The sequence below is a fragment of the Acomys minous genome (assembly GCF_964271855.1).
Source record: "Acomys minous genome assembly, chromosome: 12".
Lineage (NCBI taxonomy): Eukaryota > Metazoa > Chordata > Mammalia > Rodentia > Muridae > Acomys > Acomys minous.
The window spans coordinates 77579923-77701818 of record NC_140493.1 but is presented as its reverse complement, the minus strand read 5'-3'; the positions used below and the strand labels follow the sequence as shown (position 1 = coordinate 77701818).

The following is a 121896-nucleotide window of genomic DNA, read 5'->3' as shown; positions in this document are numbered from 1 at the left end:
AATAGAGAGAGAGCACTCATATACATGCAATAGAGAGATGCTCATGTACGTAAATAAATAAATCTTTAAAAAAAAAAAAAGCCAGGCGTGGTGACACACGCCTTTATTCCCTGTGCCCAGGAGGCAGAGGCAGGAGATTCTCTGTGAGTTCGAGGCCAGCCTGGTCTACAGAGTGAGTTCTAGGATGGCTAGGGTTACACAGTGAAACCCTGTCATGAAAAACTATAGATAAATGATAGATGGATGATAGATGACAGATAGATAGATAGATAGATAGATAGATAGATAGATAGATAGATAGATAAGTCCCTCATTGAACTTTTATCTACGCTTACCCTTCCCCCAGCCCTTCCTTTGACAGAACCTGCAGGTCATCTGAAGGTGACTTCCATCACAAAGAGCCAATGGCTCTGACTCCTGACCTCTGGTGGCCTTAGGCCTGTGCAACTGAGTTAACTACGGCCCTGAAGGAGGTGCTGTCTTCACCCCCATTTTCCTGACGGTATCACGGAGTCTGAGGAAGGTGAAGGCACTATGCCTGCTGTATGTAACACAGGTGCAGGACAGTGTTAGCCGCTGGTCTAGCAAGTCCTCCCTCTCCCTTTCTATCCTTCCCCCTCCTCTCTCTCAGCAGTGTATCACAACGCCCATGCTTTCCCGCATTAGACCTCTCCCTGATATAACACTGGGGTGTAGACTTAGCCCCCTTGTGTTACTAGCCACCATCTAGACTGGCCCTAGCTGCTGGGTGCGGTGGCTCACACCTTTTGTCCCAGCACTTGGGAGGCAGAGGCAGGTGGATCTCTGTGAGTTTGAGGTCAGCCTGGTCTACAAAGCAAACAAAGACAGCCAGGCCTACAGAGTGAGTGACAAAACAGCCAAGGTTTAAAAAATCCTGTCTTGAAACACCAACACCAGACCCCCACAAAAACAAACAAACAAAAACCCAAAACTGAAAAACAAAACAAATCAACCAACGAATCAACCAACCAAAAAAAAAAAAAAAAGCCTAGGAGAATTTAATCAAAATCTTACATAATCTAGTCCTACAATTCCTACTCCTGGGCCTTAGGGGTCTGTAAATAATCCTATCCAGGTCCCACAGACAGCAGAGGACTTGGAGTCACGTTCTGTGGACTGCAGGGACCTGACCACCCCATCCTGGCTTAAGCTAAAGGTCCATATATGGTTGGATGTAGTTTGTCCCCTGCAGGTCTGTATGTTGGAGGCTTACACACAGTGTGGTAGTGTGAGAGGCAATGGACCCGTTGAGAAGTGGGACCAGGACCTGGAGAGATGAGTCAGGCACTTGGAAGCTGAGCTGCTCTGGAGGACCATTGCACGGTGGCTCACAGCTGGCTGACTGCAATCCAAGGGCGAGATTCCAGACCTCAGGTTGTAAATTCCTTTGCTGAGAAATTCTGATCTATCTGACTGTTTGGCCGTACAGTGAAGGGAAGGTCTGTGGGCATGTATGGTTCAGTCCCTCTGGAGATGAGAGAGAGAGAGAGAGAGAGAGAGAGAGAGAGAGAGAGAGAGAGAGAGAGGGAGAGAGTCAGTCAGCCACTGCCTGGCATGTGTATGGGCAGTTAAGGCATCATGGCTTTCCTCTCCCATCCCATAAGTAGCAGTACCTGCCACGTTTGGCAGCTGGGATTTGTCTTCCCACAGAATCCATAGGATCATTCTAGAACGGGAGGTGCAGTGAGAAATCTGTCTAGCTTTCCAGCCGGCCTGCCCTCTGGGCCAGCATTGCCCTCTCCCTCTCCTCTCTCGAAGTTCCAAGGTGAGCTCAGTTTTAAAGCCACGGGACACAGCCTCTCGAGGATTACCAGCCTGTGTGGCAGAGGCCCGGAGTAGCTCCCTGGAGTAGACGGGTGACTAAAGGCAGGCGCATTCCTCTGTTCTTTACACTACCAAGTCCGGAATGCTTCAGCACTCTGGGCTGGACAGCACCCTTAGGCTGGGAGCAGCGCTGGAGGGGACCAGCTGTGCTCACTTCCTAGCCAAACCTTCTCACGTAGAGGGCTGAGTGTGAGGAGGAGAACCATGAGATAGGAGAAGGAACCATCAGGTGCCCTTGTCTGAGTGGCCACTCACCCCCACCCCCAGGCTGGCCAAGAGGAGGAAGAGTGCTTTGTGGTCTTGCAAGGCCTGGGATGCCTCAACAAGTTGGCATGACTTGGGGTCAGGATGAGGCACACGTGTAGAGATTCACACATACACCTTCCAGCTCCTGCCCTGGGCTGCTTTGACCGGATATACTCCACAGGCTTGGTCTCATCTGGGGGTGGGGTGGGGGGCGGCAGTCCATGTCCTAAGGCTCCAGCACCCCAAACCTCCTGGGAGGGATCTACAGTGTGTTTACTGGGGAGTGTGGAGAGGTGCTTGGTGCAGAGGTCAGTGGGTTTGCAACCTGCTTGGTCTCCCAAGCCCCACCCAGAGGTCCTAGCTCCAGGCCAGGGTTGTGGACAGTTAAAGCAGCCTCCACAGCTGTCAGAGGACCAGTCCTTTCTTTCTTTCTCAGCTGGCAAGTAGGACCAAAGGACCCATCCCTGTGTGGAAACAGGCTCTAGTCACAAATCCTTTGACTGTGGTTCACACCTGTCATGTCAGCATTTGGAAGGCTGAGGCAGGAGGATTGCCTCATTGGGAAGGTTAAGCAGAAGGATTGCCTCAGGTTTGGTGCCAGCTTGGGCTATGTAGCTCAACCGCATATCAACACACACACACACACACACACACACACACACACACACACACGTATATATGTATGTATATTGTAGGCTCCAACTTTTCCAATACCTACTTTATTTGAAGTTCTTTAAATGCTTATATATCCCTTCCAACCCACCTACACTAGATAGGAGAGAAAGGAGGTTTAGGGGAACAGGAGAAGCAGACCTTGTTGAATTCAGTTCCTGGGAGCGATTCGCCTGGCTTGGTTGGCAGGATTTTAGCAGACCAGCAATTCCACCAAAGTTGCTGCTGGAACCTGGAACAGCAGCCGGAGCATGGAGCCAAACAATACCAAGACTCAAAAGGCCACTCCTCCTGTTTTGGGATCATGTATATATATCCTCTTAGAGTCTGTACTCTAAGCATGTTTTTCAGCTGGCAAAAACCAAACCCCCACATGAGGAGGTGGTTCGACTTCGAATTTCAGGGCTGGGTTTGGTCAAGAGCAACAGAACTGGGCCTTTCTGCTTCAGCGAATCACAAATAGGTGGCTACAGGCTAGAGAGGCTCTGAGTCACCTGCGCCCATAGAGGGGGTGGCCTGGGTGGCTAGAGGGACCTAAAGCTTTGGGGAATATTAGTTCCGACTTCAAAGAAACCCTGGAGAAGTCTGCCCACCAGCTGCCCTGAACTTAGCGTCACCCTTGTCCTCGGCCACTAGAACCTCCATACAATCTCAGCATTGTTGAAACTACCCAAATGAGTCCCCAGGCATTTTTTTTAAAGACTTAGTAGTTTGGTTTTGGGGACGAGGTTTTCCTCTATATCCCAGGCTGACTACAGACTCACTCTGTCTGTCAAAACCTGGGACTACAGGCCTGTACCAACATGCTTTGCTTTTCGTTGGGTTTTGTCTAGTGATCATGTGCTGGGTGATGTCCTGTCTAAAGATTTAGGCGTGGTGGTGCATGCCTTTGATCCCAGCACTGGGGAGGCAGAGGCAGGCGGATCGCTGTGCGTTCAAGGCCAGCCTGGTCTACAAAGTGAGTCCAGGACAGCCAAGGCTACACAGAGAAACCCTGTCTGGTGCCTGAGCTGGCTTGACAGGCCATGTCAGCTCAGGTTCTTGTAGAGAGCCCCACATGAGGACGACTCTGTAAGCCTGACCCACTGTGAAGAGTTGAAATGTTGCAGATACAAATGGCTCTCTCTCTCTCTCTCTCTCTCTCTCTCTCTCTCTCTCTCTCTCTCTCTCTCTCACTTTCTCTCTCTGGTTTCCTAGACAGGGTCTCTCTGTGCAGACCTGACTGTCCAGGACTCGCTCTGTAGACCAGGCTGGCCTCGAACTCAGAGAGATCCACCTGCCTCTGCCTCCCAAGTGCTGGGATTACAGGCCTGCGCCACCACGCCTGGCTCACAAATGGCCCTCTAAAGGCCCTCATGGCTGTCCACTTCTGTGTCTGACCAGATGCCCTTGTGACTATCACATGAAACCCGTGGGTTGAGTTAATTTAATAGACCACTAGCTTCCAACTTCAAATCCAAGGCCACTTTCTCAAGGCTCATCTGGGGAGCAGAGAGTGCCCTGCTTCCTCTAATCTGCCTAACTGCTTTCCCAGCAATAGTTTTTTTTTTTTGGTGGTTTTGTTTTTGTTTTTATTTTTTCAAGACAGGGTTTCTCTGTGTAGCCTTGGTTGTCCTGGACTCACTTTGTAGATCAGGCTGGCCTCGAACTCAGGTTGATCCACCTGCCTCTGCCTCCCGAGTACTGGGATTAAAGGCATGTGCCACCACACCTGTCTCCTCTTACTGTTTTAATAACATTTTTGCTTAAGTTGAGTGGCTGTAGTGATATTTGTTTTGTTTGAGACTGGCTCTCTCTGTGTAACACTGGCTAGAATTCACTCTGTAGATGAAGCTGGCTTACAACTCACAGAAATCTGCCTGCCTCTGTCTCCTGAGTGCTGGGGACTTTCCACAGTGCTGTTCCATTGCTGGTTCCTCCCCTATATAAGCAGGTCTGTTACTCCCAATAAACAGCATTCTCCTAGCGCGAATGATGTCCTCTTTTCAATCTGCAGACCCTCGTAGTAGCCCAGACAAGCAGCGCAGGCGCTGCATGGTTTCTCTGTGTTATCTATCCTAGACTGTTGGATATCCTGGACTCACTTTGTAGACCAGGCTGGCCTTGAACTCACAGATATCCGCCTGCCTCTGCCTCCTGAGTGCTGGGATTAAAGATGCACACCACTACACCTGGCCAGAGAAGATTTTATTTATTTAGCTTTTATGTGTATGAGTGTTTTGCTTGCATATATGTTACATGTATGTGTGTGCACCATGTACATGCCTGGTGCTTGGGGAGGTCAGAAGAAGACATCATATCTTAGCCCTGCATGGTGGTGTACGCCTTTAATCCCAGCGCTCAGGTTGATCGCTGTGAGTTTGAGGCCAGCCTGGTCTACATAGCGAGTCCAGGACAGTCAAGGATGTTACACAGAGAAACCCTGTCTGGAAAAAACAAAAACCAGCCGGGCATGGTGGCACACGCCTTTAATCCCAGCACTCAGGAGGCAGAGGCAGGCAGATCACTGTGAGTTTGAGGCCAGCCTGGTCTACAAAGGGAGTCTAGGACAGCCAAGGCTACACAGAGAAACCCTGTCTCGAAAAACCTAAAAAAAAACAAAAAAGAAAGAAAAGAAAAAGAAAAAGAAAAACTAAAAACCAAAACAAAAGACATTGGATCTCTTGAAATTGGAGTTACAGATTATTGTTAGCTGTGGGTGGTGGATGCAAGCCTGGGTAGTCTTGCAAGAGCATCAAGTGTTCTTAACCACTGGGCCATGTCTCCAGCCTCTGCCTTTTCCTCCCCCTCCCCCTCCCCCTCCCCCTCCCCCTCCCCCTCCCCCTCCCCCTCCCCTCCTCTCCCTCCCCCTCCCCCTCCCCCTCCCCCTCCTCCTCCCCCTCCCCCTCCCCTCCCCCCTCCCTCCTCCTCCCCCTCTCCCTCCTCCTCTCCCTCCTCCTCCCCCTCTTCTCCCACCTCCTCCCCTCTACTTCCCCCTCCTCCTCCCCTCCCCCCCCCCTCAGGTCAGAAGAGGGCATCAGATCACATTATAGATGGTTGTGAGCCACCGTGTGGTTGCTGGGAATTGAACTCATGACCTCTGGAAGAGCAGACGGTGATCTTAACCGCTGAGCCATCTCTCCAGCCCGCCACCATACTTCTTACAGCGTGATGTTCATTTCCATCTATGAGTAACCCCTACCAGGATCCAGGGTAAAGCTGTTTCCATGAAAGCATGCTCATTTTTATAGGCTGTCTCATCTTCATGAAACCATCCTCATTTTTTAATAAACTGTCTCATTTCCACAGAAATCATGCTCATTTTATAAGCTGTCTCATCTTCACGAAATCATGCCTTTTTAAAATAAACCACCTCAACCCATTGAGTACTTGCAAAATAACACTGTTATCAGATGACCTATAAGTGGGCTAAGGGGTATTAGCATCCATTTCAAAGCTGGATGTGGTGGCACATACTTGTAATCTTAGCACTTGGAGACAGAGGCAGGACCTCACAGAAAGACTGTGTCAAAAAAACAAAACGAGCTGGGCGGTGGTGGCACAGCCTTTAATCCCAGCACTCTGGAGGCAGCGGCAGGTGGATCACTGTGAGTTCGAGGCCAGCCTGGTCTACAAAGGGAGTCCAGGACAGCCAAGGCTACACCCACCCTGTCTGGAAAAAAAACCACCACCACCACCACCACCACCACCAACAACAACAACAACAACTACAACAACAGAATTCCAGGAAGCCGAGCAGAGGGCAGGGAGGTAAGCAGTGAAAGCCTGCATGGACAGGAGTGCTCCCAGGGAGCACTGGGTGCTCCTGAGGAGGTGAGCTTGTCTGGCTGGCCGTGTTTGCTAGCTACAGCAGGCTGAGGGCATAGCTTATAGGCCAAGCGCTTACACAGCTCGAGTTTGGTTCTGAGCACTGTGAAAACAAGAGTCATATTTTAAACAGTGTATTGAACTCAGCCAGTGGCTGATGTGGAGAAATCTAGAATCTATAAACTACTTTTCTGGGAAAGGAAAAGGAAATGACAGTAGTCTGATGATTTCGAGTTTGAACACTGTGTTTCCACACACCCTTGGGACTGGAGCCTGAATTTGACAAGGTTCTTCCTGACTCATTCACACGTAAGTTGCCAGCTGAGCGGATGAGCCAGTGAATGAGGTTCTGAGCAAACTTGCTGGACAGAATCTCTGTGCTTTCAGCAAGGGCAGACAGGACCAGACCACACCCACTCTGGAAGTTTCTCAAAGGACAGTAGTCCGTTCCCTTTGCTGTGGCTGTGGCTGCTTGCACTGGGGCTGCTGTGGAGGCATGTGCCTGTAAATCCCAGCATTCAGGAGTGGGGTGTGTGGCAGGAGGATCAGATGTTCAAGATCATCCTCGGCTACGTAGAGTGTTTGAGGCCATCTTGAATTCTATGAGATGGCGTCTTAAACAAGCAAAGGCTCCCACCTTAAGGGGGCACCCTCCCTCACCTTAGCAGGAGAGCTTTTATTTATTTGCTTGTATGGGGGGCACATGTGTGGGTGTCAGAGAATAACTGGCCAGGGTCAGTGCTGGGTGCTCTCCTACCAGGTTCAGATCTTGGTGATGCCTCTCTGGTCTTCAGGCTTGGCACCTGTTCCTGCTGAGCCATTTCCTGGGCTCTTAGGTAGGACGGAAATGGATGTAAACACGTGAGAATGTGAAAATAGTCCCCTGAGAGCAAAAGGCAGCTAATTTTCAGGGCTGGGAATGTTAAGAGTAGCAGTACGGAGCTGGAATGCAGCAAAGCACAACTTTATTTATTTATCTATTTATTTATTTTGGTTTTTCTGAGACAGGATTTTTCTGTGTGTCACCCTGGCTGTCCTGGACTTGCTTTGTATACCATGCTGGCCTCGAATTCACATAGATCCACTTGACTCTGCCTCCTGAGTGCTGTGAGGAAAGGTGTGTGCCACCATGCCGGGCTTACAACTTTATTTTTTATTTTATTATTTATTTTGTTTGTTATTTTCGAGACAGGGTTTCTCTGTGTAGCCTTGGCTGTCCTGGGCTCACTTTGTAGACCAGGCTGGCCTCGAACTCAGAGATCTGCCTGCCTCTGCTGGGATCAAAGATGTGTGCCACCATCGCCTGGCTACAACTTTATAATTATTATTTTTTAAAAGATTTATTAATTTACAGTGCTCTGTAACATGAACAGCTGCAGGCCAGAAAAAGGCATCAGATCATATTATAGATGGTTGTGAGCCACCATGTGGTTGCTGGGAATTGAACTCAGGACCTCTGGAAGAGCAGACAGTGCTCTTTAACCTCTGAGCCATCTCTTCAGCCCCCTACAACTTTATTTTTGAACTAATTTATTTACATATTCTTTTTTTTTCTTTTTAATGTATTAGTGCTATGTTTGCATATACACCTGCAGGCCAGAAGAGGGCATTAGATCTCTTTATAGAATGTCATGAGCCACCAAGTGGTTTCTGGGAATTGAACTCAGGACCCCTGGAAGAGCAGTTAGTACTCTGAACCACTTAACCATCTCACAAGCCCCTAAACACAACTTTTATTAACCTCAGGCCTCTGGTAAGAATGTATGTGGCACTTGTGAGGAGACTATATACTGAGATGGAGTCTCAGTATACCAGGCAAACTTTCCATGTGCCCTTGAGTTCCTGATCCTCCTGCCTCATCTCCAATACTGGGATCGCAGGCATGCCCCACCAAGTTAGATGTGTGAATTGCTCAGGCTTGAACCCAGGACCTTCCACATGTTTAGCCAATGAAGCTACACATCCACCCCCAAGATCAGATCAAACTTCCAATTCGTGCCCTAGTTCAGTGGTTCTTAACTTTCCTAATGCTGGGACCCTTTAATACAGCTCCTCATGAAGCGGTGACCCTCAACTATAAATTTATTTGTGTTGCTACTGCATACAGTAGTTTTGCCACTGTAATGATGAATCGTAATGTAAATATCAAGGCCCGCAGGTTGAGCAACGCTGTTCTAGTTAGTAACTCCAAAGTTCCTGAAGGACAGCTAGATTTTCATTAGGCTAATATAGGTAGCCAGCTTCTGGATGGGCCGCTGCGATCCTGGAGTTGTACATGAGCTCATACATAGCTAAGAGGCACGGAGTGCCGGGCGTGGTGGCGCACGCCTTTAATCCCAGCACTCGGGAGGCAGAGGCAGGCGGATCGCTGTGAGTGCGAGGCCAGCCTGGTCTACAAATTGAGTTCAGGATGGCCAAGGCTACACAGAGAAACCCTGTCTCGAAAAAACCAAAAAAAAAAACAAACAAACAAACAAAAAAAAACAAAACAAAAAACCAAAAAAAGAGGCACGGAGAACTGGCCCCGGGCAGCCTTGAGCATTTGGAGCCCTAGGTTGGTGCGTGTCCTGCTTTTCCCCAGGAGACACTCTTCTCATGGCCTCACGGTTTAGCTCCTGGTCCAGTTCTTTTCTATGTTGTCAACCTAATCTGCGTTAAGAAGGACGTGAGATGGATTTTTAAGAGTATTCGCTACACCAGAGCCAAAGGCGACCTGCAGCGCCCTCTGGTGGTGCCTGTTGCCGGCCTATATCTCGGCTCTGGAGGCTCACAGGCGTGCTTGGCAGGGCCTGAGTTCTGAAACCCTTCTTTGCTTCTCTCCGGGGTTTTAGGCTGCACTTCAGGCTTGTGTCAGGGAGTAAACAGCATCGACGGTGGGTCTGATAGGAGTGCATAGAGAGCCAGGGTGCTCTTACTGGGACCTCAGGTGTGGACAAGAAATGATGAGTCTGTAGTCATAGCGTTCCGTCTCCTCCGTGTCTTCTAACCTGGTCCCCATCACACTTCCTTTCCTGTCTTGGACATTGAAAAAAAGACTGACTGTGATCCCTGAAGCTACATACATCTGTATGTACAGGGAGCAGCATCTCTACCACAGGAAGTGTACACAGGAGAGCACCCCAGTCTCAGCCTTCACGTACAAGGCAAAATAAAAATCCGGAGTGGTCCGTGACAATTTATACCCTTGCCACATAGGGACACAGATTCAAATGTGGTCACGGATGAGTTGCTGGCCGTCTCTGGTTGTCCCACGTTAATTTGGACCTCCTGGGAAGCTTCGGATTCAAACCAGAGGCGGCACAACTGTTGAAGACGAGAAACGCGAAGGATGACCGGGTCAGTGTGGATGCCTGTTGGATTCTAGGCAAGCTGTGGGCGGCTAACGGAAGCGGAAGCGAATAAAGACAGCCAAAGGAGCCTTCTGCGTTAGCGGAAGGACAGCGTTTATGGCCCGGACAGTGTGCCTGCGATCTGGTGATACCAAAGCTATCTCCCTCGCTTCCCATATTTCCTCCCGAGGCCGACATGGAATTGTACTGGAATATCTAGAGAGAGCTTCGGACCCAAGACTTAGCAACTCATGTTTATGGAGTTAGTAGCAGAAATTAGGAGGCTACATACAGTCCTTCCAAATACCACGGAAATAGCCCCTTGGCCACACTCCTGGATACAAAGCATTTCCATATGCTTTCCCTTTGCCTTTTAACAGCTTAAGAATGTAGGCCTGGGCATCCACTCAGGGATGGCTGAAAGGGCCCAGAGGTGGCCCGGGAGCTCTCTGAAACACACTCAGGAAGTGAGTCACGGCCCCAGGCTTCCCCGAGGCAGCTGCAGATTCATCTCAGCAGATGCAGGCGCTCAGGGGCACCCTTAGTAAGAAGGACCCTAGAGTTGGCCATTGTGGCAAACACCTTTAATCCCAGCACTCAGGAGACAGTGGCAGGAGGATCTCTGTGAGTTCTAGGCCAGCTTGGTCTAGAGAGTGAGTTCCAGGACATCCAGGGCTACACAGAGAAACCTTGTCTCAAAAATGAAACAAAACAACACACACACATTCACGCGCGCGCGTACACATATATAGACTATAGCACAACTGACTCCATGATGGAAGTTTCATTTTCCTTCAGGCTGTAAAAACTCAGCATGCAGACAACACCATCTGCTAAAACTAACACAAAGAAGGCCTAGTCCATCAGAACGCATAGTTCTGGAACAGTCTGGCTAACCGAAGTATGTCAACACAGACATTTTGTTTTTGTTTTTCAAGACAGCATTTCTCTGTGTTATCTTGGCTGTGCTGGCTTTGCGGACCAGGCTGGCTTCGAACTCAGAACGATCTGCCTGTTCCTGCCTCCCATTTGTTGGGATTACTGGAGTGTGCAACCATGCCTGGGTTCAGGCTTGGTTTTTGGATTTAAAAGCTCATCCTGAGAGCTGGGTGTGATGGTCCACGCCTGTAATCCCAGCACCCTGTGAGGAAAAACCAAAGATGGAGAAAACAAGCTCATTCTGAGAAAGGCTCAGTGCTACTCTTAAGATCTGGAGCCCAGTGTAGTCACCAGCCAGATAATAAAGACTTTCGTTTTTGTTTGTTTGTTTTGTCTTTTTTTTTCTTTCTGAGACAGGGTTTCTCTGTGTAGTCCTGGCTGTTGTGGATTCCCTTGTAGAGCAGGCTGGGCTCGAACTCACATCGATCTGCCTGCTTCTGCCTCCAGGCTTCTGTTACCATGCTGGGCTGTAATACTTTCTATCGGCTTAAAGCCATGCCTGAGCAGTCTTCTCTGGTTAATATCCAACAACAACACCTTTAATCTCAGCACTTGGTAGGCAGAGACAGGTAGATTGATATGAGCTCAAGGCAAGTCTGGCCTACTGAAGGAGAGAAACTTGTTTTTTAGGATCCCAAGTGCGGGATTGGAACAGTCTTGTGAGAGAACAGGTGAGGTTAATCCGCTAAAAGACAGACCACCTCGTAGGGGAGCTTGATTGTTGCCAGCTGAAAAGATCCAGTGAACAGACTCTGGGAGGAGATATATAAATAAGCCAAGAACTGGAGGCGGGGCTTTTTGGAGACTTGGGATAGTTTTGGCTGTTCATCGCTGCACTTCGAGATGCTCCTAGGGAGAACCGCTCGAGGGAAGGCTTCGGGGCTCTTGGCTCCTGCTGAGGTTCTGGGTTCTGGTTACTCCAGGTTCCAGCAGAAGAAACCCTGCAGATTGTGCCAGGAGAATCGTTCCTTGGGAACTGATATCCTTACGGTTTTGTTATTGTGTCCATTAATCCTCGTTTCCTATTGTTTTGGTTGGTCGGGTTATAAGTGACGTATGCTCGGTCACTAAGTTGTTAATAAAATATATGGGTGAAGAAAATTGAGCATACAGTCTACATACAAGTTCAAGGCCAGTCAGGACCCTGTCTTAAAAACCAAAATAACCAGGGCTGGAGAGATGGCTCAATGGTTAAGAGCACTGTTCTTCCAGAGGTCCTGAGTTCAACTCCCAGTAACCACATGGTGGCGCACAACCATCGGTAATACGATCTGGTGCCCTCTTCTGGTGTGCATGAAGACAGTGTTCTCATATACATTAAAAACAAAAAACAAAAAACACTAAACTAACCAGGATTCTGTCTATACCTAAAGTCTATAATGGCCTTCAAGGCTAGTTATAGCCCGTCTATCCTGACTCATCTGCTCTGTGGTCAGTCTCCGCCATCACGGCTAGTACTGGGGTGAGGCAGGAGGGGAGCCCAGACGGCAACAGTTAAAGAACACTCATTTTCTCAGAGCCATGCGAATACACGGCGTCTCGACCCTAAAAAACCGAGTCTCTTCCTTGTCTTTTGCCCAATCTCTCTTCACGTCAAGCCTTACGTTCCTAGGGAAAAGACCATCTTCTTACAGTGTCTGGACATCCGTCGTAGGACTCACAGTTGGAGTTCATTAAACATTTGTCAGCGGCCCAATGCCAAGAAATGTTTTTTAGGGGGCTGGGAGAAAAAGCTTAGCGGTGACGAGCGCTTGCAGCTATTGCAACGAATTCGAGTTCGGGATTCCTAACATTCACAGTAGGAGGCTCGAAACCGCCTCTCTCTGGATCCAGGAGATCTGACATCTTTTTCTGGCCTCTCCGGGCAACATCACTCCGCCGACACAGGTGGACACGTGTACATATAACTTAAAAAGAATGTCTTTGACTGGGCATGGTGGCGCACCCCTGTGATTGCAGCGCTAGGGGTGCAGAGGCAGAAGGATCCTGAGTTCCATTGCTTAATCTAATCGGAGACATTGCTGCCCTAGGTTCGTATCGACTCTATCGACACTCTACCTCTGAGGCCTGGATCAGCGAACAGGATCAATCCATTGCTTTTGACTGCCAATAAGTGAGGAGAGCTGTTGATTGGCCCTTGTTTAGGTAAAAGGGCGAGCGCGGGGCTGCGGCGAGCGGTCTTCTGGGAAATCATGGCGTCCCTCAATAGTGGGACAGCAGTCTGCGTGATCTGTTTGGAGAAGCCGAAATACCGCTGCCCCGCTTGCCGCGTGCCCTAGTGAGCCAGGGCTCGTGGGGGTTGGCACCGGGCCGGGAGGGAGGCCGGGCCGCGGGCGGGAGGCTTGTGCTGCGGCCGGGGGCTGCGGGCAATGGCCGCCTGCTGCGCCGCTCGGGCTAAGCAACCCTGTCTTTCTTCTTACAGCTGTTCCGTCACCTGTTTCAAGAAGCACAAAGGTAAGAGCCCGGCCCACTGTCGAGCCCTTGGCCCTTCTTTGCACTGGACAGGCCCCATGCTCCGTAAAGCCAGCAGGCAGGTCGATCCTGGGGGATTCCCGCTTATTCAAGGCCACTTTGGCGTCACAGACTGAGATCCTGTCCCAAACAAACCACAGCAGGTCAAATGCTTTCTTGGAAAACGTCTTAGCTATTTTCGTATTCAGCTTGGCATTCCGGTGTAGCCCCTCGCGATTGCAGAAGCTGCCCTGGCTGCGGTGAATTAACCAGCACTGTTTCTGTCTCTGAAAGAATGGTTGTTTATTGTTTACAGTAGAAAGAAAAGTTTCTTTTTTTCTGTGTGTGGCCTTTGGAGACAGGTTCTTTTTTGTTTATTTTATTTTTTTGATACAGGGTTTCTCTGTAACCTTGGCTTTCCTGGAACTCGTCTTGTGAACCCAGGCTGTCCTGGACTCAACCTCTGCCTCCTGAGTGCTGGGATTAAAGGCGTGGACCACCTGGCTAGACAGGTCCTTTTTAAAAAAATATATAATCTAGTCTGGGCTCAGATTTATCGTGATGCTGCTTTCCCATCCCCAAGTGCTGGAGTTACTGGAGTGCAGACCGTGCCACCAGGGCTGGCTAAGACAAGTCACTGACATCCTAAGAAAAAAGCTGGACCTTGAGGGATGCCTGGGCAGTTCAGAGCTCCCTGTTGCTTTGCCAGAAGTTTGCTCCCAGCATCTGCCTGCTGTGGGACCAGTCCCAGGGGATCAGTGCCCTCTTTTGGCCTCCACTATAAAAAGAAAAAAGAAAGGCCATTTGGGAGTAATGGTGCCCATTTGTGGCTGTTGCTCGAACATGAGGGAGGCTGAGGCAGGAGGATGTCCACAAATTTCATTCAGGCCAGCTAGGCTTCATATTGAGTCTGTTGACAAAGACTGGAAATCAGGTAGGTTCTGTGTGTAATGCGAACACACTTTGTATAGTAAAAGTTTTTACTTGTATATATAAATCCACAAATGCATTGATTACATGTGCTTAATAGATCCTTAAGTATGTGTCTTTAAGATTTGTCTTTGTTGGGGGCCAGGCGTGGTAGTGCACGCCTCTAATCCCAGCACTCCGGAGGCAGAGGCAGGTGGATCAATGTGAGTTCAAGGCCAGCCTGGTCTACAAAGTGAGTCCAGGACAGCCAAGGCTACACAGAGAAACCCTGTCTCAAAACAAAGCAAAACAAAATAACAACAACAACAAAGATTTGTCGTTGTGATATGTGACTATAGAAAGTTTAATTTTGAGCGGGGCATGGTGCCTCACACCTTTAATCCCAGTACTTGGGGAGGAAGAGGCAGGTAGATTGTTGAGAGTTTCGAGGACAGCCTGGTCTACAGAGTGAGTCTAGGACAGCCAATGCTACACAGAGAAACCTTGTCTCAGAAAAAAAAAAAAAGATGAAGTTTAATTTTTTTGTAGCTTCTTTTTTATCTGGGTGATTTACCCCCTGTCCCCCTGTTTTTGTAATGGGGTCTTATGTAGTTCAGATTGGGCTTGGATTTACTTGACCTGTCTGGTCTTCCTGCTCCATAATTCCCAAGGGCTGGCCTTACAGATGTGTGTAATTTCACCTGGTTTGGGTTTTTCTTTCTTTCTTTCTTTCTTTCTTTCTCTCTCTCTCTCTCTCTCTCTCTCTCTCTCTCTCTCTCTCCTCCTCTCTTTTGTTTTTTTTTTTTTGTTTTGTTTTGTTTTTTGAGACAGGGTTTGTATAGCCTTGGCTGTCCTGGCCTCAATTTGTATACCAGGTTGGCCTAGAACTCACAGAGATCCACCTGTGTCTGCCTCCCCGAGTGCTGGCACTAAAGGTGTGTGCTACCACACCCAGCTGTGTCTTTTTGTTTTTAATATTAGCACTCAGGAAGCAGAGGCAGTTGGAGCTCAGAGTTTGAGGGCAGCCAGGGCTACACAGAAAAGCCCTGTCTGAAAAACAACAAAAAAACCCAAACCAAGTAAAAAAATCCTCCCTCCCCCCCCCCCAAAAAAAATGTTGCCTCTAGAAATGTTGGTCGACAGTAGGATTTGCCTAACCTCTGGGTCTCGTTGGCAGCATGTGTATTTTTCTACCCCAGTGGCCTCTTTTATCTGTTTTTGTTTTTGTTTTTTCAATAAAGAAGTTCTAGAGCTGGAGAGATGGTTGAGCAGTTAAGTGTGAGGACCGGAGTTTGGCTCACAGCACCCACACCCCAGGGTTTCCAGCCACCTTTAACTGCAGTTGGGGGCCCCTGACTCCCTCTTCTGGCCTCCGTAGTGCTGGCACATATGCAGCAATTCTGTTTCAATCCTGCTTCCTCCCATCCCAGGCGCAGACCTCTCTCCCTACTGAAATGTTTTCTTTTTCCCTGCCAAAGCTTTCTCCTCCTGTGAGTTTCTGGGCTTCCTCAGGTAGACTTAGACCAGACCTTCCTTACCTTATCTATCTCTGTCATGTCTTCCCTGACTCAGGTGCTCATGGTTTTGTTTGACCCATCGCTCAGTCTGACCCGTCCCTCCCTCCCTCCCTCCCTCCCTCCCTCCCTCCCTCCCTCCCTCTCTCCCTCTCTCCCTCCCTCCCTCCCTCCCTCTCTACAAAGTACACATTTCTTTGATGGGGACCTGTAGCCTTGTTGCGGGCATGGAGGGGTTATGTTTATTTACATCTGAAATGTGTGTCTCTCTCAGAGGAGTGTAACCCCGAAATCCGTCATATTAGGAAGAAAGGAGCAGTGGCCCCTGTAAATACAAGGTCTGAGGAAAACAAAGGTGAGGTGGTTTGTTTGTTTGTTTTCTTTTTGCTTTGTTGTTCCCCCCCCCCCCCCAAAAAAAAAAAGGTTCTCTGTGTAACCTTGGTTGTCCTGGACTTGCTTTGTAGACCAGGCTGGCCTCGAACTCACAGCGATCTGCCTGCCTCTGCCTCCCAAGTGCTGGGATTAAAGGTGTGTGCCACCACTGCCTGGCATGGTGGTCAATTTTAAACAACCTACAAGGGATTTTTTTTCTCCTTTCTTTTTTTTCCTTTGGTTTTTTGAGACAGGGTTTCTTCTTCGAGTGCTGGGATTAAAGGTGTGTGCTGTCACGCCCGGCTGTGGGATTTCAAAGACAGTAAGTGGAAAGCAGATAGCTGCACGGTGTGCAGAAGGAAGCCTTGTTGGGGAGCACAGCAGCCTCAGCAGCCCTAGACTCATGGTGGTGCCCTGAGCATCCTGAAGCATGGTTTTGGGGGCCCGGGACTTGGGGTTTGTGTTGGGTCTTGGTAGGCCCATGTGGGAGGCTTCCTTTGAGCCGGGTCACCTCTGTTGCTGGAGCCTCCTTAGATTTAGAGCAGTGATGGACTGTCACTCCACTCATGCATACATGAATTTTTCTGTGCATAATGCCTCCTGAGTGTGTGGATCTGCAAGAAGGCCCTCTTGTGCTACAAAGAGGTCCTTAAGATTCACAGGAAGGGGCTGCTGAGACGGCCACTAACTGCTCTTCCGAAGGACCCAGGTTCAAATCTCAGCACCCCCATGGCAGCTCATAACTGTATAACTCTAAGTTTGACACTATCACAAGGACATATATGTAGGCAGAAAAATACCAATGTACATAAAATAAATTTTAAAAAAAGATTCACAGGAAGGACTGGGTGTGGTGGCGGACACCTTTAATCCCAGCACTTGGGAGGCAGAAGCAGGTGGATCGCTGTGAATTTAATGCCAGCCTGGTCTACAAAGCGAGTCCAGGACAGCCAAGGCTACACAGGGAAACCCTGTCTCAAAAACAAAACAAAACAAAAAAAGGTTCACAGGAAGGGATGGGCCATTTGTCCTTCTACCAACTTCTAGCAATGGCTTGGGCATATCTGCCCTTATTGAAAGTACAGAGATTCTGCTTGGCAGGATTTTACAGGGTTAATTCACTGGCCCATCACAGCCCTGGAGTCGTGGCAGGGCAGGTAGGGTGCTAACTGCAGAACCACACTCCTTACCTGCAGACCACAGGAAGCATGAAGCGTTAAGCATTTGAGCATTTGCTTCTTAAGTGCAGTCACTATTCTGCCACCTTCCCTTTCCTACAAGAGGGGATGTATAATTGTGAAATTGCGTGTGTGTGAGTGAGTGTGTGTGTGTGGAGGGCGGGAGCAGGAGAGATCAGGCAGTGGTTGGGGGAATCTCCAATCAGCTGCTGCTTTATTTATACAGGGTTTCACAGGATGGAGACAGACAAATGATTATCTAAGTGGTACAGATTATTTGAGTTTTTATTACACGTCCAGGGTTACAAGTTCAGTCACGATTAGGAAAAAACAGAACAGACTTTATTTTTTTCTTACCAGCCCTATAACACCGATTTAAAGAATCTAAAGAATGTCGCCTCAGAATCAAACACATTTATTTATTGTATGACAGTCTGCTTTTCGGCTGGCTGTGTTTGCAGTTTGAAAGCACTCAAACAAATATCTGAACTGGTCTTTTTATGAATAGCAAATACTAATACCTAACTCGTTTTTACTGTGTTTCGTCATCTATGCTATGTAGTATGAAAAGGTTATGTTAGTCAATCTATCCTATTTATGGAGTTGTATTCCTCCAGAGGTGTACCCTGTATGGCTCCTTATCTTTGTTTGTTTTGGTTTTTGGAGACAGGGTTTCTCTGTGTAGCTTTCCTGGACTCACTTTGTAGACCAGGCTGGCCTTGAACTCAGAGATCTGCCTGCCTCTGCCACCCTGAATGCTGGAATTAAAGGCGTGCCCCACAGTGCCTGGCTGTGACCGCCTATCTTTAAACCACATTTTCAGAGAGCTCTTTAGTGTAAAATAAAAAGAGGCCTTGAGTCTGTAACCTATTCTCCTGGCCAGTCAGTTTGTCAATTGTCTCTGTTTACCCTGCACCAGTATACTGTTTAAGTTAGCTCAGGGGCAGATACTCCAAGAAGACTCCTGGAGTAACAGCCTCATCTAGCTATGTGCTTATCTGTGCTATCTATAGGACATAAGGGAACTTCTAGATAGAGCCAGAGGAAGCTAACTTAAAATTTTCCTAAAAAGACTCAGACATAATTTTCTCAGGAAAAGACATAAAATGAATCATAATGCAAGCTTGGTGCGGTGGTGCATTCCTTTAATCGCAGCACTCAGGGAGGCAGAAGCAGGCAGCTCTCTGAGTTCAAGGCCAGCCTGGTCTACAGAGTGACTCCAGGAGAGCCAGGGCTGTTTTGAAGGGGGGGGGGGGAAGAAAAAGAACCATAATGCAGAAGAGCCTAGGAATGCAACACACAGACCAAAACCCAAAAGTTAGAGATAGAAGGACAGCAATTGCATCATTTGGCTGAGCTTTGCTGGAACTGTGTCAACAAACAGCTGTGCTGGCTTCATAACATTTCCAGTGGATATGGCTGTGTCACAAAATCAGGAAAGCAAGGTGTTCCTTTCACTTGCTACTGGTGTGCCCCTCACTATCACACACATACACGTATGATACTAACATGGCTGCCCTGGCTTTCTGAGGCCTGACCTGCTCTATACTCCTCAGATGATGACGCCTCTGTAGCTGATTTCCTCAACAGTGATGAGGAAGAAGACAGAGTGTCTCCGCAGAATTTAAAGAGTTTAGGTGAGTCTATGCTGAGCTTGTTAACTGTTTACCATTTTATTGCTCTAAAGGCAGTGGAACCTGGGATGAAGCCTAAGCTACAGCCTCATGCAATAGTCAATTTTATTCAGAGCATCAGATAGTGTACACCCTGAGCGTTAAGAAGTCACCCAAGTAAAGTGTGCTGTGACAAGGACAGTCTACACATGGGGGGCAGGCGTGTGTTTTTCCAGAGTCATGTAAAGACAGAATAGGCACTTGGAACTTGGAGGGGCATGAGAGCAGATTCCAAAAACAATCTCATGTTTTTGAAGAAACCGAGGTCACAAAACCTTGTTTCTTGGTGTTGTCTCACAAGCACTGAGAATGCCCTCAACGTGATTCTATGCTTGGCCAGTGTCCGAAACCATGTCCTTTGTGTGGGATGTGGGTAGAGCTCGGGTTGTGTCGGTGGGAAGCTGGGATAGCTCAGGACTGAGGCAAGTGCTCTGCTGCAGGTTAATGTGTTCAGCACTGCATTTCTTTTTCTGGATGAGACAGAGTCTTATATTGTATAGTCTTGGCTGGCCTGGAACTCACTGGAAACCACACTGGCCTCACACGTGGTGCCATCCTCCTGTCTCTGCCTCCCAATGCTGTATTTCCGTGCTCAGAAGAATCGCTGTTGTGCACTGTGTGAGTGTGGGCTTGAGTGCAGTTCCAAGGATGAAGATTTACTTTTAAATTGTGGCTATTTGTGTGCACCTGAGTACAGGGGCTGCAGAGGCCAGAAGAGGAGCTCATGGAGCTGTAGTTACAGGTGGTTGTGTGGGAGCCAGACACTCCTCTACAGGAGCAGTGAGTGCGAGTAGCCACAGAGCCTTCTCTGTCAGTGCACTGCCATCCCCTTCTTGGTGGGCACATACAGAAGTCAGAGGATAAGTACGCTTTTTTTCTCCCCAAGATAGGGGTCCTGTGTACCCTTGGCTTTGTAGACCAGGCCTGCCTGAGTGCTGGGATTACAAGTGTGAGCTACCTTGAATTTAAGTTCTCCCCTTGAATTTAAAGCTGGCATTTATTTTTTAAAAGGTGAATCTGCAACTTTAAGAAGCTTACTGCTCAACCCACACCTAAGGCAGCTGATGGTTGACCTCGATCAGGGTGACAACAAAGCAAAGCTGATGAGAGCCTGCATGCAGGAGCCCTTGTTTGTGGAGTTTGCTGACTGCTGCTTAAGAATCGTGGAACCATCCCAGAAGAGGGACTCTTAAGACTGGACGGGCTCCTTGCTCAAGCGGCCCACCGCTCCTCCTAGGAGGAGGTTGTTTCCAAGGCCCCGGTAGGCCGTGTGGGTGCTCACCCACCACACCGCTGGCTTCAGACGAGTGGAGCGTACGCCAGGGGCAGAGCCTGCGTGAAGAGGCTTTTCCAGAGGACCCCAGGTCTCAGCACCCACTTGACTGCTTACTACAGTTTCAGGGTTTCTGATACCTTCTTCTGGCTTCTGCAGGTACTGTACACAGCCACACATGCAGGCAGAGCTCCCACACACATAAAATATTAAAAAACAACAACTAAATCTTGGCTATCTATATTCAGATGGTGGTTTAATTTTATTTCTGGTACAGTTCAGAGTTACATCACAAATATCAACTGTATCCATTAGAATTAAAAACTGATGTTCAGTAACTGATCAGAGAACTGATCACTCATTGTTCGTGGTGACATTAAATAAATTTATTAAATACTGTTGTTCCCTTGATGAAAGTTTTCCCCCTAGAGCCAGTTTTAGGGTGACTTGGCCCTTTAAAGTGCTTGTGGATGGCCCAGTATCCACCCTGCTGTAGTGACAACATTGTGGATGGACAGTCACATCGCTGGGAACCTGAGCCTTAGCTAGGACAGTGTGGCCCTAATCCTAGTACCCCCAGATCCTGCCAATGCTGAGGCCATACCCTGGAGGGTGGCACTCTGGCCATAAAGCCCTGGCTCACAATCTGGAACCTGCTTGCACGTGCAGTGAACTCCTGTGGGAATAGCTTGGCAGTTGTGTGTTGGATCAGATGTCTTTGGCAAGGCAGCTGGCAGGAAAAGGCCTTGTGGAAACAAAGGCACTGAAGATCACTCGGATGGAGGGTACAAGAGTCACACTTGGACTGGCCTATGTCTTTCTAGCAGAATCTGATTAAAACCAGTAACATTGGAGGCCAAAGGTTCAGGGCAGATGTCAGCATACTGAAGAGGAGACTTCCTGCAGTGAAACTTTATCGATCCCTAGGGAGAAAGAGAAGCACCCTGTGAGTGGCAGGACTCAAAGAGAAACCCAGGAACAAAATCTCACATCCATTCAGCCTGGAGACAGGAAATGCTAGGAAGGAGCCTGTTACTGTAAGGGCATATTGTCTGCCATCCTGCGACTGCTCACCCCTGCCAACCTCAGGGCGAGTCTGTACAGATTATAGAGCATGCTGTTGGCTGTGTTTCTTTCCTCTGGTCCCTTGTAGTAGACTGAGCACTAACCCAGCCTTACAGAAGAGAAAATGGAGACTCTGAGATGATGTGCTATCACTGAGGTTATCCAGGGAGGGGCTGAGCTGAGAGGGGCTGCTTTCAAGTGGAACAGGCTGCACAGCACAAAGGCCTGGGCCATACAATAACTTCTTGAGAAAATGGCAACCAGTAACCAAGTGATAAGATTTGAGAAAACTGCTAAAAGCAGTGTTATTTGAGGTGACAAATGGCCACACTCATTTCTTAGAAGTGGAACTACTTCTGTCCTATTGTTAAGTGTGCCTCTCTTTAATTCTCTACACCTACCCTTGAGGTTCTGGTCGAGGACACGGGGCTGAGATACATGCCTAACCAAGGATGTCACTCAGGCGTGGCCAGGCGGTAGTGGCGCACACCTCTGATCCTAGCACTTGGGAGGCAGAGGCAGGTGGATCTCTTGAGTTTGAGGCCAGCCTGTCTACAGAGTGAGTTCCAGGACAGCCAAACCAAACAAAAACCGGAAGAGCTCTGAGGAGTCTGTTTTTAGTTGAGACAATGGCAATGTCACAGCTGTAGTTTCCAGCTTACCCGCTAGGATCAGGGAGTCTTGTGCTGCTCCTGTTCCCTGCCTTTCTCAACAGCCTGGAGCTGTGGGAAGGATTACCGCCCTATCACAGAGCAACATACCTGCGGCAGTGCTCTGATGGATGTAACACCAGCCTGATCTTGCTGTGGTGTCTGGACTTGGCTGCTGGGGCTGCCTGAGGGAAGCCGGAGGCAGGCACGGGCCACCAGTGTCCTCTGAAAGCCACGCACACCCACCGCTGAGTCGGCTAGCACCAGTCCCAGGGGCCAGAGGTGGATTATTGCTCCCAGGAGCTTAGTGTGTGCTGGGGGCAGTGAGGAGCTCAGGGAAACAGGAGCTTGAGGTGTGGGCTTCTCCTCCATACCATCCAGTTCTTTAGAAGCCAGACAGGCCATTCGGATCTTAAAGAGAAAACACTGCTTTAAGCTTTAGGTTTGCCAGTCCTCTTTCTAAAAGGGTTTACTTTTGCATTCATTTATTTGACAAGGAGGCATGCTACAGTGGGTGTGTGGAAGTCAGAGGACAAACTGTGTGGGTGGACAGGATTTAGCTCTCTTAAACAAAAACAAAAAAAACAAAACCAGGGCCGGGCATGGTGGCACACGCCTTTAATCCCAGCACTTGGGAGGCAGAGACAGGCGGATTGCTGTGAGTTCGAGACAAGCCTGGTCTAAAAAGCAAGTCCAGGACAGCCAAGGCTACACAGAGAAACCCTGCTTGAAAAACAAAACAAAAAACAAAAAACTGGATATGTGGCATACACCTTTAATTCCAGCGCTCAGGAGGCAGGGACAGGTATCTGAGTTTGAGGCCAGCATGGACTACACAGAGAAACCCTGTCTTGAAAAACAACAAATCTCTCTCTCTCTCTCTCTCTCTCTGGGGGGGGGGGGGTGGAAATGAGCATACTTCTGGAGGTCAGAAGAAAGCTTTTGGGAGTCTGTTCCCTACCATGAGGGTCCCCAGGATCAACCTCAGGTGGCCAGGCTTGGCAGCAAGCATCTGTACCGGCCGAGCCATCTTACTAGCTTTTTCTAGCACTGATTGGAAAATAATCAGCTTGACAAGGTAAACTCAAGGCTCTTGGCTGTGACGCCCTGGTCTAGACTGGCTTCACATGGCAGAACGTAAAGAATGTAAAGAATGCAATTCCGTCGGCGGTTTGTTCCTAGAGCTGCATATGCCACTCAATTTCCACAACCACCCTGTAGTGCCTGTGCCGTCTCATACAAAAGGACACAAGGCTGAGAAGCTGCATGGCGTGCCAACATGCACACTCCAGTGGCAGAGACCCAGTCTTTAAGTACCGCCCACCCTGGCCTCCAGTCGTACTCACTCTCCACTTATGCCACGCGCGCTTGATGACGGTGGCGGCTATGTGTAACCTGCTGAGCTGTTTCCGAGTTAGCCAGGAACGAACAGCTAAGGAAACAGACACCAACACCAGTCCAGCTGTTAGTCACACGGTCAACACCAGAGTGAAAGCATGAAATCTCTTCTAGTGATACACTATGTCCATATGTAAGGCAAAATGGGGCGTACAGTTTCCTGAGGGGCTAGAGAGATGGCTCAGTGGTTAAGAGCACTTACTGCTCTCACAGAGCATTCAGATTTGGGTCTCAGCACCCACATGCTGGTTCACAACCTCTTTGATTCCAGTTCAAAGAGATCTGATTCGCTCTTCTGGCCTCCAAGAGCACCTGCATGCACATGGTGCACATACACACTTGATCACACACACACACACACGCTGTAAAAAAAAAAGACTCTGTAAGTCTTTTTATTATGTATACAGTGCTCTGTTGTATGTACACCTGAGGGCAGAAGACAGTATCAGATCACATTATGGATGGTTGTGAACCACCACGTGTTTTCTGGGAATTGAACTCAGGACCTCTGGAAGAGCAGTCAGTGCTCCTAACTTCTGAGTCATCTCTCCAGCCCCACACAGTAACACAAACAAATCTTAGCAACAACAACAACAACAAAAAGCCCACTAACTACTATCTTGGAAATACCCAAGTACTGAATGCTCAGGAATAAGAGACCTAGTGCCTTTACATTTGGTATATTACAAAGTACATTACTTTGGTTTGTTTGGGCATGTAGTTCTGTGATATAGCACTTGGCCTAGCATGAGTGAAGCCCTGGATTTGATTCATGGCACTGTAAAAAAATTATTTTTCTTTTTTTGAGATAGGGATTCTATGTATCAAACTTTTGTCTCAGCCTTCCAGATGCTGGGCTCAGGTGTGGGTACCACACTTGGCCTTGGGTTTCTGACATTTTCATTTTTCACGATAAGTGCATGAGAACTGTGCCGCTACACCCACCACGTGAGCCTCGCCAGAGGTGGCCGGGCCTCACCTACCTGCCTGAATGAGCACGGCAGCCCGCCTCTGTTTCTCCTGCTTTTGGAGCCGGTGTCGCCTCCAGCCACACTGGATGCAGCGGGCACACTGCTCCAGCATCTGGGCTCGCCCACACTCCAAAAGCTCTAGCTGAGAGAAAGGAAGTCCACTGAGGTCCTTGACCTCTCCTCCTCCCGTCCTGAGGACCTACACACTTGCAGCTGGCACCCTTAATCCACCCCCCACTCCCCCCAGCCAGTTTACCATGGAGTCAGTCATGAAGATCTTTGTCCTGCCACAGTACAGTGGGATTTGTGGGGCCTTCACTGGGTCACTGGGAGTAGCTGCTGTCTGAATTAAAGCTGGCAGAGCATGGAGAATGTCCTGAAGTGGAGGTTGCAGTGTGGTCTCCTTGGCGCACAGAGGCTGCTCTGGGGGTGGAGAAAGGCCTCATCAGTCCTTGCTTCCCCTCATGCTTGTACTTGGAGGGAACCCTTGTACTGCTCACTGGAAGAAACTGGCTGTGGTCTCCCTAGCGCTGCCTAAGCCTCTTGCAGTTCTAGTTTTCCTTACCCCCTTGCGTGGGCAGAGGTAGCCCGTGTGTCCCCCAGAGTCCTGAGGCCTCCACTGTGTCCTTGGACTGCCGGGCTGCGTAGTCACTCCTCCACCCCACCCCCACTCTTCCAGTCAGCCATCCCTACCCAGCTATGGGAAAGCCCTTTTAGGCTTGCAGGGAGGCCTCCTGTGTGGGAGGATTTACCTGAGGGCTCTGACCACAGGTAGCTGCCCAGCACCTCTCTGGAGACAGAGGCCACCAAAGCAGATGCCGGAGACGAGAGACGAGAGCCATCCACACAATGGACCAGGGCCCAGAGGGGCTTGGCAAGAGAGACAGGAGAGCAAACCACGGAGAGAGGAGGAAGAGAGAGAGAGAGGGAGAAAGACAGTGACACAACTCCCAGGAGGATGAGAGCTCGCTGATGGGGCCTCCCAGAAGAAGGCTGAGATTTGTCCTTGTGTCTGTCCCTCCACCTGTCCCTGAGCCTTAACATGCCCACATTCTTAGTTCCCTCAGCTACACTGTGCCAGCCAACTGCTCGGTCACACCCAGGCTAGAGTTTTGACCAAGAGGTTGTTTTTTTTTTTTAAATATTTATTTATGCTGGGCATGGTGACACACATGCCTTTAATCCTAGCACTCAGGAGGCAAAGGCACGTGGACCCATGTGAGTCTGAAGCCAACCTGGTCTACAAAGTGACTCTAGGACAGCCAAGGCTAACACAGAGAGACCCTGTCTTGAGGGGGAGAGTGCTCTGCTTGCGTGTACACCTGCACAATAGAAGAGGACACCAGATCTCATTTCAGATGGCTGTGAGCCATCATGTGGTTGCTGGGAATTGAACTCAGGACCTTTGGAAGAGCAGTCAATGCTCTTAACCTCTGAGCCATCTCTCCAGCCCTGCCCAAGTGCTCTGTACATGTCTCTCCTTGATGCCTTCTGGGACCTGGCGCTCAGGCCATGTAGGGCTGGTCCAGATTCCTCAGATCTCTCCTCTTCTCCTCTTCCCACTGGCCAGGCTCACCTTTTACGTTTGTCTACCTGTGTATGGAGTAATGCCTACAACACTGAGCAGTCTGCCCACGTGCCACTCAGCTGCCCACAGCTCTGGCTTCTCCACTTGGGTGGCTCCACAGCCTCATTGCCAGGACCTCCCACAAGGCCCCTAGGTGGACAAAAGCATGAGGCGGGTAGAGCACGGGCCTTTCCCCTGAAGGCTGCCACCTCATCAACCCAGGAATTTCCCTTCTTTCTTTCTTAAGACAGGCTCTCTCTACATAGCTTGGCTCTCTGGAACTCCCTCTGTAGACCAGGCCAGCCTCAAACTCTTAGAGATCTGCCTGCCTCTGCCTCTCAAGTGCTGGGAGTAAAGGTGTGCGTTACCACTGCCTGTCTGCTAAGTCCATATCTTGACTAGGGCCCACCTGGCACCCCAGCCTTACCTACCACTACTGTCTGGAGTTCTTTTTCTTTTGGGGTTTCTCTGTGTAGCAGCTCTGGCTGTCCTGAACTCGCTTTGTAGACTAGGCTGGCCTTGAACTCACAAAGATCCACCTGCCTCAGCCTCCCAAGTGCTGGGCTTAAAGGCGTGCGCCATCACACCTGGCCTGTCTGGAGTTCTTACATGGAGGATATTGTTCAGATTACCTTTGTCATGTGCAGCAGTTGTCATTGGCTAATCCAGTCTATCCCCACATGCCACCTCCTCCAAAGTGCTTTCCCATGTCCACATCTCCCTGGCACCAGAGTAAGCTCTCTGCCTTTCTACACTGTGGCCAGCGGGGGTTTGCTCCCCACACTGTACCAACAACCATTAGGCTCTGAGCCTCATGCCTGAGGAGGCACTCAGTAACCTATGGTTGAATAAATGACAATAAATGGAGCCCACTCACCAGAGGGCCCTTTGGTAGGTCCCAGGCCCCAGAGGCCAGAGGATGTGCGAGATTGGAGCCTTCTCAGTAATTTATATCTTTCCACAAAGTTCTGGTGAGAGACCCTGGAAGCCAAAGCAGACAAGCAGAGAATAACTTTGTGAGCCGGGTGCCTAGTGCCTGTCCCCACTGCCTGAATGGAGGGGGCTATGTTCTAGACACGCTCAGGGCCACTCAGTGGGAAGCCTACAGATACCACTTAAAACTGAGTTTGTGGCTGGCAAGATGGCCTGGCAGATAAAAGTGCCTGTTGCCAGGCCTGCCAACATGAGTTCCATTCCCAAGACCCATATGGAGGAAGGGAGAACCGGCTTCTGTGTGTGGCACGGCTCCTTGTTGGTAGTGTGTGCTCAACCCCACTGGGGACGGATGGCATGTACCGGTGCAGTTCCTAAACCCCTACTGAGGCTTGTCTCTGAAACATCTCAAATCTGACAAAGCCAAGGAGAATTCCTGATTCCCACTTCCCTGTTCCTTCACACTGCAACTCGGGCCTCCCCCAGACGAACCCATTTTGGTAAACTGTCCTGATGCAACCATCTGCCCCAGAAAACAGCAAGTTATTTCCACAGCCTGGAAGTGGACTGCTCACCGAGTCCTCACCCAGCCCTGCAAACCATCCAGGTCTCATGTTACTGCGAACTATATCCCAGTCTGCCACATTGTCACCCAGGTTTCACAGCTCACCCGACTCCTGGACCCCTGCAACGGCCTCCTCACTCACCCCCTTCTGGCCTAGCCCTGCATCCAGCCTCCAGTGAGCAGTACAAGGGTTCCCTCCAAGCACAAGGTACCGCCACCCTCTTCTCACAGCAGCAGCTTCCCCTGCACTCAGGGCAGGCTGTCAAGGCTTTCCCGGTCGGCCGTGTCTGGCTCCTGCTCTCTTACGTTCCCTGTTGCTGCTGCTTTGTGGTCTAGTCCCTGGTGTCTCACTTCCTGACAGAATTGTGGCTGTCCCCAGCTGGCCTTCTCCTCTCCTCTGGGCCTGCATTGGTAACAGCCCATGGATATTCTCTGCATGCCAGCAACAACTTTTATTTCTTTCGTAGCACTAGTTGTACTTTACACATGTGTATACATGTGTTATCTGTGTAAACGTGTGTGCTTGCACATGTGGAGGTCTTAATTTGATAATGGAAGCCTTTCTCTAGAAGTCTCATTTTTTTTGAGATAGAGTCTCTCATTGAGCATGGACCTCACTGACTGGTTAAGTTGGCTGGCCAGTAAGCCCATGGAATCCTGTGCCCATCTCCCAGGGCTGGAACTGTAGGGCTTGCTGCCACACCAAGCTTCCCCCCCCCCCCCCCCCCGACAGGGTTTCTTTCTTTGTGTAGCCCTGGCTATCCTGGACTTGCTGTGTAGGCCAGGTTGGCCTTGAACTCACAGCGATCCACCTGCCTCTGCCTCGCAAGTGCCAGGACTAAAGACATGTGCCACCACGCCCTACCCCACACCCTACTTTTAACATGGACGCTGGAGATCCTAACTCTGGTCCTCATAAGCACTTCTCCCCAGCCATCTCCCCAGACCCTTTGAAATTTTCTGGTTTTTTTGTTTTGTTTTGTTTTTGTTTTTAAAGACAGGGTCTCTCTGTGTAGCCTTGGCTGTCCTGGACTCACTTTGTAGACCAGGCTGGCCTCAAACTCACAGCGATCCCCCTGCCTCTGCCTCCCAAGTGCTGGGATTAAAGGTGTACACCACCATGCCTAGTGAAATTTTGTTTATTTACTTATTTTTAGAAATTTTATTTGTAAAGTTAAAAAAAATGTGTGAGAGTTTTGCCTGTGTGTATGTCTGTGATGTGCATGTCTGGTACCTGTGTGTATGTCTGTGATGTGCATGTCTGGTACCTGTGTGTATGTCTGTGATGTGCATGTCTGGTACCTGTGTGTATGTCTGTGATGTGCATGTCTGGTACCTGTGTGTATGTCTGTGATGTGCATGTCTGGTTCCTGTGTGTATGTCTGTGATGTGCATGTCTGGTACCTGTGTGTATGTCTGTGATGTGCATGTCTGGTACCAATGGAGGCCAGAAGAGGGATTTAGATCTCCTGTAACTGCAGTTATAGATGGTTGGTAGCGGTCACGTGGGTTCTGGGAATTGAACTCCAGTCTTTTTGGAGCACAGCCAGTGCTCTTAACCCTGAAACATATCTCCAAACCTAGACCCTTAAAACATTTTTATTATATTTAATTATGTCTGTGTGTCTGATGGGTGGGTATGTGCCTGTAAGGAGACCAGAGTGGTCAGATTGTCCCAGAGCTGGACTTAGAGGCCGTTGAGATCTGCCCTATGTGGATGCTGGGAACCAAATTTGGGTCCTCTGCAAGAATAATACACATTCTTAACCTCAGAGTCATCCATCTCTCCAGCCCCACCTAGCCCTTTTTGTTGATCTTTGAAACTGGAAGTCTCACTTCCAGGCTGGCCTCAAACTCAGTTCATAGCCTAGACTCGCCTGTCTTACTGTCTCAAGTGCTGGGATCATAGGTGCATGCTGCCGTGTCTGGCTCATTTAACTTTCATGTTTCCACAGGAAGGTAGGCCCAACAAGGGCAGAAAGCACACAATGAGTAACTGAACCAGTGCACGGCGCCATCCCTTGCCTTCCAGGTGGACGCCACAGACCTGCTGTTTCCTCCCTCCTCCCTCCCTCCCTCCCTCCGGCCCACTTTCTGAGTGCCACCTGACTTCAGCCCTACAGTGATGTGGCTTACTTACCGGATGGGAAAGCCAGCAGCACTGATGTGAATGGTCTCCACGAGGCCACAGGCCTCCAACTGGCTCAGGACCTGCAAGGGTGGGGGACACAGCAAGCACCTATAGGCCACACATGCCATTTCTTCTGTTATCTCTGTTCCTGACCTTCAACGACAGGCAGGATTGGCTGATGGAGAGGTTTGTCTCCTTGGGACCATGAGAAACCAAGAGGGCTTGAAAACCTCCCTGCTAGAAGAGGTCCTGGTGGACCTGCAGAGGCCCTGTCTGGCCCCTGGCTAAGGCCTACAATGGTCCTGGCTCTGTCTCTCACCTCTCTGGGACTGATACCACTTCACAATACAGAACTGTTAATTCTCTTCCCACATCAGCGGTGCTCCAGCAAGGAACGCTGTAGTATGAAGATGCTTGCTTGATCTGAACCCAGACTCTGCCACGCAGCCAAGCTATCTTGGCTACACAGCCACATTTACCAAGTGACTGTGGGACACTGCTCAGTGCCGCCCAGCACTCACGCAAGTTCTGTCTCCTCAGAACCTGAAGCCCTGAAGAATGGATTTTGTGTAAACTGGAAAAGGAGATCGACAGTCCAGAGACACCTATACTGCACGGCCTGTACAAATGCTGAACGCATCACAGAGCATCCATCGGCCTGAGCAGCTTCAGCCTCTTGTCAGGGACAGGCTAGGTGAGCAGGGAGTAGCATCCCCATGTGCCACTTGGCTAGGCCACGGTGCAGTGTATAGAACATACAACCGCTCAGGACTGCCCTGCCAGAGCAGGGAAGTAAGTCCTCCTTATCTGGAGATGCTCGCCAGCCCCTTATTTTTGATGCTGGACAGCTGTGGCCCAGGGCTAGTTACCTCTTCCTGGAGGAAAGTCTGCGGCCGACCCTGGCTGTTGGGCTTAATGCAGCGAATGTAGTGCGGTGTTGTGCTATGGAGGACCTGCAGGAGCTGATCCAGGGAGGCCTGCAGACAGGGAGTTCTGGGGTTAGGCAGCACTGGGCCAGCTCAGGGTCATACGCTGGATGGTGGTCAGTGAGTGTATTATATCCTTGGTGGCCCACCCAGGCTTGAGATCAGGACTCACGACCGCCCTGGGGACCACTGGAAGGTTATGAAGAGCATGTGTAAAGCACAGCTTAACCATCCATTACCTCTCTTTCTCCCCCTGACCCCAACCTCGAGACAGGGTTTCTCTGTGTAGCCTTGGTTGTCCTGGACTCACTTGTAGACCAGGCTGGCCTTGAACTCACAGAGATCCACCTGTCTCTGCCTCCCAAGTGCTGGGATTACAGGCGTGTGCTGCCGTGCCCAGCTACTTCTCACCCTTTATCCAGAGATGCTTCTGACCAGTGGCTCTCACCGACTGCTCCTCTGGCCTGGGGCTTGCCTCTTTCCTCACCTCCCCAGGATCATTTTCCTACAGGAGAACAGCTTACCCCACCCTGCTGTTCTACCGTGCAGCCTGTATTACGTGCCAGAGGGATGTGACTCAGACAGTCTGCTTATGTCACAGCTCAGCCTAACAACACACATGCTGTGCAGGCGCTGTCAGTAGTGTCTGAGGCTGTGGTATAGCATGCTCATGAGACAATAAGCCTGGATTTCCCAGGGCACCCCCCCAAGGCAACGGTAAAGTAGGGGTTGATATATAAACAGGAACAAATAAAAAAAGTGGCAGGGTAAGAGAAAAAGCTGTTGAAGGGCAGTGGTCAAGAGATCCTAGGAAGGGCTGGATGTGGTGGCTCACGTCTTTACAGAGGCAAAGGCAGGTGGATCACTGTGAGGTTGAGACCAGCCTGGTCTACAAAGCAAGTCCAGGACAGCCAAGGTAGCAAGGCTGTTACATAGAGAAAGAGATCCCAGGAAGGTGAGCAGCATGTACAAATTTCATACAGCAGGAAGGAAGCAGATAATACCAAGGGTGGTGGTCTGGTCCAACCAAGCACAGGGTCTGAACATGGCAGTCACACTCCATGTAAGGTGCTGCTTTCCTGTGACTCCCCCACAGGCAGAGGGTGAGAGCCCCCAGCCCATCATATCCCTATACCTCGTGGTGTCTTGTTTGTTCCCTGTCCATCTTTTACACTAAAGCATGAACTAGAAGAGACCAGCACCATTTCTGCATGGCATGTCACAGCTCCCAGGAAACAGCCGCCCCCAATCCTGAGGGGCGCTCAACAGATAATTGTAAGACTGAACTGAGCACTTCATGTCAGCGCTAGACGCACCTTGAATTTGGACACCACAGTCAATGCAGGAGCTCTGCTCTGGCCAGTCAGCTCCTCCGGGGTCTTCTCTTCAGGGTTCACAGGAAACAGCATCAAGAGCAGGGGGTCCTGGGATTGCTGCAGGAGCCCCGTCAGCTCAGGGGGAACAGGGTCCTATTGGAAAGGGCAAGGGTGGCAGGGAGCTAGGCTGCTCCCTAGGGTTGGCTACTTCTCTGGCACCCCTACTCAAGCACTGGGCTTCTTGGGAGGGCAGGCTTGGGTCCCAAGAAGAGGAGGTCTGCTGGCCAAGGAGAGACACAGGCCTTGTGCAACATGGGCCACTTCCAGGCAGGTCAGGGGGGACTAGCAAAGATCTTAGGCAGGGCTCAAGAGGGTGAGCCTGGACCCTGAGGAGGAAGAGGATGCCCTTTATGAACTACTCTGTGCATGTAGCGGTGTCTCAGCTTTCTTACCCAGGAGCTACATGCTATGGCCCAGGCCCACCTTGTTCTTTTCCACCAGGCCTGCTGTGTGGTACCGTACAGGTCCTGCGAAGTGCACAACTACAAAGCTCGGCTCCCGGCTGAGCTTATTATGGCCCAGGCAGGGCCTGCCTGCCAGAGTACTCTCGATGCGGGTCTGGAGCTGTGCTGCACTGCTCGGCCGATTAAGGCGACATTCCTGTGGGGCGGGAGTGGTCAGTCAGCACAGTGGTGAGGTCTTACCACACCTTCACCATCCTCAGGGTCTGGCCCCACGGCAGCAGCTGTAGCAGGCATTATAGCAGCTCCAGGGGGAGAGCACAGGAGAAGCACACTTATTTGCAGATGGGGGAGACAGACCGACAGACAAGCATACAAAATAGTCACCAAGGCGCCAGCAAAGCCCAGAGACCAACTCTGCTGCTGGCTTCAGTGCTTGACCTCCCTACCTCATTTATGAGGGAGCAGATGCTGATGGGGCTCCCTTCGAGGAGATCTAAACAGGTCTGGTTGTCCTGGTAGTTGACAAACGACCACTCCAAACCCTCAACTGCATATTCCTCCTAGGAGCAGGGGCGTGGTAGGAGAAAGCAAGTTCCAGGATAGCATTAAGGAACAAAAGCATATTCAAACACTTTTCTATTTTTGTTGTTGTTTCGTTTTGAGACAGGGTTTCTCTGTGTAGCCCTAGCTGTCCTGGAACTCACTCTATAGACCAGGTTGGCCTTGAGCTCACAGAGATCCACCTGCCTCTACCTCCTGAGTGCTGGGATTACAGGTGTATGCCACCACCGCTGGCTGAAACACTGTTTCTTACATACAGTTATTATTTATTAATTAATAAAACAAGGAACAAAGGTGTCTAGTCAGAACTGGGTTGGAAGCCAGGAAGAGGCAGAGGAGGCAGAAGGACGGCCTGCCTTGCCCAGTCCCTCACCTGCTGGGCCCTGAGGTAGTGAGCCACGAAGTGCTGCTGTAGCTTCTCATTGGCATAGTTGATGCACAACTGTTCTAGACTGTTGTCAGGAAACGACTCAAACCCATACACATCCAGCAGACCTGTGAAGACAGGAGGGAACCATGGGGCTCCCACACGGTGGCACAGATGACAACGACAGGAGCCCAAGTGGCTGGAACCTGGCGAAGCCTCAACGATGACCCTGCCTCATACCACGTCAGAGCAGGCAGAAAGCCCACAATCTGAATGGCGGGCAGCCCAGGAACCAGCCAGCCCATGTTTGAGTCTGAATCTTTTGCCCCAGCAGGCTCCTCCTTGAGGATACCAGGGAACGTTCTCTGTAGCACCCTTGTTCAGAGGACCTTATCTCATCGGCCTAGCGGATGCGCCTCTTTAAGCAAACTGTCGGCATCTCCCGGCCTTAATTCCTCCCTATTTGACTCACCCAACCCAAGGTTACAACAATGTTGATCTCAACTGTGTCTCTGACTATCCTCCTGGGACTGGAGCTAAGCATCCGGGAGAAAAAGGACCATTAGGGATAAGACATAAACTGGTCTGTCTCAAGAGCCATGGATATGCCACATGTGGGCAATCAAATGTAGAAATATCACTAAACTCCTGGCTGGCTGGATGAGGACACCAGCAGAGAGAGGATCTGTTCACAGGCTCACAGGCGACCCAGGGACCCTTCCTCCACCCAGGTCCAGCCGCTTGTTTTCTTGAGGGTTCCGGCAGGATGAGCCTTGCTACCTATGAAGGCAGTCCATGAGTCGGAGTCTGCACAGATGCTGCTGTTGATGACAGATACCAGCCAGTCGAACAGCCTGTTGGTGGGAAAGAGTGGGACTGTGGTGAAACTGCTCTCTCAGGAAGGGTGCCACATGCTAAAAGGCCCTGTGTTCTGAACCTACCATGCTAAAGGCTAAAACCCCTTGTTTCTGGCTTATGTAATCGTGGCCTACTGCAGAGGCAGGCTCTGGGCCCATGTGGTTCCAGACATACACAGACCTAACTTGTCCTAGCAAGACAAGGCAGTCAGGCTCCTGGGTCTGCAACCTGATGCCAGCTGAGGAGGATATTGGCAGCTCCTAGTTGGCTTTGTAATGCAGAGTACACTGAATCCACAGGCTTAAGGAACTGCCACAAACTACTCAATCCTGCACAAGTGGGCCCACGTCACAAGAATAATGGCATTCCCTATTCTGGAACTGTCACTAGCCCAGAGAAAGTGAAACTTCTATACAAGGTGTCACCAAGCATGACACTGGTCTACAGCCTTCTTTCCTACACACTGCCTTCCCCCCTACTCCAACTCTGGGAAGAGGGCCCACATATAGACTGTTACAAACTAGCAACACCTGCTTCAGCCTAAAGTGTGCTGGGATCACAGGTGGCCAATATGCCTTAGTTTCTCTTTAAGTAACTACGCTGTAACAGGTTTAATTCAGTAGACTGTTTTTGTTTGTTTGTTTGTTTTTTGCAACAGGGATTCAAACTCTCAAGCAAGATACTAAAAATGAACGGCCTCATGTAACATGACTGTTTCCACGTGTAAAATGTTCTACAGCTAGAAGCTCATTCCATCTGTAACTTTTTTCATCTTGCAGTAACTTGTAGACAAAGCCTTAAAAATCTCTTGACTAAGCTGGTTGTGGTGGCGCACGCCTTTAATCCCAGCACTCGGGAAGCAGAGACATGTGGATCTCTGTGAGTTCAAGGCCAGCCTGGTCTACAAAGCCAGTCTAGGACAGCCAGGGCTGCTACACACAGAAACTGACTCAGAAAAAAAAAAATCTTTTGCCAGCTGGGTGTAGCAGCACACACCTTTAATCACAGCACTGACAGTGACTTCCAGGACAGCCAGAGCTACATAGTGAGACCCTGTCTCAAAATAACCCAAAACAAAAATCCTCTAACTTTTGACTTAAAACCTGCTTTGAAGGCCGGGCATGGTGGCGTACGCCTTTAATCCCAGCACTTGGGAGGCAGAGGTAGGCGGATCGCTGTGGTTTCGAGGCCAGCCTGGTCTACAAAGGGAGTCCAAGACAGCCAAGGCTACACAGAGAAACCCTGTCTCAAAAAACAAAAAACAAAACAAAACAACCAACCAACCAAAACCAAAAACCTGCTTGGAGGCAGAAGTACCTCTGTCTCTAGTTGACATGGGCTCAGGCAGACCTCAAACTCTTGGCCCCGAACAGGGCTGTCCAAGATCTCACATGCACATACATACATACATACATACATACACACACACACGTTACATATTTATATATGTGTGTGTGTGTGTGTGTGTGTGTATAATACTCTCAGGGGATTCTGAGCCCCTGACAGCCTTTACAAGGTACTCTGAAGGGTCTCAGAACTCAATTTATTTTTATTTTTTTGAGATTTATTTATTTATTATGTATACAGTATTCAGCCTGCATGTGAGCCAGCAAGCCAGAAGAGGGCACCAGATCTCATTACAGATGGCTGTGAGTCACCATGTGGTTGCCGGGAATTGAACTCGGGACCTCTGGAAGTGCAGCCAGTGCTCTTAACCTCTGAGACGTCTCTTCAGCTCGTGGTCTCAGAACTCAAGATGAGACAATCCTTGACCACTTGGCCAGAGGATGGAGGTGCCTAAGTCATGTCCCAAGACAGGTTAGGACCCACCCTCCCTGCTGTGCTGGGCTCCTGCCTGCTGCATGTTTTGCTGGTGCTGACTGTGAGCTAAGCTTCTGGCTGCATCTCTCCAACTCCCCAGGTGAGTGACCTAGGTAGCAGGGTACAGGAGACAGAAGAGCCTATGCAATACTCAATAGTCTGACCCCAGAACTGTAAAGATGGAGATCACCCTTGGGGCTTCTTCGCCAATGGAAAGCTGAGCAGGCTTTCCTGACCTATGGCCAAGGTCAAAGCCAGCCCTTGTACTTGAACAATAAGCTAAATCTAGGTCAGGAACATGGCAATTCCTACATTCAATTCAGGCACAGAGGCCAAAGGCAGTGTTTAGGGTAATCTTGGGAGCCATGCTGACTATCTCCTGGGTCCCAGCACTGCTCTGCTTTATTCAGCTTCCTCCATCTATTGCCCTACAGTGTTTGGCTAAGAACCTTCAGGAAGTGAAGGCCCAGAGTAAATCACTCACCGTGCATAGATCAGTTTGGCCAGACAGTCTCTGCGGGTGTCACACTCGGCTCGGGAGCAGGGCTTCCGGAACACCTGCTGTTGCTTGCCCGCCTTGATGGTTCGAATCCGCATCGTCTCCAGCAGCATGTCCTCTGGGAGCTGCAGCAGCGAGGCTGATGTCCTGACAGAGACTGGGAGAGGAGAGTCCTCCTTAGGCACTTTCCATCGGAACTGAGTGGATGGAGGAAACACAGCTTCTGATGGATGAGGAGGCTTGACACAGGGCTCCTTATGTGGCAGAGGCAGGACTTGAAACCATAGTGTTATAAATAGACAAATCACTTTCCAAACGACCTGACTGATTTTCACATTGGAAGATGGAGACAACAGTGTTGGCTTCACCAGAGGCTGAGGAGTAAATTATCCATGACAGGCCCTACAGCAGATGGTTTAATCAAGGGGCCAGATTGAAAAGTTCACCTTTCAGTTTCCGACTGCATCCCACTAACACTAGTCATTTTCCTGCCAAGTGCATTTCCCCATCCTTGTCTCTCACCCTTGGTACCATCCATCAGTTGGCAGGGCTGGGCTTCATCCTCTGAGTCAGCAAAATGGACATTGCCAAGGTGCAGTAGTCCTGCTAGGACCTGAGGGGTGGAAGGGATGGTCAGGAAGCAGGGGCTGGAGTCCTTATGCTGATGTTACAACAGAGGAAGACAGGAGCTCCTGAGGACTGCCCCACTGTCTCTCTCTGTCAGACATGACTTCGTGTTCGAGCAACCCAACACAATCTCTTCAGCATCCTGTGAGGCACATGCCATAAGGATGCCTGTTACAGAGCTGGGAGCTCAATGTCGAGCCTAGAAGAAAGGCGAGATTAGCGTCTAGGCAGCGAGACTACTGAGGCCTCCCTGAGCAGCCAGCGGCGCCTACCTCCACCCATCTGCACCATTCCCCACACTTCATGAGCAGTCCACGTGGAGTACTGCTCCTGTGAGCTACAGGCCAGGTTAACTTCTGCCTGAGGGGGCTTGGCTGGGACAGCTTCCTGGGGCCTTGTCTAAGCATTACTTGGGCTGTGACAGTCCCGCCTGGAGGAGGAACTATGAGGCTGGTCTCTACACTAGGTGCTACCCTTCTGCCTGTGCCTTCAATAATCTATCTAGGCCGGGCATTGTGGCGCACGCCTTTAGTCCCAGCACTCGGAGGCAGAGGCAGGCGGATCGCTGTGAGTTCCAGGCCAACCTGGTCTACAAAGCTAGTTCAGGACAGCCAAGGCTACACAGAGGAACCATGTCTCGAAAAACAACAAACAAAAAACCCAAAACAACAACAACAAAACAAAACCTATCTCAATAGGCAGCTTTGAAACAATGACGGCAAGGAGACCCTCTGGAAGGTCCAGTAGCTTTGGAAACCCTTGGACCGCACACGAAGCCAACAGAGCCTCTCCTCCCGTTGCCGCTGCTCCCAGAGGGATCACCTCCACATGCTACCGGTCTGGCCACAAACTATGCCAGGAGGGGGAAGCTGTGTCCAGGAGGCAGTATGGCTGCGGCATAGGGTCATAACACCTTTAGTGGAATGGATGAGCATTGCCCTGGCAAAACTACCTTCCTGATGATGGTGTCTTCCCTGCCAGGTAAGCACGCCATGACACCCTCAGAGCAGCACTCATGCCCAGACTCCCAGTGTTGCCCACTCCTTCTGGCTTGTCCTCAAGTACTGTCCTTCTGCACAAACTCTTACCTAGCAGTGTCCATACTGGGTGTGACAGCCTGGCTTCCGAAACACCATGCGGAAGCCATCAGTATCCCATCTTCCTGTAGTGGTTTCCCTGTCCCTGATTCAGCCTACGTGTACATTACATCCTGTGCTCCAGGGGGGGAGGAAGTGAGGGAAGCAACTGGCCTTCAGCAAAGGCAGAAAAGCAGTTGAGGACGAGGCTAGCTCACAGGGCTTCCAGAGAGGGAGAGGGTTGGGGGTAGGAAGAGGTGGGCATTTCAAGTGGCACCCACTTTATCTTTAGTGGTGTCCCGCATAGATGTTTGGGTTTTTTTGTTTTTTGTTTTTTGAGACGGGGTTTTTCTGTGTAACAGCTCTAGTTGTCCTAGAACTCTCTGTAGACCAGGGTGGCCTCGAACTCACAGAGATCCTCCTGCCTCTGCCTCCCAAGTGCTGGGATTAAAGGCGTGCGCCACCACTGCCCGGCTCTGCATAGGTTTCTTTACCTCTGGTTTTCTCAAGTATAAAATGGAAATAATCTTTATGCACAAGAGATTGTTGATAAAACCAACTGACCTAAGAGGTGTGAACATAATTTCTAAGCTTTAAAGTGTTAGACAAACAAGGAACAATTACTTCTCTAGTCTGGTAACTGTAATAAAACCTGCCCCAAGGTCCTTGTGCTCTGAGCTTTCGGGTCACTGTGCCACGTTCATTACTCAAGTGACACTATATGATGTGTCACTGACTCTATGGTCCAATCCAGTCCACACCTGTCTTCAGGCTCCCCACAGAATGGTGGCCAGCTCTTTGTATATGGTAGTGCGGGCTTGAAGTCCTAGATGTTGGTGGAAAGAGAGTCCCAAGTCCAGGGGCGATCCATGACAAGGGCTACCATCACCTCTAAGTGTAAGTAGCTTGGCTTTTCTTCTGACCTTAAAGATGTTGTTCTGGGTAGGAGTGTCGATGCCCAGATGGAGCATGGCCTCTCTGGTCACCTCGAAACAATCCTCTGAAAAGAATCCATGCCACAGTCCAGTGGTCAGGAGGGTCAGTAGGGGAAGGGAGGCAGGCCCTGGGCAGAATGGGTGGGGCTTCAGGGCAGTTAGAGGGACCAGAGAGGCTCCTACCTTCCAAACTGCTTTCTGGATTGGGTAGCCAGGAGAAGGCAGCTCCCTCAGGGAGGTACCACTGGAGCCTTTCATCCTCTGTGGCTCCTTTGCAAATCTGTAGGGAGGGAGGTACAGGAGGCTGAGCTGGGGGTACGAGGGCCTGCAGGCCTGGTGTGTAGTAACACTGTGGAGTAACACTGCAAGGCTGAGAGGTCCCCCAAAGTGAGCACAGGGCATGGGGTAAGAGAAACACCTCTGTCCAGGATGTCTTCAGCCTGATGGAGAAAAGCGTCATCCTGGAAAGCCGGGGGTCTGCTGCAGAACACATGACTCTCACAGGGGAGACTGTGTCTCCATCCCCTTGCCTAAACAAGCTTCTAGTCGGTGCAATGCCCTGAGGAAAGCCCAGTCCAGGGAAGGAACATAATCCCAAAGCAGCCGTCACACTTTTATGGGAAACAGTTTCCATCTTAGAAAGGTCCTCAGTCTAATGAGGGCCATAAAGCTTCCCTGCCTCAAGGACCTTCTGGTCTGATAGAGGCAGCAAGACATACCTCTAGGCCCAAACTGTGTCTGATGAGCAGCCAGTGAAGGGCCAGGTCTGGAGCATGCTAGGGGAGGAGGGATGAGCCGCCCAGCCTGCACGTGGCAGTGTGTTCCACCTGGCACACACCTGGTAGAAGATGTGGAAATTCCTCTCACTGGCGGCCTGACAAGCCACTCGCGTTTTCTCTAGGAGGTAGGTCTGGACTGCAGCTCCTGTCATCTGCTGGGCTCTGGCACACAGAAGCAGAGCCCACCATTATCCCTTCATCCCACAGCCATTTATTGGCACTAGCTCTACACCAGACTGCCACCTAGCAAATCCCTTCCAAGCTCTTCTTGCGTTGGGAACATTCAGAGTGTCCTAGGGAAGCCAGGTGTAGTGGCCAGGAAGAGCAAGTTCAAGGTTAGCCTGGGCTATATGAGACTTTGTCTCAAACAACAGAACTCAGAATCTCCTTGAGTGTTCTGAGATATTCTCTTGCACGTAGCTCGGGTAGGCATCACCTCTACGGTTCACTCTGCCCCATCTCAAGGTAGGAGTTGCTGTCCTGACTTCAGGCTCAAGGTTATATCCCAAAGAGACACTTTAACAAGAAATTTCTGAGCAAGAGAAGCCAGCATGAGCACACCGGCTCAAGGTCACAGTAGCTATGGGTTTCTAGGTTAAAACAGGACACATCGCTGAGCTCAGGAAACCCACAGATACCACACAGAAGCCATGAAGAGGCCCAGGCTGGTGACTGCCCCAGCTGCTTCCAGTCCCCAGCTCTGCAGGGTGGCAGCAGTTATTACCTGTTCAGCTGGAGCTGGATGAATTTCCCAAAGCGACTGCTGTTGTTGTTCCTCAGAGTGCACGCGTTCCCTAGAGATCACACCTGGGTTTATGCCCACTCCCTCAGGTTTGCAGAATTCTCACCAGCTGCTATGGCTGTATCCCTGTCTTTGGTCACCTAAAGGCTCCGTTGCTAATTTTCATATCACGGGGGTCAGGAGCACATGGGCTTTGACAAATGGGGTTCAGGAGATTTAGAAGAACTTCTGGACCAGGAATAGGAAATGAACAAGCCTAGGCACTCAGGCTACTTTTTTCTATTTTTCTTTTATGTATATGAGTGTTTTGTCTCCAGTCTTGTATGTGCACTACATATGTGCCCATGTCTGTAAGAGGTCAGAACATGTGATCGATCCCTTGGAACTAGCAATGGATGGTTGTGAGCCATCATGTGGGTGCTAGGAACTGAACTAGGTCCTCTGCAAGAGCAACAAATGCTTTTAACCACTGAGCCATCTCTCCAGCCCCAGACGGAGACTTTCTGCTTTAAAGGAAGAGGTGAAAACAGGCTGTCACTATTGGTTTTAGACACAGACACAGCATGTGGACTCCAGGCCCAACATGGACACTACTAACTATGCCACCGTGAGTCAGATGTAGTGGAGTATTTCTTTAATCAGAGCCAGAGGCAGGGAGATCTCTGTGAGTGTGAGGCTAGCCTGGTCTACAGAATGAGTTTTAGGATAGCCAGAGCTATATAGTGTGACCCTGTCTCAAAAAAACAAAAACAAACAAACAACCCACCAAAAAACCCAAACAATCTCCTCCCCCCAAAAAAATCTATAACATGTTTGACAAATTTCCTTTTTTGGAACATTAGGAAACCGAATAGAAAGGTAAGATTTGGACTAGATGAGCCTAAGGCACTCTATTTAACTGGCTTATATGTGCCAAATGCACCAGGTCTATCCGGAAGTGGTCTTGCCGATGCTATGCTCTGCCTCTGAGCTGTATCCCCATATGACAGCACCTTTAATGGAAGGAAGCTGAGGCAATGTGGGGAAAGGCTGGGACTCTGGTAGTGAAGGACAGTCAATCTCCAACCCAGAGAGAGATCTTAAAGCACTACCTCACTCCTGGAAGGTGGGGCTGGAGTACAGTGCAGAGGACACCGAGCTCACCAAAAGCTTCCATGACAGGGTTGGAGTTCAGGATCCGCTGTTCAATCCTCTCTGCGATCTTGTGGTTCTCACAGGAAGTAGGTGAGGCAGCCACCACAGCATAGAACTTCATCAGGCACCGGGATGTCCACGTCTGTAGGAAAAGCAGCCGTGTGGGTAGTGTCCGCGTCCTCATCCCCTCCGTCCACAGAGCCCAGGGAGACGCCCACCAGAGCATCTCCCTCATCAAACATTATTGCCTACACAAACGCGTGAAGGCCGAACTGAGCTACGGCCTCGGACGAGGCACTTCCCATCTGTGAAGTGGAGACGCACACCTCTGTTCCTCTCAGCTCAGAAAATGCACTAAGGAAAGAGGCTGAGTATAGGAGGACACCCTTCCCACACCGCAAGCCCAGACCCGGCGGGCTACTCAGCACCTCTGCGGCATCATAGCTATTACTGGTTACTCTACAGGAGGCTTTCTGTGTATTTGCTTACAGATCCTGGAGACATAGGGGGGTGTGTGGTGTGTGTGTGTGTGTGTGTGTGTGTGTGTGTGTATTCATTGCCACCACCCCAGACAGGGTCTCTCTGTGTAATAGCCCTGGATGTCCTGGAACTCACAGAGATCCAACTGCCTCTACCTCCTGAGTGCTGAAAGTGGAGGTGTGTGCCACCATGCCCAGCTAACCTACTTTTACTTATTTATCATTATCGAGTTTATGCACCTATTTTTTTTTAAATCTATTTAGTATTTTTGGGACAGGATCTTACTATATAGTCCTTGCTAGCCTGGAACTTTCTTTGTAGACTAGATCTAATGCCTTGAGATCACATCAATCTTCCTGCTTCGGATTCCTCAGTGCGCTGAAGGCTTACACCACCACGCCCAGCTGTATCTATTACCTCTACTCCCAACAAAAGGTTCCTTTGTGTAACCCTGGCTATTCAGGAACTCACTCTGTAGATCAGGCTGGCCTCAATCTCACAGAGATCCTCCTGTTTCTGCCTCCCTGGGTGTTGAGATTACAGGTGTATGCCGCCATGCCCAGCTACATCTATTTTTGTAAGTGATGAAACTAAACAGAACAACAAAACAAAACAATTACACCAAAACCAAACCTAAACCTTTTAAACTTTACTTTCACAAAACCTACTAATGTCTGGGCATGTGGCACATGAATTGAGTCTCAGACCTCCAAAACAAAGACAAGTGGATCTTTGTGAGAGCTAGCCTGATCTACATAGTAAATTCCAGAACAGCCAAGGCTATACAGAAAGAGTATGTCTCAAAAAAACAAAACAAAAAACCAACAAAAAAGCCCCCACCAAAACAAAACAAAACAAAAACCCACAAAAACAAAACCAACAAAAGGAGGCTGGACAGACGGCTCAGAGGTTAAGAGCACTGGCTGTTCTTCCAGAGGTCCTGAGTTCAATTCCCAGAAACCAGATGGTGGCTCACAACCATCTATAATGGGATCTGGTGCCCTCTTCTGGCTCACAGACATACATGCAGACAAAAACACTGTATATAATAAACACACACACACACACAAAACCTTAAAAAAAAAAAACCAAAACTCAGTCAACTTAATTATAAAATTTATATTCTTTGATTTTAATCAGCCAAAATGATATAGTCACTAGCACTTTCTTGTTAGTACACAGAATAGGTTTTTGTTTTATTTTTAAAATTTTCTTCTACTTTTTGAGATTATAATATAATTATATCATTTCTCCAAACTCTCCATTATACCTCTCCCTATTCTCTTTCTGAGACTGGGTGTAGTTATGTGACCCTGGCTGTCCTTGGACTCTAGTATCTGTCCTTTAGCCTCTGTAGGGATTATAAATGTGCCCGCATCATCAAAAGAATACAGTTGTCAGGCTCCAGTGGCGCACGCCTTTAATCCCAGCACTTGGGAAGCAGAGGCAGGTGGATCACTGTGAGTTCGAGGCCACCCTGGTCCAGGACAGCCAAGGCTACACACACACACACACACACACACACACACATACACATACACACACACACACACACACACACACACAAACCCTGTTTCGAAAAACAAAAAAATCAAAACAAACAAACAAAAAAGAATACAGTTGGCTCTTTCCATGTTGACTGTGTCCTATCATCTTAGTAAATTACAACACCTCCCCACCCACCCATCCTAGCTGTGTTTGTTGTTTTGAGACAAGACCTCTTGTAGTTCAGGCTGGCCTTGAACTTAGTTGAAGATAACCTTGAACTTCTGCTCCTTCTGCCTCCACCTCCTCAGTGCCAGGAGTGTAGGTGTGGCCACCATATACAGCTTACTTGTATTTCCTGCACCGAAGGCAATTACTTTACAACTCAGCTACATTCCTACGACACCACCCCACCTCTTTTTGTTTTTTGGGGTTTTTTTTGTTTGTTTTTGGGACAGGGTCTCTCTGTGTAGCCATGGCTATCCTGGACTAACTATGTAGACCAGGCTGGCCTCCAACTCACAGTGATCCTCCTACCTCTGCCTCCCAAGTGCTGGGATTAAAGGCGTGTGCCACCACGCCCAGCTCTTAACAAATTCTTTAGGTTGGAAGTGTTCAGTCTTTTCTATTTTCCACCAGACTTAGAGAATTTGTAACATTTCTTCTTTTAATGTTTGGCAGAATTTAAAAGTGAAGCTATCTGGGCCTGGTACTTTCTTTGCAAAAATATTATCAATTTTTAAACTTATTTTTTAAAATTCCGCTTATCTAATTTTATTCATGTGCTCCATGTGGGTGTAGATTTTAACAGTTTTTAATTTTTTAGTTTTTTTTTCTGATTTTTCCAGAGTTTCTCTGTGTAGCCCTGGCTGTCCTGGAACTCACTCTGTAGACCAGACCTGCCTCTGCCTCCCAGTGCTGGGATTAAAGGTGCCCGGCTAGCCATCTTTTTTTAAAAGGTGTGTTTGCTGGGCATGCGGCTCAGTTGTAGATCAACCGCCTTGAATGCACATGATCTGCAGCTCCGTCTTCACATTTCACAAAAATCCTTGGAATTCACTTATTTTTGTCTATTATTTTTGTTTTCTACCTTATTATTATTATATTTTTGTTTTTAAAAGATTCATTTATTATTTATACAGTATTCTGCCCACATGTGTGCCTGCCCACCACAAGAAGGCACCAGATCTCATTACACGTGGCTGTGAGCCACCGTGTGGTTGCTGGGAATTGAACTCAAGACCTTTGAAAGAGCAGACTGTGCTCTTACCCTCTGAGCCATCTTTCCAGCCCCTATTTTTAGTTTTCCAGGACAGGGTCGGTGGTGGCACACGCCTTTAATTCCAGCACTTGGAAGGCAGAGGCTGGTGGATCCCTGTGAGTTCAAGGCCAGCCTGGTCTACAAAGTGAGTCCAAGGCTACACAGAGAAACCTGTCTCAAATCACACACACACACACACACACACACACACACACACACACACACACACACACACAAAAGACACGGTTTCAAACAACAAAACAAAAGAAAAAAAAGTTTGGGGATGTATTATAGTTCATTGGTAAGCATGCCTGCACAGCACATTCAGGACCCTGGGTTTATTTATTTTTTATTTTTGTGGTTTTTCAAGACAGGGTTTCTTTATGTAGCCTTGGCAGTACTGGACTCCCTTGTAGACCAGGCTGGCCTTGAACTCATAGAGATCCACCTGCCTCTGCCTCCCGAGTGCTGGGATTAAAGGTGTGAACCACTATGCCTGGCTTGGGGTCCTGGGTTTAATCTCCAGTATAGCAAAATAAAAAAAAGGTCCAACAAGATCGTTCAACAGGTAAAGGCTCTTGCTGACAAGGCTGGTGTTCTGAGTTCTATCTCTAGGATCCACATGGTGAAAGAGAGAAGTGACTCCCAAGAGTTGTCCCTCTGACCTCTACACATGTGCTGTACACATGTGTGGCGCACGCCTTTAATCCCAGCACTCGGGAGGCAGAGGCAGGCGATCACTGTGAGTTCCAAGCCAGCCTGGTCTACAGAGTGAGTGCCAGGACAGCCAAGGCTACACAGAAAAACCCTGTCTTCAAAAACCAAAAATAAAAATAAAAACAAAAAGCAGGCCTAGCCCATGGCCACTCAGTGAAGGGTTACTGAGCTCTGCTTCTGCTGGCCTTAGGCCAGGATCTGCCCCATTCCCAGAGCACTCGGCTGGACAAGACTCTTTGTCTAGGAGCTGAGCTTTCAGCCACTTTGCGCACCTGAGGCCTCTCTACCTACTTACTGTTTTCCTGGAGACTAAGGTCAACTAGTCGCTGCATTTCTCACCTGTGTTTCTTCCCACAGCACCTGTCTGTGCCAGTCCTGCAGTCTAGAGCCCCGGATGTACTTAATGTGCAGGAACTCTTTGTGAGTGTAGGCAAAAGGGCTTGTAGTCCACATATGCCTCATAAAGTGCTCTGGGGAGAGAGAGGCAGCTGGGTGAGACCTGCCTCCTCTGCTTCCTCTTACCACCTGCAGGGACCCTTGTTTATGGAGTTCCTATCCCATCTTCTGTGGTTCTGCTTTCTGTAAGTCCCTCTGGCCATACCAGATGTCTCTTACACACTGCCCTTGCTGACAGACAACCACAGCAGGGTTGAGTGTATTTATTTATTTATTTTGATGTTTTGGTTTTTCAAGACAGGGTTTCTCTGTGTAGCCCTGGCTGGCCTGGACTCAGTTTGTAGACCAGGCTGGCCTCAAACTCACAGTGATCCACCTGCCTCTGCCTCCGGAGCGCTGGGATTAAAGGCGTGCGCTACCATGCCTGTCTGTTTTTTTATTGTAAATTGTTTTTTATTTTACATCAATGGGTGTTTGCCTGAATAGCTGTCTGCATCACATGTGTGCAGTGTCCACAGAGGTCGGAAGGGAGCATCAGATCTTCTGGAACTAGTTTCAGATGGTTATTAACTACCACGTGCCTGCTGGGAGCTGAGCCTGATCTTCTAAGTGCTCTCAGATGGCTGAGTTGTTTCCTCAGGCTTAATCCCAGCAGGCTCTGGCCTCCTCTGACCGGTCTCCCATAGCAAAACTAGCTACTTTTGGAGGAGAACTACCATGTGCCAAGCATGCTCCCAAACACCTCATGTGCACTGGCTCCTAGTTTATGTTCCCTTCATTTATTTATAGTGAGTGTCTCACTATGTAGTCCAGGCTGGGGTGTGAGCATCCTACATCACCTCCTACATCCTGGTATTACAGGTATGTGTCACCATGTTCACACACAAGTCCCATGCAGGTGTTGGCCCTCTATTCCCCCCTCCATCTCACAGGTGAAATGACCGAGGCCTGCGATGGTAGGAGCCTTTCTGGGGTACTGTATCTGTTGTACCACTATGCTGGATTCCCCAACTGTTTCCAGGGATTCTAGAGGCACCTTCAGTGAGAAAGTAAAGCTGCAGGGGGGAAAGTATCTCACCAGGGTGGCAGCAGAGCTAGCAGTGGAGGCTATGTGGGAGCCGCATCTTCTGACTCCTGCTGTGGTGCTTGCTGACCACAGCACAGCCTATCTGTGACCAGGCAGCCAGGGATGCCACAGGCAATGGCCCTGGCCTTTCTGCTCTCCTGGCTCTGTATGAGGACAGGCCAAGAACTTGGTAGTCCTACCTTTCCAGCTCCACTCTCTCCACTGACCACAATGGATTGGTTGATTGGCTCAATCAGGCTCTTGACATTCCGGTAGGTCTGTTCACCCACTGTGAAGACGTGGGGTTTCAATTTCTGAAATACCAAAGAGTCTTGTGAGCACCTGTTTTCAAGAGTGGCTGATCCAATGACAGCCTAGACTGGGAGGCTACCAGGAGTGGTGCTAGCATGCTTTCTCCAAAAACATTTGCCTGGAGGCCACAAAGTCAGGCCCAACTCAGACACTCCTACGGTTAGTGTTGTAACCTGCTTTAACTCTACAGCCCCTCCGTAGCATAACAGGAGCCATTTTGTTTTTACGTCTCCAGTTTGATCATGAGGTAAAGTTCAGGTGCTCAAGTTCCGCCCGCCTGAGAACTTGAACAGCCTTTTACTTACAATTCAGTACTTATTAAATGTTCTGCCTGAATTCATGATATATGTTCTACTTAAAGAAAACCACAATACCCTGCTATGTTCTGTTCTCCCGGAACAATGGGGAATTGAAAAGTCCCCAAGCCTGCATCCTAGCCAATCAGCTTAAAATGTTTTGTCTAGCTACCTAGGTACAATGTACTTGGGGAAAAAACTGATTATGTTTAGCTAGTCAAAATGATGTAATGCTACCCCACCCCCACCCCTTCCCACCCGGTTGTTAACTATTTGTCCTCTACATTGTACCTTAGTTATGTGTCTGAATTTCTGAGAGTTCCGGCTGGGCTGGGACATGGAACCAGTAGGTTTGGAATGACCTTATCACTGCAGCATAGGTAAAGAAGGACGGTGAAACCTCGGGGGGCCTTACCTGAGGCTGGGGCGCAGCATGGTACTCTCGCATCAGCTCTGGCGTGTAGAGTTGTGGGATGGGCTTGAAGGGGTTCAGAGCTACCAAGGTACAGCCAGCATTGGTATAGAATATGTCTTCTACGTACCGGGCCTGCAGGCACCTCAGGACTGAGGCAAAGATACTGTCAGCGAAGTCTGGCTCAAATACAGACAGAACCCCAGACACACATCTACTAAGCAGCTTTCCCTCTATAATTAGCTAAGTGCCATTAGAACCCTGTGGCTCCCCAGTGAACAGATATAAGATCTAATTAAGATGAGTCCCAAACCTAGAGCAAAACCTGCCCTAGGGAGCCCAGGTGCAGTGCCAGGCTCCGGGGGTTGGGGGGGGGGGCGGCAGAGGCCAGGTCAGGTCAGGAGCCTCATTGCTGAACGGAGGAAACAGCGCTGAAGACCCTTGCCACACACACACACCCCTTTTGCAGCAGCAGTCTGGAAGAGAGGAAGGCCCATACCTGTTTCCAGTGTCACAGGATTCACCTTGGTGAGGTCATCCAGCTGGTGCAGTGGGACCTCCCCACCCAGGAACTCTCTTAGGTCTCCCTTGAGGGATGTCCCACCTTGGGCATCAGAGCCTGAACTGTGGCCATTCACCTGGAAGGAAACGCCACGAGGGCCGTGAGACCTGGGTTTCAGACCAGTCAGTTGGCAGCTAATACAGGTGGAGTCTGCAGAGGAGAAAGAATAGGTCTCTACAAGATCCAGGTGGCTCATGTTTCAGCTCTGCTACTTATTGGCGTGAGAGCCTGGGCATTCACGTCTATGAGCCACGTGCTGTTTCCCCAACCGCCCCCCCCCATGAATAAAGGAAATAAATTCAACTCCCAGGCAATGGGGCTAGAGAGATACACAGATACTTAGCCAAGGCCTTCATGATACATGCTAATAACCGGTGGCCTCCTGTCTCCTCTGCTGTGAGCTCCAGCTGAGGTAGCTTTTAGGCTACAGGCTACCAGCCTCACAGAGCTGCTGTCTGTCCTCCAGGAAGCATGGAGTAGGAAAAGAAGAGAGGTGCCTGGCTGGAATCAGCTTAGGAAGGATAAATTCTTAGTACGACAAGAGTTTCCAAGGAGACTGGCGAACTCTAAAAGCCTTCACTGCCCAGGAAGAAGGTAGCTTGTTTCATCTGAGCAGCACTGTGATGAGTTTCTTTAATGACTGTGAGTCTCAGACCCCTCATAATCTACAGAGCAGGCTCTTGTTATCTAGGGCAATGGCTGTGGTCGGCACAGCTCAGCCCATGGAAGGGCAAGGACGGGAGGAAAGGAAGAAAGGACAGAGAAGGAAAAGGGAGAGGAAGGAGGAAGGGTCTATTCACAAAATCAGCTACAGTTTAGGAACAGCTTTGAATCAACTGGGAGTTGAGTATGGTGATCAAGAGCTTGGATTAGAAAGCTAAAGTGTGCCAGGTGCACAAAGGTGGCGCACGCCTTTAATCCCAGCACTTGGGAGGCAGAGGCAGGTGGATCTCTGTGAGTTCGAGGTCAGCTTGGTCTACAAAGCAAGTCTAGGATAGCCAAGGCTACACAAAGAGACGCTGTCTCCAAAACAAAACAAATAAGTCTAAACGAGCTTTAAAGTGTTGTGTTTAAATAATCTGACTAGGTAACTTCAGTGTCCTTTTTCATTGCCTTCATTTTTCCAAATTCCTGATAATGAAGGTAACCCTGAGTCAGTCACTTAACTTCTCAGAGCCATATCTCCAGAATGGAGACAAAACAACACTGCAGAGTACACTGTATAGAGTGTGTGTGCGTGTTATTACTATAATATATATTTTTAAGTTCTTCTAGACAGGGTTTCTCTGTGTATCCCTGGCTGCCCTGGACTTGCTTTATAGACCAGGTTGGCCTTGAACTCAGAGATCAGCCTGCCTCTGCCTCCTGAGTGCTGGGATTAAAGGTGTGTGCATCACCACTGCTGCTGGGCGTCTTTATTCTTCTTTTTTTTTTTTTTTTAAGATTTATTCTTATTTTATGTGCATTGGTGTTTTGCCTGCAAATATGTCTTTTTCTTTCTTTCTCTCTTTTTTAAAGTCAGGGTTTCTCTGTTTAAGAGCGCCCTGGCTGTCCTTGAACTCACAGAGATCTGCCTGCCTCTGCCTCCCAAGTGTTGGGATTAAAGGCGCGGGCCACCACCGCCGGGCATGCCTGAAAGTGTGACTATGTGAGGGTGTTGTAGCCCTTGGAACTGGAGTTGCAGACGGCCATGTGGGTGCTGGGAATTGAACCTGGGTCCTCTGGAAGAACAGCCAGTGCTCTTAGCCTCTGAGCCGTCTCTCCAGCCCTCTATTATTCTTGGAAGCCCCAACCTTCTACTGTGACTCAACAAAACAGTGCTCCCACATAAGGCCAAAGTGACCTGGATTCCTTTCCCCTTCTCACCTCATCCACACTAAGGAGAGGAGCCACAAAACCACAAAGAGGGAGACATTCAAAGTCAGGTATCAAGAAGAGTGCTGGATAACTATCTGCAGAGAGCCGAGGGCTCTGTGCTGCCCTTCCTTCCAGCTTCGAGCACTGCAGTCTTCAGAAAACACCTCTGGTGCTCAGGTAGTCAGGTTGCGGGATTACCTGCTGGAGCATCGTGCTTCCGTGTGGCCGGCCGGCCGGAGGTCTGTGTCACAGACACAGGCACAGGCACTCCCGTCTATGCCCCTGGTCATGAGGCAATCACTCCAGCAGAAGGCTCAGGTGTGTGGGAATGGAAGGCAAGTCATCTCGAAACCTGTAGCGTGAGACAGAAGACAAGGGCCACACACAGGTGAGGGCTTCTCTCTCGGGTGACTCACTCCTACTCCTCCCACTAGGCAGCAGGAACCCAGATGAGAGCCAGGCAGGCCTGGGCAGAGAGTGAGAGTCTGTGCTTTCCCTTGCCAACTGGGAAGTAGGGAAACCTTGATGAGATTACCTGGGGATGCTTTCTGATATTTCTCTTTCAGTAAGAGGCTAGGGGCAGTTTTAAGGTTTAAGTAAGTGATGGGCTGGGGTTGCAGAATCTTCTGGGTCAGTATGTCACAGAGAATGAAGACCCTGGGGAGAGACAGCCTTGGCCCTATCTTCACCACTAGACAGAAATGCCCTATGTAAATGTAGCCAGATCCTAATGGAAAATGGCATGGAGTCGACTCCTGATGTCCCTGGGAAGCTGCTCTGTGAGAACGAAGTCCCAGCTCAGTCACGGGGTGGGTCTCTGACCCCAAGGCAACCCTATTACCCCCAAATCCTCCCCTTGAAAATAGAGATAGTTATCCGGGCAGTGGTGGCGCATGCCTTTAATCCCAGCACTTGGGAGGCAGAGGCAGGCCGGATCTCTGTGAGTTCAAGGCCAGCCTGGTCTACAAAGCAAGTTCAGGACAGCCAAGGCTACACAGAGAGACCCTGTCTTGAAAAACAAAACAAAAAAGGAAACAGAGATAGTTAAATCTACTTTACATGGAGGTTATGAAGGTCACTGAGGCCAAGGCTTGAAAGTACAGTACAAATCTGAATATCCCTGAGCGTGAATATTATCATTACATATGGAGTTGACGATCCATTGGGAGACACTAATCAGGCAGGAAAGGCCCACTGCCCAAAAAGGTGAGATTGAGATTGGGAGTGTGAGCCTGCAATCTCAACAACACTCAGGGGCCTGAGGCAGGAGGATCTCATAGAGTTTGAGGCCTGTCTGGGCTATGCTGTGAGACCTTGTAATCAAACACACAAGGTGAGAGGAGGTGGTGTGAGGATAGGATCTGGAAAATGGTGTGCCTCGCTCAGACTTGGAATGTCCCAGGCTTCAATCCTTGCCTAGCAAGAGGGATGAGGATGAAGGACATCTCTAACAGACTGATGGTTTAACCTTGAGAGACTTTCTGAGGCTCTGAGCACACCTAGTCTTTAAAAGAGCCGGGACCATGGACATCCATGGAAACGGAGAGAGGGAAAATGAAAGTAGAAAAGCAGGACCGTGCAGGACAGCATCACTCTTTTACAATGTACCCCATCACCCTAGGGTCTCTGCAGATTCACCCCAGTATCTTGAGAGGGAGGGACGATCGAGAGGCCACAAGAGAGCGTAAGTTAGAATCCAAAACTCACAGCCCTTCTAGAATTCATCACAAGAGCTCCCCCGAGCCTCTTTTTTATACAGTTGCCAACGGTATAATACCATACCACACAGTGCAAAATTATAGCTGGTATGGGCAAGCACCTGTGAGATTGCTTAGTAAATGCTGGTTATTACTATGCAGCGTCAGCTCCTGGTTGAAGCCGAATCAGATCAGAGCAGTTTTCTCCAGCTCGCCCAGCTCCTGCTCCCTCCTCTCGCGGTTACCACCAAGAATTTCTGGAAAGGGCGTGACAACAGAAGGCAAAAAGAAGTAATGAATAGGTGAAAGACCAAGCCAAGGCAAGTGGCAACCAGATCATTCCACCCCCACCCACTCCTGCTTCGGTTTCTTTTTTGGTAGGAAGGGCAGGAGGGCTATAGGCTGCTGGGCAAGGGTCCTGGGAGCCCAGCCCACTTTGCTCCAGATTCCTGGCGGGATGCAGCACTTCTAGCACTGGCAAATGCCCGCGGTGCCCAGGGCTGGGATGTCGCTCCGGAAGCACCTGGTAATAAGAAAATGCGTCCTTCCCGGGAAGGTGGATATGACCCCAGTCAAGGGCGCAGTTTCCTTATGCCTCTCCCTGGGTAGGACAAGGAAAGGGACAGACGTCCAGCCACGGTCAGGCACAAACAACCCCTCGTGGCCCCCTGCTGGCAAGCTAGAAAGTGACCGTGAAGGTCCTTGTCCTGGGGGCAAAAGCTGTGCTACCTCCTCCGGGGTCACCAGAGGGTAAAAAGAGAAATGCAGAATTAGAAAGTGAGATGCCTCCTTCTACGTTAGCTCGGAAGGGCTTCGGATCTAGGCGTGGAGTGGCACTCACCGGTCCCACGGCCCGCCCGGGCGTTCCAGCGTGTAGTCCCAGCCCAGGCCGACTGGAAGGGCTGGCGGGCAGAGCCCAGGGTGGGAAGAGAGTAGAGGGACCGGAGCGGCCAGGAAAGCAAGCAGGGACCTCCGGGTCGCCGGCGGACCGCAGCAGCTCAGGCTCGGTTGCTCCGAGCCCGCCGGCTCCTCCCCAGGGGCGGGGCGCGCACACGCGGCTCCGGGCGCACGTGGCCGATCCTGGGCCGCAGGCTCTGGCTAGGTGGCGACGCGTGAGAGGTGGGGTGTTGTGGGACTCTGGGCTAAGGTGTGGTGTTTCTGTGGCCCCCCCGAGTTCTGGGTTGGAAAGCGCGGTCTCCCGAGGGCCCAGGGGCTGGTCGGCTGCAGGTCGCTGTGGCCGAGGCTAACGCGGGCTCCTCGGATCCTCCCCCTGACTCGCCTCGCCGTGGCTCCGAGGTGAGACGCCCCTTCCACCGACCCGCCACACCGCTGAGTCTGGAGAGAATCGCCCTACACACTGAAGGGCGTGGGGAGCCGGCGGGGCGGGGACTGTCGCCATCCCGGGCGGGGCGAGCGGAATCTGCGGGCCGGAAGAACGGGCTGCGCCGCGCGCGGGCCGGAAGCGCTGCTCGCGAGGCGGAAGCGGAGGGTGCCGGCAGGTGCGGTGGGAACCAGTCTGCTGTCAACGCCGGAGACCCTCAGTCGGCGGGGCAGGGCGTGGTTAGGCGGGATCTGTCAGGAAAAAGACAAGAGCAGGGCCAATTGCGGTGAAATGCTGATGCAGATTCTCACCTTCCGGGACGTCTCGTTATCCACTGTGGTTCGTATCTGACTGACGGATGTGTTCTCTCAGCGTGCAACTTTTCAGACGTTAGAATGTGACAGAGGAGATTTTAAATTGCATAAAAAGAAGCCACTAGCGCTGGTATGTATTATGCATCCATTCGGCCCACCTGCGTCTTAATCTGAAAATATAGCTGCAAGCAACATGGGGCTCGTTCGTTTATCTGTATTTACCCAGTGTAGTAGTAGGTTTTGAGACTGAACAGAAACCAAGGACCTTAACTCTAAAATACATTTACAGCTTCTCTTTCTTCTGTTCTGAAGTTTTATTTTAAAGTTCTTAGCAATGTATATGCAGCTCTCACGAAGGTTTTCATAATATATATCAGTGTATATATCATATATTATACACATACAATAATGTAATTGTTATACATATAATTGTATAATGAACAGAGATATGAATTATGCTCTGCAATAGAAATTTCTTATTGTGATGCCATTTGGATTCATATCCCAAATTTACTTTGTTTCTTTTCGTTTTGTTTTTTTGATACAGGGTTTCTCTGTGTAGGGGTATCCTGGGACTCACAGAGAAGGCCTGCCTCTGCCTTCCAAGCGCTGGGATTAAAGGCGTACACCACCACACTTTTAATCTCAAAGATTTATTTATTTATTATGTATACACTATTCTGCCTGCATGTGAGTCAGCAGGCCAGGAGAGGGCACCAGATCTCGATATAGATGGTTATGAGCCACTTTGTGGTTGCTGGGAATTGAACTCAGGACCTCTGGAAGAGCAGCCCGTGCTCTTAACAACCTCTGAGCCTGCTCTCCAACCCCCAAATTTACTTTCTTACTAGTTTTTAAGACTAGGTATGGCAAGCCAGGCTTGGTGTAATTCCAGATGCCAGTACTTGAGGAGGCAGAGGCAGGCTGATCGCTGTGAGTTCAAGGCCAGCCTGGTCAACAGAGTAAGACAGGCATAACAACCAAGGCTACACAGAGAAACCCCGTCTCGAAAAACCAATTAAAAAAAATTTTAAAAAGGGCGTGGTGGCGCACGCCTTTAATCCCAGCATTCGGGAGGCAGAAGCAGGCAGATTGCTGTGAGTTCGAGGCCAGCCTGGTCTACAAAGTGAGTCCAGGACACAGCCAAGGCTAACACAGAGAGACCCTGTCTCGAAAAAACAAAACAAAACAAAACAAAAAACCAAAAAAAACAAAAAAAAAAAAAAAGAAGAGAAAGGAAAAAAGAAAAGAAAAGAAACAAAGTGGTGGTGTATTCCTTTAACCCCAGCACTCTGGAAGTAGAGACCTGAGTTGGGAGCCAGCCTGATAAACAGTGTGATTTCCAGGACAGCCTGGGCTACACAGAGAAACTCTATCTCGAAAAAACAAACAAGCAAAAAGACAAGGTTGGCTGGGAACTTGGTATGTAAGCAAGGTCCATTTTGCTTCTTCCTAAGTGGCATTATATGTGTGTTTTACCACACCCAGCTTCCAAATTTACTTGTTTTGGGTTTGCCTTATACCGAAGATAAAACTTTGTACTAGAAATTTCATATTCTAATGCAGACGTGTGTGTCTGTATGAAGGTGTCTGATCTCTTGGAACTGGAGTTACAGACAGCTGTGAGCTGCTCTGTGGGTGCTGGGAATTGAACCTGGGTCCTCTGGAAAAGCAGACAGTGCTCTTAACCCCTGAGCCATCTCTCCAGCCCTTAAACTTTTGTTCTGAGACCTCAAAAATACGTAAATTCAAGTTTGTTACATAGATATTTACCAACTTCACAACAGTGTTGTCTTCCTCAAATCCATTCTTTTGTTCTTGTTTTCACAGAAAGAAAAAAAAATGTCTCAAAAGCAGATGAAGGAAGCTTTTGTCAGTAACCTCAATGGAACCAGTGTGCTGGAAGTGACCCAGGGCTTGTGCTTTCCTGCGTTCTGTATCCTGTGTAGAGGCCTTTTGATCATTTTCTCACAGCACTTGTGTTCTTACTCACATACCTGGACCACACGATTCCTCATGGACTTTGTTGTCCTAATAATGCCCCTAGTGCTCATTTTAACTCTATTGTATTCCTTTATCGTCCTCAAGACTCTCACTGTAATTGCCTGTGGGGCGTGGCTGTTGTATCAGATATACCAGAGGAGGACTTGCTATGCCAGAGTGCCTGTCCAGAAAGTCCTTGCAAACTTCTTGAAAGTCAGCCTAGAATCAGAGTACAATCCGGCCATCACCTGTTTCCGGGTCATCAACAGCGTATTTACTGCAATTGCCATTTTGGCTGTGGATTTCCCACTTTTCCCTAGAAGATTTGCCAAAACTGAGCTTTATGGGACGGGAGCAATGGATTTTGGAGTGGGTGGCTTTATTTTTGGGTCTGCAATGGTTTGTCCAGAGGTTAGAAGGAAATACATAGAAGGGTCTAGATTTAAATATCTTAGAAGATCGCTGTGTTCTGTCTGGCCATTAGTCTTCTTAGGAATGGGACGGTTAATCAGTATAAAATCCATAGGCTACCAGGAACACTTAACTGAGTATGGAGTTCACTGGAATTTTTTCTTTACAGTCGCAGTTGTGAAATTAATAACATCACTACTTTTCGTTATTTTTCCTTTAAATAAGTCCTGGATTGTGGCTGTCAGCATTACTGTGGTATATCAGCTAGCCCTTGATTTTACTCCACTGAAGAGGATACTTTTGCATGGCACCGATGGTAGCGGCACAAGGATCGGCTTATTAAATGCCAACCGAGAGGGAATAATTTCCTTGTTGGGTTATGTTACAATACACATGGCTGGTGTGCAAACGGGGTTGTATGTGCTTAAGAAGAGAGCACATGCCAGAGACTGGATAAAAGTTACTTGCTGCCTTTTCTCTGTGGCTGTTAGCTTCTTCGTTTCCCTTTATATAGTTCAAGTAAATATAGAAGCAGTGTCTCGAAGAATGGCCAACTTAGCCTTTTGTCTGTGGGTGGTTGCTTCTAGCCTGATGCTCCTTAGTTGTCTATTACTGGGTGATGTAATTTTGAGTTTTGCCAAATTTCTAATTAAAGGGGCTCTAGTACCATGTTCTTGGAAACTTACACCGTTGCCTACTACAGATAAAAAACACTCCGAATCTCTAATCTTAGAAGCTGAAAAAAAAGAACCCAGTTTTTGTTTAATCAGAGCTCTGAACAGAAACCAGCTGCTTTTTTTCTTACTGTCAAATATAACAACTGGTCTGATTAACCTGACGGTGGATACATTACACAGTGGTGCCCTGTGGGCCTTCGTTGTGCTCACTATTTATATGTTTACCAACTGTTTAGTTATGTATGTACTTGATTTACAAGGTAAAACCATAAAGTTTTGGTGATGAATGAATGGGTAGGAGGTAAGTATTTAAACAGCATTGTTTTAGTGGAGAAGGGAGCCTAGGACAGCTAGGGCTGCTACACAGAGACCTTAAAAATCTTTTAAAAACAAAAACAAAGGTGTGGTGAAAGAGCTGTGTTCTTAGCAGTCCAGTCTTTTTTTTTTTTTTTAAAGAGATTTTATTTCTTACATATACAGTGTCCTGCCTGCATGTAATGCCTGCAGGCCAGAAGAGGGCACCAGATCTCATTATAGACGGTTGGGAGCCATCCTGTGGATGCTGGGAACTGAACTTAGGACCTTCGGAAGAGGGGCCAGTGCTCTTAACCTCTGAGCCATCCAGCCCAGCAGTGCAGTCTTAACCTATATTTTATTATGAAGTTTCAATCCCTTATGACAGAAATGAAACTTTACCTTTTTTGTACATGGATGTTTAATAAGTGTCAACATCATGAAACAAACCAACAGAAGTGGCACAAAGCTTTAGTCCCAGAGCATGGGAGGCAGAGGTAGATCTCTTGAGTTTGAAGCCAGCCTGGTCTGCATATTGAGTTTCAGGATACCCAAGGCTATGTAGAGACCCTGGGTATGGGTGGGTGGGGGAGAGAAGTGAAACAAAGTTTTGTGACTTAACTAGAACTTATAAAATGTCAGTATTTTAAAGGCCTTGTTCACAGGTGTTTTGCCGGGAGCTCACAGTGATACTCCTACCTCAGGCTCAGAGCTGGAACTTCAGACATGAGCCACCACACCCACTTGTTGATAGTTTTGACACTGGAAAATGGAGAGTGGGATTTTTTACTTTCTTTATGTCATTATGCAGCTATATTTGTGATTGTTTATATGAATATATTTGTATGATTATAATGTTTGTGTTATATGACATGTTTACATTAAGATACGAATTGTCATTAAAACGTTATGTGTGTGTATATATTACCTCCATGTACGTTTGTGCATCATGTGTGTAATGCTCACAGAAGTCAGAAGGAGGGCGGTTACAAATGATTGTGTGCTGCCATATGGGTGCTAGGAGTTGAACTTGGGTCATCTGGAAGAGCAGCAAGTGTTCTTACTTTTCAAGCCATTTTTTTTTCCTGAGTTCCTCTTTTCCTTTTCTTTTAGCTGGGAAACTCATTATGTATTCCTGGCTGACATGGAACTCGATACATAGGCAAGCTGGCCTCAAACTCATAAGGATCTGCAATCCTTTGTCTCCTGAGTGCTAGGATCAAAAGCATGTACTTCGGGCATGTACCACCTTTAATCACAGAGTTTGGGAGGCAGAGCAGGCGAATCTCTGTGAGTTTGAGGCCAGCCTGGTCTACAAAGTGAGTCCAGGACAGTCAAGGCTACACAGAGAAACCCTGTCTCCAAAAACAAAACAAAACAAAACAACATGTACCACCGACCATGCCCAGCAAATCATTTTCAATGTCTCTTTTTCTTTGTATTAGATTTATTCATTTATTTATGATGTGTTTTGCCTTCATGTATGTATGTGCACCATAAGCATGCTTGGTGCCTGAAAAAGGTTAAAAGAGCATTTGATCTGAAAACTGGAGTCATGGATGATTGCAAATGACTTTGTGGGTACTGGGAATTGACCCTGCGTCCTCTGCAAGAGCAATAGGTACAACTGACTGCTTCAGCCATCTCTCCTGCTTCTTGAATACTTCTTTTGTACTCAACATTCATCTTTATTAAAAGTAAAGGAATAAGAAGCAAGTGTTTAAAACCAGATACATGTGAAGCCAGAAAACAGTGAAATGGAATAATAAATGATTGAATTGGATGATGTAGTTTATATATATAAATAATTAAGACAAGTTTTTCTTAGGTACTTGATACATTTTACTTTTTCTTCCTCAAAGACTTAAGTTTTGTTTTTTGTTTTTTTTTTTTGTTGTTTGAGATAGGGTTTCTCTGTGTAGCCTTGGCTGTCCTGGACTTGTTTTTTAGACTAGGCTGGCCTCGAACTCACAAAAGATCCACTTGCCTCTGCCTCCCGAGTGCTGGGACTAAAGGAGTGCGCCACCACGCCCAGCAAGACTAAATTTTGATACAGGATCTTTGTAGTCCACACTAGCTTTGAACTGTCCCTGTAGCCCAGACTGGTCTGGAATTTATGATTGGCCAGCTTCAGTTGTAGGTGCTGGGATTGGTAGTGTGTACCCTCAGCCCAGCTGTACAAGTTTTAACTGATTAACTGTAGCCTACGTTGTGCCAGGGACACAGTTACAAAGCACAGCTCAGTGTCCACCCTGTGACCATAGCATTTAGCAGACTGGCAGGAGCCGAAGCTCAAGGCTAGCCTGAGCTACATAGATCCTGTCTCAAAAAGGTAAATTTCTAGTGTCTCAGAGTTTGCAGCCTAGTGAGGGGAAATGCTAAACTAATATAAATAATAGATCATAGGAAAAAGGAAACACCTATGGATTGTTACAAGTGGCAAGCCAAGAAGCAAACTAAGAAGGAAAGGAAGTTTTCTCCATGGGTAGATATTTTTGAGGCAATGCTGATGGGTGATACATGATCTGGGCGAGGAGTATGAGGGTAGTCAGCAGAAAGTATTCAATGTGTGATGAATCTGTCATCAAAAATTGTAAGTTCGGAGGGAACCTAGGTAACTCAGAAGAAAAGGAGAGTGTGAGCAGTAAGTTGGAGAAATAGGGAGGGGGCCAGATAAGGCGGCCTCCACTGTGAGAAGGAGAGTCAAGAAAATCAGTGAGAAAAATGAAAGTCTCCAAGCACCCAGCCTAGTAAAATTCTGCTTACATTAATGCTTAACAGACTGTTGCGAACTAGAATAATTTAAAACTTCAAACAGATGTTGGAACCAGATGTTAAATCTAAAAATTAAAAAAAAAAAAAACAATAACAACAAAAAACCATCATGGGGGCTGGAGAGATAGCTCAGAGGTTAAGAGCATTGGCTGCTCTTCCAGAGGTCCTGAGTTCAATTTCCTGCAACCACATGGTGGCTCACAAGCATTTGTAATAGGATCTGGTGCCCTCTTCTGGCCTGCAGGTATACATGCAGGCAGAGCACTATATACATAATAAACAAATCTTAAAAAAAAACAAAAACACAAGATCTTTAGTTTCCAGTTCTATGTTCAATGTGTATCTTTATTGGTTTTTGTCTTGTTTTTTGTTTTTGTTTTTTGAGATAGCATCTATGTAGCCTTGGCTGGTCTGCTGCTCTGGAACTGCATAGGCTAGGCTGATCTCAAACTCATAGAGATCCTTCTCCTCCCAAGTGCTAGAGTTAATGGTGAGCGCCACCGTGCTTGGCCAATGTATATCTTTTAATGCAGGCATGACACTGGCCTCTTGCACTGACATAAACCCGCAATCCTAGGATTTGGAAGATAGAGACAGGAGGATCTGGACAGAGTTAAAGGCTAGTCTCAGCTCCATAGTGAGTGTGAGGCCAGGCCTGTGTTGTGTGTGGAGTGGGGGATAAGAAGCAACAAAAATTTGCTTTCCTGATTTCAAGTACAGATCAGAAATAGCTGCTGAGAGGGGTTATTCTATGACTTAATGAACATGTCTCATTTCATCTATTGCTTTTTGTGAATAATTGCTTTTTATTTTTGTGACAGGGTGTCACTGTATAGGACAAGCTGGCTTGGGACTCACTGAGATCTGCCTCTGCCTCTGGAGTGCTGAGATGTATCACCACACCTGGCATTTTTCTCTTTCTTTTCTTTTTCTTTTTTATCTACCTGAGACAGGGTTTCTCTGTATAGCCCTGGCTGTCCTGAACTTACTTTGTAGACCAGGCTGGCCTCAAACAGTGATCCACCTGCCTCTGTCTCCTGAGTGCTGGGACTAAAGACATGTGCCACCACGCTGGCTGCGTTTTTCTTTTTTTTTTTTTTTTAAATTTTAAAATTTATTTATTTATTATATATACAATCTTTTGCCTGCATGTACACCTGAACATCAGAAGAGGGCAGCACATCTCATTATAGATGGTTGTGAGATATATGTGGTTGCTGGGAATTGAACTCAGGACCTCTGGAAGAACAGTCAATGCCCTTAACCTCTGAGCCTCCTCTCCAGCCCTGCATTTTTCTTTTCTTTTCTTTTTCTTTTTCTTTTTTTTTTTCTGAGACAGGGTTTCTCTGGGTAGCCTTGGCTGTCCTAGACCCGCTTTGTAGACCAGGCTGGCCTCGAACTCACATAGATGCACCTGCCTCTGCCTCCCGAGTGCTGGGATTAAAGGTGTGCGCCACCACGCCCGGCTGCATTTTTCTTTTTATGGTGTTAATTTATTTATTTTTGTGGGACTGGAAGACTGCTAGGCCAAGGTTTCCTACATCCTCAAGCCTCCATACTTTTCTAGTCTTACTCAGTTTGTATCTTTGACGATTACAGGTATTGACTAAAAAGGACAAAGTGCATAGTTTTCCCTTCTTCCATTTCCTAAAGCCTTCAAGGAAAGGTATGAATTCATAAAATCAGAATTAGTAGGCAAATCAAACTTTCCCTCTAGTAGGCAAACTCCCTCTGACTTGTTTTTCAGAAGAGAAGCCTCACTCAACAATGATTTACTGAGCTCTAATGTGTCAGGTATAAGTGCCAAAACACAGACAAGGCAAAGTCCCTGCCTTTAAGGAGCTTACATTTTAATTTACATTTACTAAAAAAAAAAAAAAACCTAATGCTTACTTTAACTATTTTGAGAAAAGGTCGATGTAATCTAATCTGGCCTTAAATTTGTGGTAAATTTATGGCCTTGGCTGCTCAAGTGCTGGGGCCCGCAGGTATGTGCTACCATGCTGGGCTTGTGTTTCTAGTCTTAATTGATAAGACCACTTCCTGTCAGACCCTGAGAAGGAAAATCCAACTTACAGATTTTCAGACGTTCTAATTTAAAGAACAGCCTACCATTGATTTGACTATCATATCAAATAATATAGCAATTGCAGGGAAAAAAGAAGATATTCTAGCTCATCAACTGCCATTTTCTTCATAGTTGGGTTCTTTGCTGGTGTGTATGTAATAGTGAGAATTAAAGTTAGCAGATACGTATGTACAGGCTAAATATTTACCAAGCATAACCTAAAATTAAAATGATCTAAAGTAGGTACATAGATTGTAGTAGTTGTAGACATAAAACACAAGATTCTCTAAAAATGTCCATATTTTTACTATGTAACCAAGTCAGAAGGTGATGCAAAACCCCATATGCTTATTGGATTTAAGCTAAGGATCATGCTGTTCTGCTTTTAGTATGGCCCAACGTATGTACCCAATCATCACACCGTCGGGAACACACAATGGTTCTTTCAGTTTATTATGTCACTTACCCTAACAGTGACCACACAATGTCATAAGTCAACATGTATAAGGATGCACTATGGGGTTTTTTTTTTCTTGTGACTTTGAAAGACTTCATGTGATGATCGAAATACTTTTAAAGGTCAGTAACAACAGCTTTAGCCTAATTTTACCAGAAAAATATGCGACCTGTCCTTAAGATCAAGCAGTTGTAGGAGCAGCAAATGGATTTATCGCTAAAACCATCAAGATGAAACAATTCCCATCCCTTTGGCTTTACAATGGACCTTCTCAGAGTAGGACCTGAAACGTGGCAGTGGGCAGAGTGCAGAGGAATTGTCTTTACAGCAGCTCTGGTCAGATGGGTCAGACGGAAGGGCCTTTGGTCACTATCAGTACTTTGCCCAAGGGAGTCTCTTAAGTTAATATTAACTTAAGATGTTCCTCTGGTCAAAATCTACAGAGATAACTGTTCAATTTTCTGTCTCTATTCTAACAACAAAATCTGCACGTTTTCCCATTCTCTCGGAGGTCTTGACGCAGTTCCCCTGTAACGCGGCCGGATCAGGGTCAAGCAGGGTGGCAAGAGCCTTCTCCTCCCATCCTTCAGTGGTGGAAGTCCAGCTGTCTCTTCACTGTCCGTTGCCATAGACCTCGACAACCTCAGGTCTCATCGCTCACGGAGTCCTCCTATCTGAGCCCGACCCACGCAGTCGACCCAGAATGGGGGCTTTTTACTTTGCGGGTCTCGAGAGAGCATCCTATGGAGATCCTAGGTCGCCACGGACAGGGACCCAGGCTAACCCTGCCGCTCAGTCTCCCTACTGGCCCTATTTCACACTTATTTTTGGTAAATCCGGGACATCGCGTGGGGTGTCCGCGCGCGATTGCACAAAGTCCTCCCGTTCCCCCCCCCCCAAACCCCCCTCCCAACCCTCCACGCAGATTTCGAAAGTCGGGACACGAGAGAGGCGGCCGCGGTCTCGCGAGAAGAGGCAGGCCCCGCCCGGAGTTCGCGGCCCCTCCCGGCCCCACCCTCCCCCCCCCACGTCCCCCGCCCTCCCTCCCACACTCCCCGTGGCGCGAGCGGCTGACTGAGCCTGGAGAGGAAACGGCATTCGCAGCCGCGCTCCCGCCCAGGCCGGCCCTGACGCGGGCCTCGTCAGCCGGTAACGGGGAGCAGAGGTGGGGGTCAGGGAGGCGTCCGCGGAGTCGGTGAAGGTCAGACCCGAGAGCCCTCCTCCGACCTGGGTGAGGACCGGGTCTGAGCTTGCCCCCACCCCCGAACTCTGCAGAGCCGAGGCGGGGTCGACCCCTCCTAGGGGCGGGGTGGCGCCGGGCAACTGCAGCCCAGGGGCCCGCCTGGGCGGGGCGCTCCGAGAGGGGAGAAGGGGGTCAGCGGCGGGGTTCGGGCATGGGTTGTGTAGCCGAGGCGGGGATGGACATCCGGAACCCCGACTCCGGAGCCGGGCGGGGATGTCCCGGGGCCAGCAGGTCCCTTCCGCGTCTCCTTTGGACCCTGACTAGAGGCCAGCGGGAGGGCGGCGGGAGGGAGGGCGGGCGGGGAGGTGGGTGGGTGGAGGGGGGGGGAGAGGGCAGGCTGCGCGAGGGGGCGGGTCCCAGCGCTGCGGGCCGCTGATTGGCTGAGCACGTGTGGAATCGGGTGATGGGAAACGCAGCGCGGCTCTCCCGTCCTCTCTTGCTCCGCGCCGTGCCCCCACCCCCCCCACTCCTTCCCCCCGTGGCGAATGTGCTGCGAGGTGGCGGGCGCTTACGCTCGCGGGGTTTGGCTGTTGCAGGCAGGAGCTGGGAGGAGGCGGCAGCGGCAGGAGCAGCGGCGGCGGCGGCGGCGGCAGCAGCAGCAGCGGCAGCAGGGAGGAGGAGGAGGAGGTGGTGACGGTGGCAACGGCAGCGTCGGGGACGATGGCGCGACTGGTGGCAGTGTGCAGGGACGGGGAGGAGGAGTTCCCCTTCGAGAGGAGGCAGATCCCCCTCTACATAGACGACACCCTGACGGTGAGCGGGCCGGGCCGGGCTGGGCCCGCTGCTCTCCTGGCAGCTGTTTCCCCTCCTCCCCCTCCCCCAGGCCGAGCGCTGCGCACTGGAGAAAGAGTGTGTTGCAACTCCTAGGCGAGGCCGCCTCCTCTCCGGCAGGCCCCGCAAACTCGCCTTTGCAGTGGGCCCCTCGGTACCCTTGGCGGGCCCCCAAGTCCAGCGTCCCCATCGCACGTTGAGGTCCTCCCCTCCGCTGCTCTTCCTCCCTTCGAGACCCCTGGGCCCTTTCCCCCTTCCTTGGAGACGCTGCTTTGCCTAAGCAGGCGCCCGGGAGAGAATAAGGGTTGAGAGAGCCGGGGCGTTCAGGGCCTACCCTCTACAGAAACCACTTACCCTCCGGGAGGCTCAATTATCTGGAAATGTCGCAGCTGCATCGCTACCTGTGTATTTTCTCTTTTTTAAACACTATGGCTATCGCTACATGATCGTAATTACTTGAGGGCAGAGGTGACATTCTCTTGCACAGTAAAGATTCCACCTAAACGATCTCATTTCTTAGTATGTCTCTGTCTCGTATTGCCTGGTACATTGTAATTCTTAAAATGATTGGGTTAAGCCGTGACTCTTCAAAATGGGCCTTCTTGGCATTATTTAGTTGACAAGTAGCCTGTTTAAAAAAGACCCAGTTATAGGATGTGTAAATGGAGCATGGAAAACTGACTGCTCATTTTGAGTATAAAGACACAAACGTGGAAAAAAAAATTTTTTTTTTTTTTTAAGACTTGCTGTTGGTATACCATTGCCGACCCTCTCCTGTGTTGCAGGACTGTTTCCTTTAAAAGGAAATGGCAGAAAATTGAGTTGATTCTGAGCAGGAAATGAATGCAGTTGCTTGCCATGCTTTAAGCAATGAAGTGAACCTTTTCTGAACAAGTTTTGAAATCTACATTTGGATGCTGACCCGTCGTGCTGTAGATAAGGCTTCATTTTCCAACCTTTTGACTTTGTTGCCATTCAAGAGCTGATCGGTTATCTTCCTGAAAATTTTTCTTTTTTTGCAGGTATCATCAGAAGGTTCTAACATTTTATACAAAATGCAAGTCATTGTGGATATGACGGTCTGTGCCTTTCTTTTTGCCAGTCTCAGTGAAGAGCTGTATTACTTTGAAGGGGTTAGGGGAACTTTTGACTGGTTCATTTCGCTAGAACTTTGCAAGTGAAAGCATGCTTTTTTTTTTTTTTTAATGAGAAATGATAGAATGATTTGACCTAAGGTAGAATTTGTGTTGATTTAGAAATTACTTGTATATACTGGTTATGGATTCTTATTTTCATGAAATTTAATTATAATGGACTTGTATTTAAAATAGTTAAAAAATCCAAACTAGAACATGAACAATTAAATGATTTCTTTCTCAATGTGACAGTGCTCAGTCGAAGTTCATTATTACCTTCTGCTCCTCTTCAGCATAAACCTTTTAAAACAACAGTTTGATATCAGCTTTTCGTGTTGTGCAATTTTTTTCTTAACCCAAGGTTTGGATATTATTTTTTAATATATAACATGAAAACAGGGAAAACCAATGTAAATTTGTGTGTGCTTACAAATTTTAAGACAACTTACACTCTCACGTAACCACCTTTAATGTGAATGTATCACATTAATCTACACGTACTTCATAAAGCACTTTAAAATGAATAGTATCGTTACATTGTTGACAGTGATGTGAATTTCCAAGTTTTTTCATAGATAAACTTACATTGTGGTTTAGTGTCACCTGCTTTTGCCTTTTACTGGGTGTCTGAATTGAATTTTGCTTTTATTATAGACTTGTTACAAAAGAATTTAAGCTTATTTTAAATAACTCCAAATAATAGGTATAATTTTTCCTTGCTTAGAAATGGATTTTTGTCACTAAGGAATGAATTCTGTTAGTTTGTCTTGGAAACTTGTGCACTGTCATTGGGTGCTGTTAATGAATATTATTGAAAATTCACTTAAAGCTATGCCACACTTAAGGATGCAAGGTTCTTTCAAAATTATTTTTCTCAATCCCAGTTGAAGGGAGAATTCAGAACAAGACACCTGTTGGGAGGGCGTGGGAGGAGGAAGCAGAGGTGTGTGCTCTGTGCTGGTCCATTGATATTTGATGGAAGTTTGTGCCTGAAGTTAACTTGGTGTGATCTTTGAGTAAATGGTTTTTAGAAATCTTGTTTGCAGATAGATGTTAGTCTAGGTGCAATGTTTACCGTTTTCCTTATCATTTTTGCAAAGACAGTAAATATTTTAGCCTCAGTTAAAACTAGTGATTTTTGACTTAGGTTAATAAAATGAAATTAAGATATTTGTATGTGAAGAAGCGTCTTTTGTTGTGTGTTGTATTTACCTTTAAAAGGTGTCTATGATAGCTGAGGGGTTTTGAACACTGGAGTACATTACTATACAGCTGTAAAGAGAAAAGTCCTAAGTAAACAACTAAACCCATTGGTGAGGTTGGTATAATATTTAGGAAAATGTCAGGTTCCTGTGTATGTGGTCATAGTATTATTAAAAGTATAAAATAGGTGGCAGACAGTGTAGATTTTATTTTGGATATATCTTGGAAGAATTAGTTCTTTTCAGGGAGATGAAACATTTTTATTTTTTATGTATGTGTATGTGCTTGCATGTATGTGTTTGTACCATGTGTGTGCAGGAGCCTGAGGAGGTCAGAAGAGGCATTGGATTACCCCAGGAACTGTAGGCCTGCAGAAGCAGCATATACTCAGCCACTGAGGCATCTCTCCTTCCTCCTTGTTAGCAAGATTTTTAAAAAGAATAGATACAGGGCTAGAGAGATGGCTTAGAGGTTAAGCGCACTGACTGCTGCTCTGGAGGTCCTGAGTTCAATTCCCGGCAACCACATAGTGGCTCGCAACCATCTGTAGTGAGATCTGGTGCCCTCTTCTGGCCTGCAGGTGTACGTGCAGACAGAGCACTATACAATTGCTTGTTTGTATGTACACACACACACACAAATAAAAATAAATTTCAAAATATTTTTTTAAAATATAATTAAAATATATAGTCCTTATCAAATCTTTTATTTATTTATTTATTTATTACACAGTATTCTGCCCACATGTACACCTACAAACTAGAAGAGGGCACCAGATCACATTACAGATGGCTGTGAGCCACCATGTGGTTGCTGGGAATTGAACTCAGGACCTTTGGAAGAACAGACAGTGCTCTTAACCTCTGAGCCATCTCTCCAGCTCCTCCTTATTAAATCTTAACGAATAACCACAAAAACAGAATAAATCCCCCCATTGTATGCCTCAGAGAGAAGCAGCATTAGAGTTCATTCTGGTTATCAACACGCAAAGGCAGAGTTGAAGAGTATAGATAATGCGTTGAGTTACTCATTTCCCCCTTGGGCTTTTGAAAGTAGAATTCCTGAAGGATAAGAACATTTTACAAGTTCGAGGTTTCATGTTGTTGAATTATTACAACATTTCTAGAAGACAGCCCTTTTAATTCAAATTGGTCCAGATGGACTGTAAACTGAGGTGACAAAACGGCTTAGTGGCTAAAAACGGCTGCTGCCAAGTGTGGTGATGTGAATTCATCCCTTGGGATCTAGGCGGTAGAAGGGAAGAACTAGCTCCTGCAAGTAGCCCTCTTGGTTTCTATATAAGCACGTCTGGCATGCATATACCCCACCCCCTAAAAATCATAGTAGACTAGAAAGTGATAGGAGTTTTTAACTGTCTGAGCTTGAAAGGAAGAAAATGGTAACACTGGGAGATTAAGAGTTTAGCATTTGCTACAAGTTTAGTATTTACTGTTTTCTTTCAGCTCTTTAATATTTAACTTTCTTAGGGGTGGTGCATGTTTAAAAAAATTTTCCCCCCAAGGTTTTTTGAGACAGGATTTCTCTGTGTAACAGCCCTGGCTGTCCTAGGCTCACTTTGTAGACCAGGCTGGCCTTGAACTCACAGAGATCCACCTTCCTCCTGAGTGCTGGGATTAAAGGCCCGTGCCACTAAGCCTAGCCCTAAAAAGTTTTGTGAATGATGACACAAAAGAATAAAACTAAAGTGACATTAATTTTGATAAATATAAACTCAGTTTTGTTGATTAGAGCTCATGAGAATGGGCTGAACTCTCCCCCCCACCTTCCCACCCCTCTTTTTGTGGGCAGGTAGAACTGGGACAGATGCTTAAGAGTGAAAGTCAGTAATGGATGCAATAAACTTTACAAAGCAGTAATTGCTGTGCAATGGCTTGTTCTATTTTTGGATGGCTCTGCATAGGCATCCTCATCATGGAGCTGAACACTAATGATTCCTCTGTGAAACCACACCTCACATACTTTACAGGCCTGTCTTCCTTTAGGTAACCTAGAATCTAAGATTTAAGTCAAGGAAGTGGTTTGAAAGAACAGAGAAAGAATGCTAGTGGCCTCTTTGCTTTCCCCTTTTTCTTTTCTTCCTCCTCCCCCTCCCCCTTCTTCCTCCTCCTCTTCTTAGCCTTGACTGACCTGCAACCCACTCTGTAGACCAGGCTGGCCTAGAACCCAGAGATCTACTTGTCTCTGGGAGTACTGGGGTTAAAGGCATGTGCAAGTCCAGGACAGCCAGTGCTACACCGAGAAACCCTGTCTCGAAAAACAAAACAAAAAAAGTGAGAAGACTGAAAAAAGATAAAGTAGAAACAAGATAATTATGATTGATAAACTTGAAAATTGGGTAATTGAGCTTTGAAACAGCAAGATTTGGACATTATATATATGCATATTGAAGAAGAAAGTCTACAAACAGTAAAAACTATTGAAGTGTACGTATGTCTTTGCAAGGTGATAAAAATTATTGTAGAGTTGGAGGCAGGGAGCATTGACTTTTTGATAATAAGTAGTATGCATGCATTGTAATACACTTGGAAAGGAGAACCACACACACAGGCTCATGACTATAATCCTAGCAAGGCGACTCTTTTTCTATAAGCTATATACAGGCAAAACTGTCTATACAGTTTCAGTCTGTGAAACTGAAATCCTCTGGATGCCCTTGAACTGCTGATCTTCCTGCCTTTCCTTAAATCCTGGGGTTATAGGCATGTACCTATGTGCACATGAGCACACAGTGCTGGGGATTGAACACAGAGCTCTGAACACGCTAGGCGAGCACATAATTATTTCACACTTCCAGCCTGGGAAGGATCTTTTTAAGGCAGCATTCAGTGTTGTGGGGTTTGTTCTTATTTTTGCCTCAAATGGTTCTTTTTATTGACTTGTTGGATATATAGGAGTTTGAAGGCCTTGTTATCTGGAAATAGTTTGTCCTTGTAGAGTATGTTTGATGTTTTAGTTACAGAATATATGTATACATGTATCTGTGCACCACATGTGTGCTTGGTGCATTCGGAGATCAGAAGAAGGATGTCGGACCCTGAAATTGGAGTTAGGGACATGGTGAGCTGCCTTGTAGGTGCTGGATTGGAGTCCAGTCCTCTGGAGAACAGGTTCTCTGAGCTGCTGAGCTGTCTCTCGAGGCCTGTTTGTATATGGCTGTTGTGAAGGCGCACATTTTTACATCTTTGAAATTGTGGTGCTTCCCGTCTCTTAGAGTTAGGCTCCTTCCTTGGTCAGTATATGGATTTTAAAAATGTGTACAATAGCTGAACATGGTGGCATGCTTGAGAGCACCTGAGAGGCAGAGGAAGGTGGATTGCTGTGAGCTTGAGGCCAGCCTGGTCTACCAAAAAAAAAAAACAAAAAACAAAAAAGTGTCTGTGCTCACAGTGTGTGTGTGAGTATAGTGTCAGCCTTGCATCACTTTGGAGCTGTAGTTGGCCTCCTTCTACTTCATGAACTTTAAACTCTAATGTAACAGGTCATGAAACTACTAATTTCTATTGTCTCACTCCTGGGTTCCTCTGGTAGTGGTTTTATTTTTTATTTTTTATTTTTATAGTGAGTAAATAGCGCCGATATGGTGGCACATGCCTTTAATCCCAGCACTCGGGAGGCAGAGGCAGGTAGATTGTAGTGAGTTTGAGGCCAGCTTGGTCTACAAAGTGACTCTAGGACAGCCAAGGCGACACAGAGAGACCCCGTCTCGAAAAACAAAACAAAATAAAAAGTAAAATAAAATAAATAGCTCAGAGCATTCTTTTCCGTGTGTGTGTGTGTGTGTGTGTGTGTGTGTGTGTGTGTGTGTGTGTGTGTGTGTGTAGTTGGGAATTGAATCCAGAACCTTCAATAGGTTCTATTAGTACTATCTAGGCTAGTACTCTATCCCAGCTCAAAGTATGTATTAGTTTTCCAAAACCATTTATTTGCAAGGTTGAGGAATGGAGCAGATGTGCCACAGTGAATATGCAGAGGTAAAAACACGATTTGTAGAAGTTTATTCTCTTCCTTTCACCATTTGAGTTCTAGGGCGCAAACTCAGATTATCCTGCTTGGTGGCATTCACCTTTACCCACCTAAGCCAGCTCACTGGCCCCCAAATATTTATTAACAAACAGAAGTCTTACATTCCACAGTTACAGGGAAGTAACTCGATTGGTGTATTTAACTAAATATTATTAGCCACTGTTACTTTAGAAAATACAACTTATTTCTTAAAATTGCTCTGTGAAAAAGATACTAGAAATTATTACTTAATCCTATTTTACAAATAAGGAAATACACGGGTTAAATAACTTGCCCAGAGTCATGGCATAAGATACTTTGTGACAGAGCCTAGATTTCAACTGTGTGTTTGACTTGAGTGTCTTTGCTCCCAGTGACCACACTATGTCTGACTTCAGAACATTTCACACTTTGAGCCAGCAAGGTGGCTCAGCAGGTAGAGGTGTACTGTACACCAAGACTGGACAACTGAATTTGATTCCCAAGATCCATGTTATAGAGTGAATGAGCTGACTCCTGCAAGGTGTCCTCTAATCTCCGTGTACATGTGTGCACTGATTATTAAGACCTCTTTTTGCAGGAAATGGAGCCTTAAAGATGTTTCTGTCCTAATAGTTTATAAAGTATGCTTTAGAATATGTCAGTGATTTCTGTTCTCTTTGCCTTTTAAGATGGTGATGGAATTTCCTGACAATGTTTTAAATCTTGATGGGCATCAGAATAATGGTGCACAACTAAAGCAGTTTATTCAGGTAATAGTTTTAAAGTCATTTTTTTAGTCATGTATGTGTATTGTTTAAAAAATTAACAGTTATAACTTCTAATTTATTTTTGTTGTTGCTATTGTTGTTTGTTTGGTTTTTGAGACCAGATCTCACTGTGTAGTTCTGGCTGGCTTGGAACTCTATGTAGAAAAGACTGGCCTTGAGCTCATAAAGATCTGGGTGCTTCTGCCCCAAATGCCTGAAATTAAAGGCTTGTCCCACCTCATATTAGCTTCTAATTTTGTAAAAATTATTTTTATTTTATCTACATTGGTGTCTTGCCTGCATGTGTAAGGGAGTCAGAAACTATGGAACAGGAGCTACAGACAGTTGTGAGCAGCCAAGTGGGTGCTGGGAAATTGAACATGGGTCTTCTGGAAGGGCAGCCAGTGCTCTTAACAGCTGAGCCATCTCTCCAGCCCACCTGATTTTTTTTTTAACCTAGGCTTCTCAGAACTTAGGTACTAATAGTGCACTGAAGTTGATTTCATTTTTACTGTTGTAGTAAATACACCTGTATACCTCATTTATAGGTTACTCAGTGAAAGAATTGGGTTGTGTTCATATTTTACAGGTCTAAAAATCTTTGATTTTACCAGGTCATCACTCTAGTTTTTACAAGATAGGATACGTAACATTTTATTAAGAACTTGCTGGGCCCAGGGATATTACTTGGTGCCAGAGTGCTTGCCCAGTTGTATAAGGCCTTGGGTTTGCTACCCCAGCATCGCTGATAAACACACACACACACACACACACACATACACACACACACACACACCCCTATGTATATATATGTATTTTTAAAATATATTTTAAATTCAGTCCTATGAGTTTTTTGATTTTTATATATTTTCTTAGACATAAGATACTTTTCAAATATTCAAAAATAAATAATTAAGATAATAGGAAATAAGTTATTAGATTACTTAAGAACTCTACTTTTTAAGAGCATTGGCTAGGAATGGTAGTGCAGGTCTTTGATGCCAGCTCTCTGGAGGAGAGGCAGGTGGCTCTTAGTGAGTTTGTGGTCTACAAAGCGAGTCTGGGACACTCAGGGCTATTATACAGAGAAACCCTTCCTTGAAAAACAAACAAACAAATAGGGGGGAAACCACTTTGAATGAAAAATTAATGGTAAAAATGAAGAAACAAATATTCTTAACTTTTTCTGGAAGTAATTGTAACAACCTGTTAACTCCTTTTTTTAAATGTATTTTTTAAAGATTTATTTATTATGTATACAATCTTTTTGCCTGCATGTACACCTGCACACCAGAAGAGGGCACCAGATCTCAGTATTGATAGTTGTAAGCCACCACATGGTTGCTGGGAATTGAACTCAGAACCTTTGGAAGAGCCAGCAGTGCTCTTACCCTCTGAGCCATCTCTCCAGCCCCCAAACTGTTAACTCCTTTAAGTAGAAATTACTCATCAGTGTTTTACCCATTTGCTACTGCTGTGGTTTCCATTCAATGTTTTTCTTTTTTTTTTCCTTTCTTTTTTTTCTGAGACAGGGTCTCTCTGTGTAGCCTTGGCTGTCCTAGACTTACTTTGTAGACCAGGCTGGCCTCGAACTCACAGAGATCTGCCTGCCTGCCTCTGCCTCCCCTGTGCTGGAATTAAAGGCTTGTGCCACCAAGCCTGGCTCCATTCATTTTTCTTATTTGTTATAATCAGATTACATTCACATACACTGACATAATAGTTACTCATTGCAGGCTCCTACATAGGTAAGGTGGGCCTTGGGAAAGGATAGAAGGCAACAGTAATTGAAGAGTAGTGTTTTCTTTCTTTTTTAATGTTTTAAGGAATCTTCACTTTCTCCCTTTCAGCGACATAGTATGCTTAAGCAACAAGATCTAAGTATTGCCATGGTGGTAACATCACGTGAAGTCTTGAGCGCACTTTCTCAGCTTGTCCCATGTGTTGGTTGTCGTCGCAGTGTGGAACGCCTCTTTTCTCAGCTGGTAGAGTCTGGAAACCCTGCCCTTGAACCCCTGACAGTAGGGCCCAAGGGGGTACTGTCTCTGACTCGAAGTTGCATGACTGATGCAAAGAAGCTTTATACATTATTTTATGTACATGGGTAAGTATAGTTAATTAAGAAAAATGGTTTTATTTTAAACAACTTGATGACAAGGCTTTTGCCCTAAATCTGTTTAAAACAAAGATGGACTTCAACAGATTTTTTTGAGTATCTTCTAGTATCTGCTCTGACATGGAGAGAGGGTAAGCAAATAGTTTGTTGAGTGAAAGTTACAGAGAAACAGTAAAATGGGTAACAGAGAATGAGTGGATTAAATTGATATGAACAGTGTGATCTGGCAATGCCTTTCAGATAAATAGATGAATAAAAAGTAAGTGAGGGGCAGGGTGGCGCACGCCTTTAATCCCAGCACTCGGGAGGCAGAGGCAGGCTGATGTCTCTGAGTTCGAGGCCAGCCTGGTCTACAAAGCAAGTTCAGGATGGCCAAGGCTACACAGAGAAACCCTGTCTCAAAAAACCAACAACAAGAGATAAGATCAAAAGGATAATAAACATTCAGCTGTTGCAGTGCCTTATAGGTCATGCTGAGGTTTTTACTCTGAGTACACAGGAAGCTTTGGAGAGTTTTGAGCAGATGAGCAACACAGTCTGACTTAAAGTTTGGCCTACAGTGACCTTTATTGAGACTGTTGTGAAGAGACTACAAAGGTAGATGAAAAAAAAGAAAAACCTGAGAAATAGGTTGTTTAATGTTGAAAATGACTTGGACTAAGGTGATAAAGATACAAGAAATGATAGGATCCTGAAATAATTTGAGGGCCAAGTTAACAGGATATTTGCATAGATTGATTAAGGAGGGATAGTTTAAGTGATGATTTTTAGATTTGTAGTATAGGCAGATCAAGGTACTTCCTGTCCAAACTAATGGATCCCCAGACCCACATGGTTGAGGGAAAGAACGAACTCCTAAAAACTCTCCGCTGACCTATCACCTACTTACATGCGTGCATGCATACATATATAAATGTAATTAAAACAATTGAAAAAGTTATAACAGATTTCCTTTTCCTAAGATGGACATGACTAGGCAGTAATTTTTCAGAGTTTTGTTTTTGGTTTGGTTTTGTTGTTGTTGTTGTTGTTTGGCTGTCCTGGACTCATTTTGTAGGCCATGCTGGCCTCGAAGTCACAGAGATCTGCCTGCCTTTGCCTCCCATAATGCTGGGATTACAGATATACGCCACTGTACCCGGCTGTCTTTTTTTTTCCCCCCTTATCTAAAATTTTTTTAAATTTCATGTGCATTGGTGTTTTGCCTGCATGTGTGTGTGAGGGTGACAGATCCTTGGAGTTACAGACAATTGAGAGCTGCCATGTAGGGGCTGGGAATTGAACTGGGGTCCTTTGAAAGAGCAATCGGTGCTCTTAACTGCAGAGCCATCTCTCCAGCTTTTTTGTCAACTAGATATCCACAGTATTTACTTACGTCATTTACTGAGTATCAGTAGGAAAAGGGATTGAAAGACCAAATCCAGAGGCTCTTTTGTTTGGAGGCAGTGGTAGGAATTTCATTTTTTGTTTTTGTTTTTTATTCATTTTGAAGTTCAGGGGAGTGGTCCCAGGACCTGATGCATGTTAGGCAAGCGTTCCGCCTGTGAGCTCTAGTTTCAGCAGGACTGCTTGCAGAAGAAAAAAGAAAAGAAGCTTTAGAGGGTTTTGAACAAAGGAATAACATGATGTACTATGACTTAAAAGGATTATTCTTGCTGCTAAGTGAAGCCTAGAATGTAGAAGGAAATGGTGTCAGTAGAGAACCACTTGGGGAATTGTAGCTGACTAAACTACAGACTGGTGCATTGGGCAAGGGATGTGACTGGAGCGTAGATCTATAAAGTTAGTTGACATGCTTTGCTAATTGGTTGGACGTAGGAAGCATGTAGCAGTAGTACACATTACCTATATGTATTCATTCTGTATGTATACATTCACTATGCTTTAACACTTATTTATTTGTGCTTACATGGAATAGTTCATGTGTAGAGGTCAGTGGACAACTTTAGGGAGTCAGCTCTACCATGTGAGTGCCCAATTGTCATGCTTAGCAGCAAGTTCCTTTACAAAACCATGAGCCATCTTGCCAGCCCAACATTGAGTATTCACAGAAGATTACTGTGGTATACCTCTTGAGGATAGTATGTATTTACATAACATTTGAGGGAAGGAAGATAGGTGAAAGTCACATAAACAATCTCTAAAATATCAGCGTGTTGGATACACTGTAGATGACCAGGATGAGAGTTGTAGTCTCGGGAACGAGGGCACTGAGTAAAGGAGGTTTCTTTCAACTGAACTGCCTAGGTATAGAGAGGGAAAATAAGTGTAGACTGCTTTGTTATTTACTGTAGAGACATGTTCAGGATAGGTGATGTCTCTGTTAAATACACCTCACAAAAAGGCAGCTAATAGAAAAATCTTTAAATTTGAAAGAGAAATGGCTGTGTGTGGTGGCGCATGCCTTTAATCCCAGCACTTGGGAGGCAGAGGCAGGTGGATTGCTGTGAGTTCGAGGCCAGCCTGGCCTACAAAGTGAGTCTAGGACAGCCAAGGCTAACACAGAGAGACCCTGTCTTGAAAAACAAAAAACAAAACAAAACAAAAAAGAGAGAGAGAGAGAAATGACAAACGTTCAATGGTTTATTTTTGACTAGGTCCAAACTAAATGATATGATAGATGCTATTCCAAAAAGTAAGAAGAACAAGAGATGTCAGTTGCACTCCCTAGATACACACAAACCTAAACCTTTGGGGTAAGTAGAAATAAACATAAAAATATTTTATCGATGTTAAGTATATAAATGTTGGTCATATTTAGTAAAAGGACAACATACTGTTTTGTTAATTGGATTACATACATTCTGATGGGTACCAGAATAAACATGTTCTTGGATTCTATGAGTCTTTTCTGCACTGTATAAGTCACTGAGTTTTAAAGTTTTTTTTCCCCTTAAATTAAGTATATTTCAGAAAGAGATTGATGATATTTGAGAAATTTATGTCAGTAATTGTAAAGTTTCCAAAGTAGTAATATTATTTGATCTGTAGCCATCATGTATAAGTTTTTGTCTTTCTTATTTTTAGCATTTATTAATTTATTAAGGATTTCTTTAAAAAGCCTTACTCAGTTATGGTGATATGTAACTAATTTTCATTTTTCTTGGTTGGGTATACAATGCTGGTTTGCCCCCATTTCCTGGCAATAATCCTCTAAGAACTTCTCTAGTACTCAGGTAGCAGGCATGGACTGACTACTTACTGCATCTGTCTTAAATACCTGTTTTATCTGTATTTTTAAAGGATCTGAAAACAAGAGCCATGTATTCCACAGTTGTTTGCTGGTTTGCACCTCGTAGTTGGAGAAGATAGAATCAGCATGATTTAAAAGGAGTTTGAAAAAAATTGTTTTAGGGAGAAATACAGTAATATAAAACTGTTCTGAGTTAATTTTTAAATATCTCAGTGTTACTGGAAGCATTTTATAGACGTAGATCTAGGTCTTCCTATGCCCAGGAAAAACATTAAAAAATTTTTTTTTGTCAGGGCCCTGTGTGTGGCCCAACACTTGGAAACAGAAGCAGGTGAATCCCTGTGCATTTGAGGCTAGCCTGATCTCCATAGCAAGTTCTAAGCTAGTCCAGATTACATAATGAAACCCTGTCTCTCAAAAATAAATGAACAACAACAAAATAAAATCATGAAAGCTATTAAATACAGAGAAGTTGAAAGACCATGAAGTAGAAGTAAAGACTTTACTGAGACAGTGTCTCAGTATGCTGCCATAGCTAGTCACTGCTGTAGAGACTCTGTCACCCTCTGTGTCTTACTCCCATTATTCACTTACAAATTTTGAAACATTTGTTTCGTTCATCTGTTTGCCTTTTCTTTGCCGAAGTTTTTTAAAGAAAGTTCAAGGCTTCCTGCTCTTCATTCACATGCACCTCTAAGTCACATGAACATTTTCTTTGATGCCTATAATGGTATAGCACCTAACGGAGTTAACTATAGTAATCTATACCCGGTCAGATTCCCTTGCTGTGCTTAAAATATCTTTTTGTAGCCAGGTGTGGTGGTGTACACCTTTAATCCCAGCAGAGGCAGGCCGATTGATGCAAGTTCGAGGCCAGCCTGGTCTGCAAAGTGAGTCCAGGACAGCTAAGACAACACAAGGAAACCCTGTCTCAAAAAACAAAACCAAGCAAAAATATCTTTTTACATTGGCTTTTTGAGGTAGGATCTGAAAACAAGAGCCATATATTCCACAGTATCTAAATACAAGGTACTCTGAAACCAGTGACTGTCCATACAGTCTGTAGTAGTGCCTACATAAGTTATTTCATATACCTGTGGAATGTTGTTGTTCTGGTTGGAGACAGGGTCTCATGTAGCCTTGGCTGACCTTGAATTTTCTGAATATTTTGTATAGTGGAAGATTACCTTGAGCTCCTAATCCTCTGAGAACTTCTCTAGTACTCAGGTAGCAGGCATGGACTGACTACTGCATCTGTCTTAAATACCTGTTTTATCTGTATTTTTAAAGGATTTCTCTCTAAATGTTCATTTCACCCTTAAGTTTCTCATTAGAAAGAGAGCTGAGCAATATGGCATAGTAAAAAGGTCTTTGTGCTTTTGTTTTCTTTTGTTGTTTGTTTCTCCTTTTTTGTGGTTCTTTATTGAGGACTAATAAAAAATAGTAGATAACCCAGCACCTTCCACCCATTCTCATTGCTGTTTTTCTGTGAAGACCAGTTCTTCCTGTTCTGCTCCAGCTTCTACTTTGGTTTGGCAATGACTTGCTTTGTCAGTTGTCTATGAAGCTATATCTTCTATCTTGTAGCTTACAACAACAAAAAAAATCATGGAAAGTCAAATGTTTTTGAAGGTTGTTTATTGAATGTGAAATAAATATAAATGGAGCTAGCTGATTGTAGGTAGTATGGCTTAACTAAGGTAGCTTTGGTTATTCCCTAGTGGGTGTAGACGGTAGTCAGTCATAATAGTCTGTTTACTCAGGGGACCTGGAGTAGGTAGAATACTTTGAAAGGCTTCCATTATTGTTTGCTGTTAAAAGTCCTCATTTTGTGTTTCTTCCCTGTTTCCTAGCCTCAGGTTTTTGTTGTTGTTGTTGTTGTTGTTTTTAAAGATTTATTTATTGTCGGGTGGCCGTGGTGCACACCTTTAATCCCAGCAGTTAGGAGGCATAGGCAGGTGGATCCCTGTGAGTTCCAGGCCAGGCTGGTCTACAAAGCTAGTCAAGAATAGTCAAGGCTACACAGAGAAACCCTGTCTCGAAAACCCAAACCAACCAACCAAAGATTTATCTATTATTTATACAGTGTTCTACTTGCACGTACACCTACACACTAGAAAAGGGCCCCAGATGTCATTACAAATGGTTGTGAGCTACCATGTGGTTGCTGGGAATTGAACTCAGGACCTTTTGAAGAATAGACAGTGCTCTTAACCTCTGAGCCATCTCTCCAGCCTGTTGTTATTGTTTTGAATCAAACTTTTTCCCCAAGGAAGTTATACTTACTGGGTTCCAGCTTGATTAAGAGCAGTGGCTGAGTGTTCTTTAGCTAGCCAAGTAAATTTTAGTTATATTTGTCTGGGAATTTGGTATCTGAAAGAAAGATCCAGGCCAGACTTGTAGGCCAGTAGTTAGTGATTAAGGATAATCTGAGAAAACAGTATGTAAAGCCAGGTAGAGAGAAAGTAGAACAAGAGGAAAGAATGCTGTGGGGTGTCTGTTAATGGCGCAAAAGAAGCAGCTGATCAGAAGAGTGTGGCTAGATGGGTAGGAGGAGGCTGAGGGCAGAGTGTTTGAGATTGGCCTGGTCAGCTGTGTTGAGTGCTCCTTAGTCACAGAGGACCTCAGATTGGATACCGGTTTAACAACACTGTTGATGAGCAGAGCTGGTGGTGGAGTGGATGCAGAGCCTAGATTGGAGTCGATAGAAAGTGAATACAAGGTTGTAGTTGGTTAAGCCATAAATGCATAGTACAAGAGTAGAAGGAGGAAGTGATTTTGAGATATTCTTCAGAAAGCATCTCTTAAAGGAGTCATCTGAGGCATATGGCCTAGAATCTGATTTGAGTGGTAAATCGTTTAAACTTAACTAGCCAAAGAGGAATATGAGACTTGAGATAGAGGATTTAACATGCAAGATAAAGCAGGAGTTGACATTTTATTGTCAGAGTAGGTAGAACTGAACCTTGGTTTGACCCTTTCCCCTTAGTGGGATTAAAATGCTGAATAGTGATGCTAAGCTGGGAGTTGAGAAATACTTAATTAGCTATGAACAAGTACGACATTGAATTTCTAGGATTGTAATGAGACCTGCAGAAGATCAGCAGGAGCCAGTTGTTCAGAATTAGCGAAAAATCTAGAATATTATCCTTGAGTGGAATATAGTCAGACATCTCTGTAGGAATGTCCATGTGCCACACAGCAAAATGCATAACCAAAGTCACACTGAAACTAGTCTGGGAGGAGGGTCTGGGAAGTTCTCAGTAAGTTTAAAGAAATTATGTATCTAGTACTTCCTACTAACTTAGGCTAAATAGAGTATACATCTTAGCATGCTTTTTTATTAAGTGTAAGCTTATGTGCTTTGTTACATTAATATGTGACTTTCATACTACTTGGAAACGTGAGGGTGGATAAGTTTTGTTGCCACAAGCTAGCTGTAAATAAGAATGACGTAAACAATAATTGTTTAATGATCATATTAAGTAGAGAATGTTCAATTGTTTACAGATTGATCTGTATTTAATAGGTGAAAAGACCGTACGTTTTTAAATGACATTTTAGTTTTAGAACATTTGAAATATATGTGCTTGTAAAATGCTTAATATATAAACGAGTTTCTATTTTTATTACTAAATGTTAAATTGTATGAAGTAAACTTGATAGTCAAGTGTTTGATGTAAATGTGAAACACATTAACATGTTTTATGGTTAAATATATAATCCATTATTCAAATATGCAGATTTATCTACTAATACCTTAATATGTTAAAGAATTCATGATTTTAACATAGACCTTAGAGATTATCTCTTCAGGTTATCTCAGTGTCACTAAGCTTTGCACCATGCTGTACTGCAGTGAAGGGAGCAGTAGCAGTGTCAGTTCAGAGAAGTTAAGTACAGATAAGAGAAGTAGTGAAGACCACAGGAAGGACAGCAAGTGTAGGATCATTTTCCATTATGGACCTTTCCAGGGAGCAGCCAGGTAAAACCAAGCAATCCTTTATTCTGCCTTTTTAAACCTCTTACCTCATGTGCGCCTCCTTTTCACTAACACCATTCTTTTTTTACAGAGGATGTTGGATGGATGTATGGGAACTAATGTCCCAGGAATGCAGGGATGAAGTAGTTTTAATTGACTCTAGTTGTCTTTTAGAAACACTAGAAACATATCTTCGAAAGCACAGGTAAGTGCAAAGGTCCTTATGATATAGTGGGGAAAGTATCTTAGGTGTCAGTCATTCAGTGTCACTAGCTATTTCAGTCGTCCTGTTAATATCTGGCACTTTGAGTCACGTAGGCAATTTTTTTTATGATGTGGTTTAAGTGTTAGCCTTCTTGTCTCTCTCTTTTTAAAGATTTATTACTATAATTATTTTTCAGGGGCTTTTGTTGTTGTTGGTTTTTGTATTTTTGAGAAAGGGCCTTCCTATGTCGCCCTGGTTGTCCTGGAACTTAGGTAGATCAGGTCTGGCTCTGTCTGCCTCCTGGGGTGCTGGCATTAAAGGTGGGTACCACCACACACAGTGCTTTCTGTCTTTCTTTTTTCTTTTTTAGTTTTTCGAGGCAGGGTTTCTCTGTGTAACAGCTCTGGCTGTCCTGGAACTCACTCTGTAGACCAGGCTGGCCTCAAACTCACAGAAACCCACCAGCCCAGCGTAAATTCGGTTTGATCCGCAGCCCAGCATAAATTAGGCATGGTTGAATAAGATTGTAATCCAAGTGCTTATGAGGTAGAGGCAGGATGAGTTCCAGTCAGCCTGTGATACAAGAGACCATGCTTTCCCCTCAAAAGCTTTTCATTTCCTAATTTGAAATATTTCTTTTTATCTCTTTCTTTTTCTTATGATTATGTATACAGTGTTCTGCCTGCATGCTCACCCACAGACCAGAAGAGGGACTCACATCACATTGTGAACCAAGATATGGTTGCTGGGAATTGAACTCAGGACCTTTGCAAGAGCAGGTGGCTCTCTTAATCACTGAGCCATCTCTCCAGCCCTCTGAAATATTTCTTCTGTAATATTTCTCAGATTTTTTTCCTCCTTGGAGTCAGGGTTTCTCTGTGAAATAGAACCCTGGCTGTCCTGGACTCACTTGTGTAAACCAGGCTGGCCTCAGACTCAGAGATCTGCCTGCCTTTGCCTCTAAAGTGCTGGGAAGAATTTTTAAATAGCGTTAGAATATATTTGTTTGCTGTCACCTAAAATTTTCTTGTTAGAGTACTATTGCAAAGGAATTTTCTAAGTGTCCTTAGCATTTGGAATCCCTTAGGAAGGAGAGAATTTGGTGGTGTCCTTGGGGTGGGTATTTACATTTGGCTTTGGAACTGATAATTACTTTGCACTATAGCCTTTAATCTTGGTACTTGGGAGGCAGAGGCGGGTGCCACCACACCCAGCTAAAAATAATTAAGTATTAATACGGGGTTTACTATGGGATTAGAGTAAATTGTGAGGACTGACAATGTAGTAATGTGTACTTGGGATTGTATTGGACAGTGTAGTGTCAGTATTTGCAGAACCTTATCACTCCTCAGCTCTTAAGTTTTCAGTTTTTGGTGTGTAATTTGTTTCAGTTGATTTCTAAATGGTCTTGTTATATACTGTCTCCCTTCCCTCTTTTTTGTCTCTCTCCTGTCCCCCCCCCCCCCTCATAAAGGTGCTAGTCACCAAACCTGACAACCCAGAACCTTCCCAGTGGAAGGAGAGACCTGACTCAGGAAAGTTTTATTCTAACCTCCACACATAAGCTGTGACACTTGCCTAGTAACCTTGCAGATTCCTACCCCCTCCCCCGCCCCTTTTCTCTTTCTCTTAAAGAAACAAGGTCTTGTGTTGCGTAGGCTGGCATCAAACTCCAAAACTCAAGTGTTCCTCCTGACTTAGTCTCTGAAGTAGTGAGGTATAATCACATACCACCCAGCTGTCCTCCTTTTTAAAAGTTAAGTAATGTCCATCTCACTCCTGAGTGCTAGGATCATAGGCATGTGCCATTATGTCTGATTTAAGAAACTTGTCTGTCTAACCTATGTCTCTCTCTATAAATGTGTGTGTGTTGTGTGTGTGTGTGTGCGCGTGTGTGCAACACACATTACTGCAGCATCTTTATTTGGGCTAGGCTGGCTTGGGACTCAAGATCCTTTATGCCTTGATTTCCTGTGTTGGGATTACAGGTGTAAATCACCATGCCTAGTTTATGGGAATTCTTTATATTCTGCATATTAATCCCTATCCAGATGTTTTCTCTGATTCTATGGTTTCCTATTCAGTATTTCCCTTTTTTTGGTTATTCGAGACAGGGTTTCACCGTGTAGCCCTGGCTGTCCTAGAACTCACTCTGTAGACCAGGCTGGCTTCAAACTCCACTTGCCTTTGCCTTTCCAGTGCTAGGATTAAAGGTGTGTACCACCACCACCTGACTTTCTTTTTTTCGTATGTATGTATGTATGTATGTATGTATGTATGTGTGTGTGTGTATTTTTTTTAGTAGTGTGTATATTGTGTGTATGCAGGAGATTAATGGAGGTTAGAGGAAGCATCTGATCCTTTGGAATTGGAGTCAGAGACTGTTGTGAGTTACCTACCCTGTGTATGTTGGGAATCCCAGTCCTCTGTGGGAACAGCAAGAGCTCTTGAGCTGCTGAGTCATCTCTTTAGCTTTCCTTTGTTCCTTGAACTCACAAAGATCCTCCTCTGCCTTCCAAGTGCTGGGATTAAAGGTGTGTGCCACCACACCTTTTTTTTCTTACTATTTTTAAAAAAGATTTATTATAGATACAGTGTCCTGCCTGCATGTAATGCCTATACATTAGAAGAGGGCACTAGATCTTATTATAGACGGTTATAAACCATCATGTGGTTGATGGGAATTAAATTCAGGACTTTGGAAGAGCAGCCAGTGTTTTTAACCTCTGAGCCATCTCTCCAGCGTCCCCTTACCCCTCCCCCCCCCCTTTTTTTTTTTTTGGTTTGTTTCTTTGGTTTTTGTGACATGCTTTCTCTTTACATCCCTAGCTGTCCTAGAACTTTCTTTGGATACTACGCTGGCCTTGAACTCACAGAAATCTGCCTGCCTCTGCCTCCTGAATGCTGGGATTAAAGGCTTGTGCCACCACACCCGGCTACCAGCCCTTTAAAAAAAATTTTTTTTTAAATGATTTATTTTTATTTCATGTGCATTGGTATTTTGCCTGCATGTATGTCTGTGTGAGGGTATTGGATTCTCCTGGAACTGGAGTTACAGACAGTTGTGAGCTGCCATGCAGATGCTGGGAATGGCTGAGCAATCTCTCCAGTCCCAGCTTAGAAGTTTTTAAGTTTAGTGGAAGTCCCTCTTGTATATTTTGCTTTTGTTGTGTTTTGATGCTATATTGAAGACATTGTTGCTTAGTCCAATGTGCTGATGCTTTTTTCCTGTATTCTAGGAGATTAATATCTGTGTCTTCAATCCATTTTTACTTAATTTTTGTATTTCCTATGTCTGTTTTCAGAGCATTAGTGAAGTAGAGTAACTTAATGTAACTTGTCGGTCTTATTGCCTGCTAACCTTATGGGCTTAGAAAGCCTCTAATTTAATATGTGTTTCCTTACATAATTTCTTCTATTGGGCCAGAAAGACCTCAGGGTAGCAAAAATAACATGTGATAGTTGCAAGAATAAATAAAGTAGTAAGAAATGTAAGGCAGAAATAACGGGAGATAGGCTGGTGGTCTGCGCCATCTCTCCAGCGCCCCCCCCCCCTTTTCTTGTTGTTGGTTCCTACCTTCTGAGGAGGTAGAGGCAGGAAGATTTTACAAGTCCCAAGAATTCAAGAGCAGCTGAAGAAATGTAACAATTCTCCCCCATACTCAGTGTGTATAGATAATATGTGCATGTGTGTATAGTTACCCATGCTCATGAGGGCACACGTAGAGGCTAAAGGTTACTATCAACTTTATTTTTTTATTTTTGAAGCAGGGTCTCTCACTGAACCTGGAGCTTGCCATTTTTTTTAAATAGATTGACTAGTGAGTTAAGCCCCTGAGATTTACCTCTCTTGTCCTTCAACTCTGGGGTTACAAGTGCATGCTGCCAAACTCATCATCTTATGTGGGGACTAGGGATCCCAGACTCAGGTCCTCATGGTCACACAGCAAGCTGTTTATTTGCTGATTGGTTTCTTACATCCCCCTTGCTCTCTTTTTAATATTTACTTTGTTTTTAGTTACATTTATATGTGGGTGGGTTTGCGTGCATGAGTGCAAGTACCTACAGAGGCCAGAAGAGAACATTGGATCTCCTACAGCTGCAGTTAGCAAGCATTTTAAGCTACCCAACATAGGAACCGTGTCTGAATTCAGGTCCTTGGAAAGATCCAGAAGCACTGAACCCTAGAACTATTTTTTTGTTGTTGTTGTTTTTGTTTTGTTTTGTTTTTGTTCTTTCAAGACATTTCTCTTTCTGTCCCTGTCTATTCTAGAACTCACTTTATAGACCAGGCTGGCTTTGAACTCACAGAGCTCTTGTCTGCCACTGCCTTCCAAGTGCTGGGGTTAAAGGCATGCGCCACCATGCCTGGCAAAAGCCATCTTTTATGTTGTTAAAATGTTTCTTCACTCTTATATGTTATAGTAAAAAAATAATTCAGGCAACTTAAACTAGAGGAGAAGACACTGAATTGAAAGGACCTACAAAAGATAGTGAAAGTGAACTATAATAGTTGGGCCCACATTTAATAGAGAACTAGGGAAAAGTTGGAATTAACTGAGGTTGAGCCTGGGTGACTCTCTGAATGATGATGTTCTTAACCCAGATAGAGAGGAAGAGAATGTTGTTGCCCTGGAGCACTGATTTTAAGCAGTTGTCTTCTAGGCATTGCCAATGTCTCACTTTCACATTATGGGTCTAGCCCTCAGGCAAGAAGAATAGAATCTTGAACAGAGATTTTACTCGTGAATTCTTTTTATAAATTATTGGTTGAAGCCATGGATGTGTGCACATGGGTGCAGGTGACCACAGAGTTCACTTAAGAAATGAATTTAAGTCAGAATAAAAACGGCTCTCTTCTGAGCTAGTCGGTAATATTGTAAGCCGGGTGTTTTTAATCTATCCAGGTTCTTTCTTGTTTTGGGATTCAAAAATAAAGAAACCAGGTTCTGTAGGTCATGGTGGTATATACTTATTGTCTGAGCACTCAAGAGTCTGGAGGCAGGAGAATTCCATGTATTTTATGAGACAAGCATATACCTGCCCATGTCCTTATCTAGTTTAAAATCATTTCCCGTTGACAAAGCTGCATTCATGTGATCCTTAAATTTTTTATCACATTTAATGTGGATAATTTTATTTTGTTTCATTTTTATTATTGTGAGACTTTATAGCTCTAGCTGGCCGTGAACTCACTGAAATCCTTGTGCCTCCCATATTTAATTTTGAAGGTTTTTGTTGTTGTTTTAAAACAGGTTTTGCACTGACTGCAAAAATAAAGTCCTTCGAGCATACAATATCCTCATTGGTGAACTTGACTGCAGCAAAGAGAAGGGCTACTGTGCTGCACTTTATGAAGGCTTGCGGTGCTGTCCACACGAGCGACACATCCATGTTTGCTGTGAGACGGACTTCATTGCACATCTCTTGGGCCGTGCTGAGCCGGAGTTGGCAGGAGGGTATGAGTATGTAGTTGGCTAGAGTGGGCTATCTAGCGCTTTGCTCCGTTTTACTCCTCACAGTTTGTTTCTGTCACTCTGCCTCACTACGTAAGATACGTGTGCTTAAGGTGTGCTTTAAACATTATGCTTTCTTGATGGGATGAGAGCGTGGCAAACGTGGTGTTTGCTTTAGTCCTCTGCTCCTTATTTCTGGAGAAGAGGTAGGTTTTCATTTTAGATTATCATTTTTATTTGAAAATGATTGAAATGAATATCTCTTCATGCATCCTGCTTTATCATGTTTAGATTTTATTCACAATGATGGTTTTTGCAGCAAGGGATTGAGGAATGCTTTGTTGAATGTAATTCATGGACTGTGTATATATGTAATTACTAAATTATAGCAGAGCCTACATTAATATATCTGGCTTTGTTATGGAGATGAAATTAGATTCAATTTTTTTGTAGATTACATCAAACTCATTTTCCCTTGGGTTTTATGTGTGTCAACTCTGAGTGCTAGTTTCATCTAGGAGTCTTTGAGTTCAGAAGCTCAACTGTAGTGTTGTGAATATTTTCACTAGACTGGCCCTAGAAGACCTGTGATTGAGTCACTTTGAAATTGTCTCCCCCACCCCCCATTCTTCCCTAAACCAACTTACCAGTCAACCAAAAAAAAAAAAGTTGGCATTTTGCTGTAAGTTGAAAGGAGCCTTCCATATCTACTATGAGGTAGATACTTCCATGGCACTTCTGGACCCTAAGACTCATTTCCTGAGAGCTGAATTATCTTATTTTTACCAGTATTAGAATTCAGTTGTACTTGCACGTATATGTCTTACTGGTTAAAGTGTGTGTGTTTGTGTGTGTGTGTTTGTGTGTGTGTGTTTAAAAATGTGTAATTGTCAGACTGTGTTTAAAATCCTAATTTTCAGGTTTTACTATCTCAATTAAATCATTAAGAATTAATGTTTGATTGCCCTGAATAGGCGAAGAGAAAGGCATGCTAAGACTATAGATATAGCTCAAGAAGAAGTTCTAACCTGCTTGGGGATTCACCTTTATGAGCGATTGCATCGGATCTGGCAAAAACTGCGGGCTGAAGAGCAGACGTGGCAGATGCTCTTTTATCTTGGTGTTGATGCTTTACGTAAGAGCTTTGAGGTAAGAACAGTGGGTCACTTCTGACTGGGGTTTATTAATCATGGGCCTAATCTTTTGGATTTTTTAAAAAGGAGATTTGTGTATTTGTTTATATAAGCACTATTTGCATGTATGACCACCCGCATGACAGAAGAGGGCATCAAATTTCATTACCGATGGTTACTGGGAATTGAACTCAGGACTCTGGATGAACAGCTGGTGCTCTTAATCTCCCCAGCACCCTCCTACCCACCCACCCACCCACCCCCTTTAAAAACAAAAAAACAAAAACAAAAAACCCAAGACAGGGTCTTTCTGTGTAGCCTTGATTGCCCTGGACTCGCTTTGTAAACCAGGCTGGCCTCCAACTCACAGCGATCCGCCGTCCTCTGCCTCCCCAGTGCTGGAATCAAAGACGTGCACTGCCATGCCCCGCTGACCAGGCTGATTTTGAACTCACAGTGATCTGTCTGCCTCTGCCTCCCGAGGGCTGTTGTTTTTTTTTTTAATTTATTTGCCTTTATGTGCATTGCTATTTTGCCTGCATGTATATGTGTGAGAGTGGCCAATCTTTAGAATTATAGATAATTGTGAGCTGCTAGGTGAGTGCTGGGAATTGAACTCAAGACCTCTGGAAGCCAGTGCTCTTAACCTCTGAGCCATCTCTCCAGCCCCCCCCCCCTTTTAATTAATTAATTTATTTTTTGTTGAGAGAGTATTTCTGTGTGGTTTTGTCTCAAATTTTTGATGCTCCTACCTCTATTCTTTCAATGCTGGAATTTTATTTATTTATTTAAAGATTTATTTATTTATTAAGTATACAGTGTTTTACCTGCATGTACACCTGCAGGCCAGAAGAGGGCACCAGATCTCATTACAGATGGTTGTGAGCCACCATGTGGTTGCTGGGAATTGAACTCAGGACTTTTAGAAGAACAGACAGTGTTCTTAATCTCTGAGCCATCTCTCTAGCCCCCAATGCTGGAATTTTAGGCATGAGCTGCCATCTCTGGTTGGATGGCCATTCCATCCCCTAGTCTATAGGCTGCCATTTTCCATTGGTTTTGGTTCTATCAGTGGTTGGAGCATCAGTAAACCAAACCATGCATTAGCCAAATGTTGTGACCATTCTGTGTCCCCCACAGTTCAATAGGTGCGTCTTTTGTGGGAGTGGTGAGCAGTTTAGATATGGGATTATAGGCATCTGAGCTATTTCCTCAGTGTGGGAAGGCATGGGTGCCTTTGCTAGCACATCCAAATCACAAAGGAATTCAGACAGGTACCAGTTCCACTGCAGTGCATTCCATTCCTTTCCATGGCTAAGCCTGCAGAGGACTCTGCCTTTGAGCAGACCCAATCCATCATGTAAGGGGCACTCTTACCATCACAGCGTGGTTGGCAGTGGTTGAGTATAAGGTTCTCCATGCATCAAAAATGTCCAGCTTTGTTTCTCAAAGAGAGACTATATTTTCTGTGTATATGGAAAATGTTTGGAATAGATGCCTTCAGGCAAATGTTTGTGGGCGCCTGTGTGCTTCTTGAGGAGCCCCTAGTTGCCAATTCACCAATAAAAATGACATCCATAATTAGGGTATCATCTGGTTCAGTATTGGTCAGGTTTACATGCATGGAGATGAGTTTACTGGCAATTAAAAAAGCTGCTCTTTTTTCCTGTCCCCACTGGAAATTAGCTGCCTTTCTAGTAACCCTATCGAGGGTTTTTATAATAATCTGTAAATATGGTATGTGATTTTTCTAGTGTGCAAACATACCAATTAGGAGCTGTATCTGAGTTTTGTCCCTGTGTGGAAGGATTAAAGACATGTGCCCCCACCACCACTTGGTCACTATAACTTTCTCTGTGTAGCCTTGGCTATCCTGCAGTTACTTTGTAGACCAGGCTGGCCTTGAACTCAGAGATCCCCCCTGCCTCTGCCTTTGTGAGTGCTGCCATTAACGGCATGTGCCCGGCCTCACATCTTTAATATATATAAGCTGATTTAATTTCAGTTTTTTCCTAATACCCACTCTTTCTCTGTAGCTGTTGTGTCCTGCTTATGGACAACCTGAACAGTTTTAACTGTTTTTGATAATATCTTTTAATATTTTTTCTCGGAAGTACTCTTTATTTTATAGCTTGTTTCAGAGATTGGAGGAATGCTAACCTGTTTTCCATTGCTGCAACAAATCACGTCCCCATAAATTCATGGCTATATTAGCCACATATGGCTTTAATTTTCCTATTTGTCCTTGTGGCCCTATACACTTGACCCATCTTACAACTTTGCTTTACCTGAGATAAAGTTCTAATCCCTTGAAGCTGAAGAGGCCGTTCTGGATTCTAAGATTTTGGTGAAATTATTATATATGCTTCCGTGTCTACTAAACCTTCTATTTCAATGCTATTTATTTGTATTTTTAGCTTTGGTTTCTGATCATTTATAGCAGTTGTCAAAAATACTGTGGATAAGTTTCTTGATGATGCTGACAGGGAACAATTGGATTGAACTTGATATCAGGGCCTGCTGGTGGTCCCCTAGAGTGTTTCCTGATGCCAAAGAGTTACCTTGCCTGTCCCTTAGTGATCTGCATTCATTAGTCCAATTCTGATCTTTGCTACACCTTCTGCTGACCCCTTCTTTTTTGATTATTTCTAGAAAAAATATTACTTCTAGGAATTTTTCTTAAAACGTTTCTAATCACTCTTCACCCTTTTGCATTCTGAATTAACATATCCTTTCTTGCTTTCTTCTTTCTTTTGGTTTTTACTTTTTTTTCGAGGCAGGGTTTCTCTGTGTAGCCTTGGCTGTCCTGGACTCACTTTGTAGACCAGGCTGGTCTCGAACTCAAAGAGATCCACCCGCCTCTGCCTCGCTAAATCCTAGAATTACAGGTATACACCACTGTGCTGCTCTCTGAATTAACATTTTCTTTTTTTCAATTTTTAAAGTTTTTCGAGGCAGGGTTTCTCTGTGCAGCCCTGACTGTCCTGGAATCACTCCGTAAACCAGCCTGCCTTGAACTCACAGATATCCACCTGCCTCTGCCTCTGCCTCTGCAGTGCTGGGAGTAAGGTGTGTGCCATCTGGCCTGAATTAGCATTTTCAAAAGCCAACTATTTGATTAATGTTTGTCTAACTTCTGAATCTGATACCTACTCTATTTACAGCTGAGGTCAGTCTTTGCAAAAAGTCAGTGAAGGCTTCTTTGGACCTGGTATAGTTTTAGTAAATGACTTAGACCTCTTTCTTGATTCTTTAACTTTGTGATAAGCAACATAGTGCCACGGTTTGATCATCAAATTCAAGCTGCCTTTGTAACTCAGCTTATTGACCTTCACCTAGCGACTGATCCTGGGAAATAGTAATACCTTGAGCCCTACTTCAGTGTGCTGTGGCCCTAGCTTCCTCTTTCTAACATGTTCGCAGTTGTAGCTGAGGACCAGCTTCCAATATTGCTGTTACCAAATCTTTCCAGTCTTGTGAGATAATTCTCTTCTGAGTTGCCCATGAATTTAATATCTGCTTCAAATGGGTGAATGCAAACTATATGAAACGATTGCCTCTCTAAATCTCTTCAAATCTTAACTTCTTCATAACCTTGGGGGTACCTATTGTCCCCTGGTCTTATAACTGGATAACAAAGGTTGGTTTTCGAACAACCTTTGACTGCCCCTCTTCAGTTTCATCATTTGGTGGTGCTGTAGGTTCTTGTCTAAATTTGTCTTGTCTGTGTCTGAGTAATTTTCTCATTTTTATTTATAAGTCTCTCCAGTTTTTCTTTTAAGGCTTGTATCTAATCAATCCACTTTTATATTTTATTCTTTCTGTATTTTCTTTTAGAGGATACAGAAAGTCACTATGCCTATTAAGGATAAAATATGAAAAACCAAAATAATAATAATCATAATTGGTACTGAACCAATTTCATTTAAGTCACTTAGCTTTTCATTTTCTGCTTCTATTTTCAAGCCATCTAAAGTGGCAGTACAAAAGGCCCTAGTGCCTTCTATTATGGTATTTCCCATCCTTAACTCTGTCCTTGAGGACTTCCCAGGTGACTTGCCAAATCTGATGGCTTCTCAGTTTGTGCCACACATTGGTGCTTTGGGGTGCCAGATGTTTTTAACAAAATCTCATTACTTAGATTTTACCAGTGAAGATTCATGAGCCAGATTCTGGGATGAAAGTTTGCTAGCTCAAAGAGGCAGAGAAAACACCCAGCTGACCTCCTTCTTCAGCCGATAAGGAATGTCCCAAAAGGAAGCCCTTTCCCACACCCTCTTAAAAACCTCAAACCCAGTCTCTCTCTCCCTTCTACTTCCTGTGAGTCTCTCTATCCATCCTCCTGACCTTCCTCTTACTCTCTCTGGTTTTCTCCTCTGTTTACTCCCCATCAGCTGGATGCTTGCTCTGCCTCTCGACCCATGGTTGACATTTTAAAAACGTTGTTGTTTAATGTATAGCTCAGGCTGGCCTTTGATCTTCCTGCTTCCACCTTCTTCAGCAAATCCTAATGGCGTGTGCCACTACAACTGGCTGGTTGACATTTTTCAGTTCAAGCAGAAAACTTGGATTAAAGGTGTGTGCTAGGGCTGAGCCACCCCACAGCTAAAAAGAGTTTTTTTTTCCCTCAATAAATAACACAGTCTTGGGGTTCACAGTGTGATCAAATACCCTGCATCATTGTCTGATGATGAACAATAATTCAAGAAAATATAACATATATGACAGGATAGTAAGAACTACTTTTAGAGCATTGCTTCTTTACCTTCCTCATGCTGCCACCCTTTACTGCACTTCCTCATGTTGTGGTGACTACAGCCATAAAATTATTTTGTTGCTACTTCATGACTATCATTTTACTACTTTTATGAATCATAATGTCAATATCTGTGTTTTCTGATGGTCTTAAGTGACCTGTGAAAGGATCATTCAACCCCCAGGTTGAGAACTGCTGTTTGACTGGCTAATGGCATGACTCAGTGCTAGAATGTTTGCCTAGTGTGCAGGAGGATGTGAGTTTATTAATTCCTGGCACTGTAAAAGCAAAACACAGAGGGGCTGCTTTAAAAGAACATTGAAGGCTTGTATTTGTAATCCTGCTATTGTGCATGCTGCTTATGACTTGGTCTCCTTTTTTCAGTTATATTCAGGTTTTTTTTTAATGACTATTTTATGTATTAGATATATAGTCGTGGTTGTAACCCTTTAACTGGGTTACTTGTCCTTTTAAAAATAGGATGAAACCATTTACAGAAGCTCATCCCTGAGAGTCTGAGATGATTATACTGGTTCTTGGTAAATAGATGTTTTTAATGTTTGTATCATCTATATCAGAGAATCTCGTTTGGTTATATAGTCTTTTAATTAAGAATAAATAAGACGCCGGTTGGTGGTGGCACACGCCTTTAATCCCAGCACTTGGGAGGCAGAGGCAGGCAGAGTGCTGTGAGTTCGAGGCCAGCCTGGTCTACAAAGCGAGTCCAGGACAGTCAAGGCTACACAGAGAAACCCTGTCTCAAAAAAATAATAAGACCAGCACTTGGGGAGGCAGAGGCAGGTGGATCTCTGTGAGTTGGAGGCCAGTCTGATCTACAAAGTGAGTCCAGGACAGCCAAGGTTACACAGAGAAACCCTGTCTCGAAAAACCAAAATAAATAAATAAGAAAGCTGTGTGTGGTGTACACCTTCAATCTTAGCACTGTGAGTTTACTGATAGCCTGATCTACATGGCAAGTTCCTGGATGGTCAGGGTTACATAGAGACTTTTTTCCCAAAAGAAGTAAGAGGTGGTGGGAGTAAGGGTGTGAATTAATGGGGTGTTGGAGAGATGGATCAGTAGTTACGAGCACTTGCTGCTTTCCCACAGGACCTGGTTTAATTCCTAGTATCCACATAGTGGATCACAGCTTCTCTAACTCCAATGTCCCAAGGGATAGGTTGCTCTCCTGGAGATCACGGGGTCCAGACTTGCATATAATACACAGACATGCATATGATAAAACACCCATACTAAAATACCCATACAAGTTTGGTTTTCGTTTTTCAAGACAGGGTCTCTCTGTGTAGCCTTTAGCCTCAAACTCACAGACATCTGCCTGCCTGTTTCCAAATGCTGGGATTACAGGCGTGTGCCACTGAGCCTGCCTGGTTTTTGTTTTTGTTTTTCTTTTAGGTACTAGTTACACATTAACTTCTTGTCCATTTTTAGGACATTATTATTTAAAATACTAAACTATGTAGAAGTTTCTCAGTTTGATTTTCAGCACTGTAAAAGAAAAAAAATAAAATTGAAATGTGTTTTGCTGGACATGGTATACATGGCTTACATATGTAATTCCAGCACTTAAAGGCTGTTGCAGGAGTGCTGTGTGTTTGAGGCCAGCTTGAGCTATAGAGTGAGACTGCCTCAGAAAACAAAGAAACAAACAAAAAACAACTTTAAGATTTTTATGGGGACTGTTTGAAATTGCTGCATAAAGTACTAGTTAGATATATGTTATGTTTAAATTTTTAAAGTGAGAATCTCCTTGAAAACTAAAGTATGACTAATGTTCACATTCAACTTTGTGTTTATAATAGATGACTGTGGAAAAAGTACAGGGTATTAGCCGCTTGGAACAACTTTGTGAGGAGTTTTCAGAGGAAGAACGAGTTAGAGAACTCAAGCAAGAAAAGAAACGCCAAAAACGGAAGAACAGACGAAAAAATAAGTGTGTGTGTGATATTCCTGCTTCCTTACACACAACAGATGAGAAGGCAGTCAGCCAAGAGAAGGTATGTGTTGCTGTTGCTTTGGCTGCAAGTAACACTATATATTTGGGCATTTTTATTCTGTTTTTCTAGAGATGGTGTTTTGTAATTTGTGTATTGGCTCCCCCCCCCCCCAATAATGTGTAAGCCATGATATTTAACGTATGTGTTCATTTTATAAAGGCAATGTGTTGGATTGCTGTCTCTTTAAAGCAAAGTCAAAATACGGAATATTAAATTTGTGAATGACAGAGACCAGTTCTCAACTTTAGAACCCTTGTCTCTTGAAGAATACAAACTTTTGGTGGGTTATACTTGTTTACTGTAATAAATATTAAATTGTAAACCCACTCTGTATTAATCAAATAAGATTAAAAAAAAATACCATGTCAACATAGTGAAACCTCATCTCCGAAAAAAGTAAACTTGCAACATTCTGGCCATTGTTTCAGAATGTAAGTGGTTTGCTTTTTTATTTTTTTATTTTTTTATTTTTTTTATTTTTAAATTCTCCCAGTTACTGATAACAAATACTGTGGGTTTTTTGTTTTGTTTTTTTAAGTGACAAGGTGACTTTATTCATTTTGCATGAAGTGCCTGCTAAACACAAGTTTGAATGAGCATAGTTTGTCTTTGAAGTGAAATTGTTGTTTTTAATTCAGTTTCAGCTCAAATAGTTGCCAAAAGTAGATTTGCCGTAAGGGGGTCTTGTACTTTGGGTATGGGACAGAAGATTTTTGTTTAGTGTTTAACAAGTGAGGGATACAATGACTTCTAGTACATTTTGGTTGCCCTGCTCTTAACTTGGTAAGGCAACATTGCCTTTTAAGTTGTTTATTTTCTTGGGTTCTCCACCTTCCCTTTTTTCTTTTTTTTGGGGGGGGGCATTCTTATTTTCTTATAGTTCATAGTGAAGTAGTAGCGTAGTATTTTTTTTTTTCCTGAGACAGGGTTTCTCTAGATCAGGCTGGCCACCTAACCTCTGCCTTCCTAGTGCTGGAATTAAAGGCATTTGTGTCACCACTGCCTGCTTGGCTTACTTTTTAATAAATTAATGTATTTATTTTGAGATAGGATCTCACTTTGTAGCCCCGGCTAGGCTGGAACTGACTATGCAGCTCAGATCAGCTTCACACTTGTAATAATAGCCAAGCATGGTGGTACACACTTTTAATCCCAGCACTTGGGAAGCAGAAGCAGGCGGGTCTCTGTGAGTTCCAGGCCAGCCTCATCCTACAACAAGTTCTAGAGCAGCTCTACATTAAAAAACCCTTTCTTAAAAACTTAGAGCAATCCTCTGTGTCAAATGCTGACATTACAGACATGACTCTCTGGCTAGTCTCAGTGATTTTTATTTTTATGAAAATTCATTTTCTAACCTTAAAGCTTCTGTTTAGTTAATTAGAAGTTAAAAATGTAGCCAATATGTAAGTAAATGTTTTGTTGTCTCCTATTGTCCATCCTCAAAGGAAACAAACTTCATTGAAAATAGCTGCAAAGCCTGTGGCAGTGCTGAAGATGGTAATAGTTGTGTAGAAGTAATTGTTACCAATGAAAATACATCATGTACTTGTCCTAGCAGTGGCAATCTTTTGGGGTCCCCCAAAATAAAGAAAGGTGAGTAAATAGTTCTTTTTAAAAATTAACTCTTGGGCTGGAGAGATGGCTCATCAGTTAAGAGCACTGACTCCTCTTCCAGAGATCCTGAGTTCAATTCCCAGAAAACCACATGGTGGCTCACAACCGTCTATAATGTGATCTGATGATGCTTTTTTCTGGCCTGCAGGTGTACATGCACGCAGGGCACTGTATATATAATAATAAATATTTTAAAACAATATTAACTCTTGCTGGACATAATGGTGAATGCCTTTAATCCCAGTACTCAGGAGGCGAAGGAACCCTGTCTCAAAAAAATTGTTTTTTAATCATTTATTTTTATTATATGTGCGTTGGTGTTTTGTCTGTGTGAGGGTGTCAGATCCCTTGGAATTGGAGTTAAGACCACATGGAAGCTACCATATGGGTGCTGGAATTTAAACTCAGGTCCTCTGGAAGAACAGCCAGTGCTCTTAACCACTGAACTGTCACTCTAGCTCCCTTACCCCCAAATAAAACAAAACTTAAATTTATTCTTTTAAGTATGTTTTTAGAGAATTTTGGAAAATTAGTTTTTGTTTTGCTTTTTATTTTGTTGTTTTGGACTTTTGAGACAAGCTGTCCTAGACTTGCTTTGTAGATCAGGCTGGCCTCTAAGTCACAGAACAGAATCCAACTGCTTTTGCCTCCCCAGTGCTGGGTGTTTTATTTATTTGTTTGTTTGTTTGTTTTGGTTTTGGTTTTTCAAGGCAAGGTTTCTCTGTGTAGCCTTGGCTGTCCTGGACTCACTTTGTAGACCAGGCTGGCCTCGAATTTACAGCGATCTGCCTGCCTCTGCCTCCCGAGTGCTGGGATTAAAGGCGTGTGCCACCACGCCCGGCTAGTCATACTTTCAACACACAATAAAATTTGATGTTTTTCTCTGAATCCTGAGTTAACTTTTATTTTTACCTGCTGTATTTTCAGGCATGTCTCCACACTGTAATGGTAGTGATTGCGGATATTCATCTAGCATGGAGGGAAGCGAGACAGGTTCTCGAGAAGGTTCAGATGTTGCCTGCACCGAGGGAATTTGTAACCATGATGAACATGGTATGCTTGGGTTAAGCTTCCTAATTAGTATCTACTACACAGCTGATACAACACCATAAATAGGCGGTTATTTATTTTTCCAGGTGAAGATTCCTGTGTTCATCACTGTGAAGACAAAGAAGATGATGGTGATAGTTGTGTTGAATGTTGGGCAAATTCTGAAGAAAATAATACAAAAGGAAAAAATAAAAAGAAGAAAAAGAAAAGCAAGATGTTGAAATGTGATGAACATGTAAGTGTGATTTGCAATTACAAATTTTTGCAGTTAAAAACAACCTATGTTCCTTGAGTTGGCATGTACAGCTTAATTGATGAGGACTTTTAAAGAAGGAGTATTTTAAGCTGTGTGGTGGTGGGATACACCTTTAATTCTATCATGAGAGGCAGAGGCAGGCATTATTTCTGAATTTGAGGCTACCATGGTCTACAGAGTTCCAGGACAGCCAGGGCTACACAGAGAAACCCTATCTCAAAAAAAAAAAAAAAAAAAAAACCAACAGTAAAAAAGAATGAACATTTTGTTACATGTTCATTTTGTGGGTGTGCATATGGGAAAGGGAGTGTTTATTTGTCCAGAAGTTCAAATGAATCATGTCTGGTTAATAATCTTTTTACAGTATTTTATTATTTTTTTTCTTTAGATTTACTTATTTTATGTGTATCAATGTTTAACTTCATGTATGTCTGTGCACCCAATACCTGCCTGGTGTCTGCAGAGGATAGACAAGAGTATAGGGTTCCTTGGGAATTGGCATTAGGATGACTTGTTAACCACCATGTCTGGGAATTGAGCCTGGGTCTTCTGCAGGTGCTCTGAGGTGCTGAGCCATCTCTCTAGGTTCAATACTTTATAATTTTAATTAGCTCTTTAATCTTGAGAAAATGACTAGTTTTCTGTTTGTAAAAATGAAGACAGTGGCCTGTTTTAGGTTCTGTGAAGATGAAGTAAGATTACACAGCAGGTTAGCATAACATCTGCAACGGGATACCATGTGCATATCAGCTGTGTTGCTGCTTGGTATTACTTCTCCAGACTTCTCAAGCACTATACTGCAGAGTTTGGTTTGATTTGGTTTTGACTGTCTTGTCTGGACAGGCTAGACTTACCTGGAACTCTGTAGTCACCTGGGAATTTTTGTTATTTTAGTAATAATTGCTATTGTTTTGCCTTTTTTCCCCCTTGGGAAATCTCTTGCCTTGGTTTCAGATCCAAAAACTTGGAAGCTGTATTACAGATCCAGGTAATCGAGAGACCTCAGGAAACACCATGCACACAGTGTTTCACCGTGACAAGACCAAAGATGCACATCCTGAGAATTGTTGTACCGCTGAGAAGGGTGGGCAGCCATTGCCTTGGTTTGAGCATAGGAAAAACGTACCACAGTTCACAGAACCTACAGAAATGTCATTTGGTCCTGACTCTGGAAAAGGTGCCAAGAGCTTAGTTGAACTTCTTGTAAGTAGTTCACGATATCTTACTCTGAATTGGGGGATATATTTGAAGGTTTGAGGTAGGAACAGAGAGAGATTACAAAATGAAAGGTGACTTTATCTCTGTTCTTCCGCTCATGGCTTTTGTAACTGTTCTGGAGCACATCATCTGTTCTTTGTCTTGAAGTTAGACCAGTTGGGAGTGGCATCATGCCTAGGAATTGGCCTTCTTGAGTAACTGTAAGCAAATTTTACCAGTGGCAGTACAGTACCCATCCTTCTAGATCTGGAAAGAATATTGAATGAATGAGTCTCAGTACCCAAAGGAAGAGGCAGAAGGGTCAAGAGTTTGGCTCATGCTCACCCACAGAGAGAGTTTGAAGCCTTCCTGGCACGAGACCCTGTCTTAAGCTCCCATACTCCCTCCCCCAAAACAAAACAATAAATAAAAAACCAAACCCTGCACTAAAGCTTGCATTCCAAGTTAATTCCTTCAAGTGTCATGGGAGGAAAGTATGACTGGCCTCCGGAGAGCTGTAAATTGATACCACCTCCTGAGGCTTCAATTGAACTATCTTGGATGCCAGTGTCCCACTGCGTAGTGTGTGCTGAAGCATGAAGAGAGAAGAAAGGGAAGATTGTTAACCCTGCCATTATTTAAGCCCAGGAGGACTATGTCTTTTGGACTATTAAGGATTTTATTGTTGTTTGTTTTGCTTTTGTGTATGTTGTAAAATTTAATGGTGATTCTAATATAACATACTTTTTAAGTTAAAAAAAAGTTATCTTTTACTTAATCTGTAGAGATAAAAGTTGCAGCATAGGACCAGTTAGAGAGAGGTCTGCTTATTTAAAGATTGGTGATTGGTTGCATCTATCTCTTAACTAGCCAATTTTAAAGGCAGAGGTGTATGATGATAGTCCGGTAGGCTTACAGGTCTATAGGGGATAATTGTGTGATGGAGTGTTTCACACAAAGCTGAGTTAGGTGTTCTCAGTAGTTTCTAAGATGGGTTGCATGGTGCTTATTCTGTAAGCATTCCAATTAGAGGTGGTTTGGCTGGGTAGAAACTAAAAGTTAGCCCACTCTAATTTGTAGTTGCCCCACCAAGCATAGCATTTTGTATTCTTTATCATGCTCTTAACTACTGCTTTAATTTGCAGGATGAATCTGAATGTACTTCAGATGAGGAAATCTTTATCTCACAAGATGAAATACAGTCATTTATGGCTAATAACCAGTCTTTCTACAGCAATAGAGAACAATACCGACAGCATCTGAAGGAGAAATTTAATAAATACTGCCGCTTAAATGACCACAAGAGGCCCATTTGTAGTGGCTGGTTGACAACGGCTGGAGCAAATTAAATAAATAAAATAGCTCTGTCTTTCAATGAAACACTCAAGATGACTACTGCGCCTTCTCTTTTAAAAACTCTTAATTTAGTGACTTCTGGCAAAATTTTATCTTAAATCAATGTGATTCCTTGTTTTGGGAGATGGTGGAGGTAACCTCATTTGTTTGTTCTTTCTTCAGGCTTGTGTCTTTAGTTGCGTGGCTGCGCAGGCCTGCCTATGATTTAAGCCATCTCTTCATTAAACATTTCTCTTCCTGTGAGACTTACTAAAGCAACTTAGTGGCAAAAGTAATGTTGTACTTACACCTCTGTACAGAAATGACAGTGAGCTCTGGATATATGGTTTACAGTAGACATCCACTTGCAGAGTGTCTGGACAAAATGTTAAAGGAAATGTGCAAAATTTAAAATAAAGAGTATTTATTAATACGCATAGTAGAATGTGGTGTACATGTTTCTACTCAATGTGGTGGTACTTTAGTGTTTGCCACTTGTGAACTTTGTACTTGGGCACTGTTGATGGAGAAAGCCTGAAGAGCAAATGAGGATAGAGATGCAGGTTGCTCGAGACAGAACCCTTTCCTTTCTTTGATGAGACTTTACAACTGAGAAGAACAGTTTCTAGTCTTGTTCTTAATAAATGCCTTTAAACCCTGGCTAGCATCTTCCTTTCCCATTCTCATCTGGAGAATTTCCGTGTTAGAAGTTCCCAAAGAGGCTCATAATGGCATAAAGAGTGAAAACAGAATGTGGGCAGCTGATTGTCAAGGGCTGAAGACGTGGTTTGCGTGACGTGCATGCTCAACCTTGTTTGTTTTCTAACATGAACTCAGTTCGGCTGTACAGTTCACTGCTGTCACAGCTGTCTGAGCACTGAAGGGAAAGATTCCCAGGAATAGCACATTGCTGCCATTTGTTAGGTCAGGTCAGTGATGGAGAGAAAACTTGTCTGTAAGATGCTTATGAGAACCTGAGTTCCACCAGAACACACCACAGATTGCGTAAGAAATGAGTCTGGGTAATGGAGGGTAAAAACTAAAGGACTGAATTCATTATACTATATGAAACTGTCAACGAATAAAAACCAGCTGGGTGGTGGTGGCACATGCCTTTAATCCAAGCACTCGGCATCCCTGGCTGCATGAGATAAAAACAATGGTTTTAATTATTGGCCTTGTGGTCATACAAAGGATAGCCAAATTGATACTTGTTGAGTATTTTTTATTTAATTTATTTATTTATTTTAGTTTTTCGAGACAAGGTCTCTCTGTGTAGCCTTGGCTGTCCTGGACCCTCTTTGTAGACCAGGCTGGCCTCGAACCCACAGTGATCCACCTGCCTCTGCCTCCCGAGTGCTGGGATTAAAGATGGGCGCCACCACGCCCGGCTTTGTTGAGTTTTTTTTTTTTTTTTTTACTTTTAATTGTGCATTGGTGTTTTTTACTTCCTGTATGTTTGTGTGAGGATGTTGGATCTACTGGATCTAGGCCTATAGACAGTTGTGGGCTTCCATGTAAGTGCTAGAAATTGAATCCTCTGGAAAAGGAGCCAGTACTCTTAACCTCTGAGCCATCGCTAGCCCACTTTTAAAGTCAGCATCTCAGCCCACTGACCTCAAAGTTACAGTTATGCTTCCGCCTCCTGGTGCTGGGATTCCAGGCCTGTATCTGCATGGCTGGTGTGGTAGTGCCTACCTCTGAGCTAGTGTCCATCTCCAGCTTTCATAAAGGATTGCACCACCACTGCCTGGCAAACGTCAGGCAGTTAAATTCTGAGTGGCCAGAGAATAAAGTGAGTCCTACTCTGAACAAAACTGATAACCCACTAATGGATAATGGAGTGAAAACAGTTGGGCATATTCCTGGCCTAGGACTGAGCTAGCTGCCTGTCATACACACACATATACCTCTTTATGTGCCAGTATAGTTCCTACTTTCTTCCTGAAAAGAAGTCTCATGTTCCAGCTGGCCAGGAACTCACGATGTAGGGAAGGGATGGCCTTGATTTGATTAACCCTCTGTCTCCCAAGGAGTTGTGCTGCCAGGCATTGTAAAGCCCTAGCTCTGCATGTGTGAGGCCCTCCCTATGTTGTCTCCTGCATGAGAGAAAAAAACAAACGGAAAAACTTACAGGGTGTAAATACGAAAAATAAGATGGCCGGTAGCAGATACATGAAGTAGTGTATTGTAGAAGCATGGAGAGAGCAGGAAAGGGGGAGGGACTCCCCAGAGAGACAAGGGAGACTAGGTGGGTTTGTCCTTTTTTTTATTTCCTGGGCAGGAGCACATCAAGTGGTGACGTCATAGGTTGCTAGGCTGCTTAGCAGCCTCGTGAAGCTGCCCATTTACTAACATGGGGTATATTATGCATGTTGTTTAAAGTGTGTAAATATGCCTGCCACATTGTATTCAAGTTGTCAGCTCTTGGTGTAATCATTGATGTACATCGTATGACATTTGCGATCATGTAGGGCTGGGGTGGATGCTGTCTAGGATAGTTGGAGACCTTGGGGCAGTACAAATACTTGGTTATTTTAATCATTTACTTCTTGGCTAGTAAGGCCAAAAGATCGAGAACTCTGTATATTATCCCTTCCTCAGGTCAGCTGCTCTTAAAGTCAGAGACACTTGAGCTTTTCTGGACTGAATCCTTGCTTTCAGTCACCAGAGGTTTGGGAGGGCATTGGAGTAACCTTTAGGTCCCTCATCCTGGCCTCAAGCCTCTGGAAGGGGGGCTGATTGTGCAAAGGAGGCCTTCAGTGGGTGCTTCCTCTTGCTCGCGGTTGGAGGCTCTCCACCACAAAGGGAAGCGCTCACCAAGAAAACAAGACCACAGGCTGTCGGGCCCCCTGCTGCGCCGGTGGATCCTGCCCGGAAACGCTGCGGTTTCCGCCTGCCACGGGTGAGACCGGCTCGCGCGGGGGCGTGGCCGGAAGGGGCGGCCCCGTGGCCGCTCAGGGCACAGGGCGGCGTGGCCGCTGCGGTCCCCCGGTGCGATGTGGCCCAGTACGGAGGTGCCGAGGGCGGAGCCCTTGCCGGAGGCCAGCCCGAAATGGGGTGGGTCTAGGCGCAACTCGGAGTTTGTCAGGATTCAAGCGCCCGCCCCAACAGTGACCAGGGAGCGGCCGAGCCTCGGTGGCCCCCGAAGAAACTCCCAGATCCCAGTGCCTGGCTCACCGAGCGAGGTGGGCGGGCGGCTCGGGACCATGGCCAGACCGGGCATGGAGCGGTGGCGCGACCGGCTGGCACTGGTGACGGGAGCCTCGGGGGGCATCGGCGCGGCCGTGGCCCGGGCATTAGTCCAGCAAGGACTTAAGGTAGTGGGTTGTGCCCGCACCGTTGGCAACATCGAGGTAAGGCACCGCCGAGCTGCGGGGACGCTCTGGGGGACGTCGTTCCCATCGGGTTGGGCTCTGAGTGGGGGAGGGGGAGTGGTTGGAACCAGACTGTGACCCTGCTCTGACCAGCCTGCTACCCTAGGGCCATTTGCAACGGCCTGAGGGCAGGAGTGATGGGTTTCCTTCTCTCTCAGTACTATTTTTATGAAGAGCCATTCGCGCCAGGTAGCTTGTGCTTCAGTGTACCAAATTCCTGACCCCCGGCATTCTCCTCCCTTACCCCTGGCATCCTCTGCCCCCGTACTGGCAGGTGAAAAGGACAGCCAGAGTTCGCAGGAGGCTAGCTAGGCAGCCAGAGAGAAGGAAAGAACTGGCTAGCCTTAGTGGCTAGGTTAGTTTCCTCTTGTTCTCAGACCTCACCCACACCACAGTGGGTAAAGTGCTGGCCAACCAATGAGCAAAAAAGCTAGACACCTTGGGTGTTTGACCCTCAAGTGAAGGTGGGGTTAGGATGGAAGCTAACTCTCCTTTTAACTCCTATCTGAGTCTCAGTTCATATGCCATGAGCCTACACGGTGACGGGACTATTATAGAATCTTCTCTTTTTCCAATTCGTTTTCCTAGGTGGGACTGAATAGGTAAAGTAGGGCATTAAACATGAAAGTCTTGAGAAATCAGAATATTACGGATCCAGAACTCCCTAATTTTTCTCTTAACATGCTTTTGGGGGTTCCAAGTGTTATGAGTGGCATCAGCTCAGAAAAGATGAGGAAGAGATAGCCTTTTGGGAGAAGACAAGAGAACAATCCCATTATTTGCCCTGACAGGACCACCGGCAGGTGTGTGGGTTAGTCCTTACCAGCAGGCCTGGCTTCACCATGGCTCAAAGTCCTCTGGTAGAAAAGGGGTAAGGAGGCCTTGGGTGGAGGCAAATGGAGAAGGTGTGCAGGAAGGAGGACTGTGCCCTCCCCAGCTACTGACCAAAGGTACGCTTTATAGCCTCTCAGATAATCCCAAGGTCACCGGGCTCTACCGTTGCCCCACTTTGCCCCTCCCCTTCCCTGGAGAAGCACGGGGCCCAGCCCCAGCTTTGGAGCCCAGAGGATTGAGGCCAGGGGTTGAACTACTGGATTCTCTGGGTTTGTTTTGTTCTGTTTTTAGTTTTGATTCCCTAGTTCCAAAGCCACTATTGCTTTCTCTTCCGCTACTCTCCCCTCAACTAGCCAGGAAAGGGGAACGCCAAGGGAACCTCCAAAGAGGGTCATTCAGCGCTGGGACGGCTCCAGGTCATTAAGCGAGGACTTTGCTGTGTGGGAACTGCCCTGATTTCAGCTAATTTTGGAGACTAGATGGAGACGGCAGAAGTGAAGGCAGGAGAGCAGTGACAGGAAGAATAATAACATTCTACACACGTGCGCTCACGCGCGCACACACACACCTCTTCCGTTGGGGAGTTTTTAGGCTGGAGTGGGGTGAACTCCTGGGTTTCTTGCTCACTGTCTGTTTTTATAGATTGACTAACTCACCGATACTAAACCTAAGTTTGGGGTTCTGGCATTCTACTGGGAGAAGTCCTCTTCCCTGAGGGGGTCATGAACAGTAAAATCAGCTGGATGGGCACTTCCGAGGCCCAGAAGGGTACAACTTTTGAGCTCACAGAAAGAGCAGGAAAGAGCCTGACATAGCACTAGGGAGGCAGAGGGAGGCATATGTCTGTGCGTTCAAGGCCACCCTGGTCTACATAGCAAGTTCCAGGACAGCTAGGACTATATAGAGAGAACCTGTCTCAAAAAAAAAAAAAAAAAAAAGTAGGAAAGAATTTATTTCGTCACTTGATCATGCCTTTTATTTCTAGCTTCACAGGGGGGAGGAGGAAGGGGCTCCAGGCCAGGGCAGTTGGCCAAATTGGCCTTCCTCTACTGGCAGCCTCCCCGCCACCCCTCCCCTACACACTTACAGAGTCACCTTCACAAGGCTCAAGCGCCCCAGTCACTCACTGGCCTCCCACAGCCTGCTTTCTTTCAACTTCTAAATGTCAGTTCCTCTACACTCAGTGGCTCTTTCTCAGGGTTCTACAGTGTGTGCTGAGGACATGCAGAAGGAGTGCCTAGTGTCAGCTGACTAGACTTACGGGTAGGTGAGGAAAATTTGAGGCAGAGGTGGGGAGCACTAGGGGACTAGAGAGTCTGTCCTGACATCCTGACCACTCATACAGAGAAAGGAGACTGGGCGCCATTGAAAGCTATGTATAGGTTCACCTTTCAGTTCTTTCTGCTTTTTATGAAGAAGAGGTGTCAGTTCAGAGCCCAGCCCTTCTGGGAGGGACTGGCTGAAGCAAAAGGGAACTGGGGCCCTAGGGTAACCAGCTCAGCATCTCTTGGAAAGATGGTGCGGGGACAGAGGTAGATACAGATTTGCTTCCAGGTATTGGGGAGGAAGCAGAAGAGAAATCTCCCTCTGTTCCCAGGACACCCTCCCACTTCTTTCTCCCTAGCAGCGAAGACTTGAGTGTATATGTGAGATTCCTTCCTGGGTCTGCACAATTGTTCCTCTCCTTCACTCAGGGAGTGTCTCCAACTCCTTGGACTTTGACCAAACAGACCAAGCTTTGGGGATGGGCAGATCCTGCCTCTCATGTGGCCAGAAGGTAGCGGCCATTGGAGAGTTCTGCTGCGTAGTGACCTGGGAGGGAAGGCTGACTCTGGGTGAGGAGGTATGGGCGTGAGCAGCTCACCCCAGTTAGACCTCTGTTGGGTTTCATAGGAGCTGGCTGCTGAATGTAAGAGTGCAGGCTACCCCGGGACTTTGATCCCCTACAGATGTGACCTGTCAAACGAGGAGGACATCCTCTCCATGTTCTCGGCCGTCCGCTCTCAGCACAGTGGCGTGGATATCTGCATCAACAATGCCGGCATGGCCCGGCCGGACACCCTGCTCTCTGGCAGCACCAGCGGTTGGAAGGAAATGTTTGATGTAAGGGTTCCAGAACTGAGGCAGGAGGTTGGGCGGGAAGAGGAGAGCGGAAACTAGGGGCTTACCAGGCAGGGGACTCCTGGGGACAGGACTCCAGTAAGAGGGAGTTTAAGTTTCCCACTGGGCATTTTTTTATTTTCCACACACTACTTTTGTTTGGTTTTGTTTTTTTCAAGACAGGGTTTCTCTGTGTAGTCTTGGCTATCCTGGACTCACTTTTAAACCAGGCTGTCTTCGAACTCATAGAGATCCGCTTGCCTTCTGCCTCCCCCAGTGCTGGGATTCCAGGTGTGCACCACCACACCCACCTCCACTCGTTACTTGTACCACAAGGCACAAGGATAGTGAATGGATAAACGTCTTTTCAGCCCCTGACAGTCCTTAAACTTTAGACTGGTTGTGATGGAAGAAAGATTGCCCGGGGGAGAACTATAGTTTAGTGACTGTCCCTGCCCATGCTGGGTACCTGGGAACATGGTCTTAAGGGAAGAAAGGGACTAGAGGTGAGAGAAGTCATCTTTGCACCCAGCCCTGCTCTCACTGTGCGCTCAGGCAAGTTCAGGGAAACTTCTGAGCTTCAGTCTTGTCACATACGATTGGATTGAGCACACCTAAGTGATCAATGTCACAAACTCCACCGTCTCCAGGTATGGTCACAGAGTGTGGGAGAGCAACATGGCCTTGTAAGGGGTGGCCCCTGTTCAAGTCCAGGTTAGTCGCTCCGCTGTGGGATGGGTAGATCTTTGATTTCTTTTAGAGAAATGGGGAGTCTGTAGTACGCTTCAGAGTGTCTGCAGGCCAGGGCAGATGAGATGGCTCTGTGGGTGAAGGTTCTTACCTTTTAAGACCCAAGACCCGTATGGTTAGAAGAGAGTCAAGGCCTACAAGTTGTCCTCTGACCTCCATGTTAGCACTATGGCACGCACGCGCGTGCGCACACACACACAAAGTACATAAATGTAATAATAGCCTTGAGAACATGTTTCCAACTTCTGGGCTGGGTTGTAGGGTGGCATATGAGGGCAGTGGGTTGAGACCCCTTTGGTGGGGCTGCTGAATGACTCTTTCACAGAGTTATCTAAGACCATTGGAAAACAGATAATTTCCATTTCGATTAATAATAGCAGCAAAATTAGAGTTACGCAGTAGCAATGAAAATAATACTGGGGCTCACCACACTGTTAAAGGGTCCCAGCATTAGGAAGGTTGCGAGCCACCGCTTTAGGGTGTGACAATTTGAGAGGCTGAGAGCAATGTCACAGCTCTCTTTATCTGCTGTCAGGAGGTTAGTATTAGTTGGTACTTGGAAGTGAAACTGAACGAGAATGAAGCCTTGTCCTCTGGGAGATCAGAATTCTAGCCCTCATGAGGAGCCCTGTGCCTCTATCTGGACCTCAACTTGCCCGTCTGTAAAATGAGGGACTCCTAAGCCCCAAGGCCCCTTTATCTTGAATATCTCCTAAGTCCATTAGCCCCATCCTAGTAGGCCCCAGACCTAGGAGGCTCGTTTGTCCTCTGTATGCCCCACGATTCCACCCTGGTAAGAGGACCAGAAACAGGCTGAGCCCTTTCTGCATCCTAGTCTGCTGCTTCCAACAAGGTGGGTTTTCACTGAGGGCATTCTGTCCTGGTGCCTGGGTGACACCTGATCAAGTGAATCAGCTAATCGGCTAGCTGTCCCTTTCCTCTAGAGAGGAGGCGGGCGGGCTGGAGGACCCGATGAAGGCTTTATCTCTGTTGTCTTCTCTGGCAAGGCTAATGGGTGGAGCAGACAAGCAGACAGACATGTCATTGCAGATAGCTCCCTAGAGCTGCCCTCTATGAAGGGTGGGGACGTGAAGTCAACTGTGCCAGGAGTGGCAAGTGACCCCACCCTCGGAAGATTCCCCACACCTGGGCTTGTTGCCAGGGTATAGGCTAAAGGCAGGTGTGTGGGCCTCTTCCACACATGATGGGCGGAGATTACAAGGGGCAGTGTGGCTCAGGAGGGCAGGGAGAGAGGGGCTGGAGTGTGCGTGCGTGCGTAGAAAGACTTAGACCATTTCAGGAGGGTTTTCAATCTGATGACTGGATTCCTGAGGCAGAGGTCTGACCGTGGCAGTGTCCTTGGTGGGAGGCTCATCCTTAGGGGGATTCAGCAGCGGATGTCGGCTGTGAGGGGCAGGACACCCACAGAGAAGGCACACTCCCCCCACCCCCACCCCACCCCACCCCCGGTGCTCTGCAGCTCCATCAACCTGCTCACTGGGCCCGAGCTGGAAACACTCCATTGCCCTCCCTGGCCCACAGGTGAATGTGCTGGCCCTCAGCATCTGCACTCGGGAAGCTTACCAGTCCATGAAGGAGCGGGATGTGGATGACGGGCACATCATTAACATCAACAGGTGAGGCCACCCTTCAGACAGTGACCTATCTGTCGCAGCTCTCTCAGCCTCCGGGTGGCCATTTCCTCCATAGTAAAATTAGGGATTTAATATCGAAGTGGCATGAGTCTGACAAAGGGACATGCCTGCTTCTGGTTGTCAAGAGTAGGCAGCTCAGCCCCTGCCTGGGAACCTTTGTTCTGTTGTGCCATTGTGCCTTTCCCTTGGGCCCTGGGATCAACCGGCCGTGTGGTGCAAAGAGACTGCACAGGCTCTACCATAGGAGAGCCCATTGTCTCTTGGGGGCGTGGTCTGCACCAGCCCCAGAGATGACACCTGTCAGTGAGCACACAGACAACATGGTGAGGCCTAGGTCAACCTGTCCGACTGCAGGAGTGAGAGCGTAGTGAGCAGGACAGTTTCAAGGCAAAGCAGGTCTCAGGAGCTGTGTGAACAACAAGACTAGGTTCATTCAGTGGACTGCAGGGACAACCATCAGAGTCCCCCAGCAACAAGGCTTCCCTGTTGGCTTCTGGGTAATGAGGCTGACCAGGATAACAGGAGCATTGCCAGTGTCTGTGGAACTTGACCCTCTCCTCTCTCCCCTTCCCTTCTTCTACCCAGCATGTGTGGCCACCGAGTCCCACCCCAGTCTGTGATCCATTTCTATAGTGCGACTAAGTATGCCGTCACTGCATTGACAGAGGGACTAAGGCAAGAGCTTCTGGAGGCCCAGACCCATATCCGGGCCACGGTGAGGCTATGGTGTAGCCCTGGTGGGAATGCTGTGGGCCCAGCCCTCCCGCCTGCACATGCCCTGGAAGACCTGCCGACAGCCCCTGGGCTCAACAGGGCGCAAGTCGTGGGCGCTGCTGCTCCTTGCAGGGACAGTCATCCCGCTTCACTCACCCCAAAGCCAAGGGTCACACTTACACTTTGAGTGGGGAGAGGGCCAACTTGAGGAGTGAGACTGAGGGAAGGTCCCACACACACACAGTGACTGGATCCCGGCACTCGGGGCTCTCCCCCTGGAAGACTGGGTAACTCCCTGCCTGAACCTCCTCCCTAAGTCGCCTCAGTCTTCACATTTATGAAATGGAATGAGGCTTGAAGGAACACCGCTTTAAACAGCATTAAGCAAACACATAGGAAGGGCACCGCGTGCAAGCACAGGGTATGATGGGAGTTGCCAGCCGGAACTCTCAGTGGTGGCTTTGGAAGGAGGAGGAGGACAGTTGAGGACACGAGGCAGCTGGCAGTGTGAAGCGGGAGCCTCCTCAAAGCCTGATCCAAAGCTCAGGCTGAACAGGACCTCTCTGTTGGCCCAGTGTATCTCTCCAGGCTTGGTGGAGACACAGTTCGCCTTCAAACTCCATGACAAGGACCCTGAGCAAGCAGCTGCCACCTATGAACACATAAAGGTGGGGCCTCCTTCTGGGCCTAGTAACGCCACAGTCCGGAAGTACCCTTGGACTGTACCCTCTGCCCAGCTTGTCACTCCTGGAGGGTTGGGGTGGGGACCAGGGTATTAGAGAGTCCCTTAGAGCTGGGAAGGAACTTGGAAGAGCTCTGCCCTTGTCTCAATGCACACCCCCCCCCCCCCCGTGCTCTCAGTGTCTCAAACCAGAGGATGTGGCTGAGGCTGTCCTCTACGTCCTGAGCACCCCCCCACACGTTCAGGTGAGTCTTGTCTTGGGGGTCTACCCACACCGTGGTGTCCAGATGTGGGCAGCAGGGGGTTCCTAGGGGGTGGCCGCCCACAACCCTTCTGCCTTCCACAGGTTGGAGACATCCAGATGAGGCCCACAGAGCAGGTGACCTAGTGTTGTGTGGGGAGCTCCTACCTTCCCCACCCTCCGTGGCTTGCCTCCTGCCTCTGGATTTTAGGTGTTGGTTTCTGGACCCTGGATCTTACTTTCTGTATCCACCCCCTCTAAGGGATAGAAAATTTTGTCCGATTATTCCCATTACAAATGTGAAAAAAAAAAAACCAGGCTGGGGAGAGAAGGTGTAGTCAGGAGCCCCCCTCTTGGGGCCCCTTAGCCTTCTGTTCTTCTCAGCCTCTCCTTTTAGTGGCGGGGGTGGGGGGGGCGCACTGTTCTATCTTCTTGTACCCTGTCCCCTGCTCCTTAGGGTTGGAGTAGCAGAGACAGGACCTCCAGACTCCCTTTCCCGACTCCCCACCCCTCCAGCCCAATTTTGGCTCTTACCATGGGGTTGTCACTGCACTCTGACCGAGACTACAGAATATCAGGGTCTGCCTCCTAGTACATGACACTGCAACAATTAAAGAGAAACATTGCAACCAGCTCTGGCTTCCGAGGTGTCTTTCAGTCCCCCCCCCCCCCTTCTTGATAATCAGTATTGTTGTGTCTCAGAATTACTTCCAGGTGAGTAGGGAGATGGGTGGATTTGGAACATCACTTCCGGAGTGGGAGTAGGAGAAGGTTGGTTCCAGGCCAACCAAGGATACATATGTCTCAAAAAACAAAAACAAAAACCAAAACCCATATTCGAGGCCAGAGAGATGACTCAGAGGTTAAGAGCACTGTCAGTTCTTTCAAAGGTCTTGAGTTCAATTCCCAGCAACCACATGGTGGCTCACAACCATCTACAATGAGATCTGGTGCACTTGTCTGGTGTGTAGGCACATATTCAGGCAGAACACTGTATAAATATTTTAAAAAACATATTAGTAAATAAGAGGGCTGGAAAGATGGTTCGGTGGTTAAGAATACAATTCAGGCTGCTCTTTACAGAGGACCCCAAGTTGGATTCCCAGAACCCACCTGGTGACTCCAGTCCCGGGGAGTTCCATGTCCTCTTTGTTCTTCTCGGGCACCAGTGGTGCACACCTTTTTTTTTTTTTTTTTAAAGACAGGGTTTCTTTGTGTAGCCTTGGCCGTCCTGGACTTGTAGACTTGTATTTGTAGACCAGGCTGGCCTAGAACTCACAGAGAACTGCGTCTCGTAGTACTGGGAATAAAGCACACAAACCACCATGCCCCTTTTGTGGTGCACACCTTTAATCCCAAACACTTGAGAAGCGGAAGCAGATCTCTGTGAATTTGAGGCCAGCATGGATTACACAAGTTTCAGGCCGTTGATGTGGGCTACTTCGTGAGACATTGCTTTAAAGGGGTGGGGGGCGGGGAAGCGAGCAAAGGAGTCCCAACATGGGCCGAGGGCATCAGTTGTTTGTCGGCAGGAACACGGGCTTTTTCTCTTAGTTGCCGGGAGATCACTGAGGCTCGGCTAGCTGGTGCTGAGGGTCTCACAGGATAAGCTGGAAAAAATTGTAAAATATGTCGATGTGCCTGGATATGGCGAGGAAGGCACCAAGACTAACTTGACTGAACAGGTCTTTTTAGGTGGTGGATATTCCAGCTCAGGGTCAAACACTGCTCGACTGCGTCAGTGCAGGTAGTACGAGCCATTCCTGTAGGGAGTGCTCTGGAGGCCAAGCACGCATGTGCGTCATCGTAAAGGGGGCGGGGCCTTCAGAACCCGGAAGCTGGAGACCCACGTGGGAGTCTGGGAGGCGGCTGCTTTGGCTCCGGTGTCAGGTTGTGGGTCATCTTTGAGCGGGGACTTGGAGCAATTTATCCTGCGTGAGGTGACGAGGTGTAGGCGGCCAACGCGTCCTCTCCACCCGGCTGTTAGTGGAGTCCCGGGCACTACTGGAGCTATGCGATCCCTGTGGACGGTCAGATGTTTCAGTCGCCCGTTTGCCCGCCATTTCTCCCCGGTGGTGCGGCGCGGGGAGCGGCCTGGCGGGGAGGAGCTGAGCCGCCTGATTCTAGATGACCTGGCACCGACCCAGCGGCTGGAACGTCTGTTTGGCCTGTCCCCGTGCCTCCTGGCCCTGCGGGCCGCCCGCCGGCACGTGGCCCGGCTCCTGCTCCAGGCCGGTAAGGCTGGGCTGCAAGGAGAGCGGGCCGAGCTGCTCCGGGTGGCCGAGGCTCGGGGCATCCCTGTCCTGAGGCCCAGGAGGCAGAAGCTGGACGCCTTGTGCGGCTACCAGGTGCACCAGGGCGTCTGCATGGAGGTGAGCCCTCTGCGGCCCCTGTCTTGCGATGAGGCTGCAGAGGCGAGCCCAGACAACGACCCTCAGCAGCTGTGGCTCGTCCTTGAGGGGCTCCAGGATCCCCGGAATCTTGGGGCTGTGCTGCGCTCCGCTCACTTCCTCGGAGTAGACAGAGTCATCACCAGCAGGAGAAACAGGCATGGAAGTCACTCAATTCCCTTTGCGCCCACTCTGGAGGCGGAGCCAAGTTCCTAAGCACCTTGGGAGAATCCTCCGGGTTGACAGAGTTCTCACCCCTAATCTCTTGGGAGGCCGGGGATGTGTAGGGCGCGGGGCTAGAGATTTCTGGGTTTAACACATCGTTGGGGACCTTTGCAGCTGCCCGCTTACTCCTGTAGTCAGCAAAGCCAGCGCCGGGGCTATGGAGGTGATGGACGTGTTCGCCACTCCCGACCTGGCCGGTTTTTTGCAGGTAATATGGGACGAGGAGGCGGTGTCATTAGTGAAGCTCGGCCTCTTAAAGCCACCCCCAGCTGGCAGTGGGTGGAGGTGGATGGGAGGAGAAAAGGGGCCTTCTAAGCCCCACTGGGGCTTTAAAAATCAGATAGAGCATCGTCTGAAGTTAGGGATTTCCTCTCCTCATTTCCTTTACCACACTCCTTGGCCACCTGCGTCAGCAAATCAGTGTATGTGGACGCCCTTGGGTCTTCAGCAATGTTCTGGAGAGCTGGTGGACAGGAGACATGGGTACCTGGACTAGAAGCTCAACTTGAGAGCGATTTTGAATAAGGCTTTTTTAGGGGGCAAGTTTTAGCGTTCTTCCTGGATTGACACTAGGGGGCAGCATTGCCTCGCATTTGGCAGCCTTCCAACCCGTTTCCCCCATCCCCCACCCCACCCCGCGGTGAGATAGGCAGAAGAAAACTGCAGTAATAAACTTATATCCAAGCCACGTGTCTAATTTCAGATTTTCTAGTAACCACACTGAAACGTAAAAAGAGCCAGGTGTGATAACTCGTATCTATACTCCCAGTTCTTAGGAGGTGGAGACAGGAAAAACCCATTCATTTAAAGGCCAACCTGGGCTATATGAGACCCAGTCTCAAAAGGCAAAATAACAACAACAAAACACTAGAAAAGAAACATAATCTTATTCAATATATCCAAAATATTATCATTAAGACATACATTTTAAATAGTAGTAATTTTAAAAATATGAGACAGTGTTTTGTTGTGTAGTTCAGGCTGGCCTAAGAGCAACAGAAATCCTGCTTTGGACTCTTTAATAGGTATGTGCCACCATGTTCAGCTTAAGTCCCATTTAAAAATGTTTATACATAATACATCAATTTGGACCAGCCATATGTCAATCTTTAATAGGCTTATCAGAGAGGTGGCTCAAGAGTTAAGAGCACTGGCTGCTCTCCCAGAGGATCCAGACTTGACTCCCAGCACCAACATGGTGGCTTACAACTATCTATCTGTAATTCCAGTTTCAGAGGAGCTATTGCCCTCTTTTGGCCTCCAGAGGCACCATGTACATAAATGCATGTACATACATGCAGATAAACCCTCGTACATGTAAAGTTCAAAAAAAAGTTAAAACCTTAAGGATGTAGTTCATCTGAGGAACTGAGCCAAGCCTGGTGGGAAATGGAGTTCACCCTTCTTTCTTTTCATTCCTGCTAAAACAAAAACACGCTGCAGAGTGCACGGGTAAGCGCCACTTCCTGCCAGCAGCAGGGGCCACAGAGTGGTTCCCTCCTGTCACTGTGGAAGAGCCAGAGATAGCAGCAGCCAGCCCCTTCCTGCCTACCAAGGCCTGCTCCAGCAATGCCAGCCCCTCTCCAGCAAGTGCCTTCCTGTTCTCCCGGTCCCTCGCCAGTCAGATCCTAGCCCTCAGGCCACAGCGTGTGGCACAGATGGCCTAGCCCACTTCTTCATCCCTCACCCTGGTTTCAGTGCTAGGGATCAAAGTCAGCTTCTGCCACGAGGCAGGGGTGCTGCCACTGAGCCACACCCTTAGCCCACTCCCCCCCCACCACCACCCCTGCATGCCCCAGGCCTTCCCTTTGCCTCTCTGGGCACCCTCCTGAGGGCATCTCTGGTGAGTTCTCATCAAGCGCATGACCTCCAAACACTGTCATGTCCCAAGTCTCAGTCTTTGAATCTCTTGTGGGTTTGTTTGTTTGTTTGTTTGGTTGGTTGGTTTTGTGTTTTCCAAGACAGGGTTTCTCTATGTAGCCGTGGCTGCCTTGGAACGCTATCTCTAGACCAGGCTGGCCTTGAACTCACAAGAGATTCACCTGCCTCTCCCTCTCAGAGTGTTTGGATTAAACGCGTGCACCCCCGCCCAGCTCTTGGATCTCTTTTCTATGAAAATTGGCCTAGTGCTTTTTTCCCTAATCTCGTTTCATGGCTTATTTATTCCCTGTTTTAGCTGTTTGAGAGAAGGATTGGCTGTCTCAAGTTCATGATCCTCTTGCCCCAGCCTCTCAAGTTCTTGCTGTGTGTGTGTATGTATACACAGGCATGTATACCTCTGTGTGTGTGTGTGCGTGCGCGCGCACGCTCAGGCATACATGGGCTACACTGTATGCGGCGGTCAGAGAACAACCGTTGAGTTGGTTCTTTATTGCCATGTGGGCTCAGGTGTGGTAGCCAGTGCCCTTCACGCACTGAGCCCTCTTGAGGCTTAAGCTCCCTCATGTATTTGTTTGTTTATGCTTTTTGTTTTTAAATTTTTATTTATTGATTAAGCATCCAGTTTTTTGCTTGCATGCACACCTGCACACCAGAAGCAGGCCCTAGATCACATTATAGATGGCTGTGAGCCACCATGTGGTTGCTGGGAATTGAACTCAGGACCTTTGGAAGAGCAGCAAGTGCTCTTAACCCCTGAGCCATCTCTCCAGCCCCGTTTATGCTTTTTTGAGACAGGATTTCTCAGTGTATTATTGGCTGTCCTGGAGCTTGTGTAGACCAGGCTGGCTTTGAATTCACAGAAGTCCACCTGCCCATGGCTTCTGGGTGCCGGGATTACAGGTATGCACCACCACTGTCTGGCTTAAACACTCAGCCTTATTTGGCCAACTCTCGACCCCACCGCTCACTGCCCCTGCTCCAGGGCTCCCCTCTGCTCTTGCAGTGGCCTTTCAAACGCCCCATTCCCAGAGCTGGCTGCCTGTTCTAGGCCCTATTCAGCTTAGTTGTTCAACCCACAAATTATCTTTGACTTCTTAGTCTCACAGCTTTATCCCCAAATCCTTTTGCCCTTTTCTTGGAGTTATTGCTACACCGCCCCCATTTCTCACCATTTCTTCTGCTACCCTAGTCCGGGGTCCCCATCTCCCTGGTCTGGGGCTTAGGCCTCCAGATGGCAAGCACAGTCAATGATTAAGAGCCAAGCCAGACTGTGTTATTTCTTTGTTCATACATAGCCTTTCAAAGCACCAGGTCTAGTAGCACATACTTGTAATCCTAGCTTTTTTTTTTTTAGTTTTTTGAGACAGGGCTTCTCTGTGTTGCCAGGCTGGCCTCGAACTCACAGCGATCTGCCTGCCTCTGCCTCCCAAGTGCTGGGATTAAAGGTGTGTGCCACCACGCCCGGTTTGTAATCCCAGTCTTGAGAGACTGAGACAGGAAGATTACCATGGGTTCAAGGCCAGCTTGAGGCTCATAATGTGCTCATATCTTTCTTTCTTTCTTTTTTTTTTTAAGATTTATTTACTTTTGTGTATGAGTACTTTATCTGCATGTACACCTGCAGGCCAGAAGAGGGCATCAGATCCCAGTATAGATGGTTGTGAGCCACCATGGGGTTCCTGAGAATTGAACTCGGGACTTCTGGGAGAGCAGACAGTGCTCTTAACAGCTGATCCATCTTTCCAGCCCCATGAGCTCATATCTTAAAAACCAAAACAAAGTAAGACCTTTCAAAGCTTTTATTATCAGTATAAAAGCCATTTCCAGTGTCCGTCGGGCCCTTTCCCTATGCGGCCCTTGTTCGGCTTCTTTGACTTTCTCACTGGCCAATTTACCAATCCTCACATATGACAGGTAGGCGGGGCAGATCTCCCTGCCTAGAACCTTCTCCCCCCCTCCTCCCACCCCCACTGGCTACAAAATACCCAGTTATCTTCAGATCTGCTCTCTGCTGTCTTCACTGTAGAGGGGACCTCTACCACCACCCTGCCACACAGCTGGGATTTTAGCCTGTCATGTTCTTAGCCCCGTCCTCAGTTGCCAGCACAGAGCCTGGCCAGGTGGAGGTCCTGACCGACTTCCTGGCTAAGTTGAAGGCATCTCTCAACAAAAGTGTGAGTGCAGGGCTGAGCTCCTCCTTGGCTGTGGCCCTGGTGAAGACTGGGTGAAGCAGGACGTACTGTTTCCTTCTTTCAGGTCAAGGCCAAGCAGGGCTGGCTCGTGGTGGGCACGGTGGGCTGCCCAGGGCCTGAGATCTCCCAGTCTTCCAAGGTCCCTGTCACTAACTGCTTAGAGTTTGTCTGGGACCGGCCTACTCTCCTTGTGCTGGGTAAGTAGGCTACACCTGCTTTTATGCTTGCAGATGTCTACTTTCTGAGCGTGTGGACACCTGCCTGGGGCTCCCTAACACCTATCCCATGCCCTGCAGGCAACGAGGGCTCGGGTCTGTCCCAGGAGGTTCTTGCCACCTGCCAGCTGCTCCTCACTATTCTGCCCAGGCGCCAGCTGCCTCCGGGTCTTGAGTCCTTGAATGTCTCTGTGGCCACAGGTGAGTCTACACCGTCCCTCGTCCCCAGCCACGTGTGAGGGTGGCTTCTCTCTCCTCTCATTTTCTGACTGATGGATCCTGAACAAGCTGCTCTCCCTGTGCCTCGCTTGCTCTATGTGTAAAACGGGTGTGTCCTGCAATTGTTGTAGTCCTCTCCGTCTTCTCTCCCCCCCCTACCCCCCCACTTTAGGAATTCTCCTACACTCCATTTGCAGCCAGAAGGAGAGAGGGCGACTTCTCCAAGACCCTTGAGAACCCTTGGCCACACCTGAAGGACTCAGAGAGGCCCAGTACCCAGGACTGCCATGGTGGTCAGAGAAACAGAGAAACAGGCCAAATGTGGGCCGACATAGACTGACCGAGATGCACATTCGTGGGAGTCGGCGGGAGTGAGTCACACGTCCATCAGGCTTGGATGTGCTGGGCCCTCTGCCTGTGAAAGCCCTGTTTCCTGGCTACAGTCAGTGAGACTTGGAGACTTTGTTGAGGCCAAAGAAAGTTTGATTTTTCAGTTGGAAATGGCGGTCTGCTCTTTTCCAGGATGGGTTAGGACAGATCTGTCCTGGATCCTGCTAGAAGTCGAGAGACTGTCTGTCTGTGCACGTGAAGGAATCGAGCAGTCCAGTGCAGGCAGGGTGGCATGTGAGGATGCAGAGGGAGGCTGAGTGGACAGATGCATGTCCCTACCCTTCAGGGTGATGAGGACGAATGAAGCACATCCCGGGAGCCCTTAACAGCTGAGCTGTCCTGCCCAGTCTCTCCATTAGGTGGCAGTCTTGCTCTTTGCACCATAGTTTTGCAGCCACTTGAAGGGGGACCCTGTCCATCTGGGCAGCCTGGTTGGTGACAGGGTAAATAGTAAACATGGAGGGAACCAAGCCCTTACCTTTAAGTCTGAGAGGCTGTGAAGTCAGGGTCACTGTTGTGCACCCTTACTAGGCTTGATCCCCTACTCCAAGGTCCCACAAGTGGATCAGAAGTGATAGTGCCAAGCCGTGGTCTCACTCCGGGCTGCATGTTGGAGCACCCAATAAACTTTAAAGAAACAAGCCCAGCACCGCAGCCACTGTATGGTGCTGGGAAGGGCAGGCCCATCCTGGGCAGCAGGATTTTTTTCATTTTCATTCTTTGAGACAGGGTTTCATGTCCTATGAAGCTAGGGTATCCGAAAACTTGCTGTTTAGCTGAGATGACCTTGAACTTTTTGATCCTCCTGCCTCCACCTCCCAAGTGCGGGAATTCCAGATACACCACACTACGCCCAATTTATAAGTTGTTGGGCATAGATCCCAGGGCTTTGTGCAAGCTGGCCAGGCACTCTGCCAACTGAGCTACACCTGAGCCCCGAGGCTATAGGAACTGTCGGGAACATGGTGAGGTGTACCCACTAGTTGCCAGGAGGTCTGTACCCCACCTCCCGTCATGAAACAGACACTGTCTCCACCCATGACCGGATCATCTCAGACAGCCTTGAGCATGGGTTTGGGGGCGGGGGAACAGAAACCCCTGAATTGTAATCCTGGTTGCTGTGAGCCTCAGGACAAGTTGCCTTCACACCTTCTTTATATCAGAGGAGGACGTAAAGATCCCCAGGAACTTGGTACCCCACTTGTGGGAGGTGCTTAATGAATAATAAGTGCCTCCTTCCTCTCCCGGAGTGGAGCTGAGGATCCCAACAGCTGTGCACGCGTAGTAAAGAAAAAATTGAATTTGTTTGCAAAAGGCCTAGAGTGCTTACTTTTCTTGTTGCTGTTTAAGAAATCTCTTAACAAAAGCACCTAAAGGGAGAGTTTATTTTGGCTGGCTCCACACACACATGAGGGTGAGTTGTCCCCTCAGGCCTCTCTGGAGTGTGTGTGTGTGTGTGTGTGTGTGTGTGTGTGTGTGTGTGTGTGTGTAGATCACGCATGTAGAGATCAGAGGACAAGTTGCTGGAGTCAGTTCTTTTTTTCTACCATGTAGGCTCAGGGGACAGAACTCAAGTCACCAGACCCGAGGACAATCACCTTTATGAGCCACCTGCCTGCCCTGCTTCTTCCTTTCTCACTTGAGGGTCCTGGGGATTGAAGCTAGGGCCTCACTTTTGTTGTTGTTGTTGTTTGTTTGTTTGTTAAGACAAGGTTTCCCTGTGTAGCCTTGGCTGTCCTGGACTCATTTCATAGATGATGCTGGCCTCAAACTCGAGATCTGCCTGCCTCTGTCTCCCTTAGTGCTGGGGTTACAGGCATGCCCCACCCCTCCTGGCTGGTTATGTGTTTTATTTATTGTGTGAGTACACATGCCTCCAGAGTCCATAAGAGGGTGTGCCAGTTACAGGTGACTGTAAGATGCTGGGCTGGGTGCTAGGACCCTAACTCAGGTGCTCTGCACCTCTTCAGCCCTCCTCTTTCTTTTTTAAACGTTTTAATCTTGTTGGGCGTGGTGATGTCTGCCTTTAATCCCAGCACTCCAGAGGCAGAGGCATTAGGATCTCCGTGAGTTTAAGGCTCCACATAAAGTTCTAGGACAGCTAGAGCTATACAGAGAAACCCTGTTTCAAATGAACAAAGTTTTAATTTTTTAATGTGTATGTTTGTGTGTGTGTGTGTGTGTGTGTGTGTGTGTGTGTGTAAATGTGTACACACACCATGGGTCTTTTCTTTTTCTTTTTTTTTTGTTGTTGTTCTTTTGTTTTTTCTTTTTCGAGATAGGGTTTCTCTGTGTAGCCTTCACTGTCCTGGACTTGCTTTGTAGACCATGCTGGTCTCGAACTCACAGTGATCCACCTGCCTCTGCCTCCCGAGTGTTTTTTGTCCCCCCCCCCCCCCCGAATGTTTTGTTTTGTTTTTTTGGTTTTTCGAGACTGGTGTCCTGGACTCGCTTTGTAAACCAGGCTGGCCTCAAACTCACAGCGATCCACCTGAGTTTGAGAGTAGCCTGTTTTGCATGGGCAGTATCAGGCTATAGTAGTACCCTTTTAATACTCTTTTTGTTTTGTTTTTAAAGGGGGCGTTATTCCCTCTTCCTGGATGGTGCTCAGTGGCTCTCAGAATGACCTAGTATTTGACTTACCATTATAGGCCTACCTTCAGTACAACCTGTAATGAATTTAAGCTGTCCTGCACCCATGGGAACAGGACTCTTCATATTAAGAAGGTTGGAGAAAGGCCTGGAGAGATGGCTCAGAGGTTAAGAGGACTGCCTGCACTTCCAAAGGTCATGAGTTCATTTCCCAGCGACCACAACATGATGGCTTACAACCATCTATAATGGGATCTGGTGCCCTCTTTACATGGAGGAAGAACACTATACATAATAAACAACAAATCTTTTTTTTTTCTTATTTTTCCCCAGAGCTGAGGATGGAACCAGGGGCCTTGTGCTTGCTAGGCAAGCCCTCTACCACTGAGCTAAATCCCCAACCCCTAAACAACAAATCTTTATTTAAAAAAAAAAGTAGCCGCGCATGGTGGTGCAGGCCTTTAATCCCAGCACTTAGGAGGTAGAGGCAGGCGGATCATGTGAGTTCGAGGCCAGCCTGGTCTAGAAAGTGAGTTCAAGACAGCCAAAACGTTAAAAAAAAAAAAAATATGGAGAAGGAGGGAAAGCACCCTACACCTCAGGTTCTGTGTGCCCAGGCAGACTTTAGGATTCTTGCTGTAAGAGACTGTCTAAAACTGTGCTAGCTAGTTTTTTGTCTGCGCTGGCTGGTTTTTGTCAACTTGACACTGACTAGGGTCATCTGGGAAGAGGCAAGCTCGGTTGAGAAAATGTCTCCATCACATTGGCTGTAGGTGAGTCTGTTGGACCTTTTCTTGATGAATAATCGATGTGGGAAATCCCAGCCCACCTCTGGGCAGGTGGTCCTAGGGGGTATAAGAAAGCAACCTGGGCTGGAGAAATACTTCAGCCAAGCGCACTGGCTGCTCTTCCAGTTTCAGTGCCCAGCGCTGATGTGGCCACTCACAGCCATCTGTAACTCCAGTCTCAGGATATGTGACACACTCTTCTGGCACTGGGCACCCATGTGGTACACAGGCACACACGGAGGCAAAGCACTTGTCCATACAAAAATAAAAATAATTTTAAAAAAGTAACCAGGCCTTGGTGTTCATGGTCTATAAGATGTGGATGCGGTAGAATGGATTTCCAGAGGGTACAAGGAAAGGTCACTGCTGTCCCCCAGGGTCCCCCTGACCCTGAGGGGTCAGGGCCCTGGCGTGTGCTTCTCTTTCACACTGTCCTCAGTTTCCCCAGAGGTTCTAGGGCCCCACTCAGCTGTAATACAGTGATTTCGCCCGGATCCTGGGTGGAGTTGGGGAAGGGCTAGAGTTGAGGAACCATTTGCAGAACTCCCCTTGCCAGCCTCCCCCACATTTCCCCTCCACCCTGGCTAAGATGCTGAAGGTCTCAGGAGGGCTGGGAACTGACTTGGAACTTTCCCAGGAGCTGAATGGCTCCCACACTCTCTCCACACCCCACTTTCCTCTCACCTGGCCACCCAGACTGGAGCCTTACCCCAAGCCTGCCCTCCTCCACTCCCCCAGGGATCCCCACAGTTTGTAAATGTAATCAACCTTAAGGTCGCTC

The 121896-nt window shown here is 46.7% G+C and overlaps 6 protein-coding genes across 16 annotated transcripts; 5 read left to right on the top strand and 1 right to left on the bottom strand.

Moving 5' to 3' along the window:
• The first annotated feature begins 12955 nt into the window (after positions 1 to 12955).
• ZNHIT3 (zinc finger HIT-type containing 3) lies at positions 12956 to 20436 on the top strand. Of its 2 annotated transcripts, XM_084750557.1 has the most exons (5): positions 12956 to 13116; positions 13261 to 13292; positions 15987 to 16067; positions 18819 to 18899; positions 19947 to 20436. In XM_084750557.1, the coding sequence occupies exons 1-5, from the start codon at positions 13031 to 13033 to the stop codon at positions 20126 to 20128; spliced, it is 462 nt and encodes a 153-aa protein (XP_084606683.1). In that variant the 5' UTR covers positions 12956 to 13030; the 3' UTR covers positions 20129 to 20436. The 2 variants fall into 2 exon arrangements, with proteins under 2 accessions (XP_084606683.1, XP_084606684.1); XM_084750558.1 differs by lacking the exon at positions 15987 to 16067.
• Positions 20437 to 20438: 2 nt separating this feature from the next.
• On the bottom strand, positions 20439 to 53114 carry MYO19 (myosin XIX). 2 transcript variants are annotated; one of them, XM_084750504.1, is made up of 26 exons: positions 52976 to 53114; positions 52257 to 52391; positions 50636 to 50789; positions 48518 to 48656; positions 48022 to 48170; positions 47199 to 47312; positions 41603 to 41735; positions 40442 to 40511; positions 39777 to 39879; positions 39122 to 39218; positions 38927 to 39003; positions 36823 to 36913; positions 36286 to 36457; positions 33903 to 33976; positions 33129 to 33250; positions 32641 to 32754; positions 32214 to 32390; positions 31731 to 31883; positions 30358 to 30465; positions 29498 to 29568; positions 26737 to 26840; positions 24549 to 24715; positions 24305 to 24434; positions 23270 to 23355; positions 22035 to 22334; positions 20439 to 21131 (listed from the first exon to the last, which is right to left on the bottom strand). In XM_084750504.1, the coding sequence occupies exons 3-26, from the start codon at positions 50645 to 50647 to the stop codon at positions 21003 to 21005; spliced, it is 2892 nt and encodes a 963-aa protein (XP_084606630.1). In that variant the 5' UTR covers positions 50648 to 50789; positions 52257 to 52391; positions 52976 to 53114; the 3' UTR covers positions 20439 to 21002. The 2 variants fall into 2 exon arrangements, with proteins under 2 accessions (XP_084606630.1, XP_084606631.1); XM_084750505.1 differs by lacking the exon at positions 52257 to 52391.
• A 2497-nt stretch (positions 53115 to 55611) lies between these two features.
• On the top strand, positions 55612 to 58061 carry PIGW (phosphatidylinositol glycan anchor biosynthesis class W; the record flags this gene model as incomplete). Its single annotated transcript, XM_084750534.1, has 1 exon — positions 55612 to 58061. The coding sequence occupies one exon, from the start codon at positions 55612 to 55614 to the stop codon at positions 57121 to 57123; it is 1512 nt and encodes a 503-aa protein (XP_084606660.1). The 3' UTR covers positions 57124 to 58061.
• Positions 58062 to 62894: 4833 nt separating this feature from the next.
• On the top strand, positions 62895 to 100307 carry GGNBP2 (gametogenetin binding protein 2). 7 transcript variants are annotated; one of them, XM_084750512.1, is made up of 15 exons: positions 62895 to 63081; positions 64214 to 64430; positions 71482 to 71562; positions 73410 to 73663; positions 76273 to 76371; positions 80728 to 80853; positions 80942 to 81055; positions 86311 to 86520; positions 87486 to 87660; positions 94224 to 94418; positions 95864 to 96011; positions 96960 to 97085; positions 97169 to 97317; positions 98293 to 98541; positions 99681 to 100307. In XM_084750512.1, exons 2-15 carry the CDS (start codon positions 64338 to 64340, stop codon positions 99882 to 99884), a joined length of 2223 nt encoding a protein of 740 aa, XP_084606638.1. In that variant the 5' UTR covers positions 62895 to 63081; positions 64214 to 64337; the 3' UTR covers positions 99885 to 100307. The 7 variants fall into 7 exon arrangements, with proteins under 7 accessions (XP_084606638.1, XP_084606637.1, XP_084606632.1 ...); XM_084750511.1 differs by lacking the exon at positions 62895 to 63081 and adding an exon at positions 63460 to 63583; XM_084750506.1 differs by lacking the exon at positions 62895 to 63081 and adding an exon at positions 63470 to 63599.
• A 2500-nt stretch (positions 100308 to 102807) lies between these two features.
• Positions 102808 to 110855, top strand: DHRS11 (dehydrogenase/reductase 11). 2 transcript variants are annotated; one of them, XM_084750196.1, is made up of 7 exons: positions 102810 to 103226; positions 105975 to 106184; positions 108474 to 108568; positions 109172 to 109301; positions 109876 to 109968; positions 110162 to 110227; positions 110329 to 110855. In XM_084750196.1, exons 1-7 carry the CDS (start codon positions 102870 to 102872, stop codon positions 110368 to 110370), a joined length of 993 nt encoding a protein of 330 aa, XP_084606322.1. In that variant the 5' UTR covers positions 102810 to 102869; the 3' UTR covers positions 110371 to 110855. The 2 variants fall into 2 exon arrangements, with proteins under 2 accessions (XP_084606323.1, XP_084606322.1); XM_084750197.1 differs by lacking the exon at positions 105975 to 106184 and having other exon boundaries at positions 102808 to 103226.
• A 593-nt stretch (positions 110856 to 111448) lies between these two features.
• On the top strand, positions 111449 to 119049 carry MRM1 (mitochondrial rRNA methyltransferase 1). Of its 2 annotated transcripts, none has more exons than XM_084750545.1 (5): positions 111449 to 112771; positions 112953 to 113046; positions 116976 to 117108; positions 117208 to 117327; positions 117543 to 119049. In XM_084750545.1, the coding sequence occupies exons 1-5, from the start codon at positions 112236 to 112238 to the stop codon at positions 117683 to 117685; spliced, it is 1026 nt and encodes a 341-aa protein (XP_084606671.1). In that variant the 5' UTR covers positions 111449 to 112235; the 3' UTR covers positions 117686 to 119049. The 2 variants fall into 2 exon arrangements, with proteins under 2 accessions (XP_084606671.1, XP_084606672.1); XM_084750546.1 differs by having other exon boundaries at positions 111451 to 112771; positions 117518 to 119049.
• Positions 119050 to 121896: the final 2847 nt, after the last annotated feature.

Excerpts from the sequence above, each read along its gene's own strand:
- ZNHIT3 (XM_084750557.1), top strand. The coding sequence starts at position 13,031 with ATGGCGTCCCTCAATAGTGGGACAGCAGTCTGCGTGATCTGTTTGGAG. Across the intron at positions 16,068-18,818 it reads AAGGTCTGAGGAAAACAAAG|ATGATGACGCCTCTGTAGCT; the intron begins GTGAGGTGGTTT and ends TATACTCCTCAG. Across the intron at positions 18,900-19,946 it reads GCAGAATTTAAAGAGTTTAG|GTGAATCTGCAACTTTAAGA; the intron begins GTGAGTCTATGC and ends ATTTTTTAAAAG.
- MYO19 (XM_084750504.1), bottom strand. Across the intron at positions 33,977-36,285 it reads GCCAAACTGATCTATGCACG|GCTGTTCGACTGGCTGGTAT; the intron begins GTGAGTGATTTA and ends TCCCACCAACAG. Across the intron at positions 32,755-33,128 it reads ACTACCTCAGGGCCCAGCAG|GAGGAATATGCAGTTGAGGG; the intron begins GTGAGGGACTGG and ends CCCTGCTCCTAG.
- GGNBP2 (XM_084750512.1), top strand. The coding sequence starts at position 64,338 with ATGGCGCGACTGGTGGCAGTGTGCAGGGACGGGGAGGAGGAGTTCCCC. Across the intron at positions 87,661-94,223 it reads CTTTACGTAAGAGCTTTGAG|ATGACTGTGGAAAAAGTACA; the intron begins GTAAGAACAGTG and ends TGTTTATAATAG. Across the intron at positions 97,318-98,292 it reads TGTTGAAATGTGATGAACAT|ATCCAAAAACTTGGAAGCTG; the intron begins GTAAGTGTGATT and ends CCTTGGTTTCAG.
- DHRS11 (XM_084750196.1), top strand. The coding sequence starts at position 102,870 with ATGTGGCCCAGTACGGAGGTGCCGAGGGCGGAGCCCTTGCCGGAGGCC. Across the intron at positions 106,185-108,473 it reads GTTGGAAGGAAATGTTTGAT|GTGAATGTGCTGGCCCTCAG; the intron begins GTAAGGGTTCCA and ends CCTGGCCCACAG. Across the intron at positions 109,969-110,161 it reads CCACCTATGAACACATAAAG|TGTCTCAAACCAGAGGATGT; the intron begins GTGGGGCCTCCT and ends CCGTGCTCTCAG.
- MRM1 (XM_084750545.1), top strand. The coding sequence starts at position 112,236 with ATGCGATCCCTGTGGACGGTCAGATGTTTCAGTCGCCCGTTTGCCCGC. Across the intron at positions 113,047-116,975 it reads ACCTGGCCGGTTTTTTGCAG|GTCAAGGCCAAGCAGGGCTG; the intron begins GTAATATGGGAC and ends TCCTTCTTTCAG. Across the intron at positions 117,328-117,542 it reads GAATGTCTCTGTGGCCACAG|CCAGAAGGAGAGAGGGCGAC; the intron begins GTGAGTCTACAC and ends CTCCATTTGCAG.